General features: G+C 44.0%; 2 protein-coding genes and 2 pseudogenes across 3 annotated transcripts; 2 read left to right on the top strand and 2 right to left on the bottom strand.

Moving 5' to 3' along the window:
- Positions 1-33,572: 33,572 nt before the first annotated feature.
- On the bottom strand, positions 33,573-34,813 carry LOC101041874 (small ribosomal subunit protein uS2B-like). Its single transcript, XM_074405404.1, has 2 exons — positions 33,935-34,813; positions 33,573-33,579 (listed from the first exon to the last, which is right to left on the bottom strand). Exons 1-2 carry the CDS (start codon positions 34,804-34,806, stop codon positions 33,573-33,575), a joined length of 879 nt encoding a protein of 292 aa, XP_074261505.1. The 5' UTR covers positions 34,807-34,813.
- A 15,370-nt stretch (positions 34,814-50,183) lies between these two features.
- On the top strand, positions 50,184-138,404 carry B4GALT5 (beta-1,4-galactosyltransferase 5). 2 transcript variants are annotated; one of them, XM_003932696.3, is made up of 9 exons: positions 50,185-50,507; positions 111,870-112,004; positions 123,467-123,580; positions 127,165-127,289; positions 128,426-128,542; positions 130,661-130,848; positions 131,560-131,682; positions 133,976-134,077; positions 134,920-138,404. In XM_003932696.3, exons 1-9 carry the CDS (start codon positions 50,393-50,395, stop codon positions 135,065-135,067), a joined length of 1,167 nt encoding a protein of 388 aa, XP_003932745.2. In that variant the 5' UTR covers positions 50,185-50,392; the 3' UTR covers positions 135,068-138,404. The 2 variants fall into 2 exon arrangements, with proteins under 2 accessions (XP_074262741.1, XP_003932745.2); XM_074406640.1 differs by lacking the exon at positions 123,467-123,580 and having other exon boundaries at positions 50,184-50,507; positions 134,920-137,398.
- On the top strand, positions 66,808-105,949 carry LOC141585711 (large ribosomal subunit protein uL6 pseudogene; annotated as a pseudogene).
- LOC120367889 (non-histone chromosomal protein HMG-14 pseudogene) lies at positions 121,940-122,288 on the bottom strand (annotated as a pseudogene).
- Positions 138,405-143,506: the final 5,102 nt, after the last annotated feature.

The raw sequence follows: 143,506 nt of genomic DNA, 5'->3' as shown, positions 1-143,506 counted from the left end.
AGCAGCTTTCAGACAATGAGTAACAGATGTTGGTAGATAAATACCCCAGCTCCCTCAGCCCTAAGATGGGATAACACTGAGGTCTATGTTTGCAATGATTTGAATGTGTCCCCCCAAAAGCATGTATTGGAAACTTAATCCCCAATTCAAATTGTTGGGGAGTGGAGCCTAATGGAGTCCTCATGAGAATAGATTAATGCCGATTATAAAAGGGCTTAAGGCTGCAAGTTCAATCTCTTGCTCACCCTCACCTTCTCCTACCTTTTTACCTTCCACCATGAATGATGCAGCACGAAGGCCCTTGCCAGATGCCAGCACTATGCCCTTGGACTCCCCACCCTCCATAACCATGAGCCAAATCAACTTCTATTGTTGCCGGGCGCGGTGGCTCAAGCCTGTAATCCCAGCACTTTGGGAGACCGAGGCGGGTGGATCACGAGGTCAAGAGATCGAGACCATCCTGGTCAACATGGTGAAACCCCGTCTCTACTAAAAATACAAAAAATTAGCTGGGCATGGTGGCACATGCCTATAATCCCAGCTACTCAGGAGGCTGAGGCAGGAGAATTGCCTGAACTCAGGAGGCTGAGGTTGCGGTGAGCCGAGATCGCGCCATTGCACTCCAGCCTGGGTAACAAGAGTGAAACTCCGTCTCAAAAAAAAACAAACAAACAAAAAAAAAAACAACTTCTATTGTTTTAAATTGCCCAGTCTGGAGTATTCCGTGATAGCAGCACAAAATAGACTGCAACAGTGCTCCACACTGGCTGCCAGAGTTCCCTGATGGGATTGTGCTCCAGTTGTCCACAGTGGTAACGCTTGACAACACCTCCTGTTTTGGAAGCCTTCTCTTCTCTGTCTTATTCCCTCAATCTCCTAATGGTGCTTTCTGGGATCATCTCCCAAATAATCCACTTATACCTCAAGTCCTCATCTCAGAGTCTGCTTCTGAAGGAGCCCAAAGAAAGACGTGAAACTTTCTTTCCCGTTCCCCAGTCTCAGTCTGTAGGGCTAAAGTGGGCCTGAACCCCACTTGCCAACTCCAGGACGGGTCAGACTCGGGTCTGACCAATGACACCGCCATACCTCTTTTAGGTACAGTGATGATTCAGGGGTGACCATCGGAACTCAAACAGGCCAGTAGCAGTTTCATCCAAGATTTATGTTGCAATTGAGAAAGAGAAACATTTCTGCTGTGGTTTCTAAACTGCCAGGATGTTGGCTTGGGAGCCCACAATTCTTTGAGAATGAAGCCACATCAGAGACAGAGCAGTAAACTGAAAAAGGGAAATCAGGTCCCGATGGTTGTAGGTGCATCTCTGGTTCCACTGTGGTATGTAAATAATTTTTTCATTTGTTAGGCTGGGGCATGAGAACTCTCCTGTTCCCCACAGACAGGACTACTCCCTATTGTTTCCCACGTTGACTCTCCCTGCCTGGCCCCTGAAGCCACTGGGGTTTGCAGTCGCTGGATTTGGCTGCAAACCAGTTTTTGCTTGAGTATTCTTCCTAACACTGTTCAACTGTTCAACCTGAATACTTTAGCAACGTGACGGGCAGGGACAGTTAACTGGAAGTGCAACGTGGTGGAATAATCTGATTGAGAAATCAACTGTCTTTCATTTTCTCAGTTCCAGGGTCACTGGGAAAGAATGAAAGGTATTTCCCTACTGTTTGCCAAGAAGGTAGCTGGGGCTTTGTGATGGAAAAGACTGGGTCTCTTTGGTCTCCCATGCAGAATTAAGAGACTATTCTTTCCCAAAGTCTGGGCCAGAGAGTCTCAGACTGTAAAGGCAGGACTGCCTACATCAGGGGTCTGGAGGAGCTTGTTCCAAAGGTCCCAGCACAGCTGCTTTAGTCACAATCTTTGGGCATGGAACTGGAAATCTGTCTTTCAAACAGGCCTCTCCAAACACTGAGAAACTTGCGATTCTTTTATTTGTGTGTATACTTTTTTCTTCTTTTTTAGATAGAGATGGGGTCCCGCTACGTTGCTGGTCTCAAACTCCTGAGCTCAAACAATCCTCCCACCTTGGCCTTGCAAAGTGCTGGGATTACAGGTGTGAGCCATTGTAACCGGCCTAAGATTCTTTGATTTGTAAATGACAGAAGCCCCATTTGAGACTGATTTATATAGGAAAGGCAATTTATTGGCTTAAGTACTGAAAAGGACTGGGGTAAGTAACTGAAAAATACTGGCTTCAGACCTGGCTGGATTCAGGATCTCAAATGAGGTTACCAGACATAGTCACTTGCCATCTCTTTGTTAAAACTCGATCTTTGAATGAAGAGACCCCCCACCGCCCGCCCCCAAACAGGCTTTGTGTGAGCAACATGGCTGTTTATTCACCTGGCTGCAGGTGGGCTGAGGCTGAAAAGGGCGCCAGTGAAGGGCAGTGGGATAGGAGTTGGTTTTATAGGTTGGGGCACATTTTTGGGGAAGGGGCAGGGGTGTTAAGGGGTAAGATCAGTTACAGTGGAGGGGGTAGGGATAAGGAGTATCCATTATCATAGGTTTAGTTACAATGGCAGGTGGGATAAGGCATGAGTAGTTAAGGTGGTAGGGTGTTATGGAGGGATATTCACAGAGCAAGAACAGTTAAGATGGCAGGCTGGGGTGAGCAGCATTCACATTATCATAATAACAGTTAAGATGGCAGGGTGGGGTGAGAAGCTTAATGTCCGGGGAAGCTCTGCTGGTCGATCAGGGATAATGGTGAACACAGGTAGGGGGTTGGGGGATGATCAGCCAAGGCAGGCAGGACTTCACACTTTCTGGGTTCCCAGGCTTGTGCATGGAGGCCTGACACTCTTGGCTTTGTTCTTCAGTGAGTTGGCTCCAGTCTTAGTCTCTACTTGATAGCAAGACGGCAACCAGTAACTCCAGGCCTGCATCCTACCAGGTATGAGTGTGGTGGGAAAGGGGGTCACATCCTGGAAATGCTGAAGTTTGCAGCATTCACTCTGATTGGATGAAGTCAAGTCACGGCTCATCTCTGAACCAATCATTGTCACTCGAAGAAGGCAATGCTTTCATTGTCCAGGCCTGGTCACATGCTTATTGGTAAAACCAAGGGGTAGAAACAGCCTCACCTGAACTGCAGGAAGCGGAAGTGAGGGAGGGGAAGTTTCCCAAAGAAATTGGTGTCCAGTGTAGAGTCTAGTCTCGGCCATAAATCTCCCCGTCATGTTTAGGCACCCTGGGAAGTCCAAGTTGCTTTTTTGGTCCAGATCACAAAAAGAGATCCATGGTGCCCATTCAGGAAATCATCAAAGCCATATGGCAGGATGTGCTGGCTTATGCCTGTAATCCCAGCACTTTGTGAGGCTAACGTGGGAGGATCACTTGAGCCCAGGAATTAGAGACCAGTCTGAGCAATATGTTGAAACTGCATCTCTACAGAAAATACCAATATTAGCCATGTGTGGTGGCATGTGCCTGTAGTCCCAGCTACTTGGCAGGCTGAGGTGGGAGGATAGACGGAGCCTGGGAGGTCGAGGCTGCACTGAGCTGTGATCATGTCACTGCACTCTAGCCTGGGTGACAGGGTGAGACCCTGTCTCAGAAAATAAATAAATAAATATTAGGTTGGTGAAAAAGCAATTGTGATTGTTGCCGTTTTTAAAAAGAAATGGTTTAAAAAAACACACAATTACTTTTGCACCAACCTAAATAAAGCCCTAAAAGAGATTCTGTTGATTACTTCATTGCCCTTCTCCCCCGCCAACAGAACCTAATTTCGCTGGAATGAAACGCAAGGTGTCAGGCACAGGAAATTAATTCTGATTGGTCTGAGCCAGCCATGGAAATTCTGTTTCCTTTTGACAGTCTTGGAGGAAGCATTGGAAGCAGTCCTGGCAGTTGCCTGCTGAGGGATTCTGGGAAGGATGCTCTTTCTGTTAAAAGAGAGAAACTTTCCCACCTCCCTGCTTCTTTTCTCTCTCACACATATTCTTTTAGCCTTTGGGCATCACTGTGCTAGAACTGACATTTGAAGTCGTAGCAGCCATTTTGAGCCCATGAGGAACCCTTGAGAAACTTAGTGGCATCTGAACCAGAGCAACTCCATCTTGAGTAGGGGCTGCGTGAATTAAGGCTGAGACATACTGGGCTGCATTCCTTGATGATTAGGCATTCTAAGTCACGAGATGAGACAGGCAGTCAGCACAAGATACAGGTCATAAAGACCTTGCTGATAAAACAGGTTGCAGTAAAGAAGCCGGCTAACACCCACCAAAACCAAGAGGGAGATGCGAGTGACCTCTGGTCATCCTCACTGCTACACTCGCACCAGCGCCATGACAATGTACAAACGCCATGGCAACGTCAGAAAGTTACCCTAGACGGTCTAAAAAGGGGAAGCATGAATAATCCACCCCTTGTTTAGCATATCCTCAAGAAATAACCATGAAAATGGGCAACCAGCAGCCCTTGGGGCTGCTCCGTCTATGGAGTCGCCATCCTGTATTCCCTTACTTTCGTAATAAACTTGCTTTCACTTTACTATGCAGACTCGCCCTGAATTTTTGTGTGTGCAAGATCCAAGAACCCTCTCTTGGGGTCTGGATTGGGACCTCTGTCCAGTAACAAGCTGATTTCATTACCCCAGAGCCGAGATGCTGAAATAGCCAACCCTGAAACAGCTACTGGTATATTGTTACCTGAAATACTAAGTGCTCTAGTCGCTTAAAGCCCCCCTGACCCAGTCTAGTTCCTTTGCAACCTAAAACACCCTAATGAACCCACCGGCAGGTAAAGGGGGCGGAACAAAAAAGGCTGTCCCTTCTCAAAGATTATTCTGGTTCAAACGCTGGTTGAGCCTCTCCCACTTTGCTCTCTGAATGTTCCATTAAGAAGCTCATTTAAAAGAAGAAGAGCCGGGCGCGGTGACTCAAGCCTGTAATCCCAGCACTTTGGGAGGCCAAGGCGGGTGGATCACGAGGTCAAGAGATCGAGACCAGCCTGGTCAACATGGTGAAACCCCGTCTCTACTAAAAATACAAAAAATTAGCTGGGCATGGTGGCGTGTGCCTGTAATCCCAGCTACTCAGGAGGCTGAGGCAGGAGAATTGCCTGAACCCAGGAGGCGGAGGTTGCGGTGAGCCGAGACCGTGCCATTGCACTCCAGCCTGGGTAACAAGAGCGAAACTCCATCTCAAAAAAAAAAAAAAAAGAAGAAGAAAGAGCTGTTGCACAAGATAAGCATTCATCATTCATTAGGACACTACCACTATGACCCGGGCGCTGTAAACTTCCTTGTTAGTCTGAAAGTTGCCTGAAGCCTCAAGCATTTACAACACAGAGGGTGACCGTGAGATGGCTGTGGAGTCTAGCCTCTAACATTTTGATTTTCATTTGTTAATAATTTATTTTATTTTTCTTTTTTCTTTTTTTTTTTTTTAAGATGGAGTCCCCTCTGTCGCCCAGGCTGGAATGCAGCCTGATTCTAGAACTTGGCCATGTTATCCTGAACAAGTTACACTCTTGAGAGAAACCCCGTATCTATTAAAAATACAAATATTATCTAGGAGTGGTTGTGGGTGCCTGTAATCCCAGCTACTCAGGAGGCTGAGGCAAGAGTGTCGTTTGAACTCGGGAGACAGAGGTTGCAGTGAGTCGAGATCACACCACTGCATTCCAGCCTGGGTGACAGAGTGAGACTCCATCTCAAAAAAAAAAAAAACAAAAAAACAAAAAAAAAAATCAAGGAGGCCGGGCGCGGTGGCTCAAGGCTGTAATCCCAGCACTTTGGGAGGCCGAGGCGGGTGGATCACGAGGTCAAGAGATCGAGACCATCCTGGTCAACATGGTGAAACCCCGTCTCTACTAAAGATACAAAAAATTAGCTGGGCATGGTGGCGCGTGCCTGTAATCCCAGCTACTCAGGAGGCTGAGACAGGAGAGTTGCCTGAACCCAGGAGGTGGAGGTTGTGGTGAGCCGAGATCGCGCCATTGCACTCCAGCCTGGGTAACAAGAGTGAAACTATGTCTCAAAAAAAAAAAAAAAAAAAAAAAAAAAATCAAGGAAAGCCTCTTGGAGGAGACTACATTTGAGCTGAGACAAAGGAGGAGATAGCCACATGAAATAGGTGAGGAGGCAGAGGAATTAGCATACACAAAAGCCTGGAGGTAATATAAGATATTGTCGGAGGTGTTAGAACCAGAGCGATTCCATCTAGAATAGGGGCTGGGTAAAATGTAGACCCATTTTACCCAGGGTCTACATTTTAGACCCTGGGCTGCATTCCCAGGAGGGAAGGGAATGGGCTGCATTCCCAGGAGGGAAGGCATTCTTAGTCACAGGTTGAGGTAAGAGGCCAGCAGGATTGATATCACAAGATACAGGTCTTGAAGACCCTGCTGATAAAATAAGAGGTAGTAAAGAAGCAGGCCAGGCCGGGCACGGTGGCTCAAGCCTGTAATCCCAGCACTTTGGGAGGCCGAGGCGGGTGGATCACAAGGTCGAGAGATCGAGACCATCCTGGTCAACATGGTGAAACCCCGTCTCTACTAAAAATACAAAAAACTAGCTGGGCTTGGTGGTGCGTGCCTGTAATCCCAGCTACTTAGGAGGCTGAGGCAGGAGAATTGCCTGAGCCCAGGAGGCGGAGGTTGCAGTGAGCCGAGATCGTGCCATTGCATTCCAGCCTGGGTAACAAGAGCGAAACTCCGTCTCAAAAAAAGAAAAAAAAAAAAAAAAAAAAAAAGAAGCAGGCCAAAAGCCATTGAAACCAAGATGACGATAAAAGCGACTTCTGGTTGTCTCCACTGCTCGGTACATACTAATTAGCATGGTAAAAGACACTCCCACCAGTGCCACGACGAAGTCCAGAAGCTACCCTATATGGTCTAAAAAGAAGAGAAACCCTCACTTCCAGGGACTCCCCAACCCTGCCCTGGAAGACTCATGAACAATTCACCCCTTGGGCACGTTAGGAGGCCAAGGCAGGCAGATCACGAGGTTATGACCAGCCTGGCCAACATGGCGAAACCCTGTCTCTACTAAAAATCCAAAAATTAGCTGGGCGCGATGGCGGGTGCCTATAATCCCAGCTACTCCGGAGGCTGAGGCAGGAGAATCTCTTGAACCCAGGAGGCAGAGATTGAAGTGAGCTGAGATCCTGCCATTGCAGTCCAGCCTGGGTGACAAGAGCAAGACTTCGTCTCAAAAAAAGAAAAATTCACCCCTTGTTTAGCACATAATCAGGAAATATCCATAAAGATACTCAATCAAGCAGCCCATGCTGCTGCTCTGCTTACAGAATAGCCATTCTTGTATTCCTGTACCTTCTTTTTTGTTTTTTCTTGAGATGGAGTCTCACTCTGTTGCTCAGGCTGGAGTGCAGTAGTTCGATCTAAGCTCACTGCAACCTCAGCCTCCCAGGTTTCAAGCAGTTCTGCTGTCTCAGCCTCCTGAGTAGCTGAGATCACAGGCATGTACCACCAGGCCCAGTTAATTTTTTGTATTTTTAGTAGAGATGGGGTTTCACCATGTTGGCCAGGCTGGTCTCAAACTCGTGACCTCAGGTGACCCGCCTGCCTCCGCCTCCCAAAGTGCTGGGATTACAGGTGTGAGCCACTGCGCCCAGGGCTGAGAGGATTTTTTGAACATTTCCTTTCCAGGAAAAGTCCAAATACCAATGAGAACTCTGAGTTCTGTACCTTCAGGGGTTTAAAGGCAATCTGGAGAAGAGAGTGCGGGGAATGACTGTATTCATTATCATATTTTCAGCTGCCATGCCTGACTCATGATAGCTTAGGCAAAGAAGAAATGCAATCTTTTTTTGTTTGTTTGTTTGAGACAGTCTCACACTGTTGCCCAGGCTGGAGTGCAATGATACGATCTCGGCTCACTACAACCTCCACTTCCCAGGTTCAAGCGATTCTCCTGCCTCAGCCTCCCAAGTAGCTGGGATTGTAGGCACCTGCCACCATGCCTGGCTAATTTTTTGTATTTTTAGTAGAGACGGGGTTTCACTATGTCAGCCAGGCTGGTCTTGAACTCCTGACCTTGTGATCTGCCCGCCTCGGCCTCCCAAAGTGCTGGGATTACAGGTGTGAGTGCTGGGATTACAGATTACTCTCCTGGTGCAATCATTTTTTTTTTTTTTTTTTAATGAGGTTTCACCATGATGGCCAGGCTGGTCTTGAACTCCTGACCTCAGGTGATCCACCCACTTCGGCCTTCCAAAGTGTTAGGATTACCGGCGTGAGCCACCACGCCCAGCCCAGCAATCATTTTTTTAATAGCAAAACACGGAGGTCAGCGGCTCCAGAGTCGTTGCAGTGACTCAGGGGTATTCTCCAGGACCCAGGCCCTTCTCATCTTTTTGCTCTGTCATCTTCAGCAGTTGGCTTCTGTCCTCAAACTCAATGCCCAAAACAGCTGCTGCAGTGCCTGGCATCATTTGATCACAGGACACTGATCAAAATGGAAGGGAAGGGGCAGGGCAGAAGGCTTTAACCACATGAAGGTCTATGTTATTAATAAAGTGAAGGCCTAGCTGGGCGTGGTGGCTCACACATGTAATCCCAGCACTTTGGGAGGCCGAGGCGGGCAGATCACCAGGTCAGGAGGTCAAGACCATCCTGGCCAACATGGTAAAACCCTGTCTCTACTAAAAATACAAAATTTAGCTGGGCGTGCCTATAATCCCAGCTACTTGGAAGGCTGAGACAAGAGAATCACTTGAACCAGGGAGTCAGAGGCTGCAGTGAGCCAAGACCATGACACTGCACTCCAGCCTGGGTGACAGCGCAAGACTCATCTCAAAAGTAAATAAGTTAATAAATTAAAATTAAAAAATAAAACGGTCCAGGCACGGTGGCTCAAGCCTGTAATCCCAGCACTTTGGGATGCCGAGGCGGGCGGATCATGAGGTCAAGAGATCAAGACCATCCTGGCCAACATGGTGAAACCCCGTCTCTACTAAAAATACAACATTAGCTGGGTGTGGTGGCATGTGCCTGTAGTCCGAGCTATCTGGGAGGCTGAGGCAGGAGAATTGCTTGAATCCAGGAGGTGGAGGTTGCCGTGAGCCGAGATCATGCCACTGCACTCCAGCCTGGTGCCTGGCGATAGAGCAAGACTCTGTCTCAAAATAAAATAAAATAAAATAAAAAATAAAATAAAATAAAATAAAATAAAATAAATAAAATAAAATGAAATAAAATAAAATAATAAAATAAAATAAAATAAAATAAAATAAAATAAAGCAAGGCCCCAGATTTCCCCTGACATCTCATTGGCTAAAAGCTGGACCAGGTGCCCATCCTGGACCAATTCCTGTAGAACAGAATGGACTTACTGTGTCTACTTAAGCCAGATCATAATTTATCTGCTGCAGCTGGAGAGCAACCCACTCTCCAAAGATGAAGGGATTTCGATCCAGTAGCTGAGCCCCAAATCAAGATGATTTGGGCAGGCATATGTGGAGGTGGAGGGAGAATGGCTACGGGGAAGTAAAGGCAGCATGTCAGTTCCGGTCCTCTGGGTAGCAGATGCTACAATGGAGCTAGGAAGGCCAGAGGGAGGAGTGTCACGCTCGTGAAAGACGAAACTGGGTGAAAGTGACACTGAGCAGGGGAGCCTCAGACAGCAATGCAGGACTGACAAAGGCTTTGTCAACTCAGCTGGGAGCTCTAAAACAAACACTGTTTGTTAGGGGAGTCCCACGTTGGGCAGCACTGGTCAGGTTCCAGTTCCCACTGTGCAGGTCCTTGGCTGGGGCCTGCTCAGGAAGAGCTGGCCTTGGCTTGAAAGTTCAGGCAGATCCTGGGGGGGACATGGTGGCTCACGCCTGTAATCCCAGCACTTTGGGAGGCCGAAGTGGGCGAATCATGAAGTCAGGCCAAAGTGTCAAACCCCGTCTCTACCGAAAATACAAAAATTAGCTGGGCGTGATGTGAAACCCCGTTTTCACATCCTGGCCAAGGTGTGAAACCCTGTCTCTACTAAAAAGACAAAAATTAGCTGGGCGTGGTGGTGGGTGCCTGTAATCCCAGCTACTCTGGAGGCTGAGGCAATAGAATCGCTTGAACCCAGGAGGCAGAGGTTGCAGTGAGCTGAGATCGTGCCACTGCACTCCATCCTGGCGCCAAAGCTAGACTCCATCTCAAAAAAAAAAAAAAGAAAGAAAAGGCAAATCCCAAATGAGCTGCTGATGAAGGCTGTTGGCTAACCGCATGCTTTGCAGGGGAGCAGCAAGTTCTTTCTCGAAGCTCTCCTCCTTCAGGGCCGCCACAAGGTACCCAGTGTCTGGCGTAATTGTACCCAAGGAAGTCAACTTTGAGGTGACAAATTAATTTCTTCCCAGACCAGCATCAGACCTGATAGAGTGAGAAGAGAGACTGAGATGGGGATATTAGGTTCAATTCAGAAATTGTCTCATTTTTTAAAAAAACATTTTCCCCCACATAGAATTTTTTGCTTTTTGAGACAGAGTCTCACTCCATTACCAGGAGTGCAGTGGCATGATCTCAGTTCATTGCAACCTCTGCCTCCCGAGTTCAAGCAATTCTCATGCTTCAGCCGCCCAAGTAGCTGGGACTATCGGCATATGCCACCATGCCTGGCTAATTTTTGTCTTTTTAGTAGAGACGGGGTTTTGCTATGTTGGCTGGGCTGGTCTTAAACGTCTGACCTCAAGTGATCTGCCACCTCAGCCTCCCAAAGTGCGGGGATTACAAGTGTGAGTCACCACACACAGCCTGGAATATTTTTATTATAGTGAAATTAGAAATTGCACATGGGTGCAAAGAAGATAAAAGTTAGTCATGGCCAGATGTGGTGGCCTGTAATCCCAATACTTTGGGAGGCCTTGGCAGGAGGATTGCTTGAGCCTAGGAGTTCAAGAACAGCCTGGGCAACATGGCAAAACCTCATCTCTACAAAGATTTTTAAAATTAGCTGAGTGTGGTGGCGCACACCTGTAATAGTTCCAGTTGCTTGGGGGACTGAGCTGGGAGGATTGCTTGAGCCCAAGAAGTTGAGGCTGCAATGAGCCATGATTGCACCACTGCACTTCAGCCTGGTGACAGAGCAAGAACCTGTCTGAAAAATATAAAAAATAAAAAAGATTGGCTGGGCACATGGCTCACACCTGTAATCCCAGCACTTTGGGAGGCCGAGGGAGACAGATCACCTGAGGTCAGGTGTATGAGACCAACCTGACCAACATGAAGAAACCTGTCGCTACTAAAAGTACAAAATTAGCCAGGACTGATGGTACATGCCTATAATCCCTGCTACTCGGGAGGGAGGCAGGAGGATCGCTTGAACCCAGGAGGCAGAGGTTGCAATGAGTGGAGATTGTGCCATTGCACTTCAGCCTGGGCAACAAGAGTGAGACTCCTTCTCAAAAAAAAAAAAAAAAAAAAACAAGGCTGGGCGCGGTGGCTCATGCCTGTAATCCTAGCACTTTGGGAGGCCGAGGTGGGTGGATCACCTGAGGTCTGGAGTTCAAGACCAGCCTGGCCATAATGGTGAAACATCAACTTAAAAAAAAAAAAAAAAATAGGCCAGGCTTGGTGGCTCACACCTGTAATCCAAGCACTTTGGAGGCCAAGGTGGGTGGATCACCTGAGGTTGGGAGTTCAAGACCAGCCTGACCAACATGGTGAAACCCCGTCTTAAAAAAATAAATAAATTATTAATAAAAATAAAAAAATAAAAAATAAAAAAGTTTAGTCATAATTCTCCCATCATGAATGAGGATAATAGCTAATGATTATACGGATTGTTGAATATGTGCTAGGCATTGTGACAAACAATTCATATACATTGTCTCATTTAATCCCAGCTGTGCTCTTTAGGCCCCCTATACCTCAGTTTGCTCATTTGCCCAATGGCATTTACAATACTATCTGTCACCTGGGGTTGTTCCGCGGATTCAATAAGTTAATTGATGTGAGGCGCTTGGAACATTGCCAGTTTTCACAAAAATGCTCAACAAATATTAGCTTTTATCTTCATTAAACATGTTCTTTTTTTTTTTTTTTTTTTTTTTTTTTTTTTTTTTTTGAGACGGAGTTTCGCTCTTGTTACCCAGGCTGGAGTGCAGTGGCGCTATCTCGGCTCACCACAACCTCCACCTCCTGGGTTCAGGCAATTCTCCTGCCTCAGCCTCCTCAGTAGCTGGGATTACAGGCACGCGCCACCATGCCCAGCTAATTTTTTTGTATTTTTAGTAGAGACGGGGTTTCGCCATGTTGACCAGGATGGTCTCGATCTCTTGACGTCGTGATCCACCCGCCTCGGCCTCCCAAAGTGCTGGGATTACAGGCTTGAGCCACCGCACCCGGCCAAAAGTGTTCATTTCTTTATCCACAGTTCTAACATCAAAAAAGGCTATCATACTTCAGGAGGAAGACAGGCATCAGAAAAAAACAACAACAAACACTCTATGACAACTAGAAACGTCTCTGAAAAACAAAACATAAAAGGCTATGAAATGAACTGTTTCTCTGAAGTCTAGTGCCAGCATTCATTTAGAAGGAAATCCTGGCCTGAGCTGAGGTTATACATGATCTTACTGAACCCACACAGTGTAAATTTTGCAACCCTGCTATCCGATAAAGGGTTGCAGCCTCGTGATACTAATGTTCACGACAACACTATGAGGTGAGTACTATGAATAGCCTTGCTTTATAGAAAAGGCAGCGGAGTTGGAGTGATTTCCCCCAGGCCATCTAGCTAGGAGGTAGAAGAACAAGGGTTGGAACCCAGCAGGCTGATTCCAAAGCTTCTGTTTGGGTTTTTTTTTTTTTTTTTTTTTTTGAGTGTGTTTTTAATAGAGACAGGATCTTTTTTTTTTTTTTTGAGGCAGAGTTTCACTCTTGTTACCCAGGCTGGAGTGCAATGGCGCGATCTCGGCTCACCGCAACCTCCGCCTCCTGGGTTCAGGCAATTCTCCTGCCTCAGCCTCCTGAGTGGCTGGGATTACAGGCACACGCCACCATGCCCAGCTAATTTTTTGTATTTTTAGTAGAGACGGGGTTTCACCATGTTGACCAGGATGGTCTCGATCTCTTGACCTCGTGATCCACCCGCCTCGGCCTCCCAAAGTGCTGGGATTACAGGCTTGAGCCACCGCGCCTGGCGAGACAGGATCTTACTCTGTGGGGCAATCACACCTCACTCTGTCACCCAGGATGGAGTGCAGTGGGGCAATCATACCTCACTGTAATTCCTGGGCTCAAGCCATCTACTCGCTTTGGCCTCACAAAGTGCTGGGATTACAGGCATGAGCCACCATACCTGAAATTTTGTTTTTGTTTTCACGTTTGTTTGTTTGTTTGTTTTTGTTTTGAGACGGAGAGCCACCATACCTGACCTGGGAGAAAATTTTTTTGTTTTTGTTTGTTTGTTTTTATGATGGAGAGCCACCATACCTGACCTGGGAGGAACTGTATTTGTTTTTGTTTATTTGAGACAGAGTTTCACTCCTTACCCAGGCTGGATTGCAATGGCCCCATCTCGATTCACTGCAACCTCTGCTTCCCGAGTTCAAGTGATTCTCCTGCCTCAGCCTCCTGAGTAGCTGGGATTATAGGTGCACACCACCATACCAGGCTAGTTTTGTATTTTGAGTAGAGTGGGGGTTTCTCCATATTGGCCAGGCTGGTCTCCTGACCTCAGGTGATCTGCCCACCTTGGCCTCCCAAAATGCTGGGATTACGAGTATGAGCCACCACGCCCAGCCTTGTTTTTGTTTTTGTGACACAGCAAGACCAGTCTGGAGTGCAGTGATGCAATCTCAACTCACTGCTACCTCCGCCTCCTAGGTTCAGGTTATTCTCCTGCCTTAGCCTCCCAAGTAACTGGGATTACAGTGCCCATCACCACTCCTGGCTAATTTTTTGTATTTTTAGTAGAGATGTGTTGGCCAGGCCGGTCTCGAACTCCTGACCTCAAGTGATCCACCTGCCTTGGCCTCCCTAAGTGCTAGGATTATAGGCATGAGCCACTATGCCCAGCTGGGAATTTTTTTAAAAGCAGTTTTCTTTACTGCAGGACTATCCAGAACCTTTAGTCTGCCAGCATGCTCTGTAAGTCCCCAGGAGAGTGCTATAGAATGCAGCCTTCCCAGACTCACAGACCATGGATGTCAAGGTCATTCTTCCCCAGGGTATCTCCCCATGCTATCACTTTGAGAACCTGGGAGGCCTAGTGGGTGGGACAGCCTGGAAGAACTAAGGACCCTGGGCAGAATAGGAGCAGGAAGGAGCAGAGCTAAGTGGACACTGGAGTCCTGTCACCAATTAACTGTGTGTGACCTTGAAAAAAATCTCTCCTCCTCTCAGACACTTAGCCTCCTGACTCACAAAACACATGACAAAACCATTTTTGAAGTCCCTTAGCTTGCTAGAAGCATTTTCTCTCCTGTCTTTTGAAGAAGAATCAGGCGGATGCATTTGAAGAAGACATTCACAAGGACTTCAAGGGGGTATAGCTGGTGCCAGGTTCCCCTTCCTGGAAATCCTTTGAAATTCCAGGCTGAGCTGGGTGAGCTGCTCAGTAGTGGGAAGCAGGCAGGAAGAACTCCAAATATCCCTCAAGCTCCAGGATGCTGAGTGCCAGATCACTTTCCAACCCGTTAGCATCTGAATTTGCCAATGACATTTCTTTCTTTGTTGTTCTAATAGCTCTCTCAGACCACTTCAGTAAGAGCCAGGCTTGTCAGATTAAATGTATTTCTTTCTTGTGCTTAAAAGAAATATAAAACCGGCCAGGCACGGGGGCTCACGCCTGTTATCCCAGCACTTTGGGAGGTTGAGGTGGGCAGATCACGAGGTCAAGAGATCGAGACCATCCTGGCCAACACAGTAAAACCCTTACGCTACTAAAAATACAAAAACATTAGCTGGGCCTGGTGGCAGGCACCTGTGGTCACAGCTACTCAGGAGGCTGAGGCGGAAGAATCGCTTGAACCCAGGAGGCGGAGGTTGCAGTGAGCCGAGATTGCACCACTGCGCTCCAGCCTGGTGGCAGAGCAAGACTCCATCTCAAAAAAAAAAAAAAAAAAAAAAAGAGAGAAATATAAAATCTGGCTGGGCATGGTGGCTAATGCCTGTAATCCCAGCACTTTGGGAGGCCAAGGCGGGGGCAGATAATGAGGTCAAGAGTTCAAGACCAGACTGGTCAACATGGTGAAGGACCATCTCTACTAAAAAACACAAAAATTAGCTGGGCATGGTGGCTTGTGCCTGTAATCCCAGGTACTTGGGAGGCCGAGGTAGGAGAATTGCTTAACCAGGACCCTTGAGGCACAGGTTGCAGTGAGCTGAGATTGCGCCCTGCACTCCAGCCTGGGCTACAGAGTGAGACTCCATCTCAAAAAAAAAAAAAAAAAAAAAAAATTAGCTGAGCATGGTGGTGCACACCTATAATCCCAGCTACTGGGGAGGCTGAGGCAGGAGAATTGCTTGAACCCAGGAAGCAGAGGTTGCAGTGAGCCAAGAACGTGCCACTGCACTTCAGCCTGAGCAAGAGAGTGAGATTCTATGTCAAATAAATAAAAATAAGTAAATAAGTAAAAGTTTAAAAAAAGAATATTTAGTGACACATGAAAAGCATATAAAATTCAAGTTTCAGTATCCAGAAATAAAGTTTTATTGGCACAGGGCCATACTCATCTGTGTTTTTTGTTTTTTGCTCTGCAACAGCGGAGTCGAATAGTCATGGCAGAAACTGTACTGCCGACAAAGCCTAAAATCAGTGTTCTATGGCTCTTTATATAAAAGATTTGTTAACCCTGGCCGATTTGATTCTTACAGAATTTTATTATTTTATTTTATTTTAATGATGGGGTTTCACCAAATTGGTCAGGCGGGTCTCTAATTCCTGACCTCAGGTGATCCACCCACCTCAGCCTCCCAAAGTGCTGGGATTACAGGCGAGAGCCACCATGCCCGGCAATTCTTACATTTTTATCCCCTTTCTACGAGTCCTATTTTTATCTACTGTCACATATTTTATCCCTTTCTACCAATGAGAAGGCTGAGAGAGAAGTCTCGGAGAGGTTATGCCATGCCCAGGGTCACACAGTAGAAAAAAGCTAGGATCAGAGCTTGGGGATCCTGGCTTCTGAGTTCAGGCCTTAACCCCAGGCTAGAGCTATCCCAAGTGATAGCCTCTCTGCCAGGGACTCGCCCTGGGAATTCCCCAGCCTTCAGCTCGCAGCCCTGTGCTGGTGGAGGCCCATCCAGGGCGAGGAACTGCAGTGTCTCCTCAGATAGCCTCGCAGGGCACCTTGCCAGGCCTTTTTTTCCTCTGGAGCCTGGCCTGGCTCACACAGGCCACTCTGTGAGGCAGTGGGCAGGAGGCCTCTCTGGCCAGCAGTGTTCGGTTACTGCAGTGACATTCAATTGTTCCTAAGAGAGGAGGCCTGTTTTTGGCAGCTCCTGGACCTGGATTCCAGGAAGCTCTGCCTGACTCCTTTTCTGTTTGTTTCCCATCAGCGTATCTGCCTGTATCACTTTCCACCACGTTACGTAAGTCAACCTGTTGCTCTCACTCTGTCATTCTTGCTGTTATTTCCTTACCACCTGAGCACATCACCAGCCAGGGAGGAAGACTCAGGGCTTATAATAGGGGATGGGACAGGATACAGGGCATGTCTGTAGTTTATTGCTGCCAAGATGAGCCCAAACTTCAGCTCTGCCCAGTTCCAAGGCTCCGGGGATGCACGTGTTACCCTAGAGAAGCCCAGGACCTCAAACGTGGAAAGAGATCCCTGGGGTGGCCGTGCAGCTTTGTGGGTGAAGAACCCATGCCTGTGTGGACACTAACATAGCCCGCCTGCAGGCTAGCTTGGTAAGAGCTAGGAAAACAGAAAATGGACATTCAGACTTGAGGGAGATGTCTAGGCTCACATCTCAGCTCGCCACTTGCTGGCTGTGTAATTTTGGGGCAAATTTCTAAAACAGGCTCAGATTCTGCATCTGAACTGTGGAACAGCAACATTTGCTGCAGTTCTATTTTTAGTAGAGACAAGTTGAAAACCATCTAAATGGCCCTTAAGGCCAGGTGTTCACAATGAGCTTGGGTACCATAGTGAGACCCCATCTCTACAAAAAATTTAAAGCTTAACCAGCACAGGGATATGCACCTGCAGTCTCTCTCTTTTTTTTTTTTTTTTGAGACGGAATCTCATTCTGTTGCCCAGGCTGGAGTGCAGTGGCTAATCTCGGCAAACTCCGCCTCCCAGATTCAAGCAATTCTCCTGCCTCTGTCTCCCAAGTTTTACAGTCACCCACCACCACACCCGGCTAATTTTTGTATTTTTAGTAGATATGGGGTTTTGCCATGTTGGCCAGGCTGGTCTTGAACTCCTGACCGCAAGTGATCTGCCTGTCTTGGCCTCCCAAAGTGCTGGGACTATAGGTGTGAGCTACCATGCCCGGTCATGAGGCCCTATCTCTAATAACAATAATAATAAAATTGGCCAAGTGTGGTGGCTAACATCTGTAATCCCACCACTTTGGGAGGCCAAGACAAGAAAATTACTTGAGGCCAAGAGTTCGAGACCAACCTGGGCAAAAATAGAAAGACCCTCCCCTCAATCTTTATTTAAAAAAACAAAAGAGAAAACTAAGTAAGTAAATAAGTAAATGTCTCCTGATAGAAAATGGCTAAACATCAAGATCAAGATAATAGTATTGGGGCCGGGCACGGTGGCTCAAGCCTGTAATCCCAGCACTTTGGGAGGCCGAGGTGGGTGGATCACGAGGTCAAGAGATTGAGACCATCCTGGTCAACATGGTGAAACCCCATCTCTACTAAAAATACAAAAAATTAGCTGGGCATGGTGGCGCGTGCCTGTAATCCCAGCTACTCAGGAGGCTGAGGCAGGAGAATTGCCTGAACCCAGGAGGCGGAGGTTGCGGTGAGTCGAGATTGTGCCATTGCACTCCAGCCTGGGTAACGAGAGTGAAACTCCGTCTCAAAAAAAAAAAAAAAAAAAAAAAAAAGATAATAGTATTAAAATAAATTTAAAAAGAAAAGAAAATGGCTGGCACATCCATACTATGGACTTCCATGCAGCAGGTAAAAAGAATGAGGAGGATCTGTGTGGCCTGATATGAAAAGCCTTCCAAAATGCAATGTTCAGTGCAAAAAAGCAAGTAGAAGCCAGGTGCAGTGGCTCTTGCCTGTAATCCCAGCACTTTGGGAGGCTGAGGTGGGTGGATCACCTGAAGTCAGGAATTTGAGACCAGCCTGACCAACATGGAGAAACCTTGTCTCTACCAAAAATACAAAATTAGCTGGGCATGGTGGCACATGCCTGTAATCCCCAGCTACTCAGGAGGCGGAGGTAGAAGAATCCGTTGAAATCAGGAGGCAGAGGTTGTGGTGAGCCGAGATCGTGTCATTGCACTCCAGCCAGGGCAACAAGAGTGAAACTCCAGCTCAAAAAAAAAAAAAAACCACAAACACACACATAAAAAAGAAGTGGCAGCAGAAGTCTATATGGAGCATGAAAATGTATGTAAAACACAAAAATGCAAAATAGTCTGCAATGGCATATACATGTAAATACCCAGAGAAAAATACCTAGAACAGCTGATATACTTGTCTCTAGCCACATGCGGCTGTTTACGTTTAAATGCAAATTAAGCACAGCTAAATAAAATGTAAAGTCTGGTTCCTCAGTGGCATCAGGCCCATTTCCAGTGTGGCTAGTGGCTAGTGTATTAGATGGTGCAGATATAGGATGTATGCGTCACTGCAGAACCTTCTATTGGATGGTACTGGTCTAGAATAGCAAAGCCAAATTGATAGCAGCAATTATGTTGGCATGGAGAGGAGCAAGGATTGAAGGGCGTTATCTACTTATTTATTTTTGTGATAGAGACGTGGTCTTGCTGTTACCCAGGCTGGTCTCAAACTTCAGCTCAAGCAATCCTCCCACTTCAGCCTCCCAAAGTACTGGGATTACAGGTGTGAGCCACCATGACTGGCTGTATTTATATATATATATATATTTTTTTGACAGTATTTGTTTTTAATTGTACTTTAGGTTCTGCGGTACATGTGCAGATCATGCAGGATTGTTGCACAGGTACATACATGGCAAGGCGGTTTGCTGCCTCCATCCCCGCATCACCTATACCTGGCATTTCTCCCCACATTATCCCTCCCCACCCTCTCCATCCCCCACTGTCCCTCCCCTAGCCCCCCACAACAGACCCCAAGGTGTTATTTATTCTTTTAAACACATATTTACTGAGCATTTACTCTGTGGCAGGCACTGTCGTCAGCACTGAGACCACACCTATGCATAAATCCATGTGTTCTGGGAGTTCCCATTCCAGGGGCTGATATGTCAAGTGGAAATAAGCACTTTGGCAAAAAAAACAGAGCAGGGGATATGGATAGAGAATGTTGGCAGATGGCACAGGGTGATGATTAATGGCATTTTTTTTTCACTTACTTGCATTTTTTTAAAAGACGAGACCTCCTTACTTTTTTTTTTTTTTTTTTTTTTGAGACAATTTGAAAATCATCTAAATGACCCTTGAGGCAGGTGTTCACAATGAGTTTGGGCAACATAGTGAGACCCCATCTCTCTTTTTTTTTTTCTTTTAAAGATGGGGTTTCATCATATTGGTCAGGCTGGTCTTGAACTCCTGACCTCAGGTGATCCGCCTGCCTCAGCCTCCCAAAGTCCTAGGATTACAGGCGTGAGCCACCGCGCCCGGCTGTGAGACCCCATCTCTAAAAAAAATTTAAAACTTAAAGCACAGGGATGTGCACCTGTGGTCTTAGTTACTCAGGAGGCAGAGGTGGGAAGATCCTCTGAGCTCTGTCTACCAGGCTGGAGTGCAGTGGTGCCATCTTGGCTCATGGCAACCTCTTCCTCCCAGGTTCAAGTGATTCTTCTGCCTCAACCTCCCAAGTAGCTGGGCCTATAGGTGCGAGCCACCACACCTGGCTAATTTTTTTTTTTTTTTTAATTTTTATTAGACATGAGGTTTTCCCATATTGGCCAGGCTGGTCTTGAACTCCTGACCTCATGATCCTCCCGCCTCAACCTCCCAAAATGCTGGGATGACAGGCGTGTGTCACCACACCCGGCCCTCCTTACCTTATTTACTTTTACTACTTACATGCTTTTAAAACTATATAAAAGGAGAGCTGGGTGTGGTGGCTCATGCCTGTAATTCCAGCATTTCGGGAGGCCAAGGTGGGTAGATCACAAGGTCAAGAAATCAAGACCATACTGGCCAACATGGTGAAACCCCATCTCTCTATTAAAAAAAAAAAAAAAAAAAAAAAAAAAAGTATATAAAAGGAAAACATATCCCAGGACTGGAGAGAGGAAACCTGAATTCCTACCCAGTTCTGCTCTTACCTTGTGTACCCTATGCCAAGTGGCTTAACCTTTCTGGACCCCCATTTCTTTATCTGCAATATGCATTAGATAATGTCTCCAAGGCCACTAGCCCTGCTCTCCTGCACCTGGATGCTTCTGTGAGTTTCTTTACCTGTTCCAGAAACCCATGGATCATTGGAATTCTTTGGAAGTGTTAAAACGGCAAGATTCTGCAGGAACCTGTTGCAAGAATCACAACAATCCAGAGAGAAGGAGCAGAAGAAACAAGAGACCTAGACAGCCAGCAGAGGCTTCGATCTCCAGCAACTGTTCTAAGGGCTGCTTCCATGCACCTGGCTTAAGGCAATACAGCATTCCTTAGAAAGTCATGTTATGGGCTGGGTGTGGTGGCTCACGCCAGTAATCCCAGAACTTTGGGAGGCTGAGGTGGGCAGGTCACCTGAGGTCAGGAGTTCAAGACCAGCCTAACCAACATGGAGAAACCCTGCCTCTACTAAAAATACAAAATTAGCCGGGCATGGTGGCACCTGCCTGTAATTCCAGCTGCTCAGGAGGCTATCAGTAGAATCATTTGAACCTGGAAGGCAGAGGTTGCAGTGAGCCGAGATCATGCTGTTGCACTCCAGCCTAGGAAACAACAGCGAAATTCCATCTCAAAAAAAAAAAAAAAGAGAGAGAGACAGAGAAGAAGAAGACAAAATCATGTTGTAGCACTACAAACAGACACTTTCTAATAATGGCTAATATTTGTTGAGCACTGATAATACTCTGGACACCCTTTACACAGAAAATTCATTTAATCCTTGCAACAACCCTATGGAGGAAGTTAAGTACAATTTATCCACCCGCATTTCACAGATGAAGAAACCGAAGTTCCAATAAGCTTAGTAACACTCAGTTACATAAGCAGAGTGGCTGGGCTGCATAGCGCTGGGTCTTAGCCACCGTGCTTCAGTGCCTGCAGTGCACAGGAGACTAAAACATAAGGCAGAAGAAACCAAGGTGTTTGCTTGTTTAAAGCAGTATATTCATGTGCCCTGGGTACATAGATGAAGTGAGGATTAATTTTTTTTTTTTTTTTTTTGAGACGGAGTTTCGCTCTTGTTACCCAGGCTGGAGTGCAATGGCACGATCTCGGCTCACCGCAACCTCCGCCTCCTGGGTTCAGGCAATTCTCCTGCCTCAGCCTCCTGAGTAGCTGGGATTACAGGCACGCGCCACCATGCCCAGCTAATTTTTTTGTATTTTTAGCAGAGATGGGGTTTCACCATGTTGACCAGGATGGTCTCGATCTCTTGACCTCGTGATCCACCCACCTCAGCCTCCCAAAGTGCTGGGATTACAGGCTTGAGCCACGGCGCCCGGCTGGGGATTAATTCTTATTGAGCGTGTTGGGGTCTTCCTGCTTCTTGCCAGCCAGATGCCGGAAGAATCCTGAATCAGACCATGTTTCTCTGCTGAAAATCTTTCTTGGCTCCCACCTCATTCAGCATGAAAGGCAAAGTCTCCCTGTGATCCATTGATGAGGCCTTCCATGATTGCTTGCTCTCATGCCCCCCGACCTCGCCCTTCCACTGTCTCTTCCCACTCCCGCCAAGTTGGCTTCCTCCCTGCTCCTCTGTGCGCTTGCCTGAGCTGCGGCCTCCTCCAGGGAAGCTCTGTGGTGGAGGTTAGGTCTGAGCTGAGCCCAGCCACGTGAGTAGGTGTATTTAGCCTAAGAAAGTAGGAAGGTGAGGGGAGAGAAAAGATGTGACACATAGCGTGCGAATGTGCGGCTCATTCAGGGACTCAGAGGAAACCAGTGTGGTGGTGTTCCTAAGAAAGAAACTGAGTGGAAGATGGCAGGGGAGGAGTGGGAGAGGTGGGCAAAAGCTGCTTTATGCAGGAACCGGGAGGCGTATCAGGCTGTTTAGATTTTCTCCTGAGGGCAATGGGGAGCTATGGAAGAGTTTATTTGCTCTTTACATTTTTTTTTTTTTGAGACGGAGTTTCGCTCTTGTTACCCAGGCTGGAGTGCAATGGCGCGATCTCGGCTCACCGCAACCTCCGCCTCCTGGGTTCAGGCAATTCTCCTGCCTCAGCCTCCTGAGTAGCTGGGATTACAGGCACGCGCCACCATGCCCATCTAATTTTTTGTATTTTTAGTAGAGACGGGGTTTCACCATGTTGACCAGGATGGTCTCGATCTCTTGACCTCGTGATCCACCCGCCTTGGCCTCCCAAAGTGCTGGGATTACAGGCTTGAGCCACCACGCCCGGCCTGCTCTTTACATTTTTTAATTTTAATTTTTAAAATTTTTTGTAGAGGCAAGGTCTTGCAACATTATCCATGCTGGTCTCAAACTCCTAGCCTCAAGTGATCCTCTGACCTCGGCCTCCCAAAGTGCTGGGATTACAGGTGTGAGCTACCACGTCTGGCTGGAAGGATTTTGAACAAAGAAAGAACACGTTTGGGGCTGGGCATAGTGGCTCACACCTGTAATCCCACTACCTTGGGAGGCCAAGCCAAGCAGATCACTTGAGCCCAGGAGTTTAGGACCAGCCTGGGCAAGATGGTGAAACCTTGTTACTACAAAAAGTACAAAAATTAGCCAGGCGTGGTGGAGTGCACCCATAGTCCCGGCTACTAAGGAGGCTGAGGCAGGAGGATCCCTTGAGTCCAGGAGGTGGAGGTTGCAGTGAGCTGAGATTATGCCACTGTACTCCAGCCTGGGTGATAGAGTGAAATTCTGTATCAAAAAGAAGGAAGGAAGGAAGGAAGGAGGGAAAGAAAGAGAGAAAAAGAAAGAAAGAGAAAGAAAGAAAGTAACAAAGAAAGAGAGAGAAAAAAAGGAAGAAAAGAAAGAAGGGAGGGAGAGAGGGAGGAGGGAAGGAAGGGAAAAAGAAAAAAAAAAAGCAAGCTGTAGAGAGAACCCCGATCTTCTCAAAGAAGACCTAAGTAAGGCCGGGCATGGTGGCTCAAGCTTGTAATCCCAGCACTTTGGGAGGCCGAGGCGGGTGGATCACGAGGTCGAGAGATCGAGACCATCCTGGTCAACATGGTGAAACCCCGTCTCTACTAAAAATACAAAAAATTAGCTGGGCATGGTGGCGTGTGCCTGTAATCCCAGCTACTCAGGAGGCTGAGGCAGGAGAATTGCCTGAACCCGGGAGGCGGAGGTTGCGGTGAGCCGAGATCGCGCCATTGCACTCCAGCCTCGGTAACAAGAGCGAAACTCCGTCTCAAAAAAAAAAAAAAAAAAAAAAAAAAGAAGACCTAAGTAATCATAAATAGAATGTTGGTGGAAATATGGATAATAAAGGTCACTTTGATGAGGTCTCAGAGAGGAATGAGGAACATGTTACTGGATACAGGAGGAAAGGCAATTCTTGTTATAAAGTGCAAAGAACTTGCCTGAATTGTGTTTATGACCCACTATTTTGCGGAAGATAAGAATTTGTGAGCAGCAAAAGTAGACAAGTAGCTTAAGCTATTTCTTTTTATTTTATTTTTCGAGTTGGAGTCTGGCTCTGTTGGAGAGTCTGGTGTCCAGTGGCGCAATCTTAGCTCACTGCATCCCCTGCCTCGTGGGTTCAAGTGATTTTCATGCCTCAGCCTCCCTTGTAGCTGGGATTACAGGTGTGTGCCATTGTGCCCAGCTAATTTTTGTATTTTTAGTAGAGATGAACTTTTGCCATGTTGGCCAGGATGGTCTCAAACTCCTAACCTCAAGTTATTGGCCCACCTCAGCCTCCCAAAATGCTGGGATTGTAGGTGTGAGCCACCGTACCTGGCCTAAAGCTATTTTTAAAGAAAGAATTGAAGGTGCAGCCTGGGTTCTCTTGACTACTTATTGTAAAATGAGGCAAGAGAGAAATGACGTAAAGATGGAATTGTTGGCTGGGCGCGGGGGCTCATGCCTGTGACACCAGCACTTTGGGAGGCCGAGGCGGGTGGATCACCTGAGGTCAAGAGCTAGAGCCTGGCCAACATTGTGAAACCTGTCTCTACTAAAAATACAAAAAACCAGCTTGACAAGGTGGCAGGAGCCTGTAATGCCGGCTACTTGGGAGACTGAGTCAGAAGAATTGCTTGAACCCAGGAGGCAGAGGTTGCAGTGAGCCAAGATTGTACCACTGCACTCCAGGCTGGGTGACAGAGTGAGATTCTGTCTTACAAAAAAAAAAAAAAAAAAAAAAAAAAGGAAGGAACTGTTCATCAAAAAGGTAGAACTTAAAAATTTAAAAATTCCAGAAACAAAGAAAATAAAAAGAAAGAAAGAAAAAATTTGAAAATTTCCAGCCTACCCATATTGGAAAAAAATAGAAAGCCTTTGTAAGAGGTAACAGCTGGGTGTGGTCCTCAGGCCTGTAATCTGAGGCAGGAGGATAGCTTGAGGTAGGGAGATTGAGATCAGCCTGGACGATGTAGAGACCCTGTTTCTACAACAAATTTTAAAAAAGAGCTGGATGGCATGCGCCTGTAGTCCCAGCTACCTGAGGGGCTGAGGTAGGAGGATCACTTGGGCGTGGGAAGTCAAGGCTGCAGAGAGCCACAATCACACCACTGCAGTTCAGTCTGGACAACAGAGCAAGACCCTGTCTCAACAACAACAACAAAAAAAAAAAAAAAAAAAAAAAGAGAGAGAGAGAGAGAGAGTGAGAGAACAAAGGTGTGCCCCAGGAAACATTTGATAAGATTAGTATGGATCGCCATCTCAATGGAAACCAGGCTCTATTGTCCAAGAGAATGCAAGGCCAGGCGAGGTGGCTCACGCCTGTAATCCCAGCCCTTTGGGAGGCCATGGTGGGTAGATCACTTGAGGTCAGAAGTTTGAAACCAGCTTGACCTTCAAGGTAAAACCCCATCTCTACTAAAAATACAAAAATTAGCCAGGCATGGTGGCGGGTGCCTGTAATCCCAGCTACCTGGGAGACTGAGACAAGAGACTCTCTTGAACCTGGGAGGCAGAGATTGCCGTGAGCTGAGATCGTGCCATTGCATTCCAGCCTGGAGGATAGAGCGGGACTCAAAACAAAACAAAAAAAAGGCTGGACACGGTGGCTCGTGTGTGTAATCTCAGCACTTTGGGAAGCTGAGGCGGGTGGATCTCCTGAGGCCAGGGGGTTCGTGATCAGTCTGACCAATATGGAGAAACCCTGTCTCTACTGAAAATACAAAATTAGCCATGCAGGGTGGCGCATGCCTGTAATTCCAGCTACTCCGGAGGCTGAGGCAGAATCGCTTGAACCCGGGAGGCAGAGGTTGCAGTGAGCCGAGATTGTGCCAGCCTGGGCAACAAGAGCAAAACAAAAACAAAAAAAGAAGGACCCCAAAGACATTTCAGAGATGACTGGGGCTGATCCTCCCATGATAGGCCCCTGATCCTCCCATGATAGGCCCTCAGGGCCCAGGGGACTGAGCAATGTCAAAGGAGGGGCCATAGGTGCCTGTGGGAGTTTGGCTGCCATTGCCTCTCAACTCTGCCCTCCACACTCCATTTCTACCTCCTCAGCCACCCCAGAGGCTGCTCCAGTGGGCCCTGGTTTGGGGTGTGCTGTGCCCAGCAAAGCTGTGGGGGTGTGGCTGTCTCCACCTAGGTTTCAAAGGATGCCCCCAGAAGGCCTCAGGGCCTCGGCAGAACAGCAAGGCAGCAGCAGGGCCTCTGTGGAGAGCCCCCACGAAGGCAATGCCCAGTGGAGCTATGGGTGTGGGGTGCCTGCAGGGGTGGAGCCACCCTGAGACTCTAGACCAGTTGCACCACCAGAGCGTGATGCCAGCCTGGAACAGCCACAGGCACATGACTCCATGAGAGCCATGGCATGGGCCGCACCCAGCAAAGCTGTGGGAACAGAACACTCAGAGCCTTGGGGGTCAAACCGTGGAGGCAGGACGTCCATCCCAGTGGATCTAGAAGGCAGGGCACAGCCCCCAGTGGGCCTGGAGGGCAGAGCCTTGAGTCAAAGATTGTTCCTGAGACTTAAGGTCTTGGACTTGCATCAGATCTCTTACCCCTTTCTTCCTTCCTATTTCTCTTTTCTGGAATGTCTGTCCTATGCCTGTCCCATCAATGTATTTTGGTCTGAGTGCACAGGTTCACAGCTAGAGAGCAGTTTGCTTCAGGATGAATAGTATCTTGAGTCTTACCAGTGTCTCATTTTTATTTTGTTTTATTTTATTTTATTTTTTGAGACAGAGTCTTGCTCTGTCAGCCAGGCTGCAGTGCAGTTGTGATCTCGGCTCACTGCAATCTCCACCTCCTCGGTTCAAGCGATCCTCTCACCTCAGCCTCCTGAGTAGCTGAAATTACAGGACTGTGCCACCATGTCCAGCTAATTTTTTTGTATTTTTAGTAGAGACAGGATTTGACCATGTTGGCGAGGCGGGTCTTGAACTCCTGACCTCAAATGATTCACCCACCTCGGCCTCCCAAAGTGCTGGAATTACAAGCGTGGGCTGATAGAATGATTTAAGACTTTAGGGGCTATTGGGATGGGATGAATATATTTTGCATGCAAGAAGGACGTGAATTTTGGGGAGCCAGAGGAGCAGTGCTCAAATCTGAATGTCTGTGTCCCCCCTACCAAATTAATATGTTGAAACTTAATCACCAGTGGGATGGTATTAGGAGGTGAGGCCTTGGAAAGGGTTTAGGTCATGAGTGTGGAACCACGTAAATGGCATTAATGCCACATATAAAAGAGGTCCCAGAGCCAGGTGCGGTGGCTCACACTTGTAATCCCAGCACTTCGTGAGGCCGAGGCGGGCAGATCATGTAGGTCAAGGGATTGAGACCATCCTGGTCAACATGGCGAAACCCCGTTTCTACTAAAATACAAAAAATTAGCCGGGCGGGGTGGTGCCTGCCTATAGTTCCAGCTACTTGGGAGGCTGAGGCAGGAGAATTGCTTGAACCTGGGAGGTGGAGGTTGCAGTGAGCTGAGATCGCGCCACTGCACTTCAGCCTGCTGCCTGGCGACAGAGCAAGACTCTGTCTCAAAAAAAAAAAAAATTAAATTAAAAAAAAGCATGGGGGAAAATAATCTATATTTTTATTTTATGCACAAAAAAAGTGGAAAAACGCAAGAAACTAACAATAGTAGTTAGGGGTGTGTGTGTGTGTGTGCTTATGTGTGTGTGCATGGCAAGGGACAGGTAGTGATGGGAACTGGTTCAATGGAGAACAAAAGTGGGAGGGAGATTTTTTACTGGATTAAAAAATATATGTTGCTGGGCGCGGTGGCTCAAGCCTGTAATCCCAGCACTTTGGGAGGCCGAGGCGGGTGGATCACGAGGTCAACAGATCGAGACCATCCTGGTCAACACGGTGAAACCCCATCTCTACTAAAAATCTAAAAAAAAAATTAGCTGGGCATGGTGGCGCGTGCCTGTAATCCCAGCTACTCAGGAGGCTGAGGCAGGAGAATTGCCTGAACCCAGGAGGCGGAGGTTGCGGTGAGCCGAGATCGTGCCATTGCACTCCAGCCTGGGTAACAAGAGCGAAACTCTGTCTCAAAAAAAAAAAAAAAAGATTAATGCCTGCTGAAGCGGGTTGCGGAGATGCATGCCTATAATCCCAGCTACTCAAAAGGCTGAGGGAAGGGAATTACTTGAGCCTAAGAGTAAAACCCTGTCTCAAAAAAAAAAAAAAAAAAAAAAAAGTTCATGCCCATTTGGCCCATTGTAGTATGTAGCATACTTCTTTCAGTACATCATTCTTCATTTTTTTCTTTTGAGACAAGAACTCACTCTATCGCCCAGGCTGGAGTGCAGTGATGCAGTCGAGGCTCACTACAGCCTCATCCTCCCACTTCAGCCTCCTGAGTAGCTGTGACCATAGGTTTACACCACTACACCTGGCTAATTTAAAAAAATATATTTTTTTGTAGAGATGATGTTTCACTATGTTGCCCTGGCTGGTTTCAAACTCCTGGGTTCAAGTAGTCCTCCTGTCTCAGCTTCCCAAAGTGCTGGAATTACAGGCATAAGCCACCAAGCCCCACCTCATCTTTTTTGTTGTTGTTGTTGTTAATTTTCCATTGTATGACTATACCATATTTTGTTTATCCATTCATTAGTTGCTGGGTATTTGGATTGGTTTCACCTTTCCCCCCCACCCCTTTTTTTGATGCGGAGTTTTGCTGTCGTCCAAGCTGGAGTGCAGTGACAGAATCTCAGTTCACTGCAATCTGCCTCCCAGATTCAAGTGATTCTTGTGCCTCAGCCTCCCAAGTAGCTGAGATTACAGGCACCCACCACCACACCTGGCTAATTTTTTGCATTTTTAGTAGAGACAGAGTTTCACCATGTTGGCCAGTTTGGTCTGAATCTCCTGACCTCAAGTGATTGCCCACTTCGGCCTCCCAAAGTGCTGGGATTATTGGCGTGAGCCGCTGCCCCCAGTAGCTTTTTTCGGCTTTTGGCTATGATGATGTGAAAGGAAAAATAAATCTTGGGGCCCCCGTATCACTAAGCTAAAAGTCAAGCTGGGAACTGCTTGGGGCCAACCTGTCTCCCATTCTATTCAAAGTCACCCCTCTGCTCACTGACATAAATGCATATCTCATTGCGTCCTTTGGAGAGGCCAATCAGAAACTCTAGAGAATACAACCATTGGGGCCAGGCTCAGTGGCCCTTGGGAGACTTAAGCATCGAAGTGTGAAAATAAGTATTTTCAGCTATAGGAGCTCTAATACCTGAAAAAGAAAGAAAGAAAGAAGGAAAGAAGGAAAGAAAGATGAAAAAAAACAAAAAAGAAAATAAGTATTTCAAAATCTGAACTGTTGAAACTTTAAAGTAGGCGTCCCCAAACTACGGCCCGAGGGCCACATGCGGCCCCCTGAGGCCGTTTATCCGGCTCCCCGCCGCACTTCAGGAAGGGGCACCTCTTTCACTGGTGTTCAGTGAGAGGAGCACGGTATGTGGCGGCCCTCCAACGGTCTGAGGGACAGTGAACTGGCCCCCTGTGTAAAAAGTTTGGGGACGCCTGCTTTAAAGTATTTAAAGCCTTAAGGGAATGTGATTATGGGATGCAAGTCCTCTGTAACCTATACAGCTATAACCTGGCAGGTGTTACCTCTCTATCTCTGATTATAATTAGCCCTCTTGTGTAACATTGTTTTAGAATATGTTGTAAATGGGTGGTGGTTCATACCTGTAATCTTGGCAGTTTGGGAGGCCAAGGTGGGTGGATCATGGGGTCAGAAATTCGAGACCAGCCTGGCCAACATGGTGAAATCCAATCTCTACTAAAAATACAAAAATCAGCTGGGTGTGGTGTCGGGCGACTGTAATCCCAGCTACTCAGGAGGCTCAGACAGGAGAATCATTTGAACCTGGGAGACAGAGGTTGCAGTGAGCCGAGATTGTGCCACTACATTCCAGCCTGGAAAATACTGTAAATGACTAAAGAGCACCCGGGAAGACCCCTTCCCTCTTCACTGTTCATCTTCATTACACAATAACTTCCCTCTTACCTTTCTCACACAAAGACTTCATGACTATTATCACACTGTCTTGAGATGGAATGTTAAATACACTCTTTAAAACTACAAAGGAAATAAAAACAAACCGTATGGAAAATAAAACAAACCATAACTAATTAAATTGTTGTAACTCATAAACCAGCCTTGTATAGAAAATGTTGTAAGGAAGCCAGGTGCAGTGGTTCACGCCTGTAATCCCAGCCACTTAGGAGGCTGATATGGGAGTATGGCTTGAGCCCAGGAGTTTGAAGCGGCTATGAGCCCTGATCGCACCACTACATTCCAGCCTGGGCAACAGAGGGAGACCCCATTTCTTTCTTTCTTTCTTTTTTTTTTTTTTTGAGACAGATTTTCGCTCTTGTTACCCAAGCTGGAGTACAATGGCGCGATCTCGGCTCACCACAACCTCCGCCTCCGGGGTTCAGGCAATTCTCCTGCCTCAGCCTCCTGAGTAGCTGGGATTACAGGCATGCGCCACCATGCCCAGCTAATTTTTTGTATTTTTAGTAGAGACGGGGTTTCACCATGTTGACCAGGATGGTCTTGATCTCTTGACCTCGTGATCCACCCGCCTCGGCCTCCCAAAGTGCTGGGATTACAGGCTTGAGCCACTGCGCCCGGCGAGATCCCATTACTTAAAAAAAAAAAAAAAAAAAAAATCATAATCTTGTTAAATTTCTTTGTTTTCTGCCTATATAAGCAAGACCTTAACTTTTAACTTTTGAGCATCTCCCCATTTCTTTGGAGTCTGTGTTTCCAAGTGACCATTCACAGCTTCTCTCTTGAATACACTCTTTAAAACTGGATTCTTGCCCGGGCGCAGTGGCTCACGCCTGTAATCCCACCACTTTGGGAGGCCAAGGTGGGTGGATCATGAGGTAAGGAGATCCAGACCATCCTGGCCATGGTGAAACCCCATCTGTACTAAAATTCAAAAAATTAGCCGGGCGTGATGGCACTCGGCTCTAGTCCCAGGTACTCAGGAGGCTGAAGCAGGGGAATCATTTGAATCCGGGAGATGGAGGTTGCAGTGAGCCAAGATCGTGCCACTGCACTCCACCCTCAAGGACAGAGCGAGACTCTGTCTCAAAAAAAAAAAAAACCCCACTAGATTATGATTCTTTTATTTCAGGTTGACAAAAGAAACAGGAGCTGATTTGCATGTGTGTGAATACGTGTGTGTGTTATCAGTATTTTATTTTATTTTTATTTTTTGAGACAGAGTCTTGCTCTGTCATCTAGGCTGAGTGCAGTGGCACCATCTCAGCTGCAACATCTGCCTCCTGGGTTCAAGCGATTCTCCTGCCTCAGCCTCCCGAGTAGCTGGGATAGGCACCTGCCACACACCCAGCTAATTTTTGTGTTTTTAGCAGGGACAGGGTTTTGCCATGTTGGCCAGGTAGGTCTTGCAAATACAGAAGAATACATAGATGGAGCGTTGTCTGGACATCTGGGCGAAATTTTAATAAGGTGTAATAATGTCCTTTATATCAGAGGTGCGGAAGAAGATGGAGAAATGATTGGGAGGCTGAGGTGGGCGAATCACTTAAGATCAGGATTCAAGACCAACCTGGGCAATGTGGTAAAATCCTATCTCTACAAAAAATACAAAAAGTAATGGGGCATGGTGGTGCATGCCTGCTATTCCAGGTACTTAAGAGGCTGAGGCCGGAGAATCGCTTAAACCTGGGAGGTGGAGGTTGCAGCAGAGATCGCACTACTGCATTCCAGCCTGGGTAGCAGAGCAAGACTCTGTCTTAAAAAAAAAAAGAAAAGAAAAAGAAGATGGAGAAATAGAGAATAGCATCTTTTGTTGGAGATTTTTAAAAATATATATTTCCAGACAATAAAGCTTTGTTTTTCAAAAACATAAAAATAAATGAAATAAAATATTGAAACGTTTAACTCTATTTTCCCTACTTGCATATTGGAGAGGGCCAGGTGTGGTGGCTCATACCTCTATTCCTAGCACTTAGGGAGGCCGAGGTGGGCAGATCACTTGAGGTCAGGAGTTCAAGATCAGCCTGGCCAACATGGTCAAACCTTGTCTCTCCTAAAAATCCAAAAATTAGCTGGGTGTGCTAGCACACACCTGTAATCCCAGCTACCTGAGAGGCTGAGGCAAGAGAATCGCTTGAACCTGAGAGGCAGAGGGTGCAATGAGCTGAGATCAAGCCACTGCATTCCAGCCCGGGGGACAGAGCGAGACTCCGTCTCAAAAAAAAAGAAGAAAAAAAAAAAAAGAATAAAATAAAATAGCCGGGCGCGGTGGCTCAAGCCTGTAATCCCAGCACTTTGGGAGGCCGAGACAGGTGGATCACAAGGTCAAGAGATCGAGACCATCCTGGTCAACATGGTGAAACCCCGTCTCTACTAAAAATACAAAAAAAAAAAAAAAAAAAAAAAAAATTAGCTGGGCATGGTGGCGCGTGCCTGTAATCCCAGCTACTCAGGAGGCTGAGGCAGGAGAATTGCCTGAACCCAGGAGGCGGAGGTTGCGGTGAGCCAAGATCGCGCCATTGCACTCCAGCCTGGGTAACGAGAGCGAAACTCAGTCTCAAAAAAATAATAATAATAAAATAAAATAAAAATAAAATAGTCTGGGCGTGGTGGCTCACACCTGTAATCCCAGCACTTTGGGAGGACAAGGCCAGGAGTTCGAGATCAGCCTGACCAACATACAGAAACCCTGTCTCCACTAAAAATACAAAATTAGCCAGGCACGGGTGGTGCATGCCTGTAATCCCAGCTACTTGGGAGGCTGAGGCAGGTGTATCTCTTGAATCTGGGAGGCAGAGGCTGCAGTGAGCTGAGATCCCACCACTGCACTCCAGCCTGGGCAAAAGAACAAGACTCTATCTCGAAAAGAAAAAAAATGTACTATCTGTAATCCCAGCCTTCTGGAAGGCTGAGGTGGGAGGATCACTTGAGCCCAGGAGTTTGAGACCACCCTGGGTAACATAGTGTTACCTTGTTTCTACAGAAAAAATTAAACTTTGCCAGACATAGTGGTGTGAGTCTGCTGTCTCAAATACTTGGGAGGCCAAGGTGGGAGGATCACTTGAGCCCAAGAGGTGAGGATGCAGTGAGTGGTAATCATGTGACTGTACTCCAGTCTGGGTGACAGAGTGAGACCCTGTCTCAAAAGAAAAAAAAATGGGGTGGGGTAGTCAAGAAAAAAAAAAAGAAAAAAAATTATTGTCTCTTTATTTTTTTTATTTTTATTTTTTTTCTTTTTTTTTGAGACGGAGTTTCGCTCTTGTTACCCAGGCTGGAGTGCAATGGCGTGATCTCGGCTCACCGCAACCTCCGCCTCCTGGGTTCAGGCAATTCTCCTGCCTCAGCCTCCTGAGTAGCTGGGATTACAGGCACGCGCCACCATGCCCAGCTAATTTTTTGCATTTTTAGTAGAGACAGGGTTTCACCAGGATGACCAGGATGGTCTTGATCTCTCGACCTCGTGATCCACCCGCCTCGGCCTCCCAAAGTGCTGAGATTACAGGCGTGAACCACCGCGCCCAGCCTATTGTCTCTTTATAAAAAAACCTTTGCTCACCTATGCTCTAGTGGGAAAATATACTCTGATTTTTTTTAATCTTCAGTTTTTTCTATTCACAGCAAACTCAGTTGAATTCATGAATAGTTTCATTCAAACATTCATTCTTTCATTCATTCAACCAATAATTAATTCATTCATTCAACCAACCATTCATTCATTCATTCAACCAATATTTACCAAACACTTATAAAGTGCCTAGGGTGTTGATTTAGGCCCTGGGGTGCAGAGATGAAAAAAGGACAGCTTTTTCAAGAATAGTCCTTGCCATCAAGGGCATTTCCTGTGGCTTTATGAAATCTAGCCATACTCTTACATAATTTACAAGAAACCAGTTGTGTCATCTTGGACAAATTTCTTTTTTTTTTTTTTCTTTTTTTGGACAAATTTCTTAATCCTTCTAAACTTTAGTTTCCTTATCTGCAAATGAGAGTGGTAGTAGTACTTATCTCAAGATGTTGTTGTAAAAATTAAGGGTTTTGTTTGTTCCTTTTTTTTTTTTTAGAAACTCGATGTTTATTTCCCATGAATCTCATATGCTGTTTAAGAGGCCACCCAAGAATAGCTTGAGACCATTCAGTGGTTGCTGCTACCCATTCAGTGGCCTGAGCAGTGGGAACTGCAGACCAGTCTTCCGTGGCAGGCTGGGCGCTCCAGTCTTCAGTAGGGAACTGCTGGATAGTCACAGAGGGCAGCTGCACGCCTTCAGACCAGTCGGCAACCTCAGGCTGAGTAGCAGTGAACTCAGGAGCTGGAGCAGTCTGTTCGCCCTGAAATTCCTCCTTGGTCACAGCCTTTTCAGCAGCAGCCTGCTCATCTTTTTCAGTCTCTTCAGGATCTCTGTAGAAGTAGAGATCAGGCATGACCTCCCACGGGTGTTCACGGGAAATGGTGCCATGCAGGCACAAAACTTCCCGAGCCAGCATCCACCACATCAAATCCACTGAGTAAGCTTCCTTGTTGTTGCCTGGGATGGCAGTGTCCACATAGCGCAGAGGAGAATCTGTGTGACACACAGCAGTGGTAGGTAGGTTAACATGAGATGCTTCCGTGAGAGGCTGGTGGTCAGCCCTTGGGTCAGTAACCACGAGCAGCCGTGGCTCCCAGAAGGCTGCCTGGATCTGGTTGGTGAAGGTTCCAGGACTAAAGTGGCCAGCAATTGGAGTGGCAGCAGCAAACTTCAGCACGGCCCTCTGGCCAGTATTCCTGGAGGATATAACACTGACATCAGCAGGGTTTTCAATAGCAACAATGGCACAAGCTGCCAGGAGAAGCTTCTCCCAGGTCCTCTTCAGATTTATGATGTAGATGCCATCACTTTTCCTTTTATAGATATACTGTTCCATCTGGAAGTCAAGGTTAGTGCCACCTAAATGGGTTCCTTCAGCCGGGAACTTAAGGACATCCTCCTCCTTCATTTGCAGGACATCAGGGGCTCCAGACATTGTGAAAGTTTCCCTTTAAGTTACCATGGGAATCCAGAACAACGCTGTATGGAGCCCTCGGCAGGTAGTGCGGAAAGCTGTTCCTTTTTTTTTTTTTAAGATGAAGTTTCACTCTTGTTGCCAAGAGTGCAATGGCATGAACTTGGCTCACTGCAACCCCCACCCCCCAGCTTCAAGCAATTCTCGTGCTTCAGCTTCCTGAGTAGCTGGGATTACAGGCATGTGCCACCACAGCCGGGCAATTTTGTATTTTTTAGTAGAGACGGGGTTTCTCCATGTTGGTCAGGCTGGTCTTGAACTTTCGACCTCAGGTGATCTGCCAGCCTCGACCTCCCAAAGTGCTGGGATTACAGGCATAAGCCACTGTGCCCGGCCTGTTCTTTTGTTTGTGTTGTGTTGTTTTGTTTTAAGACAGGATCTTGTTGTGTCACCCAGGCCGGAGTGCAGTGGAGCGATCTGGGCTCACTGCAACCTCCGCCTCCCAGGTTCAAGCCATTCTCCTGCCTCAGCCTCCCAAGTGGCTGGGACTACAGGCACGTAGCACCATGGCCCAGCTAATTTTTTGTACTTTTAGTAGAGAGGAGTTTCCCTATGTTGGCCATGCTGGTCTTGAACTCCTGGATCAAATGAACCACCCAACTGGGCCTCCTAAATTGCCAGGATTATAGGCAGGAGCCACCACACCCAGCTGATTAAGTAGATATTTTTTTTTTTTTGAGATAGAGTCTCACCTTGTTGGTCAGGCTGGAGTGCAATGGCACAATCTCAGCTCACTGCAATCTCTGCCTCCCAAATTTAAGTGATTCTCCCACCTCAGCCTCCTGAGTAGCTAGGATTACAGGTGTCTGCCACCATACCCAGCTAATTTTTTTTTTTTTTTTTTTGTATTTTTTTTTTAGTAGAGACAGGGTTTCACCATGTTATCCAGGCTTGTCTCAAACTCCCGACCTTGTGATCCACCCACTTCGGCCTCCCAAAGTGCTGACACAGGAATGAACCACTGTGCCCAGTCATTTGTTTGTTTGAGACGAAGTCTCACTCTTTCGCCCAGGCTGGAGTGCAGTGACAGGATCTTGGCTCACTGCAACCTCCACCTCCTGGATTCAAACAATTCTCCTGCCTCAGCCTTCAGACTAGCTGGGACTACAGGTGTGCGCCACCACACCTGACTAATTTTTGTATTTTTAGTAGAGGTGGGGTTTCAATGTGTTGGCCAAGCTGGTCTAAAACTCTAGATCTCCGGTGATCTGCCCACCTCTACCTTCCAAACTGCTGGGATTACAGGTGTGAACCACCATAACTGGTTCTAATTTTTTTTTTTTTTGAGATGGAGTTTCGCTCTTGTTACCGAGGCTAGAGTAGAATGGTGCAATCTTGGCTCACTGCTTCCGAGTTCAAGCAACTGTCCTTCCCCAGCCTCCCGAGTAGCTGGAATTACAGGTGCATGCCACCATGCCTGGCTAATCTTTATTTTTAGTAGAGACGGGGTTTCACCATGTTGTTCAGGCTTGTCTTGAACTCCTGACCTCAAGTGATCCACCTTGCCTTCCCAAAGAGTTGGGATTACAGGCACAAGCCACCACGCCCAGACCATAAATTTTTATTATTTTAAAATTTATGTATTTATTTATTTAAAAATGGAGTTTTGCTCTTGTTGCTCAGGCTGGAGTGCAATGGAACTATCTTTACTCACCGCAACCTCTGCCTCCAGGGTTCAAGCCATTCTCCTGCCTCAGTCTCCTGAGTAGCTGGGTAGCTGGGATTATAGGCATGTACCACCACACCCCACTAATTTTGTACTTTTAGTAGAGATGGGGTTTCTCCATGTTGGTCAGGCTGGTCTCAAACTCCCAACCTCAGGTGATCTATCCACCTCAGCCTCCCAAAGTGCTGGGATGACAGTTGGAAGCAACCGCACCCGGCCCAAAAAATAATTTTGAGGCCAGGCACAGTTGTTCACACCTATAATCCCAGTGTTTTGGGAGGCCCAGGAGGGAGGATTGCTTGAGGCTAGGAGTTTGAGAACAGCCTGGGCAACATAATAAGACTCCGTGTATATAATTTTTTAAAAAAGAAAAGTTTTAATACCAGGATATAGGTGCTTACAAAATCACCAGGAGGTTTGGAAGAATAGAAATCAAGGGCCATTTTGGGCTTTTGATTTCAACCTTCTTCCAGCAAGGCCATGCTGCCAAAGTTACCAAAATGCTGCTGTTCTGTCCCTGCCATCACCATGACCTCCATCCTACTGCCTCACACCCTCCTAAGTGGGGACTACACAGTGGACTCCACTGTAAACACTCCTCCCACCTGCCACAACTGTACCCTTGGCTGACACAGCCCCAAGAAGATGACCTCTGCCTCTCTCCCACCCTCCAGATCTCATGCAAATTAATGTAACTGACAGAACTTAATTTCCCACTGACCTAGCTGCAAGAGAGCCTCCTAAATGTTGTTTTAAGCTTCTGAACCTCTTCCAACAGGAGAGTGAATGGACGTTAAGAACATGTATCCAGTCCGGGTATGGTGGCTCAGGCCTGTAATCCCACCCAGCACTTTGGGAGTCTGCAGTGGGTGGATCTCCTGAGGCAGAAGTTCAAGACCAGCCTGGCTAACATGGCAAAACTCTGTATCTAGTAAAAATACAAAAATTAGCTGGGTGTCCTGGAGGGCACCTGTAATCCCAGCTACTTGGGAGGCTGAGGCAGGACAATCACTGGAACCCAGGAGGCAGAGCTTGCAGTGCGCCAAGATCACGCCACTGCACTCCAGCCTGGGCAACAGAGTGAGACTCCGTCTCAAGGAAAAAAAAAAAAAAAAAAAAAAGGACATCCATCCAGAGTCAAGTCTAAAAATAATTCTGGGAGGTTTCAGGATGGGAAAAATATTTAAGCTGGGTCTTAGAGGATGTGGAGAAAGAGAACACAGTATTTTCTGGTAGCAGAAATAGAGCACCTAAAGGCATGAAGGCAGTAAAAAATAAAAGCTTAGTGCGGTCCACAAATACCTGTTGTTTTTTGCCTGCCCAGCAACAATTCCACTTGAATAACTGCACTTTGATTTCCCCTCGGGGAGCCACCCCTCCCCACGTAAGTCATGTGGTTCACAGGAAGCTGATCTTGCTTCCTGGCTCCAGGGTGGAGGCGGATTGGGGCGTGGGGTTGGAGGTGTGGGCATGTGACCACTTCTGTCCAATCAGCACACTCCATCCCTTTAGTCACTGGGATCGGCTTAGGGAGGAACATGTGAATGAAGCCAGACAAGTGAGGCTTTATTATGAAATTTCATTTTTGGCTAAGTAACTTAGCTGTGGAATGGAAGCCTGGAGCAGCTGGGAATGAGCTGGTCAAGAGGAACACGTGAATCTGATGAAACCAGCTCAGAGGGAAGCAGAACTAAGATATTGAGAGAAACGAAGGGACACCGCATGAGCCGCTGTCCCAGGGAGCTTATGGCAGCTTTATTCCTAGTATCCTCTAACTAGAAACTGTCCAAATGCCAGATGACAGCAGTTGACTGGAACGTAAACTATGGCGTATTCACACAACAGGATACTATTCAGCAATTAAAATGAATGGTTTTACAATCTCACTCATCGGTATGCATGAATCTCAAAAACATGGTGAGCAAAAGCCAGATATAACGGCACAGATGCTCCTCGACAGATAGAGGGGCTACAGCCTGCTGAACGCACTGTGGGCTGAAAATACCATAAACTGAAAATGCGTTGAATCCACCCAACCTACCAAACGTCTTGGTTTAGCCTAGTCCACCTTAAATGTGCTCAGAACACTTATACTAGCCTAAAGTTGGGTAAAATTATCTAACACAATGCCTATTTTATACTCAAGTGTTGAATATCTCATGTCATTTATTGAATACTGTACCAAAACTGAAAAACAGAATGGTTGTATAGGTAATCGAAGTCGTTTCTTTCTTTGGAGATGGAGTCTTGTTCTGTCCCGCAGGCTGGAGTGCAGTGGTGTGATCTCTCCTCACTGCTACCTCTGCCTGCTGGGTTCAAGCTATTCTCCTGCTTCAGCCTCCTGAGTAGCTGGGATTACAGGTGCACACCACCACGCCTGGCTAATTTTTTGTATTTTTAGTGGAGATGGGGCTTCACCATATCGACCAGATTGGTCTTCAACTCCTGACCTCAATGATCACCTGCCTCGGCCTCCCAAAGTGCTGGGATTACAGGTGTGAACCACCGCACCTGGCCTTCTTGAGGTTCAGTTTCTATGGAACATATATCACTTTCTCACCATCATGAAATTAAAAAATCGGTACATCGAACTATCAAACTGGAGACCGTCTACATCATATACATGCACATATCATCCATATACATACACTATCATATACATATACGATGTACATGTATACATCATATACAGTAATGTCCTCATTTCTTGCTATGAGTGTTGGTTAAATGAGTATATTCAGTTTGTAAAAATTTAGCATACTTTTGTTATAATGTATATTTTTCTGTATGTGTGCTATGATTCAATTCAAATTAAAACAAAACACACTTCTAAAAACCTCAGCAGATACAAAACTGTGGAAGGAAAGAAGGCAGGTCAGGACTAGGTGGATACAGGACTGAAAATATATCATTAGGACTCAATTTGTCTTTGCCGTTTGTATCAGAATCTGTTCATATGCTCACTTCATTCTCAGGTTCCACATGTTGATAAAACAGTTGCCATTGCTGTGGCCTCAAAACCTGTCATATTTATGTCTAGCATGAAGGAGAAAGTTGGCTTCTCCAAAGGCACAAAGAAAGCTGGAAATGTAGTCTCATTGACTCTGACTGTTCTACTCAGCCCTGAACCAATCACTGTTGCAGAAGGAGTATAATATTCTGACTGGCCAGGTTGGTTAACATGATGTCTTGAGATGAAAATGGAGTTAAGAACCTCAGAGAACCACATAGACCGAAAACAAGGAGAGAAGGAAATCTGACTGTTTCAGAAGTCAGGTGAATGGATGTTGCGTGACTAAAAAAAGTTCAATAAATACCTGGTACCTGGATGGTAGTGGCATCATCATCATCGTCATCATCATCATTTTCTCTTAGCATCTAGAACAATGTCTGGCACCTAGTTTGGCACTTGATAAACATTAAATGTTTTTCTTTTTTTGTTTTTTTTCAGACAGCGTCTCACTCTATTGTCCAGCCTAGAGTGCAGTGGGGCAATCTCAGCTCACTGCAACCTCCACCTCCTGGGTTCAAGCAATTCTCATGCCTCAGCCTCCCGAGTACCTAGCATTACAGGCACCCGCCACGACATCCGGCTAATTATTTTTTGTATTTTTAGTAGAGATGAGGTTTCACCACATAGGCCAAGCTGGCCTCAAACTCCTAACCTCAAAGGATTCACTGTCCTTGGCCTCCCAAAGTGCTGGGATTGTAGGGCTGAGCCACCGTGCCCGGCGAGTACTTGATAAATACTGATATGAATGAGAGAATGAGTTCTATCAGGCAATACTAGGAGCAATCTTCTTGTCCAGGATAGGAAAGACTGGGCAGAATTTAGAAAAGGGTTGTAAGTCAGTTTTTATTTTTTATTTGTATTATTATTATATTTTTTGAGATGGAGTTTCACTTGTCACCTGGGCTGGAGTGCAATGGGTTCAATCTCAGCTCACTGCAACCTCTGCCTCCCAGGTTCAAGCAATTCTCCTGCCTCAGCCTCCCAAGTAGCTGGGACTACAGGCACATGCCACCAAGCCCGACTAATTTTTGTATTTTTAGTAGAGACAGGGTTTCACCATGTTGGCCAGGCTGGTCTCAAACTCCTAACCTCAGGTGATCCACTCTCCTTAGCCTCCCAAAGTGCTAGGATTACAGGCGTGAGCCACCAAACCTGGCCTATTTTATTTTATTTTCAATTTTTTAATTATTTTAGAGACAGGGTGTCATTATGTTGTCCAGGCTGGAGTGCAGTGGCTATTCACAGGCATGATCCCGTTACTAATCAACACTGGGGTTTTTGACCTGCTCCACGCCCAACCTGGGCTGGTTCATCCCACTGTAGTCAACCTGGTGGTCCCCCCGTCCTGGGAGGTCACCGTATCGATGCCGAACTTAGTGCAGACACCCAACTGACATAGCACACTACAACACGGAACTCTTGGACTCAAGTGATCCTCCTGTCTCAGCCTCATGAGTAGCTGGGACTATAGGCTCACGCCACCACGCCTGGCTACAAGTCAGTTTTTTGACAGCAAAGACATAGTCCTATATAGAATCAAAGCTCTTGGAGGCCTTTGCTAACTCTTATGTTACTCTTTCTCTTCAGAGGGGATTGGTGGCAGAAGGACAAAACCCTGGAAAATTCTGATCACAGTAATGGTTGGTGAAGCAGAAAATAAAGGAAGCCCCTTTCACTGCTGCTGGGAGTATAAATTGCTACAACCATTTTGGAGAACACTTTGGACAATAGTGAAGCAGAAGACCAAATCCTCTCTTGTGAACCATGTGCTCTGGATAAATTGTTGCCCCTATGCACAAGTTACATATAGAAGTGTGTTGCAGCTGGGCACGGTGGCTCATGTCTGTAATCCCAGCACTTTGTGAGACCGAGGCAGGGGGATGGGGGGAATCACTTGAGGTCAGGGGTTGAAGACCAGCCTGGACGATATGGTGAAACCCTATCTCTACTAAAAATACAAAAATTAGCCGGGCATGCTGGTGCACCTTTAATCCCAGCTACTCGGGAGGCTGAGGCAGGAGACTAGCTTGAACACAGGAGGCAGAAGTTGCAGTGAGCCAAGATAGCACCACTGCACTTCAGCTTGGGTGATAGAGCAAGACTTTCTCCCCGCAAAAAGAAAAAGAAGTGTGTTGCTCCACTTACTATTTCTACTGCATAACAAATCATCCCAGCCATGCTTGGTGGCTCACGCCTGTAATCCCAGCATTCCACCCAGATTCACAGGAAGGGAAATTAGAGAAAGTTCTAGAAAAGCATGAGGACAGGAAATATTGTTGAGGGCATCTTTGGAAAACACATTCTGCCACACATGTACATTGCAGTCATGTTTGTGCTGGTCCACCATCTCTTATCCAGAGCCCTTGGAGCTAAACGTGTTTTGAGTCTTAGAAATTCTTAGAATTTTGAAAGATAATATGGTGTATTCATGAAATCTATTATACTTCTTCTTTTTATTTTTTTATTATTATACTTCTTGAGAGGAATGGTTCATCCTGTAAGCAAAAATCTAAACTCGGTGTGGTGGCCCATGCCTATAGTTCCAGCTATTCAGGAGGCTGAGGCAGGAGGATCTATTGAGCCCAGGAGTTTGATGCTGGAATGAGCTATGATCGCGCCACTGCACTCCAGCCTGCGTGACAGAGGGAGACCCTGTCTCAAAAAAATTAAAAATAAAAAAAAATAAAAATCTAAATATTTCCTCAGTGGAACATATGAATATTCACATTAAGTGGCATAATGATTATAGATAGCTTTCTGTCTATTCAGACCAGATTTTGCCACGAAAGAAGTTCAAGTCAGGTCAGATCTTGCTGCTAAAGCCAAATAAATTATAAAAAAGCCTTCCATTTTTAGGTTTCCGAGAATTTGAATTATGGCTAAGTATCTACGGACCAGTATGAGCCAAAAATTGGAACAAACTTAAACAGATATCATTAGAAAAAAGGATTTTAAAAGGTGAGGCCAAATTATATGATGAAATATTACACAGCAGTGAAAATGAATAAACTTGAGCAACATGTATGATTATGGAAATATAATAAAAATAATGTCAAGAGAAAGCAAGTTGCAGAAGAGTATATTTACGATAAGTAAAGATAGCCCAGGTTTTCTGCATTAAAAATAGCTTCTGGCCTAGGGTGGTGGATCGTGCCTGTAATCTCAGCACTTTGGGAGGCTGAGGTGGGCAGATCACATGAAGTCAGGAGTTGGAGACCAGCATGGCCAAGATGACGAAACCCTGTCTCTACCAAAAATGCAATAATTAGCTGAGCCTGGTCATGCATGGCTGTTGTCCCAGCTACTTGGGAGGCTGAGGCAAGAGAATCACTTGAACCCAGGAGGCAGAGGTTGCAGTGGGCCGAGATCACACCATTGCACTCCAGCATGGGCAACAGAGCATGACTCTGTCTCAAAAAGAAAAAGAAAAAAAAAAAAAAAGCTCCCATATCTCAGAGACTTTATTTATTGCTCATGGTACATGTCATTATTGGCCAAATGGGGTTGGGAGAGTCTCCTCCTCATTCTGAATTCAGCTGGTGGGCAGCTGCTATGAAGGACATTGATGGTTATTTGCTGGAAGGAAAAGTAGGGGGAAGGATGCACTGCCTGTTTTTTTTTTTTTTTTTTTTTGAGACAGTCTCACTCTATCACCCAGGCTGGAGTGCAGTGGTATGATCTCAGGCCACTGCAACTTCTGCCTCCCAGGCTCAAGTGATTTTCATGCCTCAGCCTCCCCAGGAGTTGGAACTACAGGCATGCACCATCACACGCAGCTAATTTTTGTTAGAGACAAGTTTTTGTCATGTTGGCCAGGCTGGTTTTGAACTCCTGGCATCAAGTGATCCTCTCAACTTGGCCTCCCAAAATGCTGGGATTACAGTCGTGAGCCACCACACCAGGTCCATGAACAGGCTCTTAAAGCTGCTGGCAGGAAGTAATGCCTGTGACTTCTCTTCTGAGCCTCAGTTTCACCTGAGAGGGGCTGAGGGTTCACTTAGTTAGCTTGGTTATCAGGGTGAACCTCATGGTCAATGCTCAATCAACAGGAGTGCCCAGCACAGGAAGCACTTGGAGCTGTGGCTTCTGGGACCTCCTGAGCAGTCACACACATACCGGTTCCCTTTGTCTGCTCATGGCCTCTGGGTGTTTCAACAGAGACAGTTATTGCTTTATGATGTTATCTTGCTACTGATGATTACTCTTTATAGATTGTGCAATGTCTTCCTCAGGATGGGTGCCTGGAACCTTCTTCAGTGGAGTTTGAAAGGGTGAGCAGGCCAGGTGCTGTGGATCACCCTTGTAATCCCAGTACCTTGAGAGGCCAAGGCAGGAGGATTGCCTGAGGCCGGGAGTTCAAGACCACTCTGGTCAACATGGTGACATCTAGTCTCTACACCAACAATAAAAACAGCTGGGCATGGTGGCCTGTAGTCCCAGAGCACGCTGTTAATTGCAATTTTTAAGTTTAGGTTGTAGATTCTTTTCTTTTTTTCTTTTTTCTTTTTTCTTTCTTTTCTTTTTTTTTTTTTTTTTTGAGACGGAGTTTTGCTCTTGTTACCCAGGCTGGAGTGCAATGGCGCGATCTCGGCTCACCGCAACCTCCGCCTCCCGGGTTCAGGCAATTCTCCTGCCTCAGCCTCCTGAGTGGCTGAGGATTACAAGCATGCGCCACCATGTCCAGCTAATGTTTTGTATTTTTAGTAGAGATGGGGTTTCACCATGTTGACCAGGATGGTCTTGATCTCTTGACCTCGTGATCCACCCACCTCAGCCTCCCAAAGTGCTGGGATTACAGGCTCGAGCCACCGCGCCCGGCTTTTCTCTTTTCTTTTTCTTTTTCTTTCTTTCTTTTTTTTTTTTTTTTGAGACAGAATCTTGTTCTGTTACCCAGGCTGGAATGCTGTGGTGCAATCTCGGCTCACTGCAACCTCCGCCTCCTGGGTTCAAGTGATTCTCCTGCCTCAGCCTCCCTAGTAGCTGGGATTACAGGCACTATGCCTGGCTAATTTTTGTATTTTTAGTTGAAACAGGATTTCAACATCTTGGCCAGCCTGGTCTCAAACTCTTGACCTCAGGTGATCCACCCACCTCAGCTTCCCAAAGTGCTGGGATTACAGGCACGAGCCACTGCACCCGGCTGGATGTTTTCTTTATGTGTTTGATTTCAGCCAGCTTGCAATTAGGTGTTGACAAGCACAAGAGGGCCAATTTGTGCTCTCCTGAGATTTCATCAAACACCTCTCTTTCTTTAGGCCACTCCCCTGCTCTAAAACCTCCAAGGGCTCTCTATGACTCACAGGAAAAATTCAAGAACAGTGATGGCTCCCGTGGATTGAGCACTTCCTACATATCAGACACTTCATGGAGACACTATTTGTAATCTATGCACAATCCCAGAAGGAAGGAACTGTCTGATCTCCACTTCACAGATGCAGAAATGGAGGTTCTGAGAGGTGAAGTGACTTGCCAACATGACAGAGTGAGGGCAAGGAAGAAGCTAGACTGGCAGCCAAATCTATCTGATTCTAGGGCCCATGCTGAGCCACAGGGTCAGGCCTCACCCCTCCAGCCTCACCCCTCACCTCTTTCTTTTCCTTGGGGGACCAGCTGCTCCAACCAGGCAGGTCTCTTCTCACTGCCCCTTGAGCAAACTTGTCTCAATGTCCTTTCAAAGACAATCTAGAATCTCACAGGACTCCTCTCCCTACTGTCACCCATGCTGAGTCCTGCCCTTATGACAGTCTCTCAGTTAGTCACTTTCCTGTCAGTCATATGTCACTAGGCTGCAAGCATGTCTTAATCATCTTTGTGTCCACCATGCCCAGTGCACACTTACTGTATACCTGTCATCCTTCAGCAATTACTCAGCACCTACTGGCTGCTGAGCACTGTGCTAGGTCCAAGGATCCAGCAAAGAGTGAAACCAAATCCCTGCTCTCGTGAAGTGTATGTTCTGATCTGGGAGATGAAAATGAAAAAGTAAACTGGCACATGTATAGTAGAATGTCAGGGGGCTAAGAAGTGCTGTGGAGGAAAATGAAGCTGAGGAAGCTATGGGTAGAGAGTGCTGGGATGGGGAGAGGTAAGCTACTTTTGAGGAAAGGTCTTTTTGAGAAGGTAGCATTTGAGCAGAGATTAGAATACCGTGAGTTTCTCTGAGGGACTGAATAGTTAAATGAATACATGAATAACTTGGAGATGAAAAAGGAGTGCAGAGGAAAGAGTTTGACGTAGGGATGCCTGACCCCTGTCATCTTTCTTTTTCTTCCATTTAAAAACATAAGCAATTGGCCGGGTACCGTGGCTCACGCCTGTAATCCCAGCACTTTGGGAGGCTGAGGCGAGTGGATCACCTGAGGTCAGGAGTTCAAGACCAGCCTGGCCAACATAGTGAAACCCTGTGTCAACTAAAAATACAAAAAAATTAGCTGGGCTTGGTGGCAGGCGTCTGTAAAACCAGCTACTTCAGGAGGCTGAGGCAGGAGAATTGCTGAACCCAGGAGGCAGAGGTTGTGGTGAGCCGAGATCACACAATTGCGCTCTAGCCTGGGCGACAAGAGTGAAAATATCTGTCTCAAAAAAAAAAAAAAAAAAAAAAGCCAATTTATTTATTTCATTTATTTTGAGATGGAGTCTCACTCTGTCGCCCAGGATGGAGTGCAGTGGTGTGATCTCAGTTCATTGCAATCTCTGCCTCTGGGGTTCAGGCGATTCTTGTGCCTCAGCCTCCTGAGTAGCTGGGATTACAGTCTGCCCACCACCATGTCTGGCTAATTTTTGTATTTTTGTATTTTTTTTTTTTTTTTGAGATGAAGTCTCACTTGTGCTTTTGCCCAGGCAGGAGTGCAATGGCACAATCTCAGCTCACTGCAACCTCTGCCTCCCAAGTTCAAGCAATCCTCCTGCCTCAGCCTCCCAAGTAACTGGGATTACAGGCACATGCCATCACGCCCATTAAAAAATAATTCTTGTATTTTTTAGTAAAAACAGAGTTTCACCATGTTGGCCAGGCTGGTCTCATATTCCTGACCTTGGTTATCTTGCTGCTTCAGCCTCCCAAAGTGCTGGGATCGCAGGCATGAGCCACTGCACCCGGCCTAAAAACATAACCAATTTATTTTGATGCCTTGTTATTTCAGATGGGACAGAAGTAGAGATTGATCATTGGTACATAGTTTAGATGTAGGATGGCTTCTCTTTCTCTGTCTATGCAGAATTGACTGGATATTACAGAATGTTATGGTATAATTGTTGATTCTCTTAATATTACTGTGGTTCTGGAGGATAATGAAATTTTCCTTAGGATTTGCTACTAAAGTATGAAGACAGGAAGTTCCGCTAAGTCAGCAACTTACTTTTTTCGTTGTTTTTTGAGACAGGGTCTCCCTCTGTCTTCCGGGCTGGAGTGCAGTGGCGCTATCTCGGCTCACTGCAACCTCGACCTCCTGGGCTTAAGAGAGCCTCCCACTTCAGCCTCCCAAGTAGCTGGGACTATAGGCATGCACCACCACGCCAGCTAATTATTTTGTATTTTTTGTGGAAATGGGGTTTTGCCATGTTGGCCAGACTGGTCTTGAACACCTGACTTCAAGCGATCCATGTGCTTTGGACTCCCAGAGTGCTGGGATTACAGGCATAATTGCCTGGTCTACCTTTAAATATTTAGTAAAAAATAAAAATTTTCAACATATGAATATAGATACATAAATATGGAAAAATGATAACACTAATTGAATCCAGGTGGGGAGTGTGTACAGGTGTTTCTTGTACTATTCTTTCAACTTTTCTTTTCTTTGAAAAGGAGTCTCCCCCTGTCGCCCAGGCTGGAGTGCAATGGCACAATCTTTGCTCACTACAACCTCCGCCTCCCAGGTTCAAATGATTCTCCTGCCTCAGCCTCCCGAGTAGCTGGGATTACCACTCCCCACCACCACCACGCCCAGCTAATTTTTGTATTTTCAGTAGAAATGGGGTTTCACCATGTTGACCAGGCTGGTCTTGAATTCCTGACCTCATGATCCACCCACCTCGGCTTCCCAAAGTGCTGGGATTACAGGCATGAGCCACTGTGCGTGGCCTTATTCTTTCAACTTTTCTTTCTTTCTTTTTTTTTTTTTTTTCAACTTTTCTATATATTTGAAAATGTTTCCTAGATGTGAGGGTTGGAAGGGGCTATTGTGTGGGCCAACAAAAAGTATTTGCAAGTTAGATGGTTCCTGCTAGTCTGGGATTTCTGGTCCAGGGCCTTACAGGCACTATTTCATCTGATCCACATCACATCCCTGTGGGGTGGGCAGCACTGGGGCCGGTTCACAGGCGATGAATAGAGACAGTTAGAGAGGTAAGTGACTTGCCCAAAGTCACGCACAATTAGGGGAGGTCAAGCTGAGATTTGTGTCAAAATTCTCTGCTTTCCTTTTTTGTTGTTGAAGCCTCTTTTCTTCCACCATACCATTCCCCAGGGGTATTGAATCAGGTGACAGCTAAGTGCACTTACTATGAGTTAGGCTTTGCATGTGTTACTTAAATCCTTGCAACAACCTGATGAGGTTGCTACTAATAACATCCTCCATTTTATGGAGGCACAGAGAGTTTAACTTGCATGAGGCCACAGAGCTAACAATGGAAGAGCTGGAGGTTGCAGAGCCTGGGCAGTGTGGCTCTAGACCCCCCACCTAAAGGATCAAAGAAACTCTGTAAAAAGTAGAAATCACTTTAGAAATATAAATCAGGATTATAGTTGATTCTCACAGAATCCCTGCAAAGTCCTCTCCTCTCCCCACTGCTTCTGGCATTCCGAGACAGTACCCTAGTTCCAGATATGTCTACACAGGGGACACTTGCCTCCCAGTCCAGCTCCTTGAAGCTACTGCCCCTTGCCTTAAATCTCTAGCACTGCTCATTGCCTTCTGAGGTCCTCTGGGCTGATGCTGTTCGGAAAGCATTGTTTTGGATATGGTCACACACCCAGATGATGAGGATAGGATATTGATTTGCCTGCAGGAAAAGAATTAGAGGCCACACGATCACAAGGTCAGGAGTTTAAGACCAGCCTGGCCAATATGGCGAAACCCTGTCTCTACTAAAAATACAAAAAAATTAGCTGGGCTTGGTGGTGCCTGCCTGTAATCCCAGCTACTTGGGAGGCTGAGAAAGGAGAATTGCTTGGACCCAGGAGGCAGACTGCAGTGAGCTGAGATCAAGCCACTGCACTCCAGCCTGGGCGACAAAGCGAGACTCTGTCTCAAAACAACAACAACAATAGCCGGGCGCGGTGGCTCAAGCCTGTAATCCCAGCACTTTGGGAGGCCGAGGCGGGTGGATCACGAGGTCAAGAGATCAAGACCAGCCTGGTCAATATAGTGAAACCCCATCTCTACTAAAAATACAAAAAAAAATTAGCTGGGCATGGTGGCGCGTGCCTGGCGCGTGCCAGGAGAATTGCCTGAACGCCGGAGGCGGAGGTTGCGGTGAGCCGAGATCGCGCCATTGCACTCCAGCCTGGGTAACGAGAGCGAAACTCCGTCTCAAAAACAACAACAACAACAACAGCAACAACAACTTAGAGGCCACAAGGACTGCTGAGACAGTTACAACCTAGAGGTCAGGGGCCTGACGTGGGAGACAGGCCAGTTTTGATTTGAGCACTTACTGCAAGGCTTGGGTGAATTGCCATTCCACCTAGAACCCTGTTTTCTCACTTGTATGATCGTAATAATAAAAGCATACATCTCAAGACTGGTGGGGGGATTTCATGGCATTAGTAAAGTCCATGTTTCTCAGCAAAAGTCTAGAGTTATTGACAGTTGTTATCATTATGCTATTTCTGATACAGTAGGATGTGGACGCTGACTAGAGCTCCAAGCTCATCCCTATTACTCTGTTTCACTGGATTTTACACATGTTGGCCTTGGATTCAACCCCAGGGGCAGATCAGCCCCTTTCCTACCTCAGGACCTTTGCACCTGCTGTTACTCCTGGTTTGACTGTTCTTTCCCCAGCTTATTCTAAAGAGCTGGCGCTTTCTCATCCTTTTATGTCTCAGCTCGTGTCACCTGCTCAGTGAGGCCTTCCTTGACCACTCCAGCCGCCTGCAATACATCCTCCTGTTTTATCATATTCATATGTGTTATCAGTACCTGACATTACTAGTTGATTTGTTTCTTTCACCTCTCACATAAGTTTCAAGAAGAAAGCTATTTTACCGTTGTTTTTTTTTTTTTTTTTTTCTCTGTAGCATGCTCAGTGCAACAACTGTCTGGCATTCAATAAATAAATGGTGAACTGAATGAATGAGTGAGTGAATGAATGAATGAAGGTGTATACCAGGCCGAACCCCCAAAGCCTTGCAATCCCCACTCTTCTGCCGCAGTGGGCAACGAGATCGGTCAGACTTTGTAGATGGCCCCTTGGCCCTGAGGTGGGGGCGAGCGAGCGAGGAGCACTTGGGAGACGTTCCCCGAGAGCTTGGGCGGTGGCCGCACTGGGAGAGGGGCTGTCGCCATTTGGCGATATTCCATACGGGTCGCCGCGGGGGCCGGGCAGGGGTCGGCGGCGAGCGCAGGCGCCCGGGTCTTTTGCGACGGTGCCCGGCGGCGCTGGCTCCACCTCCCGCGCGTGCGCTCCGCCCCACGCCCGCCGCTGCGCCCGCTCGGGGCCGCTCAGGCCCCCGCCCGCTTCATGTTGCCCGGCCCGCGGCGGCCGGCGGCTGGGAGCTGCGAAACAGCGGCGGCGAGTGGCGACCCGCGAGGCCCGGGAGGTGGTGGCCGAGGCCCAGGCGGCGGCGGCGGCGGCCCGGGAGGCGGCGGACGGGGAGCGGCGGGAGCAGGCCCGGCCCGGCTCTCGAGCGGCCGCCCGGCTGCAGCATGCGCGCCCGCCGGGGGCTGCTGCGGCTGCCGCGCCGCTCGCTGCTCGCCGCGCTCTTCTTCTTCTCGCTCTCGTCGTCGCTGCTCTACTTCGTCTATGTGGCGCCCGGCATAGGTAGGAAGGGGGCTTGAGACCCCGCGGCTACGGCTCTGGGCTTGAGGGGACCCGGGGAATCCCCGCCCCTCCCTGAGGAGCCCCGGCCCAGAGGCGGCCCCGAGAGTGGTCCTCCGAAGACTCTCGGGTCCCGGCCCGGCTCTCGGGATCCCGCTCCCAGCTCTCGGGGACGCCAGGACATTCCCGCCATCCGCACCCTAAGAAGCTCCCGGGACCCCTTTCCCGCGCCAACCTCCGGCCCACCCCGCCCCTCCTATCGCCACCCTCGCGAACCGGACGACGCCTTCATGCCCGCCCTTTGCTCTGGGACCCCCTTGCCGCTTGGAACTCGCACTTCCCGCTCCTCGGCTCGAGAACTCCCTCTTGCCCTTCCAGTCCCCGGGGTCTCCTAGAACCCCATTCCCGGCATTCCCCGCACCCCAAACCCGCGCCCCTCCTTGCCGAGCCCGTGTGCCCGGGTCTCAGACCGCCCCACCTTCTCGGCTCCCATCCATCTTCCCCCACTCCGCGTGACTCCATCGTTTCCTGCTCCCGTGAGACCCCTGCCTCCCCTTTCTTCCTCCACTTCCCCGGTTACATCAACCTCCAGGTCCTCCTCCCTAACTCAGGTTCATCTCTTCAGTGGCCTGAGATCTCTGCTTGCCGGTGGCACCCCCCCTTCCCATTACAGAGGTCCACCCTCATTCAGTTTTCTGCTGACCCCCTGATCGTCCCCTGCCTCCTCCCCATCTCCTTCACCCGCACCTCGCGTACCCCCAAGGGCACATCCTTGTCACCTCTGCCTCCAGCCCCCCAGTCTTTCAGCCACATCTTCTTTCTCAACTGAAGACCTGGGAAAGGGGTGCTGTCTGCGTTCCGCCTTTCTTCCACTTCTGCCCTCTCCCAGCCTTGAGGGTAGATGGTTGCTCTTCAGTATCGGATAGTGCCTGCTCTGGGGACAAAGAAGTTTAAATTGGCCCTAGAGAAGGGGATATGACTGGGGCCTTTGGGAATTGGTACCAGGTGAGAAGGGGGAGAATGGAGGAAGGATGGAATGGGTACTCCTTTTCAAAGAGTCTCTGGAGAAACTGACCCTCTCACCCCTCCCTTACCTCGCCCCAAGTGTAGTCTTTTGTAAGACCACAGGGCATCTTTTAGGACAGGAAGAGATCAGAAGGAGACAGCATGAAGATTTAAGAGCAGAGGACACCAGAGGTCAGTCAGACTTGGATTCTGATCTCTGCCCTGGATGACCTTGGGCAGGTTACTAAGCCTTAGCTTTTCTCCTGTAAAATGGGAGTATGAATCCCAATGTCATACCGTGTTAAGGAGGGAAGTAGATAAATGCCCTTTAAAAGCACTTAGCACTGTACCTGATGCTTGAAGAGTTTCAAAAATAAGTACGTAAATAAAAGCAGCTATTACATGTAACTTCCAGGAAGAAGGGAGTTAGGTGGAAGGCTTAAGAAATGCATTTGCCTGACTTGGCATCACTGTGAGGAAACCTCAGTTTATGGTGAGAAATGATCAGAAGATGCTGCTGGGACTGGGGCAGGGAGAGTAAATTCTGCTAGAAAAATTTAGGATTATATGGATGTTAGGAAAGGGTTGATGGTTTAGTTGTAGGGAAATGCCTTTTAGGATTGTAGCAATAACTACTGCCGTGCTCTGTTGACCTGTCAACACTGAACTAGCTGAATAGAGAAATTTCCAGATAGAGCAGGAGATTGTCTCCTGATTATTTTTTTAAGCATATTTTACTTGTGGTTAATGTTGATGTTTTGAACTATCAGCTAGATCTGGGAAGATAGAATAGGCAGCATCAGATTGCCCTGTTCACAAAGTGTCATAGGGAAAAGTGTCCCTCTAGGAAGGTATAGTATGTGGCCTGATGGATTTGATGAGTAGATTGTAAAAGGGTTGGGATTCTGGCAGAAAAGGAACAGATAACTAATTAGTGGAATTAATTGAGAAAAGAGCTCATTAGCATGTTGGCTATTAGACTCTAATAAAAATGGGTGTGAAAAGATGGATTTGGACCTAGAGGCAGTCTTAGAGACATAACCTTTTTTTTCTCCTTTTGTGAATGTGACAGGTATTTCTGGTCTGAGTCCATAAATCAGCTATATTTAAATGGAAAACTATGTCCCACTGGGATGGTAATCACCCTTTTGATTGGAAAGGTTAGAAGCCAGATTCTCCAACAGAAATGGAACTTACCAACTTAATTAAGATTCCTCAACAGTAGATTTTTAGGTCAGTGGAAACCCTGTGTAAAGTGTTGTGCTACTACTATGCCTAGAATTCTGTATCTGATAGCTGAAAACCGTGCAGAGCACTTACATTTTCATTAGTACTGTATCTCCTTGAATGTAAACCTTCTGAAGGGCAGTTCTGCTTGGGATGGAAATTTTGTTCCCGGGAAAGGGGAACAATTAAAAACGGATGTGGAGTCGTTGCATTTAGCTGTTTGCCCTTCCTACTAATGAATTTTTTTTTTTTTTTTTTTTTTTTTTTTGAGACAGAGACTTGCTCTGTTGCCCAGGCTAGAGTGCAGTGGTGCTCATAGCTTACTGCAGCCTTGAGCACCTGGGCACAAGCGATCCTCCTGCCTCAGCCTCCTGAGTAGCTGGGACTACAGGTACATGCCACCTTGCCTGGCTAACTTAAAACAAGTTTTTGTAGAAACAGCATCTGGCTATGATGCACAGGCTTTTTAAATGAACTTAAATTTTTCAAATGTCTAGCTTTGGACAGTGGGGTGGCAACTTTTTTCCAAAGGTTAAGGCCATCTGGAGAAATACAGGGTTGTTTTATGTTCCTTGGGATAGGAACACCTTATTTGAACAGTTATTAAAATGAGCTTAGAAAATAATATTAGGTTGAGCCAGATGAAATTTCTGTTTCTGCAGGTCAAAACAGTTGTATATCAGCAAGTTTCATGTAGTTCACTTTAATAAATTTCCCAGTGACAGTTCTGTTTTCCGGCACAGTGGAAAGTGTCGGTCTTGTATTTCCTTCCAGGTTTAACTTTTTCCAGTGCTTGCTTTTGATTTGCTTTGTATGCCCTGTGGCTACATTGTTCTGAAAGGCTAGAGATATCATCACTCCAAGAGTATATTACAGTTTCGTTCAGAAATAGTAGACTTGAATTTGAAATAAGAAAAATCATGTTAGCTATAAATGTTTTAAATTGTCCGTGTGTACTGTAACCCAGCCAAAATTTCAGCCTAACTATTAACTTAGTATTTTTGAGCTCTAATGCCACTTAATACGGGTGAGCTGTAGTCTAAAAGCAAAGGAAACTTTTCTTGGACTTGAGAGTCATCTGTGAAACAGGGTGCCATCTTACCTAGAATTGGATATGAGGAAAATGACTAAGACTAACAGTGTGTTTGCAAAAAATATAAAGTGCCCTAAGCTACTGTAATAACCCCATTAAATCCATTTAGTGTTTTAAAAATATGGCTTCACTGGGATTTTTTTTTTTTTGTGATAGAGTTTTGCTCTTTTTGTCCAGGCTGGAGTGAAGTGGTGCAATCTTGGCTCGCTGCAACCTCTGCGCCTGGGTTCAAGTGATTCTCCTGCTTCAGCTTCCTGAGTAGCTGAGATTATAGGCGCCTGCCACCTCTAGCTAATTTTTGTATTTATAGTAGAGATGGGGTTTTGCCATGTTGGCCAGGCTGGTCTTGAACTCCTGATCTCAGGTGATCCACGCACCTCAGCCTGCCAGAGCGCTGGGAGTACAGGCCATGCCTGGTCAGGAGTTGTGTTAGTATTGTTAATTTTAGAAGTAGTGTTTTATATCAGCCGTTTAAAAGGAGAAGGTTGGGACAGAAAGTGAGAGTGAAAGAGAGAAAGTGGCAGATTTGAAAAAGACAGAGCAAGGTAATAAGGTTGCATAAAAATGTGATGTCCCTTCTCTTCAACCCTCTACCCCCTAGCCTGTATGATTGTTACTTATTTAATAACTTGTTTTATTTGCACTGTTGAAATAGGCCTATTCCCTTCAGGGTTTTACAGAAAACTTTGAACTTATTTATGACGCATTAACTTAAAAAAATCCAAGCGCTCAGAGTACTTTCATACTTAAGTCTAATCAGGTCTTTTAAAAGATAACAGAAGCGAGCTATTTATAAATATACTTATGAAGTGCTGATTTAAAATCTTAATAAGTTTATGGTACAATCATATGGCAATGTTATACAGAGGTTACTGACCTTAGCAAATTGCGAAAACAGTTACCAGTTTTGAGAGAGGTACCTGTGGATGATTGGGGGTAATTGTTTATGCATTGATGACATTTTATTAATTGAAATTCTGGGGGGGGAATTAAAAAAAATTCTGTTCTACATTTAATTTTTCTCTTTTTTCTTGATTACTGAAGAAAGGAGATGGGGAGTGATTTTGACATTTTTGCCCTGCTTAGTTCCAAGAAAAGTTTGATTTATGGCTGGCTTTTGGAAGGCAGGAACCAGTAATTCTAATCTTACCTGATTTGACCAAATGACCTTGAGCAAGTCACTCAATTTCTCTGTTCTGATACTTTCAAAAAAACCCAAAGCTGTTTGAAAAACCAGAACTGTATCTTTGTCAAACTTATAGTAAATTTTTAAGAAATCATACCTCAATAAAGTTAGTGAGATGCTTTTGTATTTAGAAAGTTGATAATTCATTTACATTCTGTACCATCATTGGTCCTAAGATTTTATTTTATTTTTATTATTTGAGAATGAGTTATGCTCTTGTGGCCCAGGCTGGAGTGCAGTGGTGCAGCCTGGCCTCACTGTAACCTCCACCTCCCGGGTTCAAGTGATCCTCCTGCTTCAGCCTCCCAAGTAGTTGGGATTGCTGGTGCCTGCCACCATGCCTGGCTAATTTTTTTGTATTTTTAGTAGAGATGGGGTTTCACCATGTTGGCCAGGCAGGCTGGTCTCGAACACCTGACTTAAGGTGATCTGCCCACCTCGGCCTCCTAAATTACTGGGATTACAGGTGTGAGCCACCATGCCTGGCTGGTCCTAAGATTTTAGACAGGAGAAAAGAGGCCAGGCGAAGTGGCTCATCCGTGTAATCACAGCTCCCTGGGAAGCCAAGATGGGTGGATAGCTTGAGTCTAGGAGTTTGAAACAGTTCTGGGCAATATAGTGAAACCCTGTCTCTACTAAAAATACAAGTTAGTTGGATGTGGTGCATGCCTGTATTCTAGCTACTCAGGAGGCTGAGGTGGGAGGATCACCTGAGCCTAAGATGTCGAGGCTGCAGTGAGCCATGATCGCACCACTGCACCCCACCCCAGTCTGGGCAACCAGAGTGAGATCCTGTCTCCAAACAAACAAATGATTTTAGAGAAGATACATGTTTTATATAATAAAATACGACTTTTCCTAATAATCACAGGAAATTTTCTGATTTTCCCCAGTCAAATGTAGTCTGAAAATTGCCTTTTTTTCCCTCTCAGATGAAAAAGCCCTCTGAATCCCTCAGCACACTTAGTTTCTGAGCTTTCTAGAATGAAATACACATGGGGAAATGTGGGTTACTTCATTTTAGAAAATTAAAGAGCCTTATCCTGTTAAGGACACCTTCTTTTTCCTCCTAATTCACATGCACTCCTGCCCACATACTTGAGTATAGTGTTTTCCATTCTTCTTAGGAGGAATTAATATTTGGAGATCAGGTTGATGTTACAAAACTAAACAGCACCTCTTTTGACCAGGACTTTGGTGGTGGTATAGTGGTGGTTTATGTTCTCTTTGTAGAGTTTTTGCTATATTGGAAGCCATGTTTTGGGTTTGGAGTTGAAATTTTCTTTAGTAGTAGATATGTGTCGGTTTTGGATAGTCGCAGCCATTCAAACTGTTAATTACCATTCCAGGACATCTAGCCAGCAGATGATTTTGCTCCAGTGTCAGTCAGCTCCCTCACCCCAGCTGAAGAGACTGGTGGGAGCTGTGTATAGTAATCACCAGGAAGGAGGGTCTCTGTGTTGCTATGCCTCTTTAGAGCTTTCTGAAAGAGTAGAAATTCCAAAGCAGTAGAAGGCCAGAATACAACTGACTTCTTGCTTACCTAAATTTTGCTGCTTTTTAGATCCTGGAAATATGTTGGGCACATCTAAATCACACAAAGCAAAGAAAAACCTTAGCACATAAGAAGTGAGCAGTGTAATGCTGCTGAGGCCTGTCAAAGAAATACAAAAAAAGAGGCCGGGAGCAGTGGCTCACGCCTGTAATTCCAGTACTTTGGGAGGCTGAGGCAGGTGGATCACCTGAGGTCAGGAGTTCGAGACCAGCTTGGCCAAATGGTGAAACCCTGTCTCTACTGAAAATACAAGAAAAAAAAAAAAATTAGCTGGGCATAGTAGCATGCACCTGTAATCGCAGCTACTCGGGAGGCTGAGGCAGGAGAATCACTTGAACCTGGGAGACAGAGGTTGCAGTGAGCCGAGACCGTGCCATTGCATTCCAGCCTGGGCAACAAGGGTGAAACTCCGTCTTAAAAAAAAAAAAAGAGCCGGGCGCGGTGGCTCAAGCCTGTAATCCCAGCACTTTGGGAGGCCGAGGTGGGTGGATCACGAGGTCAAGAGATCGAGACCATCCTGGTCAACATGGTGAAACCCCGTCTCTACTAAAAATACAAAAAATTAGCTGGGCATGGTGGTGTGTGCCTGTAATCCCAGCTACTCAGGAGGCTGAGGCAGGAGAATTGCCTGAACCCAGGAGGCGGAGGTTGCGGTGAGCCGAGATCGTGCCATTGCACTCCAGCCTGGGCAACAAGAGTGAAACTCCGTCTCAAAAAATAAAAAAAAATAAAAAAAAATAAAAAAAAAAAAAAGAGAAAAGGGAGGTTGACATTCGCCAAGATAACAGATAATCGGAAGCAAGCAGGTTGGGTGTGGACTTCAGAACAGAGGCAGGCCTATGTGCCCTGACAGTGAAAGGGCAGTTGTCCTTCAGTTTCTAGTAGTAGCCAATAAAGGTATGCTTGGCTTTGCACACTAGCTGTGTTTTTGTAGAGAATTGTGAGAAAAATTAATGGGATTTTAAGATCCACTATCATTTGAGTGTCATGTCACCAGCTATGGAGATCTTTGAATTCTAAACTTTTGATTATGTCTCTCATTTTATAGATGATCATATAAGTCCAAGTTGAATCGTTAACTTGCCCAAAGTTGAGAATTATTAAGATATTCCTGAGGCACATACAATATGATTGAAAAGAGATTCGAGGTTCAGCTCAGCCCAGAAGTGGGCAGATTATTTTATTTTCAAATACAGGATTCTACCTTTCTCAGAGTATTTGTCAGAATTAAGTAGAATATGCATGTAAAAGGGCTTAGCACAGAGCTTGACACGAAGGTCCTTATGTTTATGATTCCTTTTTTTTTGAGACGGAGTTTTGCTCTTGTTGCCCAGGCCAGGGTGCAGTGGCGTGATCTCAGCTCACTGCAGCCTCTGCCTCCTGGGTTCAAGCGATTCTCCTGCCTCAGCCTCCTGAGTAGCTGGGATTACAGGTGCCTGCCGCCATGCCTGCCTAATTTTTTTTTTGTATTTTTGGTAGAGGTGGGGTTTCACCATCTTGGCCAGGCTGGTGTCGAACTCCTGACCTCAGGTGATCCACTCGCCTCCGCCTTCTAAAGTGCTGGGATTAAAGGTGTGAGCTTTATGATTCCTGGCCATATGATTCTTTTTATTTATAACCATAGGAGGTGCCCTCTTGGTCTCATGCTCATATTAAACTGAGAGTTGGGTTTGGGCTCCTGTCTGACTTTACCAATAGCTATGTATAAATATTTTTTTTCCTGATTTCTCATCTGTGAACTGAGGAAACTGGACTGTTGTGCAGATTCTAGGGTCCCTTTCAGATCTGAAGTTTCATGATTCTGAGCACGTGTGAATTGAACCTTTGAAGTAAAGAAGGAATAATTTTGTCAAGTAAAGACGCTGGCTGTCTTTTCAAGTTCTGATTTCCCATTGACTTCATCTCCTCCTCAGACTGCTGTGGTGAGAATGGTGACATGCTTGTGTGTAATCTTCAGACCTTATAGTCACTGTTTGGGGTGAATGGCAAGGTCCCCACTCTGCAGTGCCATTGCTTTGGGACATGAGCCTGGGAACTCAAGACTTGGTGTCTCTACATGGAAATCTGTCTTTGAAATCATTGTCACTAAGGAAGGGGGAAGAAAAAAATTTGTGCTGCCTTGGTCAAAGGAAAGAAAATCAAAAAAGAATGTTATGGAAATATCTTTGGGATGTTAAGGCTGTTTTTCCTTTTTTTGGACATTTTTGTCCTGTGGGCTAATCCTTTTAAATTTTGATCTGCTAAGTCAGTCCTTTCCTCTGGCTTCACACTTCAGCTTCTAAGCGTGAAATAGAGCCCCAGACTCATTACCTCAATCCTCTAGGTAGTTGGATGTTAAATGAAAATGAATACTGCGTTTAGATCCAGTAATTCTTTTTTTATGGTGGCTTTGGTACTGAGGAGCATTCCAGCTCCTGTTGGTTTCATGAATTCAGTGCTTTCCCCAAGCATGGGAATCACATTAAATAATTTAGAGTGCTGCCCCTTCTCTAATTCCTCCCTTTTTTATCTCCTTTTGTTAGTTTGAGGAAGCAATTATTAGACCCTGGATATTGTTCCTCTGCCTTTCCAGGTGACGGAGCTACCCAGGTACTTTGCAGCAACCAGAAGTAAACCTGGTCATTGTTTCTGAGGCACCTTCATTACTGTCATCAATTATGAACAGTTCTCTTGGGCGGTTAGTGGCTTAATTGTGAAGATGAAAACTATTGTGGAGTGTTGGGTACCGGAAAGAGTACACTGTAAGACAGCAGTGTCGTGTTTTTACATGTCAGTAGGTTCAGGGTATACTAGTGAGCACAATTGTTTATTATTATTATTAAAAAGTTGTAGGATATTTAAATATCAGTATAGAGGTAACTTTTTCCACCCCCTCCTAAGTAGTCCTTAAAAGTATGGTTAATTGACAGTTAAACCTTTTTCTTAATTCTCCTGTGTTGAACAATTACAAGCTTGGAAAGATGGAGAGACAAGATTGTTTTTTCCTCACAGAGCTGCTCATTATCCCATTTGAAGTTCTACTTTCAGGAACCAAGTCTGCATTGTATTTTTGATCAGGGTGTATATATTTGCTGATAGGTAGACCATTGGCTGGTAAAGGTCATAAAATAGTGTTTTCCTAAATACTGTGTTGTGCCTTGTTGATGTAATTAAAAAAGGGAAAAAAAAATCTTTATTCCTGTTCAGAAAAATGACAGAATTGCCAACCTAAGGAAGTCAAACCAGATAGACAAAAATGATAGTAGACTGGCTTTGGGATTCATGATATAGTTATTTTGAATCTGTATGTGTGGGTTTTGTTTTGTTTAGTTTAAGACAGAGTCTCACTGTGTTGTCCAGGCTGGAATGCAGTGGCTGGATCTTGACTCACCGAAACCCCTGCTTCCTGGGTTCACATGATTCTCCTGCCTCAGCCTCCTAAGTAGCTGGGATTACAGGCGTGTGCCACAGCACCCAGCTAATTTTCTTTCTTTTTTTTTTGTATATATATTTTTTTAAGTAGAGAGGGGCTTTGCCATGTTGGCCAGGCTGGTCTCAAACTCCTGACCTCAGGTAATCTGCCTGCCTCGGCCTCCCAAAGTGCTGGGATTACAGGCATGAGCTACCATGCCTGGTTGAATCTGTTTGTTTTAAATATAACCATTTAATCCTTTAACGTTTTTAGAAAAGCTTATTTGATCCATATCCTTATAATCTATATAGTCATGAGAGGGAAGTTTTCTGGATTGTAATTTTCTTGTGCCTAGAATCATGCCCAGCACATTGTATGTACTTAAATATTTAATGAAAGAAGAAATTATTGTCTGAGTAGGTCAGCCTCTTGGTTGTTAGACTGCATTTACTTTAGGGAAAGGAGTTAATTCTGATTTTGAAGTGACTGAGTTAATTTTTTCCAAGTCTACTTTGTACTTTTTTTTTTTTTTTTGGTGGTAAAATGTAATACAAAATTTGCTTGCCATGTATCTATTTTGGTAATGTAAGTAATTAAGTGTACAGTTTAGTAGCATAAATTACATTCGCAATGTTATACAGTAATCACTCACTTTTTTTTTTTTTTTTTTTTTTGAGACAGAGTCTTACTCTGTCACCAGGCACTAGGCTGGAGTGCAGCGGCACAATCTCGGCTCACTGCAACCTCCGCCTCCTGGGTTCAAGCAATTCTCTTGCCTCAGCCTCCCAAGTAGCTGGGACTACAGGCGCACGCCGCCACGCCCAGCTAATTTTTTGTATTTTTAGTAGAGACGGGGTTTCACCATGTTGGCCAGGATGGTCTCGATCTCTTGACCTTGTGATCCGCCCGCCTCAGCCTCCCAAAGTGCTGGGATTACAGGCTTGAGCCACCGCGCCCGGCCATCACTCACTTTTTTAAAGGGTTTTTTTGTTTGTTTTGTTTTTTGTTTTTTTGAGATGGAGTCTCATTCTGTTGCCCAAGTTGGAGTGCAGCGGCACAATCTCGGCTCACTGCAACCTCCGCCTCCTGGGTTCAAGCGATTCTCTTGCCTCAGCCTCCCGAGTAGTTGGGATTACAGGCATACACCACCACGCCTGGCTAATTTTTGTAGTTTTAGTAGAGACGGGGTTTCACCATGTTGGCCAAGCTGGTCTTGAACTCCAGACCTCAAGTGATCCTCCCACCTCAGCCTCCCAAAATGCCACGGTTACAGACGTGAGTGCCTGGCTGGGTGTTTAAATTTTTTTTTTAATTTTATAATTTTTTTTCCTTTTATAGTAGAGACAGAGTCTTTCTATGTTGCCCAGGCTGGTCTCAAACTCCTGCACTCAAGCAATCCTCTTGCCTTGGCTCCGCTCCTTGGCTGGAGTATAGTGATGCGATCTGGACGTCCCAGGCTCAGGTGATCCTCCTGCCTCAACTTCCTAGTTAGCTAGGATTACAGGCATGAGCCATCCTGCCTGGCCCTAGCCCTATTTTTCAACATTTCTTTTTTCTAAAATATTTTAGCACCCTAAACAGAAACTGTTCTTGTTAAGCAGTAACTCCCCCAACATATGTCATTTTTGTGTTTTTTTAATTATAGATATTCTGGTAGCTGTGAAATGGTATTTCGTGTGTGTGTGTGTGTGTGTGTGTGTGTGTGTGTGGTGTTTTTTTCCTTAAATGAGTCATGTTGGTTTTGATGTGCATTTCTCCAATGAGGAGTGACCCATTTGTGTATTTCATTTGGAGAAATAGCAGTTCAGGTCCTTTGTTCATTCTCAAAGGATGAATTTTGTTGAGTTGTTAGAAGTTTTGTTTTTGTTTTTGAGAGGAGATCTCTTTGTTGCTCAGATTGGAGTGCAGTGGCTTGACCATGGCTCACTGCAGCCTCAAACTCCCAGGCTCAAGTTGTTCTCTCACCTCAGCCTCCCAAGCAGCTGAGACCACCAGTGCGTGCCAGCACACCCGGCTGATTTTTAAATTATTTGTAGAGATGGGATCGCCCTGTATTGCCCAGGCTTGTCTCAAACTCCTGGGCTAACGCCATCCTCTCACCTCAGCCTCTCAAAGTGCTGGGATTACAGGCTTGAGCTGCTGTGCCTGGTCTGTTAGGAATTCTTTACAGATTCTGAATAATATTAAAGCTTTATCAGATACATGATTTGCAAATATTTTCTGTTCTGTGGGTTGGCTTTTTCACTTTTAATAGTGTCCTTTGATACACAAAAGTTTTTAATGAGGCCCAATTATTTTTTCTTTTGTTTGTACTTTTAAAATACACTACTTTGTAGATATTATCACTTACCTTTGCTTCCTACAGTGTGCCCATTCCTTATTCTGCTCATGAAGTTCTCTATAAGCTACTGATGTGATTTTTGAGAAAGCAGGAGTCATTTTTTTTGTTTGTTTCTCTTGCTCTAACTTGTTTAAGTTTGTTGCTGGTTTCTTTATCATTCTTTGTCTTTATTTATTGAGACAGAGTCTAGCTCTGTCACCCAGGCTGGAGTGCAGTGGCGTGATCTGGGCTCACTGCAACTTCAGCTGTCCAGGTTCAAGCGATTCTCCTGCTTCAGCCTCCCAAGTAGCTGGGATTACAGGCTCCCGCTACCATGGTAGCCCAGCTAATTTTTGTATTTTTAGTAGAGAGGGGTTTCACTGTGTTGGCCAGGCTGGTCTCGAACTCCTGACCTCGTGATCTGCCTACCTCAGCCTCCCAAAGTGCTGGGATTACAAGTGTGAGCCACTGTGCCCAGGTTTATTTTTTTGATTCAGAGTCTCACTCTGTCACCCAGGCTGGAGTGCAGTGATGCCACCTTGGGTCACTGCAATCTCTGCCTCCCATGTTCAAGCAGTTCTCCTGCCTCAGTCTCTAGAATAGCTGGAATTACAGGCTTGAGCCACCACGCCTGGCTAATATTTGTAATTTTAGTAGAGATGGGGTTTTGTTGTGTTTACCAGGCTGGTCTCTACTCTTGACCTCAGTTATCTGCTTGCCTCAGCCTCCCAAACTGCTGGGGATTACAGGCGTGAGCCACCATGCCTCGCCTATTCTTTGTCTTTAAAATGGTTATTCTGTTTACCAAACTTCAAGTACAATGCAGATTTCAATAAATGTTTCAGATGTTTGAAGAGTCCTGTGAGCTCTCTTGGTGAAAGGGGGACTCTCCATATCTTATTTGATGTTTTTGGTTTGTTGGCTATTTTGTTCAACAGGACTGTAATATAACTTTTAAGTTTTAACGTTTTCTGGTTTGAATTGCAGCTCTCTAAAAGTGCATGGGCCAGATGTTAAAACAGCTAATTTTTGGTGTGAGGGACAGTACATTTTGCTAGTTAAACAAACAAAATATTGGAGAGAAAATTGGAAAATACATAATATAGTTAAAGAAACATGGGTTTCATTTTTTGCCACATAGGAATGAAACCTGATGATTTCGAAGATAAGAAAAAGTAAATTTTGTTTGCTATTTTTTTTGAGGTGGAGTCTCACTCTGCCACCTAGGTTGGAATGCAATGGCATGATCTCAGCTCACTACAGCCTCTGCCTGCCAGGTTCAAGTGATTCTCCTGTCTCAGCCTCCTGAGTAGCTGGGATTACAGGCGCATGCCACCATGCCCAGCTAATTTTTAAAATTTTGGGTTTCACCATGTTAGTCAGACTGGTCTCAATATCCTCAGGTGATCTACTAGCCTTGGCTTCCCAAAGTGCTGGAATTACAGGCCTGAGGCACCACACCTGGCCTGTTTGGTATTTTCTTAGCCTCAAATCTCCATTAACCAGCATCATTTATGTTTTGCTGTTTAGTAATAAGTAGTTGCAATAAAGACCCTGAGGCATGACTTTCAGTTTGGTGTTGTGGGTCTTTTTTTTTTTCTTTTTTTTTTTTTTTTTTTTTTGGCCTTCTGATTCTTTGAAAATTGGTAATGCTTTATTTACCAGAATATTGTTTGCCTATGCCTCCCTCGTCCACAACACAGGCACAGGGTGGCAGGTGGTGACGAGAAACAGGCTGCCAAGATGGTCCCTGGATGACTAGGAGGGATGTGATGTGAACACAGGATTTTTTTTCTCTATTATCCTTTATAACATCAGAAAATGATGTCAAATGCTGACGAATGAGGAAATAGAAAAATCTAACATGTAAAAGCTGCTGGACTCCCACAACCTGACATAGTAAAATTTGGCAATTTGGTACATGTTTTTTTTCCCGATATCAGCTGAACTGCAGACGTATTTATCAAAATGGAGTGATAAAAATGGTAATTAAAGGCAGGGGTGGGTACTTAGAAAACTTTTATGTTCTGTGATAAACGAGAAAAAATGACAAACTCATCTTTGCATTTGCCTGATTTTGCTGTTTTCTAATAGCTAAATTCATTAATCTCTGTATTACACCCCTATAGTGTGCTAGGCTTGAAGGATACAGTGATGAACAAAGCAGATAGTATATCGCTGCTGTTTTTTAAGTCTTCTAAGGAGCATGGCTTCATTTTAGTAAAGTTTCAGTTTTAGGTGATTTTATATTTCTGGACAGAGGTGTTTAATTGAGGGCCAGTTCATCTGGTGTTCAGTTGGAGTTAACATTCCTTAATTGCCAGGAATAGTAGTGAATACAGTAATTACCCCTTATCCACAGTTTCACTTTCTGCGGTTTCACTGAGGTCTGAAAATAGTAAATGGAAAATTCCAGAAATAATTCACAATTTTAAATTGTTCACCATTCTGGGTGGCGTGATTAAATCGTTTACCATCTTGCTCTGTCCCCCTTTGTCTTGCCTGGAATGTGAGTCATTCCTTTGTCTAGCATATCCCCACTGTGTATATATTTAGTAGTCGTCTGGGTTATCACATCATCATCATGGTGTCACAATGCTTGTGTTCAAGTGATCCTTATTTTTACTTTTATTACTTGTAATACTTTTAAAATTTAATTTTATGGCCAGGTGTGGTGGCTCATGCTTGTAATCCAAGCATTTTGGGAGGCTGAGGCTGGAGAATCGCTTAAGCCCCGGAGTTTGAGACCAGCGTAGGCAACCTGGGGAAAAACTTGTTTCTGTAAAAATACAAATAAAAATTAGCCAGGTGTGGCACACGCCTGTAGTCCCAGCTACTTGGGATCACTTGAGCCTGGGAGTTTGAGGCTACAGTGAGCCATGATTGCTCCTGTCTGGACAACAGACTGAGACTGTCTCAGAAAAATTTTTACTTAATTACTTCTATTATTGTTATAATTGTTCCATTTTATTATTGTTGTTGTAAACCAAATTGTAAAACCATTTTATTACTATATTTGTTGCAAACCAAAAAATATTTGAGACAGGTTTTAATCTGTTTAGAATTTATTTTGCCAAGGTTAAGGAAGTGCACCCAGGCCCAAGGTCTGTGCCTTACTCCAAAGATGATTTTTCAGGCTTTGATATTTGGGGGAAGAAATTTTAAGGGCTGGGTGTGGTGGCTCACGCCTGTAATTCCAGCACTTTGGGAGGCCTAGGCGTGGGGATCATGAGGTCAAGAGATCGAGACCATCCTGGCCAACACAGTGAAACCCTATCTCTACTAAAAATACAAAAAAAAAAAAAAAAAGAAAGAAATTTTAAGAAGGTGTGGGTAGATAAGAGACAAATGGTTGCATTCTTTTGAGTCTTTGATTAGCTGTTCACAGGCAGTGGGTGGAAGAGGAATAGTCCCTTATGCATTTATCTAGCTCATTGAATCTCCATTTTTACATGAGATAAAATACAGGGCAGAGGACGCAATCAGATATGCATTTGTCTCAGGTGAGCAGAGGAATGAGTCACTTCTGTCCTTTGTCCCATACCTATGAAGATAAGCTGTCAATTTACGTTGTCAGGGTGGAATTCAGCCAGAATGGTGGTAAGCTATGGTTCTTGAGGTAAACAAGAAATCTCCTATTGGACAGATTGTGAGGGAGGTAGGTTTGCATGATGCCATTCCTAACTTGACTTTTCTCTTTGACTTAGTGAGTTTGGGGTTCCCAAGTTTATTTTCCTTTTACATTGTTGTTTATCTTTTACTCTGCCTAATTTATAAGTTAAAATTTACTGTAGATGTTTATGTATAGGAAAAAACAATGTATTTAGATTTTGGTACTATCTGCAGTTTCAGGCACCCACTGGGGAATTTCAGAACGTATCCCTCCAAGATAAGGGAGGACTACTGTATGATTCATAGCACAGTTTCGGATTAATCACGTGTGATGCAGTCAAATGCTTGATGGTTATATGGGGCCTGGTTTGTGGGCAGATGACTAGTGGGAGGTGTGTTATTTTGCCCATTTAAGATTCAAGTTGGGTTTTAAGTTACAGTTAAGCACTTTGTGTCTTATACAGTATGTATAAAATAATGCTTTGAAATGGCTGATGATGAATGTATTAAAATGGCTTGTCTTGTACTGAAACCTGAAATGTAGATGAAAAGGTTGTTAAACATAAGAAGGCAGTCAGTACTGATTGTCATTGTCATCTACCCCAGTACATTCTAAATGGGGTAGATAAACAGTAATTCTTTTTTTTTTTGTTTTGAGACGGAGTTTCGCTCTTGTTACCCAGGCTGGAGTGCAATGGCGCGATCTCGGCTCACCGCAGCCTCCGCCTCCTGGGTTCAGGCAATTCTTCTGCCTCAGCCTCCTGAGTAGCTGGGATTACAGGCACACGCCACCATGCCCAGCTAATTTTTAGTATTTTTAGTAGAGACGGGGTTTCACCATGTTGACCAGGATGGTCTCGATCTCTTGACCTCGTGATCCACCCGCCTCGGCCTCCCAAAGTGCTGGGATTACAGGCTTGAGCCACCGCGCCCGGCCAGTAATTCTTATATATTGCTATTAACATAATTTCTGATTTTTGGTTAGAAAAATATTTAGGTTAATGGCTTTCTTGTTAGTTTCAAATTTATGATAAAAGCTGTACCTTATGTCTTGAATCTGCCAATCTTTGCTTTGAGAGATGGTTTTTGCTGAAGCTACAATAAATTGTTTCATCTTTTCTAAAGAGGGATGAGGAAATGTTTACTTTGTGAAATTGGAAAACCATGTGGTGGTGTGGAAAGTAAGTGTGTTGTTCATAAACAGCTAGTCTTGTGCTTCATACTATTGGCTGGAAGGTAGAAATAAGCTTGCCTCTATTGCTAAGACTTAAAAAATAAAAGCTAGGCTTCTATTTGTTGATGTCTGGATGGGGCAACTGGAATCCTTCATTTGGTTCATGCTTGTGTGATTGTCTGAATGAGAGAGTGGGAGGAAGCTCAATGTTTTGGTTTTGGTGTGGGATTTTCTCTTCCGTTAATTTGGCATACGTGACTTTCTCATTCTGATTTGAAGTATTAGAAATGTGAAGATGTGTGTGAATTAGAAGATTGGGATTTATCTGAATTTCATTTGGCACTAAGGAAAATTAACTTTAAGAGCTACTTTTTGGGTTGACTTTAGGTTCAAAGCAGTTTTTTCCTTAAGAATTTCATTTTGTTGTGGAAATTTTCATTTCATTTCTTTCTTTCTTTCTTTTGAGACAGAGTTCTGCTGTGTCCTCCAGTCTGGAGTGCAGTGGCACCATCTCGGCTCACTGCAACCTCTACTTCCTTGGTTCAAGTGATTCTCCTGCCTCAGCCTCCCGAGTAGCTGGGATTTCTGGTGTGCACCACCATGCTTGGCTAATTTTTGTAGTTTTTAGTAGAGACAGTGTTTTGCCATGTTAGCCAGGGTGGTCTCGAACTCCTGACCTCAGGTAATCTGCCTGCCTTGGCCTCCCGAGTAGCTGGGATTATAGATGTGAGCCACTGTGCCCACTAACCTCAAAAACAGGGTCAGTTTATTTAATCAGGTAACTGAGCCTTAGGAGTCAGACTTTGCTAAAAGAAAACAGTATTTTTTTCCACTGTCCTGAATATAAGATTAAGGAAATAGGATTTGGTCAGATCTAGATAACATTTAATAATTTCAACTGTGTTAAAGACAAGTAATTTTTGATGAGACCATGAATTTGCCATGAAAAATATAAAAGGGAAAGGGATTCCTTCCCCCTCCCTCTAAACAGAATGGAACATAAGCACAGGTTTAGGCTAATTCATAACCTGGATTTTTAAAGCTTTTACATAGTTGGGTTTCATATTTCTTCAGATGTCTTACCAAACCAGGTATCTAAATGAGTGTTTTTTTCTGTTTAAAAAAAAAAGGACTTGTCCCCTTCCTCTTTGCCCTCCCTTAATCACGGGGTTCCACTAGAATACAGATGGGTGGGTAAAGAAGGAAACTTAGCGTTAGCAGCTCCACTGAACTGGTATATGGTAGAGGAGGGTTGAAACCGTTGATCACAGTGATGTTTCAAGAGGATTTAAGCTTTCTCATTGTTCCGTCCTTCATTTGAACCCTCAGAATTTAGAGCTGGAAGTCTAAGGGCAGGCGTCCCTGCAAAGGGCAGACCTTCCAGGCGGTGCTCCCTTGAAGGCGCCACTGCGCTTGAGGAGCAGATGCCTTGGCTGCTGTAGTCAGGTACTCTGGGAGCAGACATTGATTGCTTGGGTGTGTAGCACCTGTGTCCGTTTTGCTCCCCTGGCCTTGTCTTCTGATAGTCTTTTGCTAATTTCTTTTTTTTTTTTTTAATTAACCACCATCAGGATCCAGATGTTGCTAATTTCTTTAGCTATTTATGTCAGCTTTGACCAAAGTCCATTGCAAAGCTTACAAGGGAAAGGAGGCAACAATATCCCTTTGAGGACATATTTTGACACAGATTTTGTGATTTTTGAATAGTTATCATTCCTCAGTAGCCACAAATTAAACAACATCAATCTAATTTTGGTATTATCAGTTTATTATTTCTATAATTAAAATAGTAAGACCATCTGCATAGATTGAAGCTATAGTTTCAGGTTGTATTGTATGTGTGAAAAACTGGCTTTTCATTGTGCAGTTTGAATAGACTTCCCAGTAGATTATTTATTTAAGCTGTGACATCAGAAACATTCTAGAATGAATCATGTTTAATTAGGATCTAACAAATGTTACCACCTTTGTTCTGTTGAACAATATTTTTAAACCACTAAATCAACTTGATTGATAAAAGGAAATTACAGTAACTTATAACCCTTTCATCACAAGTGTTTTCACTTGCTTCCGTCTCATTACACACACAGATATTTGAAAACTTTGCACCTCAGGAATTGCTGGGTTGAGAGAAAAAGGATGGTAGCAATTTATTTTATTTTTTTTGAGATGGCGTTTTGCTTTTTTTGCCCAGGCTGGAGTACAATGGCGTAATCTTGGCTAACCGCAACCTCTGCCTCAGCCTCCCAAGTAGCTGGGACTACATATGCATGCTACCATGCACAGCTAATTTTTGGTAGAGACGGGGTTTCACCATGTTAGCCAGGAATAGTCGCCATCTCCTGACCTCGTGATCCACTCACCTCAGCCTCCCAAAGTGCTGGGATTACAGGCCTGTGCCACTGTGCCTGGCTCCAGTGGCAAGCAGTTTAATTCTGTTTGTGCTAGAATAATCTTTTAACAGTCTCTTTGCTATAAGATCATTTCCTGGCTAGTTCTGTTTTCCCCACTATAATGAAACATGCTTGCTATCTTGACATAAGGTTATTTCTGGCAAGGGATTCTTGAAAGCTATGAAGAAAACATACTTGCTGTCTTTACCAATAATGTGGAAAACTTGATGGGAAATTCCAGCCCCTTTGATGTCAAATCTACTTAATCTCATTCCTTTACCATTTTAATAAATTTAAGTAGAAGAATTTCAAATTTCATTAAATGTTACAACAATATATGTAATTAGTTTTTTTCCTTCCATTGTATTCCACAAAGTAAAGCTTTTTGAGAAATAAAGATCTTCTCGGAAACCTGTTTGGATTTAGTGATTATTTTTCTCCTGATTATTATTGTTTTTGTTAAGAGTGAGTAATCTTTGAATGATTGAGAGTCTGTTAAGACATAGGTCAGATTGCCGGGTGCGGTGGGTCACACCTGTAATCCCAGCACTTTGGGAGGCTGAGGTGGGCGGATGACTTGAGGTCAGAAGTTCGATACCAGCCTGACCAATATAGTGAAACCCCATCTTAAAAAAAAAAAAAAAAAAAAGACATAGGTCAGATCAATTGAGCTGGACCAAAGAGTTGGGCTGCCCTGGTCACATAATGTTTACTGTGATTATTTCTGTTGTTTCTTCATACATGGCTGTGTGATACAGCTTGCCCTTTATATCTGTAAAGGAGTTAAATCTGTGGTTAATTTGTGTGGCTTTCTCTATCGGGCTTTTCTAGCCCTTCGGAAGTTCCCACTTGGAAGCATTAGACATAATGGAAACTCAGGGTATTTCTTTGCTTCTGAGTTGGTGGAAATAATTAGATTGAAACTCAATGTGTTGTTTTCTTTTCCCACCCCCATTCTTCCGAAATATATCTGTGCCTTCTTTGCCGCGTTTACTGCGAGAATGAAGACCATTCTCAGCAATCAGACTGTCGACATTCCAGAAAATGTCGACATTACTCTGAAGGGACGCACAGCTATCGTGAAGGGCCCTAGAGGAACCCTGCGGAGGGACTTCAATCACATCAATGTAGAACTCAGTCTTCATGGAAAGAAAAAAAAAGAGGCTCCGGGTTGACAAATGGTGGGGTAACCGAAAGGAACTGGCTACTGTTCGGACTATTTGTAGTCACGTACAGAACACGATCAAGGGTGTTACACTGGGCTTCTGTTACAAGATGAGATCTGTGTATGCTCACTTCCCCATCAATGTTGTTATCCAGGAGTATGGGTCTCTTGTTGAAATCCGAAATTTCCTGGGTGAAAAATACATCCGCAGGGCTTGAACAAGACCAGGTGTTGCTTGTTCAGTATCTCAAGCCCAGAAAGATGAATTAATCCTTGAAGGAAATGACATTGAGCTTGTTTCAAATTCAGCGGCTTTGATTCAGCAAGCTACAACAGTTAAAAACAAGGATATCTGGAAATTTTTGGATGGCATCTATGTCTCTGAAAAAGGAACTGTTCAGCAGGCTGATGAGTAAGACTTTAGAGTTGTCCAGCTACAGAAACAAGATGCCTATCATAGCTAAGACCTACTTGTGACCGGGCGCGATGGCTCACGCCTGTAATCCCAGCCCTTTGGGAGGCCGAGGCAGGCGGATCACAAGGTCAAGAGATCGAGACCATCCTGGCCAACATGGTGAAACCCTCTCTCTACTAAAAAATACAAAAATTAGCTGGGTGTGGTGGTAGCACGCCTGTAGTCCCAGCTACTTGGGAGACTGAGGCAGGAGAATTGCTTGAACCCAGGAGGCGGAGATTGCAGTGAGTTGAGATTGCACCACTGCACTCCAGCCTGGCTCCTGGCGACAGAGCAAGACTCTGTCTCAAAAAAAAAAAAAAAAAAAACCTACTTGTGATATTTAAATGATGCAATAAAAAACCTATAAATTTGGAAAAAAAAAAAAGAAAGATACCTGTATGTACAGAATGGGAATACCATTGCCGGCATGCAGTTTCTTCTTTTCTCCAAAGGTGTTTATATTAAATAGTTCTGCTATAACATGGTATAAGCATTCCTAACAATTACCACACTATGCCAATTGCTCAACAGAAGCCATAGAGATAATGAAAAAATTGGAGTTAGGTATAAAACATTGAAAACTGCATTAGTTACTCATCACCCAAAAAAAAAAAACCTAATGAAAACAGCAGCACAGGTGTTCACATGTTAAATAATTAAGGAATACCGCAAATATGGCACTTTGAAAAAGTAAACCTGTGGTTTCCTCATAGAAGTAGGCATCAGAAGGGTTGCAGATTCAGTTACTATGAAGTGGTGGAAGGAGGGTTATCTGAAATGGCACTGAGAGTTGTAACATCAGATGTGTGTGACACTCCCTTGGTGAACTGAGTGGCTGGTCGATGCTTGAGGTGTGTGTGTGTCTGTCTGTCCAGCTGGGTGTAGTTTTCTGGGTTTTCCTCATGGATGAAGTTGTGCATATGCAAAGACAGAGTTCAGGTTATGCTCGTGTTGTTCCCAGGTATATCAATTGTGTTAGAGCAAACTTCCCTTCCCTTTCCTTTTTCCCTCTTCCCTCTCTTTCTTCTCCTTCTTCTCTTCTTTTTGAGACAGGGCCTTGCTGTGTCACTGAGGCTGGAGTGCAGTGGCATGAACACAGCTCATTGCATCCTTGACCTCCTGGGTCCAAGTGATCTTTCCACCTCAGCCTCCCAAGTAGCTAGGACCAGTAACTAACTAAAATTTTTTTTGTAAGGACGAGGTCTCCCTATGTTGCTTAGGTTGATCTGGGCTCAAGTGATCTTCCCACTTTGCTCTGCCAAAGTGCTGGGGTTACATGTGTGAGCCACCATGCCCAGACTTTGATTTCTTTTTGATTTAGGAAGAGGGAGTTACAGTTTTCCCAAGAAAGTTATAGATGCCCAAAGAGATGGTAGCTGTGAAGCCTAGGTAAACCCATTCTTTTTTCCCATCTAGGCACATTGCCTCTATACAGAAGGCACTTGGAAGTATGACGAACATACTTTCTCTTTTTTTTTTTTTTTTGAGACGGAGTTTCGCTCTTGTTACCCAGGCTGGAGTGCAATGGCGCGATCTCGGCTCACCGCAACCTCCGCCTCCTGGGTTCAGGCAATTCTCCTGCCTCAGCCTCCTGAGTAGCTGGGATTACAGGCATGCGCCACCACGCCCAGCTAATTTTTTGTATTTTTAGTAGAGACGGGGTTTCAGCGTGTTGACCAGGATGGTCTCGATCTCTTGACCTCGTGATCCACCCGCCTCGGCCTCCCAAAGTGCTGGGATTACAGGCTTGAGCCACCGTGCCCGGCCGGAACATACTTTTTCTAACTTCTTTCTAGAAACGAATGTGAGAATTAGGGTATTAATAAAAAGTACATATACGTAAGCTGTCTGATGCTTTTTAAGGAAGAGTGGCTTAGACTTCTGCTAGCTTACTCAGTTGGTCACTTCATCTCAGTTATTTTTTGTAAATCTAATAAGGTGGCTAATTATGGAAAGTGAGGTGTCCATCCTGTCACTGAGTTATTTTCCAGGTGCAGAGATTAATTTTGTTTTGCTTTTGTTCCCTTTAACTGTTTGTGGATAGGCATTTGTGTGGTTGATTTCTGGGATTGAGAAACCTCACCTTAGGCTACTCCTTATGCAAGGATACCTGCCCTGGAGTCAAACTGGCACCTTAACCTCATTTGCACTGCTCTCTAAACCTCTAGGGCCCAGCTAATCACCTGAGCAAAAGAACACACTCTGCCCGCAGGCTTTTTGAAAATGCCTTAAAAAGGGGTGGGGAAAGTAAGCTTGTTTCTTGATGGCATGTAGCCATGAATAGTAAAGATGTTTATACTCAGAATTTCTAGACTCCTAGAAATCAGATATAGAGAGCTTAGTCATCTAGCTGGGGGCCTTTAAAATCACTCAGCAAGGTAGACACTGTGTTGTGTTGTTAAGGACAAAGGGAATTCACCTGCATCTTGGAGAGAGAAACTGCAATGAGCTGTGGAGCCTAATAATTCTTAGCTCTTGACCCCACTGTGCAACTTACTGGTTTGGTGACCATTCTGTTCCAGCTTAGTTTCTTCATGGAGATTGATACTAGTTTCTACCTGATAGTGAAGAACTTAGCAAAGTCCCTGCAGTGGCAAGCATATCCAATCAGTGTTACTGCTACTGTGATTGATACTCTGCCAGTTGGGAGATTATAATCTTAGATGTGTTTTCAAGATGAATTCACAAACACAGTCATACACACATTGCATAAGGACAGGGATACATCCTGAAAAATTCGTTGTTAAGCAGTTTTGTCATTGTGGGAAAATCATGGAGTGTAATTACACCAACCTAGATGGTATAGCCCATTACATCCCTAGGCTGTATGGTATAGCTTGTTATTCCTAGGCTACAAATCTGTACAGCATGTTACTGTACTGAATACTGTACGTAAGTAAATATTTGTATGGCTAAATATATCTTAACAAAAGGTATAGTAAAAATACAGTATTATGATCTTAGAGGACCACCGTTGTATATGCAGCTAGTCATTGACTAAAACATCATTATGCAGCAAGTGACTCTGTAAGATACAACAAGATTTGAAGAATTGCATCATTTTGGATAAATTTTTTTGGTATGTGTCTAATTTTTCAAAAACATAATTGAGCTTACATTATATGTACAGTTTTATATACTAACTAAAAATCTTAAATGTGGTCTGGAGGCAAAGTGACAGGTTTTCAGTGGAAAGAATATTCAAAATTACTGGGCCTATGTATATTTTACAGATGGGAAAACAGACTCATGGAGAGGTTTAAAGGATTTACTCAGCCTCCTAGGCAATGCCAGCACTAGAATTGAGTCCTAGTCTAGTTGTTATTCCAGGGATTTTCACCAGTTCATATCAGGAATTCTCATGAAGTTGGCAATGGATGATGATACAGTGATACCAAGATATTTTCTATTGTTTCTGTTTTGTTTTGTTTTTTGAGACAGGGTCTTGCTCTGTCACCCAGGATGGAATGCAGTGATGTGATCATAGCTCATTGCAGCCTCGACTTCCTTGGCTGAAGCGATCCTCCCGCCCCAGCCTCCTGAGTAGTTGAAACTACAGGCACAAACCACCATGCATGACTACTTTTTTATATTTTTTATTTTTGTAGTGACAGCTGTTGCTTTGTTACCCAGGCTGGGATATTTTCTTTTGGATGGGAGCGAAAGGCTTGTGTGTAAATAGAAACAAAACAGCACTCTCAGCCACGCGCAGTGGCTCATGCCTATAGTCCCAGCACCAGAGGCCAAGGCGGGCAGATCACAAGGTCAAGAGATCAAGACCATCCTGGCTCACATGGTGAAACCCCATCTCTACTAAAAATACAAAAATTAGCTGGGCATAGTGGCGTGCACCTCTAGTCCAAGCTACTCAGGAGTCTGAGGCAGGAGAATCGCTTGAACCCAGAGGCAGAGGTTGCAGTGAGCTGAGATTGCTCCACTGCACTCCAGCCTGGCGACAGAGTGTAAGACTGTCTCAAAAAAACAAAACAAAAACAAACAGCACACTCAATATATCTATTGTTTTTTTTTTTTTTTTTTTGAGACGGAGTTTCACTCTTGTTACCCAGGCTGGAGTGCAATGGCGCGATCTCGGCTCACCGCAACCTCCGCCTCCTGGGTTCAGGCAATTCTCCTGCCTCAGCCTCCTGAGTAGCTCGGATTACAGGCATGTGCCACCATGCCCAGTTACTTTTTTTTTTTGTATTTTTAGTAGAGACGGGGTTTCACCACATTGACCAGGATGGTCTCGATCTCTTGACCTTGTGATCCACCCACCTCAGCCTCCCAAAGTGCTGGGATTACAGGCTTGAGCCAGCGCGCCCGGCCATCTATTGTTTTTATAAGGCACACTACAGTGAATACATTTAAACAAACCAAAAAACCAGTAGGTGAGAATACTCTGAAGATAGTGAGAAAGCATAATTGTAGGGAACATAGTTTTTGAATGGTTTAGTTGCTATGTGATGCCTCTTTACAGACCTGGAGTAAGTGGGAGGCTAAGGTGTGCTATTGGGAGAATCAGGTTATATGTACCTTTGGCTGGCAGCAAGGATAAATCAGGTACAAAGGGCATTCATTGTGGCTTCATCATCACAGTGTGATAAAATCAATCATTTGGGGATTTTAAAATTTTTTAAAAATTACTATTTTTTTCTCCCCATTCCCCATCTCCACTTGGGGATTATTATAGGTAGTCACTGCCTAGGCTTTTGTTTTTTTGCCAATATCTTTATTTTGGATTATAAAAATAATACGTTTAGTGTATAACATTTGGGAAATACGGCAAAGCATAAGGAAAATAAAGATAGTCGAAAAATCTCATAAACCAAAGATAATATACTGTGAACATTTTGGTACTTTTTCTTCTGGCTCTTTTAGGAGGATATGTGTAATTTTTCAAAAAACATAATTGAGCTTATATGTACAGATTTATGTTAAAAGTGTAGTCTAGAGGCAAAGCAACTGTCAGGTTTTCAGTCTTGTAAGAAAATGCAGACTCTACCATATAACACAGAAGAACACGCTTTGGTGTGTGGGTTTTTTTGTTTTTAAGACTGTCCCTCTGGCTGGAGTGCAATGTGGCAGTCGTGGCTCACTGTAGCCTTGACTTCCTAGGCTCAAGCGATCCTCCCACCTTAGCCTTCTGAGTAGCTGGGACTACAGGTATGTAGTACCACCGAGCCTGGCCAATTTAAAAAATTTGGGGGGGCTGGGCGTAGTGGCTCATGCCTGTAATCGCAGCACTTTGGGAGGCCAAGGCGGGTGGATCATGAGGTTAAGAGATCAAGACTGTCCTGGCCCACATGGTGAAACCTCGTCTCAACTAAGAACACAAAAATTAGCTGGGCATGGTGGCATGCGCACTGGGAGGCTGAAGCAGAATCACTTGCATCTGGGAGGTAGAGGTTGCAGTGAGCTGAGATTGTGCCACTGCACTCCAGCCTGGCGACAGAGCGAGACTCGGTATAAAAAAACATTATTATTATTACTTTTTTTAAAAAATGGAGACAGGGCTTCACTGTGTTGCCCAGGCTGGCCTCAAACTCCTGGGCTCAAGCAGTTTTCCCACCTCTGCCTCCCAAAGTGTTGGGATTACAGACGAGAGCCCCTGCTCATGGCCTGGCAAGTACTTGATATAAGAGTAGTGTCTAAAGCTGGCTGATTGTCCTGCACCTTTGTTTTTATCATAATGATTCATTTTCCCCATCTATAGCTAGTCTCAAAAATTAATAATAAATTACTTAATCCTCCAGGAAGTTTCATGAAACACCCGGTTGATCATTTACTGCTCTTACCTGCTATCTGTTAAATAATCTGGGACCAGAACACAGACATAATCTCCTAATTTACATTAAGTTATCTGGCTGCCAGTTAGAGCCAGGTAACTACAGTTCACTGCAGAGACAGCAATTCATTCTTGCCAAGAAAGGATTCCATTTGGGGATTCAGTTTGGTTGTATGCGGAAGAGAAAACCAGGTATTCAAGGAATATAAATTACAGACAAATTGCAATTTCAGGGTAAGGATTCTCTGCTAGAATATTTTGTGCCTCCATGAATTCATAAAAATAGAAATTTAGGGAACAAGAATACCCATGTTGAACATACCAATCGGTGTACCTTCTTTGGACTAAATATTTCATTGAAAGATACTGGCAATAAATTAGCTATTAGATTGATCATCATTTAAATGCCTTACATACATTTAAGGATGTAACTTTTTTTGCAACTTTTTATATGTAAGTATTAAGTTTAGCTTCAGGAATATGGTTTCATTTACTTTTTTTTTTCCATTTTTTAAAAAAATTCTCATTTACTATTTTATAATTAAAATATAATTGTCCCTTTTTTTTTGAGTTGGAGTTTCACTCTTGTTGCCCTGGCTGGAGTGCAGTGGCACAATCTTGGCTCACTGCAACCTCCACCTCCCAGGTTCAAGTGATTCTCCTGCCTCAACCTTCCTAGTAGCTGGGATTACAGGCACCTGCCACCACGCCTGAGTAATTTTTTTGTTTTTAGTAGAGAGAGTTTTGCCATGTTGGCCAGGCTGGTCTCAAACTCCTCACTTAGGTGGTCCTCTTGCCTCAGCCTCCCAGAGTGCCGGGAGTACAGGCGTGAGCCACTCACTGTGCCTGGCCTTGACACTCATTTTGTTCTCTCTTTTGGCATGCCTGTTAATTTATATTGAAAACTGGTCATTGTATATAAAAATATTGTATCGAGCCTAGATGATTTTATAATATCTAGATGGCTCATACCATTTGCTAGGCAAATGGAATGGGGGCTGGTTCCATGTATCTTATCTGAGCTGACCACAGCAAGGGCGTGGTTTTGGTCAGGCTCCGTCTCTTTTAGGTTTGCCCATACTCTTTGGAAGTATCCTGCAGGAGTCCTGGCTAAGAACTGGGGCCCTTCCCCCATGGTGTGTCCTGAACTTTAATCTTCTTCTTCCCAGTACATGGCATTGGTGAAAACTGCTGTGCTAGTCAGAGGCTTTCTGCTTGGTTTCAGCCTTCTGACCTGTGCATCTTTGGGATTTTGTAAAATATCTTCAGGGAAAACACTTCGTTCTTTTCACAAGAATCCTGGGCCCTTGTTTCTATTTTTGTTTCTTCAGGCCTGAGATCCTACCATGAGCTCTACTGGTTTCTCTGCCGTGAATACTGGCCCTGGTCCTGTGCCCAGGCTGCCTGTCTGTTTCCTCTGCCTCCGTCCTGGCACCTAGAATTGGCAAATGCCCTGCGGGGCAAAGCAATTGCAGTATGTTGGCTTGCTCCTAAAGGGTTTACCCTTCTGGATTGTGTCTCTTCAGGTCATAGTAGCTTCAACTGCTCTCCAAAGTCTTCAGATTTTATTTTATTTTTCGTCTTTTTGTTTTTTTTTTTTTTCCTTTTTGTGGAGAACGGGGTCTCACTATATTGCCAGCAGGTCTCGAACTCCTGGACTCAAGCTATCCTCCCCTGTCTCTGCCTCTCTAAGAGCTGGGGTTACAGGCGTGAGCCACAGGGCCTGGCTGAAAGTCCTCAGACTTAAAAAAAAATTTTTTTTTTTTAAATTTTCTTTGGCTGTTGGAGTTGTTTCTCTGATGGATCTCTGGTCTGCCACAGTGTTCAGTCATTGCCAGAAGCAGAGGCTACTTTATGCAAATTTGCACATGTGCATTGTTCCTTATGTTGCAGAAAAGATGATGCTAGTCTGTGCTCCATTTATTAAGGAAGAAGTATTCAGTTTACAGCAAATCGAAAAGAAATGATCTGTTTTTTAATCCAATAAATGTGAACCATCCAATAGAAACTTAACATTTATGCGTTACTACCATACTTTCTGTCTGACAATGTCAGTGGTTAATTTAAAAGTCAGGCCAGACTCAGGGGCTCATGCCTGTAATCCCAGCACTTTGGGAGGCCGAGGTGGGTAGATAATGAGGTCAGGAGATTGAGACCATCCTGGCTAACATGGTGAAACCCTGTCTCTACTAAAAATATAAAAATTAATTGGGCATGGTGACTTGGGCCGAGGCAGGAGAATCGCTTGAACCCAGGAGGCGGAGGTTGCAGTGAACTGAGATCACACTACTGCACTCCGGTCTGGTGACAGAGCAAGACTCTGTCTCAAATGAATGAATGAATGAGTGAATGAATGTATTAGCACAAAGAAGTTAAGAGATTTATCTAAGGCAGAGTTTCTCAACCTTGGTGCTGTTGACATGCTGCGTTGTTGTTGAGGCTATCCTGTACGTTGTAGCATGTTTTGCAGCCTCTTTGGCTTTTACCCAAGAAATGCCAGTAGCACCTCTCTCCACTAGTGGTGACACCAAAAAATGCCCCCAGATATTGCCAGGTGTGCCTTGGGAAGCAAAAGCACCCCTAGTTGAGAGCTACTGGCCTAAAGGAAGGGATTAGTTTTCCTAATTTGATATACTACCAGAAAAGCAGAATTGGATTTTAAGTCTCTGACCATTGGACTGACTATATGCCAGCTTCATTTTTTTTTTTTTTTTTTTTTTTTTTTTTTTGGTAGAGATGGAAGTCTTACTCTGTCACCCAGGCTGGAGTATAGTGGTGTAATCATAGCTCACTGCAGCCTCGAACTTTTGGGCCTAAGGGATCCTTCCACTTCACCCTTGTGAGTCACTGGGACTAGAGGTGTGCGCCACCACACTTGACTTTTTTTTTTTTTTTTTTTTTTGGGGTAGAGACAAGGTCTTGGTATGTTGCCTAGGCAGGTCTCTAACCCCTGGCTTTAAGAGATTCCTTGCCTCGGTATCCCAGAGTGCTGGCATGAGCCACTACACCTGGCCCAGCTTCATTCTTGACTGACAATTTGATGGTAAATTCTAAGGCCTTAAAATGGTTAAAAAAGTAAATGGATTTTTTTTTTTTTTTTTTTTTGGAAGACAGAGTTTTGCTCTTGTTACCCAGGCTGGAGTGCAATGGCGCGATCTCGGCTCACCGCAACCTCCGCCTCCTGGATTCAAGCAATTCTCCTGCCTCAGCCTCCTGAGTAGCTGGGATTACAGGCACGTGCCACCATGCCCAGCTAATTTTTTGTATTTTTAGTAGAGACGGGGTTTCACCTTGTTGACCAGGATGGTCTCGATCTCTTGACCTCGTGATCCACCCACCTCGGCCTCCCAAAGTGCTGGGATTATAGGCTTGAGCCACCGCACCCGGCCTTTTTTTTTTTTTTTTTTTTTAACTATTGGCTTGCCATCTGTGAATTGGGAACTTAGGTCACTTATTCTAGGATTGAGAAGACAGACTGTTGGTCTCTAGGCAGTAGTGTTACATCCTGTGTGTGATGTCTCTTGGGCTTCTGCAGAGCAGTTGTTGCAGTCTGTCTTTGTTGGATCTAATGCATGTACAGCAGTTCTTAAAAACTGACAGGAGCAAACCAACACAGAGAAATCTACTCAGAATATAAGTAACCATTTGTAATGTAAGGTAGGAAGGAAATAAAGAGATCAGAATTAGGGCTAAAACTAAGGGAGAAAAAGACAGCTTAGAAGAAAAATGACTTAGAGTGGACAATTTTGAATGACATGACACTGCCAAAAATGATTTAAGCTGTCAGTTTCTTTTTTTCTTATTCTGCAGACATTTTCCGGTTTTCCAAATCATTCTGCTTTGATGCCAAATGTCTTGTTAATAATGTATGGCTTTTTTATAGTACTCCCTTCCCATCATGCCTCTTAGGTGCTGAATCAGAGGAGATTGTTACAGCAGCAGCTCAGGAGAAAGGAGAAATCCCTTTTCAGTGCTCAAATACTACCTTTTTGTGAACATTTATCTTGTAGCAAGCTTTTCACTTTAAATACTCTAAAGCTTCAATTCAGAGGATGCACTTTTCTTACTCTTAAAGAAGAAGACTTTAAAAACTATCTAAAAATGTCTAATAATGTGAGGTTTTTGAAAGCTCTTAAAGGCGGGTCTGAATATTAGTGTGAATTGCATTTGATTTCCAGGACAATAGCTGTTGTTTTTCTACTTTTTTACCTATTGTCTGGATATGACTCTTCCGAGCCCCTAATTTCTATTCTGTAAAATTTAAGATAATATTTTCACATCGCCTTTATAATAGATAGCTATAGGAGACAAACAGATAATTGAGGAAATGGGACAAAGGATTGTTTGATGAGTGCTGGGATCCAGGCTTGGATCCAGCATTTTTCTCCCCTACTGTTTGCCAGCCCATTGCATTCTGGTGGCCACTCAAAGGCTAACCTGTGAGACTCAGCAGTTGCTATTCCTACTGCTTTCAAAGGCTGCGCTGTCTGCATCACAGAGTTGTTCATTTTCTGTTGGTTAGGAATGCTGTGTTGTGAAGGGCCCTGGTAGAGGGAAAGTAATTTTTGAAGCCCCTGGGTGTGTGTTATCAGTTGAGAGGAGGTACCCACTGCACCTGCTGAAGCGCCTTTTAGAGACGGTAGCATGGAGAAAGTGTTCTTAGGTAACATAGAGGAAGTTTTCCTAGGTCTGTGGTATACATGTTAGTCTCTTAATCATGTTTGTCTTTAAACTATATAATACATCTTAACAAGCTTGGTAAGTCAGTTCACCTCATGGGGAGTGGTGTGTTTAAGTACATAAATCAGGAGTTTCCTAGAGGGACAGTATTCTTTGTCATGGAGTTGTAAGGTAATTTAGAAATTGTTTACCTGTCTTCACAATCAGAATAACAATATTGGTGAAAATAAAATGACAGCATGGAAACTATCTGTACTATATTCACAACTTTTCTATAATTCTAGAATTACTCTAAACTGAAAGACTTATACAAATAATAACTGAAGGCCCCCTCTGTTCCAGTCACTCTGGAATCCACATTTGTTATTTCAAACTCTCCTAAGACTGTAAGAAGTTCAGTCATGAGCTCAAGATCACACAGCTAAGCAGAGTGGGGACTCAAACCTCTGTGTTAGCTGAGTGAAAGTCTAATCCTACCTCGTGTCGCCTGTGTTCACTGGGGAACTGAAATGGAATTGTTTGAACAAGGACATGGCTCTTCAGTGTGTGGTTTAAGTCTGCAAATATGCCTTGATTTCATTCTATTATAAATCAGTAGCATTGTATGGCATGCATACAATGATTTTGCATGCTTGTGTCTTTGGTATGTGGCCTCTTTCAGTTCAGGGACCAACTTTTTCTTTTTCTTTTTTTTCGAGATGGAGTTTTGCTCTGTCGCCCAGCCTAGAGTACAGTGGTGCGATCTCAGCTCACCGCAACCTCCACCTCCCAGGTTCAAGCAATTCTCTTGCCTCAGCCTCCCAAGTAGCTGGGATTACAGGCGTCCACCACCACACCTAGCTAATTTTTGTATTTTTAGTAGAGATGGAGTTTCTCCATGTTGCCCAGGCTGGTCTTGAACTCCTGATCTCAGGTGATCCGCTCACCTGCCTAACCCTTCTCCAAAGTTGAAACTTTCAACCATTAAACTATTTACCTGACAAATTAGCTTAAAGATAAAAGGAAAACCAGAAAATACCTGTTAGACCAAACAACACATTTATGTGCAGATAGTTTGCAACTTCTAAGGAGAACATTATTTGTGAAATAAAAACAATTTATTTCTAGGATAACTTTTATTATTTGAGTTTTAGTGGAGAATTTGTATTTGTTGTATATAAGCATATGTCACCTTTCCATATACTTTTTTCTCCCTCCCCAGAAACAGGGTCTCTCATTCTGTGGCCCAGGCTGGAATGCAGTGGTATAGTCACAGCTCACTGCAGCCTTGAACTCCTGGGCTCAAGCAGTCTTCCCACCTCAGCTTCCCAAGTAGCTGGGACCACAGGTGCACATCACCATGTCTGGCTAATGTTTTTTTATGTTGGTAGAGAAGGGGCCTTCCTATGTTGCCCAGGCTGGTCTTAAAGACCTGGGCTCAAGCAATCCTCCTGCCTTAACCTCCTAAAGTGTTAGGATTGCAGATGTGAGCCACTGTGCCTGGCCTAGAATTGGAATCTTGAATTTTTGCCTTAGGCTCACTGACAGGGTTCTTTCAACTACATTTAACAAATGTTTATTGGGCTGCTATTATATGCCAGGCACTGGTATACCTGAACAAAACATGAAAATCCTGCTGGCATGGAGCTTATATTCAACTTTTCAACTACATTTAACATGTATTTGTTTGGCTGCTGCTAATATGCGAAGCACTGTGATACATGAACAAAACAGATGAAAATTCCTGCTTACATGGTGCTTATATGCTAGTGTGTAGGTGTGGTCAGACAAACTAAGAGGCAAATTGTGTGTCCCTTTAGGTAATTAGCGCTGTGGAGAAGCAGCAAAGGAGGAAAGTGGATTCTTTGGGGGAGTGGAAAGAGGAAAATTAGCAATTTTAAATATATTGTGATTAGGGAAGGTCTCACTGAAGTGAGGACTGAATAAAGGTATTCAGGAGGTGAGCAAGCAAGCCATGTGGTTGTCTGGGCAGCCCTGCCAAGAGAATGGCTGGGGCAGTGGCCCTTGGTGTGAGCCTGCATGGGATATCTTCAGGACAGGACAGCAAGAAGGCCAGTGTGGCTGGAACAGAGCGAGTAAGGTGCAGAGCTAGAGAGATGAGGTCAGAGGGATAAAGGAAATCATTGAAGAGCTGGTATAGACAGACTTGCTCTGTAAAAGGCCAGATGTAAACATTTTTGACTCTGCAGTTCATAGCAATGATTCAACTTCGTCTGCAGTGCTGAAGCAGTGGTAGGCAGTGTACAGACAGACACAGGGTATCCAGCAGTGCTGTATTCATACTGGCAGGCACTGGGCAGGACACGCATCTGACTCTTGGTTTAGAGCCTTGTCAGCCATTGTCCAGAGTTTGATGTATATTCTGAATGAGATGAGAATTCGTTGGAGGGATCTGGCTCCGTTGTCAGGTTGTAGTGAGGGGATGTAATCGCAGCTCACTACAACCTCAACCTTACAGACTCCAATGCTCCTCCTACCTCAGCCTCCCAAGTAGCTGGGACTACAGGTGCAAGCCACCATGCGTGACTAATGTTTGTATTTTTTGTAGAGACGGGGTCTTGGCATGTTGCCCAAGCTGATCTTAAAACTCCTTAGCTCAAGCCATCTGCCCACCTCAGCCTCCCAAAGTGCTGGGATTACAGGTGTGAGCCACCACACATAGCCTTCGTTGGAGGTTTTCAAATAGAGGAATTAGAAAATTTGACTTCTGTTTTAAAGGGATGCCACTGGTTGCCTAATTGAGAATGAACTGACAAGGAATGAGGGTAAAAGTGTAGAGTTACCATGAACCAGGGTGGGAAGACTGCAGTGGAACAGGTTTGTGGGTGGGAAGGACAGTGATCTGGCTTTGGACAAATTTGGGATAACTGGCTTCTGAGTGGAGATGATGAGGCTCTTGGTCTACAAACCTGGTGCTCAGTGCAGAAGTCAGGGCTCAGTGTAAGAATTTGGGAGTGTCCAGCAAACAGGTGGTATTTAAAATCATGAGACTAGATGAGATTACCAAGGGAGTGAGTGTAGATAGAGAAGAAGTTCAGGGTCTGAGCCTTGGGGCCCTGCAGCATTAAAATGAGAGACACTAGTTTGGGGCTGTTTTGTCACTTTGGGAGTGTTGATTCTTTGATTCTGATTATGAATGCATGTAGCACTTTTATATGGATTTTAAATACAGAACCTCAATGTCTTTCCTGCTAGGTTTATTATTTACCACCTATTTTTTTCTTTAGAGATAAGGTCTTGCTCTGTTGCCCAGGCTGGAGTCCAGTGATGTGATTATAGCTCACTGTAAGCTAAAACTCCTGGGCTCAAACAAACCTCCAGCCTCAGCCTCCAGAGTAGCTGGGACAGGTACATGCCACCACATCTGGGTAATTGTTTTTGGTAGAAATAAGGTCTATCTATATATGTATATCTTTATCTATATCTAGATATCTATATCTATCTATCTATCTATCTATCTATCTATCTATCTATCTATCTATCTATCTATCTATCTATCTACCATTTTAGGCTGACCTACATATGGAGCAGCCATTCTTTTATTTCTTTGCTTTCTTAATAAACTTGCTTTCACTTTACAAAAAAAAAAATAGCACTTAAATCATGTGAAGTATGCAGTTCAGTGGCACAAACTGCTGGAAGTTACTAAATTATAATTCTAGTTTTTTTTTTTTTTTTTTTTTTGAGGTGGAGTTTCGCTCTTGTTACCCAGGCTGGAGTGCAATGGCGCCATCTCGGCTCACCGCAACCTCCGCCTCCTGGGTTCAGGCAATTCTCCTGCCTCAGCCTCCTGAGCAGCTGGGATTACAGGCACGCGCCACCATGCCCAGCTAATTTTTTGTATTTTTAGTAGAGACGGGGTTTCACCATGTTGACCAGGATGGTCTCGATCTCTCGACCTCGTGATCCACCCACCTCGGCCTCCCAAAGTGCTGGGATTACAGGCTTGAGCCACCGCGCCCGGCCTAATTCTAGTTTTTATATATAGTTTTAAAAAATTATGGTAAAATATACATGACATAAAATAAAACAGGCCATTTTCAGCTGCCCTGCCTGTGGATTGGCCATTCTTTTATTTCTTTACTTCCTTAATAGACTTGCTTTCACTTTACCAAAAAAAAAAAAAAAAAAAAAAATCATTCAAATCATTTAAAATATACAATTCAGTATTATGCAACCATTACCACTATCCGTTTCCAGAACTTGGTTTCTTCATTCCAAACAAACTCTGCACCTACTAAAAAGTAATTATTAGTCCCCTACTCCCCAGCCTCTAATAATCACCATTCTGCTTTCCGTGTCTGTGAATTTCCTTATTCTAGGTACCTCAGTTAAATGGAATCATATACCATTTGTACTTTTGTGTTCTGGCATATTTCACTTAGCATGTTTTCAAGTTTCATCTGTGTTACAGCATGTAACAGTGCTTTTTAAATTTAAATTTTATTATTTTAATTTTGCTAAACATCCTACAGTGCACATTAGTGCTTTTATTATTATTATTATTTAAAACAACCTCTTACATCGAGTCGTATTTCTAACAGGAATTCTTTGCTGCAGCAAAGGTCTCCATAGCTCAGCATTGTGTTCTAAAACACTCATGGTCTCTGTGTGCAGAATGCTCTTAAGAGCTTGTTGAAGTGGCTCTTCAGCCCATGCAGCCCTCTTATTTGTGATACTAGTAAAATAACGATAATGCTATTGAGTAGCTGGATAGTTTACTCTCTGGCTAATATGATTTGATGGATTTTATTATGACATTTTAATCAAAAGATACGCTTGTCTCATTTGTAATAGAAAACCTGAAAAAGTGAAAGTTTAAAGGCAGCAATCAAGTCAACTAGATTTCTTCTGGAATTGTGATAAATGTAATGAAAATTATCTTGGAGAGCATGATTTTACTTTTTGCTCATTTGATAAATTGCTGAGCATAGAGGCCAAGTCCTGTAATGTTTCCCTGTTGCTTCAAGTTAGGTATACTGAGAAAACTCAGTTATTAAATATTTGCCATATTTCCTAAATAACCTGTGTATTCTTTGCCTGATAACAGCAGTTTTTATGGCAGTAGTGTGTGTTAAAGGAAAACCTGGCTCTCCTTTGGGGTTCAGGAGTCAGGTCCACCGAAAGGTCAGCTGACATGTGAAACAAGGTATTTGTTTAACCAACTTTCAGTGTTGTAGGAAAGTCTCATTAATGTTCTTGATTATGGTGCTAAAGAATGATGAGGGATGAAATGAAAATAAATTTTTAGCTTCGATTCAGGAAAAAAAAACAACAATGACCAAACCAAAAAAAAAAAACCCTTTTTAGTTAAAAAAAAAAAAAAAAAAAAAAAAAAAAAGGAATAAAATTAGAGGCAAGAGGTTATTTTTAAGATGCAGCCACAGTTCAGTCTAGTTTCCAGTAGACCTTTTAGGTCATTTCTCATAATTTATTGAGTCATCCCAGCAGTTCTGAAAACAGTCAGCTATAATGAAAGTTGAAAAGGAAGATCATAGTATCCATTGTCCTCTCCTTTTGTAACTGTGATTAACTTTGGATCTTGGCTTTCGGTTACCCTTCCTTTCCTCAGCCCCTTTTAATATAATCATGTGGTGGGCAAAGGATTAAATTAATATATCTAGGAGATTGGAGGGAACTTTGCTTCCTGCTCCAGGAACCCTGGGAATTTCCCCCAGTCCCCATTACCAGTAACAGCACTAACAGTGTTTATATTGAAGTGGATATGGAAGCCAAGGATCTTCAAGGTCTTAGTAGCATGCCTAGTAGTGAGCTGTTAAGTCAAATCAAAGCAGCGATTGAATCTCAGCTTGTTTTTCTATAAAATGAGAGTAATAGCCAGGCGCGGTGGCTCAAGCCTGTAATCCCAGCACTTTGGGAGGCCGAGGCGGGTGGATCACGAGATCAAGAGATCGAGACCATCCTGGTCAACATGGTGAAACCCCGTCTCTACTAAAAATACAAAAAAAATTAGCTGGGCATGGTGGCGTGTGCCTGTAATCCCAGCTACTCAGGAGGCTGAGGCAGGAGAATTGCCTGAACCCAGGAGGCGGAGGTTGCGGTGAGCCGAGATCGCGCCATTGCACTCCAACCTGGGTAACAAGAGCGAAACTCCGTCTCAAAAAAAAAAAAAAAAAGAAAAAAGAGAAAGAAAAGAGAGTAATAATACCTATTTTATCAAAGATCATTGAAACCTTTTAATTTTTAATCTTCTTGATTAAGGCTTGTGCTAGGAGGAAGTTGGAGAGAACGTGTCCTTACTACATGTCTGTCTACTCCCAAAGCCCAGAGAGCACCTGGATGGCTTCCAGGGCTCAGTGATTATGTATTTTATGCATTAGTAGGCTTGTTTCAAGATAACTTGGCCAGATAATTATGAAGCTTGTCCTTCAGTGGCAGCACGCACACCGGCAGGTGTATCCACAGAAGGACTCATGGCGGGTGCCTGTCTTGCAGCTACAATAGCAAGACATCTCTGTGCTTGGAACAGTGAGACGTGAACTCAGGAAAAGGCCTACATTCTTGTCCAGCCAAGTTATTGTTTACCTGTCCTGGACTATAAATAATTCCATGACATGTGTCCAATCCTGTGTGAGTTCCGGGGTTGGGTTTTCCTTTCTATTTTGATTCCCTTGAACTGTCTGCAAAATTAGTAATCAAGTTGACCTTCATCTTTTAATTTATCCCAGGACTCTAGGCCTTGTGTGCTTGCCGTATCAGGAGGGGTGAGATCAAGGCCCACTTCCAGTGTCATTTGATTCTCTACCCTGCCATTCTCTCTGTTCTGAAGAAATAAAGTTCGTTTGCTCTTTGTCCTAAGTTGGAACATGTCTTTTAGAGCACATGCTAACATATGATTTAAAAGATATTTCAGGCTGAGCGTGATAACTCGTGCCCATAATTCCAGCATTTTGGGAGGCTGAGGTGGGCGGATCACCTGAGGTCAAGAGTTCAAGAACAGCCTGATCAACCTGGTGAAATGCCATCTCTACTAAAAATACAAAAATTAGCCGGGTGTGGTGGCGCAGGCATGGTGGCCTGTGCCTGTAATTCCAGCTATTCAGGAGGCTGAGGCAGGAGAATCACTTGAACTTGGGAGGCAGAGATTACATTGAGCCAAGATTGCTCCACTGCACTCCAGCCTGGGCGACAGAGTAAGACACCATCTCAAAAATAAATACATAAATAAAAGATTTCACCTCTCACAGCCAAATACAGATGTATTTTTTTGGGGGGTATGATTTTTTGTTCTGATTATATGTAATTTTTGGTTTATCCTTTCAACTAAGAAAAAAGCAATTTCCATTCTTTATGCAGACAATTCTACTTTAGAAATAGATTGTGAAGTTTTCATGTATTCATTTTACCATTTGTTCTTAAGAAGGCTTACTTTAACGTAATTACCAACAAATGTTTGCATCTGGTATTTGGGATCAGCGAATGATGTGAAATGGGGATAAAAATAGTAAGCATTAGCCAATGCCAAGTTGTCAATGATTTAAATAGTGCTATCCTGGAAATGCTGCTTTGGGGGAGCTGGAGCGGAGGGGTCGTGCTGGGGGTGGTGCGCAGAGGGTGGGTGTTGCAGGTAAAAGATGGTTCTAAGCACCTTGTTAGGCTCAGTTTCTTTTTTTTTTTTTTTTTTTTTGGTGGGGGGGCTCAGTTTCTGTAGTATTATCTTAGGGCTAGACTTTTGGAATGGGTTATATTTGTACTTCAGTTTGTATGTGGTTCATACTTGTACCTTGGAGGGTATGGTTATTGACAACTGATTCCCTGTGGTTCCCTTTACAGCCCATGCTCGCCAGATACCATTAACAAGTTGTACCTTCTGATACCCTAAGGTTTTTCTGAGAAAGCTGCAGCAGAAATACCCCAGAGAACAAATAAGTCAGGAAAAAAAAAAAACAACATTTAAAGATAAGTACAGTGGCCTAGTGTGTAATCTTAGCACTTTGGGAGGCAGAGGTGGGTGGATCACCTGAGGTCAGGAGTTTGAGACCAGCCTGGCCAATATGGTGAAACTTCATCTCTACTAAAAATACAAAAATTATCTAGGTGTGGTTGGCGCATGCCTGATATCCCAGCAACTTGGGAGGCTGAGGCAGGAGAATCACCTGAACCTAAGATTCGGAGGTTGCATTGAACCGAGATTGCGTCACTACACTCCAGCCTGGGCAGCAAGAGTGAAACTGTGTCTCAAAAAAAAAAATTATATATATATACATATATATATATGCACGCAGGCACATACAAATATAAGCAAACACATCATGGGTATTGTAATGTCCCAATCCCATAATTTTGGAATGATTGCATAGGTGGAATACAGAAGTAGTCCCTACTTTTCAGCATGACTCGCCTTCATTACTCACCAAAAAACAGCAGCACTGGTCATCTTAGTTACAGAAGATGTGTGTCATTTAAACATGTTCTTTTAAATAGTGAAAGCTAATGCTTTATGGTTTTATTCCGTGCCCCCTGCCCTCATGCCTCCACGGGCCAGACAGGCAGTTCACCAACTTCTCTCCAGTTGTGCATCCCCTTCCTTCATGTGACTTTCAGGTAGTTTATATGCGTCTGCTCTAGTCCTAGAAAGGTGGGGCCTTCATTCGCAGTAGCCAAGAGCAATGGGCTTTCTTAAGGAAGAAAGAGCTCAGTTGGCAGATATATCTTGAGTTGAGTTGTGAAGGCACTCATTCATCCCTCTCTGTTTTTGATGGGATTAGTACAGTCTTCAATCAATAGCTTAACTTCATCTCTGCTTTTATTACTGCTCCTAGCATAAATTTTTAGCACAAATGCAGACACAATCTCAGAAAATTACGTAGTGTCCTGCTGTGAGCATCATTTTCTTGAGTGTGTGGTGTTCTAACCACAAATTAGCAAAAGACACTTCAAGAAAGTCTGTGGATTCATTTAGAGGGAGTTTAGAAAGTTGTAGTCAGTGCTGCCTGATCACTTTTCTTTTAGGTGAAATTTTCTTTTATTCATAGTATAGTTAATAGCTTTCCTATAAATAACTCTGTGTGTGTGTGTGTGTGTGTGTGTGTATTTTTAAAAGTCACTTTTTACTTGATAATATCTTAATCCTTTAAGGATTTGTCAATTACCCCATCAGTGGAATGAGTCACTTTATGGATAGGGATTCCGAAAATGCCAAACTTTCTTTGGGGGCTGGAGGTTGGGCTGGGGGAGTATGCAGTAATAAAAACTCTAACCTTGAAGATGCCGGGAGGGCCTACAGACGTGTTGGAATTCAACAATTAGGTGTATTTTAGTGTAGCCTCATAGTGCAGTGACCCAGCTGTAAAGATGAAGTCACTCATTCTTGTAATGATTTGCTAGCTTGTTGAACTGCAGTCTAGAGCTGAAAATTCTGCTTCTGTTGAACAGGGATCTAATTGTGAAAAGCACAGATGGCTACTGATAGTTTTCAAATATTAGGCATTTGCTGATTTTAAAAATAACTGTGAGAAGGGGAAAACCAAGGTGAGAAGAGACTAAAAATCAAATAGTCACATTAGGTTTTGGATCTTCAGACAGCTGAAGAAACCAGACAACCTGCAAAGATCCTTAATTTGCTCGGGTATTTGTAGTTCAGGTGTTGCTTCCCTGTGCGTCCAGCCCCTAGTGCATTGCTTGTAATAGGTTCTGGGGCAGAGGCACCTGCTAATAGCTCCACTGGGTCATTAGCAACTTTGAACACCCTCAGGAGCCTGGTTGTTAGGCGTGGTGGGAAATGTTAATTGGCCTCTGAGTGAACTAGGAGGTACTGTTAGGATTTGTATCCCTTGATAAACTTACTCCCTCTGGCAGTCTTGTTAATATTTAAAAATAAAGTGTAAATCTATTACAGGATATTGTAATTTAATTTTTGTTGCATTTCTGAGCCTTGTGGTTGCCAGCATAGGGTCAGTACCCTAAGACCTTTAAATTTTCTGAGTTTTAACTCTCAGCTTGACTGTGGGGTGTGCAGGCTTGGGAATTGATTTTTGTCTGAGAGTAACAGCAATCTTAGGAATTAGTGATTTATTTATTTATTTATTTTTTTGGTGCCTGCAAATGTTACTGAACACAGAATAAGCCACTGGGCTGCTTATGGAAGGGGAAGGGAGGCACCCCTGGGTTTGGTCCCCATCCTCTCCTCTTATCCCCTCCCCTCCCTTTTCTTCCTGAGCTCATGTTTTGGTTGTGATAGATATTTTTCTCAGGAGTTTTTCCTTTTTGAAATCTTAGGTTTCATGTCTTTGCACTTAGCCAGTAGGAGCAGCACTGTCTGAGATCTTGGCAGGTTCCAGAGAACTGTCCATTGTGGGTAGAGTTGGGAGTGGCAAGAACTGAAATTCCAGAGGCAGGGGCCAGGTTTTATGAACTTTTCTGAGTCATGCTAAGCGTGAGTAATTTGGACTTGACTTTGAAAGTGGTGGAAAGCCATTGAGAAACAACGGGAGGGTATATTTATAATTTCTTTTAGCTCACCTATGACATTATAGGTAAAGACTAAATGCACTTCTCTCTTTTTTTTTTTTTTTTTTTTTTTGAGACAGAGTCTTGCTCTGTTACCCAGGCTGGAGTGCAGTGGCATGATCTAGCTCACTGCAACCTCTGCCTCTCGGGTTCAAGCGGTTCTCCTGCTTCAACCTCCTCCTGAGTAGCTGGAATTACAGGCATCCACCACCGTGCCTAGCTAATTTTTGTATTTTTAGTAGAGACAGGGTTTCTCCATGTTGGCCAGGCTGGTCTTGAACTCTTAACCTTGTGATCCTCCTGCCTTGGCCTCCTAAAGTACAGGGATTACAGGTGTGAGCCACCATGCCCAGGCCTCTTCCTTTTTTTTTTTTTAATAGGGATGTAGTCTCGCTATGCTGCCCAACCTGGTCTCTAACTACTGGGCTCAAGTGATCCTTCCACCTTGGTCTCCTGTGCCTCCCTTCCCCTTTCATGAGCAGTCCTGTTGGCTTGTTCAATAACATTTGCAGACTCACCAAAAAAAGTTAGTAATTCCTGGGATTTTGTAATTTCAAAGTGTTGGGATTACAGACATGAGCCACCACACCTGACCCTAATTGCAGTTCTTGATTCTAAAGACTAAATAATATTTTATGGGCATAGAAAAACCCTTGAATGCTTTAACTTCTGTGAACATTGCTAGGGTCTTTATTCCCTCTGTAACAATTCTTGGCCCATTTATGGGATTTTTAAATTAGTATAATTTGATTTAGGTTTAGTTAGCAATCTAGATACATCTGAAACCAAACTTTCCCAGAACTTTTTATTATTAAAAAATTCAAACTTACAGAAAAGTTACAGGGATAACACAGTAAAAACAGTATCTTCCATCTGGGGTCAACAGTTACTACTACTATTTTTTTTTTTTTTTTGAGACAGAGTCTTGCTCTGTCGCCAGGCGCCAGGCTGGAGTGCAGTGGTGCAATCTTGGCTCACTGCAACTTCTGCTTCCCGGGTTCAAGCAATTCTCCTGCCTTAGCCTCCCAAGTATCTGGGACTACAGGCATGCGCCACCTTGCACAGCTAATTTTTGTGTTTTAGTAGAGATGAAGTTTCACCATGTTGGTCAGAGTGGTCTCCATCTCTTGACCTCATGATCTGCCTACCTCGGCCTCCCAAAGTGCTGGGATTACAGGCGTGAGCCACTGCGCCTGGCCCTACAGTTACTTCTATTTTGCTTTTTTTTGTTTGAACTGCGGCTCTGCTTTCTCTGCGGAGCCATGTTAAATTAAATAGTTGATAATTATTCAAGCAGTTAACCTTTAGATACTTAGGCACATATCTCTTTAAAAAATGATATTCTCCTATTTAATCAAAGTACTATTACTGCATCTAAGAAAATTAACAGGACTTTCATAATCTCTTCAATACTTGATCTTAGCCAAAAGTAGAAGTGATCATAATATTTTCTTTAATAGTCCACATCTGTTGGTGCTCAGAATGTTATTTGTAGCTGCCCCCTTCCCCAAAATAACATACTACATTTGGTTATGTCTCAGAGTCTATAGTAGCTTTCCCATCCTCCACCACTCATTATAATAACTCTTTGAGAAAGAGTTCAGGCCAGTTTTATAGCATGTCCTACATTCTGGAATTGCCTAGTGTCACTTTGATGTGTTCCCCAATTTTTTTGAGATGGAGTCTTGCTCTGTCGCCCAGGCTTGGGGTACAGTGGTGTGATTTTGGCTTGCTGCAACCTCCACCTCTCGGGTTGAAGTGATTCTCCTGTCTTAGCCTCTGTAGTAGCTGGGGTTACAGGCGCCCACCACCACACTCCACTAATTTTTGTATTTTTAGTAGAGATGGGGTTTTGCCATTTTGGACAGGCTAGTCTCGAACTCCTGACCTCAGGTGATCTGCCTACCTCAACTTCCTAAAGTGCTGGGATTACAGGTATGAGCCACTGCGCCTGGCCAATCCTCTGTAATTTTGTAAACCAGAAGAGAAGTCTAAGAGCTTGATTCGACTTAAATTAAAAGTTTTTTTTGGCAAGAATACTCAGAAGGTAATCTTAGTTTGTTCTAGTGTTGGTGATGCCCAATTTGAGCACTTGGTAAAGTGGTACCTGTCTGATCTCTCCATTGTAAAGGGACGTTTCCCCCTTTGCAGTTATGTGATCTGTGGGAAGAATTTGTTTTTAATTTTCTTCTCAGAGTATAGCCTTACAGATTTTGTTGTGTTTTTGTTTTCATTTTAAAATCCAAGCCCTTGGGGAGATTGAGGCCAAACCACCTACCTTTGCTTCCCAAAGGGCTTGGATTATAGGTGTGAGCCTCCTTGCCTGACTTCTTACAAGTTTCCATCAATCATGCTCTTCCAACGCTCTCTTGTAGAGTAGGTTGGCCCTTCTGTTTCTGTGGACTTGGGTCTTGAATTGCTTTAAAATGTGAACATCACTTAGCTAAAGAAAGAAAAGTTTATGTCTGGTCAAGTGACAGAGTCTGTCTGTCATAATAGATGAAAGAAAAATAGCCCAGCATTCTGCATGGCTCAGAGAACCTGTTTCTAGGACTACAAGTTGATATTTGCAAAAGACAAGCCATCTGGAGGAGAGGAGGGGTTTCATTACCCACAAGGTGTTAAGGAAAGACTTTGTTTTGCTAAGTGTGTGTGCTTAGAGGCTAGAAATTTTCAAGTGCTTTCTCTGGCATCTTTTGCCTTTTTATGGAAAGCATGGCTCTGATTTCATATGTTTGACAGTTTAGGTGTTAGTATCAGTTGGAATGGTGCCTTCTTGGAAGCGCTTAAATTCTCAGTGAGTAGATAACCTCATTAGTTTGTTACAAACTTCCAGGCTAACAATAATGTGATTAAAATATATTCTCCCCACAGGACAGGGAGAATAATCTTTCCAAGAGAGGATCAGGAGGGAGACCAAAGAACAGACTGTGGAAGGATGGGAGACTAGGTAGAGGAAACTTGCTTGATAAGGTTAAAGCTAAAAGCACCAAGAGCTTTAGGATCATTATGTATCATTTGGGGTAGGTTAATTTGGGGATAGAACAACAGTTTGAGATTAGGGGAATTATTAGGGTCTGGAGCGATGAAGAGGGGAGGAAACTCTTATTAAGGCAGAAGTTTGGTTGTGCTTTGTGCTTTTTCCTCTCTCATACAAAAATGTATTGATTATTGCTGGAAAAAAAAAATGAAAAGAAAAAGACCCTGCCCAAAGTTAGCATTCCTAAAGTGTGTTCATCAAGTAGGTACTATATGAAAAGAGTTCTCAGTAACTTTGGAAACTTTGAAATTTTGGGTCATTTGATTTAAACAGATTTGGTTACTGCAGTTTTTCACTACTGGAACAGAGAACCTCATTATTTTACACGGTTCTGATGTGCATAGAGATGTTGCATTATAACAAAGACAAGACAGTGTAGATGACCTGTAATTCTGCCATGCAGAGATAAAACACTGAACATCTTGATATGCAATTTCTAAAACTGCATGCATATATTTTCTTTGTGTCAACACAAATGTCATATACTACATATAGTATATATACTATATAGTCTTCAGTCAATAGCTTAACTTCATCTCTGCTTTTATTACTGCTCCTGGCATAAACTATTTAGCACAAATGCAAACGTAATCTCAGAAAATTACCTTTTTTTTTTTTTTTAAGACAGTCTCACTCTCTCACCCAGGCTGGAGTGCGGTGGCATGATTTCAGCTCGCTGCAACCTCCGCCTCCCAGGTTCAAATGATCCTCTTGCCTCAGCCTCCCCAGTAGCTGGGCTTACAGACATGTGCCTCCTCACCCGGCTGATTTTTGTATTTTTAGTAGAAATGGGGTTTTGCCATGTTGACCAGGCTGATCTTGAACTTGATTTCAGGTGATCTGCCCTCCTTGGCCTCTCAAAGTGCTAGGATTATAGGCATGAGCGCCCAGCCTGCACAGTATGATTTTAAATAGTGAGTACTTCTAAAACAGTAATCATTATTTCAGTGATTGCTTAATTTGCCATGGTCTGATTTTGCCATATATTTTTTTCTAGGCCCTTTTTTGCATAGATAGCTTGGAGTTTTGCTTTTATAAATAGTACAGAGGTAAACAGCCTTGAATACACTTATTTGTCCAATTATTTCTTTAGGATGAATACCTGAAAGTAGGAGCTTTTGGGTTAGAGTATGAACATTTCACTTTGATCTGTATTGCCAACTTCTCTAGAGGTTTTATACATTTGTTTCCATTAACAAAGTATGGGATATCTGTTCCACCAAAGCCTATGAATGTTGGTGAGGCTTGGTAGAACAGGTATCAGTCTTTTGACTCATTTAGACAAGCAGTTTGTAGCGTCAACTTGAATTTTTATGTTACATGTTTGCTGAGGGTGAGGAGAAACTTAGTTGTAGGCAGATAGCATTTCAGAGTTGAAGAAATTCAACTTTTTGCTATAGAATTGCATTCTTTTAAATCCTCACTCAACCAGACACTATGGTGCATGCCTGTCGTTCCAGCTACTTGGGAGCTAAGGTGTGAAGATCTCTTGAGCTCAGGAATTTGAGACCAGCCTGGGCAACATAGTAAGACCCTGCCTCAAAAAAAAAAAAAAAAAAAAAAAAATCATTACTGTTGAAAAGAACATTGGTAAAACAGAAGGAAAAAAGTCGTCTCACATCACTGTTACTCCTTAACAGCGAAACATGTTAGTAAATTTGCCTCAAGTCTTTCTTAGTCTGATGCATGCTCTTATTCTTTAGCAATAGTTATCATGATAGAGCAGAAATTTTTTTCATGTTAAAAATTTGATAGTCTATGGTAAATATTATGCATAAGGTATATGGTGATAAGGTTGTCTAGCTTTCACTTTTAAAGCTGTATAAGATTCTGTCAAGTTTTGTGTCACAGTTTACGTGCTGTTTTAGTAAGTGAAAGCAAGTTTATTAGAGAAAAGAAACAAAAGAATGGTTACTTCATAGGCAGAGCAGCACTGAGGGCTGCTGGTGGACTTTTATTGTTGATTTTGAGTTGTTTCCCAAGATTTTGCTTTTAGAAAACTTTGTGCATGGAATAGCCTCATATTTAGGATACTTTCCTTGAAATTGCTAGCTCAGAAGGTATGAACATTTTTATGGCTATTGTTGAATTTGCAAATAGTTTTCCCAAAAGGTTATACCAGTCTGCACGAACACCAGCAAAGTTGGTGAAGTATCAGTTTCGTTGTGACCTTTTCTGGCTTACAGACTTTTTCTTTTGTGGTTGCAGAAAAACCACTATGCTTCTACATCAAGAAAGCAAGGCACTTCGTTCAAATGGCCATCACAGCATCTGTGTGTCAAGCTGTAATTGTTTAATAAATGGCTGAATGCCAACTATTCATCAGACACTGATGAAAAAAAGAATAAGAATCTGTACTGTTAAGGAGCTTACAGCCTGTTAGAAGAGAGAGACATGCTCAGAGTTATAGAGGTCATGGATAGAAGTTGGTATATCATTTGAGCAAGAGCCCAAAGATAAGTGTAGGCAGTTCTAATCTTGGGGGTGGGATGACACCAGGAAAAGCTAGGAAAGGGACATTAAAGCTTAGTATTGCCTGGGCATGATGGCTCTCATATGTAATCCCAGCAGTTTGGGAGGCTGAGGCAGGAAAATTGCTTAAGCCCAGGAGTTCGAGACCAGCCTGGGCAACAGAGTGAGATTCTGTCTCTACAAAAATAAAAAAAAAAAATCACCAGGTGTGGTGGTGTGCACCTGTGTTCCCAGCTACGTAGGAGGCTGAGGCAGGAGGATTGCTTGAGCTAAGGAAGTCGAGGCTGCAGTGAGCCGTGTTCATGCCACTGCAATCTAGCCTGGGTGACAGGACAAGACACTGTCTCAAAAAAAAAAAAAAAAGTTTAGTATGAGCAGGTGTCACAAAAGCGTATTCATACAGAGGAGGTGTCAGTGGGGCAGGAGGCTGGAACCAGAAGGCAAGTCAGGGACAGGGATTGGTTGGGGGAGTGGAGGGGTGAAGAGCAAAGATTAGGACGAGGGGGTGTGGAGGTGAGGGGAGCAGAGCCTTTGTTCTGTTTCAGTTCCAGAGAGCAGTGTGGCAGAGCTGGCCCTGTGCCTCTAGCACATTCCCATCATCAACATCTCTTTTTATACCCTGATGCCCCTGCATTCACCTCGGGGTTGTTTTGATAAATGTAGTTGTTCAGTGCCAATAGTACCAGCAAGGTAATTTATAGTTTTCTCCCACCCAAGCTTTCACTGAGGTTATGTGGCTGTGTGTGTGGATATTGGTGCTTCTGAGGGGTGGATAACTGGTCATGCTATTAAGAATTTTCAGGGAAGCAAAGCTGAAGCTTAGATCAGTAAAGTATTTACAATAGGCTACCCGGTCAGCTAATACCTGTTTTAGACAGCATTTTCATGTTTAATCTTATGTACAGTTTGATAATTTAACAGATGATAGACTAAATAGGTCAGTGGAAATGTTTTCAGGGTACTTCATAGCTGTTAATTTTTACCACTTGGATTTTTTTTTTTTAATAGTTAGGAATAGTAATTAGGGTGAAAAATGAAATCTTTGAATGACTTTGTGATTTTTCTGCCTCAAATGAGAAGGATTAGGAAAGCAGAAGATTCCTCAAATCAGTTTTTTCCCCCGAAATAATTTGTTTTGATTCTTTATTTTGTTAATGTGTGTGTATGTGTCCCCCCTTGCCCCAGTTTTTTTAAAACACTTTTTGTGTGAAAATTGTCACACAATTGCTCCAAAATATTTAAATAGATAAGACAATGGGTATAAATTTTGCTGCCAAAAATTCCTTGTATCTCAAAAACTCTATTTTCTTTCTTAAATGTATGTTAATGTCTTCTAGTGCATAGTGTGAGTATCCAACATTTTAAGCAGATTTAAAATACAAAAATTCATGATTCATATTAGAGCTTCAAACTCATAATAAAAATTTTGGATGCATTATAGTATGAGTATTGGCACCCACTCCTGAAGTGGAATATTGGAAACCTGAAATATGTGACATGTTGACAATAAAGATCCAGGTAATATTGGCCATGTGGGGTGGCTTGGTGACTCACATCTGTAATCCCAGCACTTTGGGAGGCCGAAGTGGGAGGATTGCTTGAGCCAGGGAGGTTAGGGCTGCAGTGACCCGTGATTGTGCCACTGCACACCAGCCTGGGTGACAGCGCAGATCCTGTCAAAAACAAAACAAAAGCCACTTCAAAAAGATCCAAGTAAAAGGAATCAAACGAAGTGTGGGCGGCATAGCAGTTGTGGGTTCAGGGGATTGAGTATCTGAGAGGCGATAGAGCACATTTATTAAAAACCTGGACTCTGCTGTGGAATCCTGGCTGCACATGGTCAGATTGCATATTCAGACCTGAGTTTTTACATCTCTAAAATGAGGGTAACAACCTACCTTTCAGTTATTGTGAAAAAGAAATGAGATAACACACAGGCATTTGGAAAGGTACTGGCACATAAGGACTCAATAAATGCATTATTATTTGTGAGGAATTCATCTCTTTATAAGCAGAATAAGCAGATTCTTTCTTTACCTGTTGTGCAGAGCAGTGAACACTGATCATCTGCTTGTTTGGGGGTGGGGTTCAGTTATTTTTCAGGTTATGCTTTTTCCGCAAAATAATGCTCTAAAAAGATAATGCAGGTTTTGCAGATACTCTAGCATGGCAGAAATCAAACTTCAGCATTTGTTTTTGACACATTTTGTTTGTTTTTCCTTAATTTTTATTGTATCTTATTAGTGTATTTTGTATATGGGGAAAGGAGAGAGCAGTAGCAAGCATGAATGTGAGAGGGAGCCTCCTGTTCTATTGATTCCTTTTCTGCTTCGCTTCTCTTCAGATTCTCTTTCCTTTTCCCTGTTCTTTTTTTTTTTTTTTTTGGAGACCGAGTTTCACTCTTGTTACCCAGGCTGGAGTGCAATGGCACGATCTCGGCTCACCGCAACCTCCGCCTCCTGGGCTCAGGCAATTCTCCTGCCTCAGCCTCCTGAGTAGCTGGGATTACAGGCATGTGCCACCATGCCCAGCTAATTTTTTTGTATTTTTAGTAGAGACGGGGTTTCACCATGTTGACCAGGATGGTCTCGATCTCTCGACCTTGTGATCCACCCGCCTCGGCCTCCCAAAGTGCTGGGATTACAGGCTTGAGCCACCACGCCCGGCCTTTTTTTTTTTTTTTTTTTTAATAGAAAAACATTTTATTTATTAATTTCAAATTCCCAATGGAGAAAATTAATTGGCCCAGCTTTAGTCAGTTGTTGAACTCAGGTGAAATCAACCGTGGCCAGAGGAGCAAGGTTATTTTGTACATACATAGCTGTCAGGCCCAGACCCTCTACGGGTTGGGGGAGGATTGGTTCTCAGAGAAGAGGGATATTAGTTTGTCAGATGCCCCACAAAGCATCTACCAAACTTACCTTCTGAGACCCTAACTCTATTTTGTTAAGGAGTACTTCCGCCCTGCCTTCCTTTCTAGTTTTGGTTTCTTTCTTTTTTTTTTCTTTCCCCATTTGTTTGTTTGTTTTTACTTTTCCCTCTATGGCTCATGTATAAATTTCTAAAATTTTGTCTTTCACCCTCTTTTTCTTTATTTCTATGCTTTATTTTTATTTTTATTTTTTTAATTGCATTTTAGGATTTGGGGTACATGTGAAGAACATGCAAGATTGTTGCATAGGAACACACGTGGCGGTGTGATTTGCTGCCTTCCTCCCCATCACCTCCATCTGGCATTTTTCCCCATGCTATCTCTCCCCGACTCCCCATCCCCCGCTGTCCCTTCCCTGTTTCCCCCCAAGGGACCCCAATATGTAGTGTTCCCCCTCCCTGTGTCCATGTGTTCTCATTGTTTAACATCCGCCTATGAGTCAGAACATGCGGTGTTTGATTTTCTGCTCTTGTGTCAGTTTGCTGAGAATGATGGTTTCCAGGTTCATCCATGTCCTTTTTTTTTTTTTTTTTTTTAAGAGACAGGGTTTCTCCATGTTGGTAAGGCTGGTCTCGAACTCCCGACCTCAGGTGATCCACCCTCCTCGGCCTCCCAAAGTGCTGGGATTACAGGCGTGAGCCAGCTCGCCCGGCCTTCTCTGTTCTTTATGTGAAAAGCATGGACATGTTAATGAGATTGAACCTCTGGTCCATAGATTGGTTCCAGTGTTTTTCTGGAATTTATTTGACCGTGTTATAAATCCCACATTTTGTAGTCTGTAGGGGGTATTGAGAACAAAGAGGTAATGTGAGTAAATCCAGGGAAAGAAAAGCCAGTCTAACAGACCCCCTGAGCACTAAGCTGCACCTTTGCTGAGTGTCATTCTCTCTGGCTCTGGTCAGTTATCCCTGGCTTTATATCTTGTTTCCCTCCACTCTACATGCTGTGGAGACGTGGTGTTCCTCTGCATTGCTTCGTGTAGAAAGTATAGTCTTTGCTAAGATTCAGGCTGTCAACTTTTATTAACCAACTGGGATTCTACACACAGAATCTTATTTTAGTTCATCCAAGAATTTAGATCTGGATACTAAAAAGTTCAGCCCTTAATCTGGAGCCAGGAATTTTGAGGAGGGTGGATTTACTTGTTCTGATTGATTCCTACTCATTGGCCCACTGGAAATCCAATCCTGGACCATTTCTGCATTGTGATGGCTTTCAGAATCAAGTTCAGATCCAAGGATAATGCATGAAACCCTTTAGCTCTTGCTCTCCCCATTTTTCTAGCCTCCTGTCTTGTGTTCTTGCCACATATAACCTTTGCTCCAGCCATACAAAACTTCTTTAACCCCTCAGATGTATTTCCCCCGGATGGCTCTTGGTTTTCATTTATGCTGCTCCCTTTCCTGCTTCAGTGCTCTTCTTGATAGAAGTGGAGGGAAAATGTCAAGATACAAAGCCTGGGACAATTGACCAGAGCCAGAAAAAATGACACTCAGCAAAGGTGCAGCTTTGTGCTCAGGGGGGTCTGCTAGACTGGCTTTTCTTTCCCTGGATTTATTCACATCACCTCTTTGTTCTCAATACCCCCTGAAGTAGCATATTCTAGAATTACCTCTTCTGAGAGTATGTTCCTGGAGCCTGCTCCCTATGATCTAGTAGCCACTCCCCTGTGTCCCTGAACAAACATGACTGTTCTTCCATTGCAAGGTGATGGCAGAGACTGTGTCTTATTTGTATCTCTTTATCCTTAAGAGTAGAGGGCAATCCTGGAATATCGTATGTGTATAATGAGTGTTGAATGATGCATGCTGAATTACAGTTTGTAACATTTATAAAAGAGTTCATCATCTCTTTGTGGCTGGTGTTTTATAGAAGTGTAAAAAGTCCTTAGGACTTGATATTTCCTCCTCATCATTATTATTACTATTATTTCCCCCCTTTTTTTGTTTTTGGAGAGACAAGATCTTGCTCTGTTACCCAGGCTGGAGTGCAGTGGGCAACTTAAACTCCTGAGCTCAAAGGATCCTTCCACCTTAGCCTTCTCTAAGTAGCTTGGGAGTATGCCATCACGCCCAGCTGATTTTTAAATTTTTTGTAGAGGCAGAGCCTCACTACGAACAGCCCAGGCTGTTCTCAAACTCCTAACCTCAAGTGATCCTCCTGCTTATGCCTCTCAAAGTGCTGGGATAGACATGAGCCACTGTGCCTGGCTCTGTTTCTTCATTAAATAAAGTTGGGAACTTTACTTGGATACTCTTGGAGAGTAAGTGGCCACTTTACTTTTCTCCTCTTGGAGAAAGCTTGAAGTCCAGCAGAACAATAACCCATTTAACCTGGCAGTTGCAGCACATTTAATTATCAACTTTTTCTTTTGGAAAAAAATTACAAATCTGTAGAGACATTGAGAAAATAGTACAATAAATATATGCTCTTCACCTGACTTCACCAACTGGTAGCATTTTGCCGCATTTACTTTAACTCTTTGTGTGCATACATAAGCTCATACATGCATATATGCATATGCACACATTTTTTTCCTGAAACATTTGAAAGTAAAGTTGTAGACATCATGATGCTAAATCTCTAAATACTTCAGTATACATCGAAGAATAAGCACATTCTACATAATCACAACACTATGATTACACTTAAGAAGCTTAACATTTAGTAATATCTGATATACATTCCATGTTTAATTTTTCTCACTTGTCTCAAAAATATCTATTTTCACACTCTGATTTTTCTATTCAAAATTTAGTCAAAGTTCATGTATTGCATTTAGTTATGTCTCTAGTCTAGAATAGTCCCTGCATTTTTTCTTTGTCCAGATCAGTTATTCTGTAGAATATCCTATGTTCTTTCAGCCTGAATTATCTATTTGGATGTATTTGGAGACCTCATCTCTAAAAAATAAATATAAATATTAGCTGGACGCATGGGGGCACTTGACTGGTCCCAGTTCCTCCTGAGGCTGGGTTGGGAGGATCACTTGAGCCTAGGAGTTGGAGGCTTCAGTGAGCTGTGATCATGCCGCTGTATTCCAACCTGGGTGACAGAGTGAGATCTCAACGCTTAAAAAAAAAAAATCCCGGCCGGGCGCGGTGGCTCAAGCCTGTAATCCCAGCACTTTGGGAGGCCGAGGCGGGTGGATCACAAGGTCAAGAGATCGAGACCATCCTGGTCAACATGGTGAAACCCCGTCTCTACTAAAAATACAAAAAAAAAAAAAAAAAAAAAATAGCTGGGCATGGTGGTGCGTGCCTGTAATCCCAGCTACTCAGGAGGCTGAGGCAGGAGAATTGCCTGAACCCAGGAGGCGGAGGTTGCGGTGAGCCGAGATCGCGCCATTGCACTCCAGCCTGGGTAACAAGAGCGAAACTCCGTCTCAAAAAAAAAAAAAAATCCCACATTCTAGATTTATCATCTTGTTTCCTCAATAGATTAGCAAGAATATTACATAGGAAATGAATATCTTACATTTAATTAGGAGGCTGAACTGTAGGTTGTTCTAATATTGGGGTTGCTGAGTTGAGACATTTGGTAAGGGGATGACCTGCTAGAACTTCCTCTTACACAGCAAAATTACAAATGTCAGTTGTGATCAACATGTAATTTGTGGGGTGGTGCATTGAGCATGTGTTTTGACTATCCTCTTCAATAACACTTTTACCGGAGGGCTTTAGCATCCATTGATTTCCGTGTCATGATTATGACTCAGATATGACTGTAACCAACAGAACTGCTAAACAGAGTTCCAGGCTTATGGTTCTTTTGTCCTTAGAGTTCATCTCAGGAAGAATGTATCAGAGTACTTTTCTGTGGGTTGCATTTTCTGTATGATGTATTATTAGAATTATTTGTTTGTGTTTGTATTTAGTTTTAGGGTTTGCCCATTTTCCCCTTTCATATATATATATATTTATATATTTTATTTATTTATTTATTTATTTATTTATTTATTTGAGATGAATTCTGACTATGTTGCCCTAGTTAGACTTAAACTCCTGGGCTCAAGCCATTCTCCTGCCTCAGCCTCCTGAGTAGCTGGTACCATAGGTGTGTTCCACCATGCCCAGCTTTATAATTTTTTAAATATGTAAATGTGCAAAATATAAAAGGTGTACTCAGGCCTCAGTCCTGTCCCTACCCCTTTACCCTGTCTCCATCCATTCTCTTATAGATTATCATTTTCATTAGTTTCTGGTTTACTCTTCCTATTTTTTTTTTGGTAAAAATATGTGAGTGCATATAAATTTCCCTTTATTAAGTAGCATAATACATCTTGGAAGTTCATGGATTTTGCTCATGCTATTTTGGGGGGAGGTAAATTTTATTGACATGTAACATTAAAACGTTTACAAGTAAGCGAAAGCTTGGTGAATTTTTAGACAATGAATATATCTGAATAACCAGTACTCAGGTTAAAAAATTAACAGAAGCTGCCTTCAACTCTCCTGCACCCGAGGGTAGCCATTCTCCTGACTTCTACACTGTAGATTAGCTGTGCCTGTTTTTGTATTTTAGCTGCATGGAATCATACCACACATGTTCTTTTGTGTCTGGCTTCTTTGCGTCACATAAAATGTGAGAGATTCATTCCATGGATGCATGCAGTTCTAGTTTATTCCTGTTGCTGTATTGTATTCCAAAATTGGAATAGGCTACAAATACTTAATCTCTTCTGAATTCTTTCTAGAAAGTTTGGACTATAACAAATGTTTTCTCATTCTTTTTTATGGGCTTATGGTACTCCATCCATGAGGTGGGTATAAAAATTTATCCAACCAGTCTTCTCTGGATGGTCATTTAGGCTTTTTCCCCAGTGTTTTTCTACTACAAATATTATTGCACAGGGTTTTGAATAAACTTGTGCATTATATGGAGCATGTTTTTAAAAGCTTTATGAGGAATGAGAGTAACAGGACATTTTGCGGGGAAAGCTAATCTTTTTGGCAGAGCTGCTAAGTTGGTGGAAAGGAATTACTGAACTTCTCTTAGGAACAGGTTAGTGCAGTGAAACTGGTTAATTACAGTATTTTGGGTTCCTCTCAGAAAGGAGGAGGGGGCTAACGCAAAATAAAGAGAAGGGCTTGAAATCCATCTCCATGCCTCCTGGAGCACAGCAGAGTTAAGAAAACTGAATTGTGTGTTGTCTCAACTTATTTTTTTAAATTGAGATATTTATTATGCATTCTCTGTGTTCCCCACACACTGTTCTAGCCACTGAGGGTACAGCATTGATGGAAGTAGGCAACAGCCTTGCCCTCATGGAGCTCACATTCTCATGGGAGACAAGATAAATTTAAAAATATGTAGCATGTAGAAAACTAAAGCAGAGAAGGGCGATTGGTGTTTGGGTGTGTATATGGGGGTGTTGTATGTTTGCACGTGTTTGGAATGAGACACATTGTAAAAAGTGGTCAGGAAGGGAATGGTTTCTTTTCTGGTTCTGGACCCTCTTTTAGCTTCTGAAGCCAACTGCAGCAAACATTAAGGATACACATTAAGGATCAGTGAGAAAGGAGAAGGTCTTGTTAGAATCAAGAGACAGAGAGGAAGAAAGGCCCTGTGGTGTGGCCTAGGGGTGGCTGAAGGGCGGGAGACCTAATCCTTTGCTCCCAGAAACTGTCCAGTTAAACCATGGCCCAAGGCTGCTAACAGTGGCATCTGGATGGAAATTTCTAATTGTATAGACCTGAATGGGGCTTATTTTTCTCAACCGAACTATGGTTATTACATATAAGAGATCCCACCTCCTAGATAATGGGGCTGGATAATAATTGCATTGTCTCATGAAGATGTAAAACAAATTATTAGTAAGTGTGGACTTGTGTTAAATGTTGTCTTCACATTTACCACACTGCATTGTAATTTGTTAAATTTTGTCTGTACTATTCAGCGTTGCCTTATGCACATGCTTAGCCTCCAGCGCCCTCGTACTGTGCCTAAAAAGCACACAGTAAAGGAGATGCTCAGTAGAGACTCATTGAAACAATGGAGGATTTAACCACTGTAAACCAACCTAAAATTGTTTTTTTTAACTGTGATTCAGCTACTATTGCTCAGGACCATGTTATTGGAGAGTACTGCTTTCAGAATTTCCAAAATTGGCGGCTCACGCCCATAATCCCAGCACTTTGGGAGGCCAAGGCAGGTGGATCACCTGAGGTCAGGAGTTCAAGACCAGCCTGGCCAACTTGGTAAAATTCCGTCTCTACAAAAATACAAAAATTAGCTGGGCGTGATGGCAGATTCCTGTAATCCCAGCTACTGAGAAGGCTGAGGCAGGAGAATCGCTTGAACCCGGGAAGTGGAGGTTGTAGTGAGCCAGGATCAAACTGCTGCACTCCAGCCTCAGTGACAGACCAAGACTGTGTCTCCAAAAACAGAAAAAAAGAAAACAAAGTAAAGCTCATCAAAATGTGTACAACACCTCAGTTCACCTCTCTGATTTTGACTCCACTAACCATATGACCTTGGGCAAACTATCCCCACCCCACCACTTAACTTCCTTATCTAAAATAAACACTCCAGATGATATCAACTTCACAGAGATAAGAATTTTAAATGAGATAATTTAGATCGAAACCAACATGTGTATGCATATGTACTTCCTAGTGTAGGCAAGAGCCATCGGCTAAATTTATTAAGAAGATTGCTTTTTCGTTGTTAACCAGACAGCGTCTCACTGTTGCCCAGGCTGGAGTGCAGTGGCACAATTAGGGTTCACTGTAGCGTTGATCTCCTGGGTGAGTAGCTGGGACTACAGGTGCCCGTTACCACACTTGGCTAGTATTTTCAAAATTTATTTTTGTAGAGATGGGGTTTTGCTGTATTGCCCAGACTGGTCTTGAACTCCTGGCCTCAAGTGATCCTCCTGCCTCTGCCTCCCAAAGTGCTGGGATTACAGTTGTGAGCCACTTCCCCCAGCCAGTAACAACACTTTTAATAGAGACACCTGAAAGGTCTGACAGTTTGATATATATAACCAACTGCATGAGCACTGCACAGGAGAAGGGCAGTTTAGCATCTCTAATAGATAAAGGGAATTTTGCCTCTAGCAAGCTTAATATGAATTGGTAATAGGGTATCACTGCTGTTTACTAACAACATTCAGCAAAGATTGATTACCTAACCATGTAATGGAAGTTTTAAAAACTCTATTCATAGAAATATCCCAAACTGAATTTCCCAAAGTAAGTGCTGCAGAGACTCACTTGATATGCTGGTTTGGGAAATGGCAGGCTACATAACTAAACAGCTCTCTTCTGGGAATTTCTGGGCCTTGAGTTACTGTGCATTGTGAGTCTCCAAAAAAAGGGGCTTGCTTTGACAGATCTTTGGTAACAGATGGAACAAAGCTGCTGGTGGTTTGTGTGTTTCTAGGCTCATTCTACTGCACCTGGACCACTCTTAGTGTGGTCACCACCCTTTGTCAAGTGCAGACAACTGGGTCAGTATTCAGAGACAGCAGCCAGGATGTGGGGTGAAGTTGTGAAGATACCATGGGAGGAGCACACATAGAAGGGGCCTGACGGGAAGTAGGTGGCTGGGGAGGGCTGAGAGAGAACCAGTGGGAAAAAGTGACTGGGCCAGCCTGGCCAACATGGTGAAACCCCGTCTCTAAGAAAAATAGAAAAATTAGCCAGGCGTGGTGGCATGCACTTCTATTTCCAGCTACTCAGGAGGCTGAGACACAAGAATCTTTTGAATCTGGAAGGCGGAGGTTGCAGTGACCCAAGATTGTGTCACTGCTCTCCAGCCTGGGCAACAGAGTGAGACTCTGTAAAAAAAAAAAAAGTGACTGGGAAATGTTTTGGACCCAGCTAATGTAGATTTCCTTTGCTGATGGCTATATTTTCCCTGTTGCTCTGTGGTCTTGGAGGTTATAGTTCCCCAGTAGTGGGAAGCATTAGATGGTTTTGACAGGTGTTCCTTAAAATCCTATCCAATCCCAAGTTGTGGATTTGTGATTATTTCCTTTTATTTGGCAATCTTCACTCCCTCAGTTTTTATTTCTTCAGCATTGTGCTAGTTCTTTTGGATAATTAGAAAAAACAGTATGTGGTTTGCGTGAATTTATTAGTTGAATGACAAGACTGATGCGAGACAGCAAACTAAGTCAACGTGTAAACACGTGAAAGTTGTGATCGTCTATAGTAGACTAGCACAGAAATTGGAGAAAGAAGACTGACATGGCACTGAAAGCTTCGCCAGGAAGTATGAAGGATTAACAGGATTTGCACGGCAGAAAGAGCAGACCCATTGCTGCAGCAGCAGCTCAGGGATGAAGGCAAGAGACAGAGAAGGCTTTTGAGCAGGAACAGTGTGGATAAATCTGTAATTAAGAAAGATCCATCTGGCAGCTTTGTGCAGGCGATAAAGATGTGAGAGCTATTTCCTTAAGAGTAAGCATTTAAGCCATGTGGGTGCTTGAAGTCTTTCAGAGAGAGGTTGTGGCTACAACGTGGATGAGCAAGGTATAAAAGCTTAGTGGTTAGGCGCACAGACCCACCTGGTTCAAATCGCAGTGCTCTCACCTAACCTTGGTGAAGGTAATTGGAGAAACTGAAGCCTAGAAGTTGTTTGTAAATTGGGTAGTGTTACTTGCCTCTTAGGATAATTATGAGGATTAAATGAGATAAGGAATTATGTAATTAAGTGCTCAATAAATGTTGCTTATATTTATTATGTGGCCAGAGTTCCCTAGAGCAGTGAGTATACAAGTGTGGTCCTTAGTCCAGCACCATTTATCACCTTCGAGCTTGTTACAAGTACAAATTCATGGGCCCCACTCGGACCAGCTGCATCAGTCCCTGTAGTGGGACCTAGGAAGCAGGCTTCTTAAAAGCACTCTGAGAGATGGGTGTGTAGTGTTATAGAATGACTGCCATAGAGGAATCCTCCGGCTGGGATTCAAAGCTAAGAAATGGAGAGTGTTTAAAGGAGGGACTAAGCAACTTTACTTTGCGGTACTTTGCAGTACAGAAGAAAGGAGGTAGTGAATTCTTGGTGGCACCTAACTAAAATTTAGCTTTACATGAAATTTTCAACAAATACTTGTTTGTTTTTTTAATTTAAAAAAGTCAGAGGTACCGCAAATTAAATAAATACTTGTTTTTTATATTATTGAAGACAACTGGTTTAGTAATATATTGGGGATAAAAGGAAGATTTCAGGGCAGTGGGAGCATACTGTTCAGCTCAAATGATTAAAAAGAAAAAAAAGATGACAGGACTGAATTAGAAATTTTGTATTAGATGAAGTTTAAGTTTTGGGTTTAACAGGTTTTACAGATTGTCTGTCTACTGTGACTGGCAGTGTGCTATATTCCGGAAACAGAAAATGAGGTGTTACTCTTGCTTTGAGAGACTTCGCAGAGTTACACTTTTTTAATAATTTGAAGCTGTTTTTTTTCCATAGAATCTTTCCTGGCTACTTAGAGAATAAACACGGTATGTGATCTATTCTCTGACCATGCCAGATGTTAAGCATAGGGCTGTCTCCCAGTCAATGCAAGGCCGTATTTGAAACTGATTTCTGAAAGTATTCTGAATATTGGTCCTTTTTGCTCATTATTTTATGGCTCGAGATACACCTTAGAGATTATTTGAAATCCTTTGAAAGATTTCAGTCCTTTGAAAGACTCACTCATTACATGAACTATTTAATGTTGGCCACATGGGGTTTTTGACATTGTGCTAACCCACCCCCACCTCTGTCATTTCCAGTATAAAGCACCAAACACACTAGCTTGAAATATATTAACTTCTAAGCTTTGTCCTTATTCCATTCAGTCATTATTTCCTGCCCAATATGTATCGGATACTGCTTTAATAGTGATGAAATATAATGTCAACCAAGTGTCTTGTCAAAGAGCCAGAATCCACATCCCAAGGCCAGATATATTGAGTGTGGAGGGGGAACTGAGGCCTGGTCCTGAGGTTAGCCAAGTGGTTAGATGCATCACCCCATATACCCACAGAGTTTAGATTTGTAAATGTTCACCCCTGTAACACATCCCCCTTTCACAATGATGAAGAGAAATTGAGGGAATTAGAGTGTGGTTAAGAAACTAGTTTTTTTTTTTTTTTTTTTTTTTTTTTTTTTGAGACGGAGTTTCGCTCTTGTTACCCAGGCTGGAGTGCAATGGCGCGATCTCAGCTCACCGCAACCTCTGCCTTCTGGGTTCAGGCAATTCTCCTGCCTCAGCCTCCTGAGTAGCTGGGATTACGGGCACGAGCCACCATGCCCAGCTAATTTTTTGTATTTTTAGTAGAGACAGGGTTTCACCATGTCAACCAGGATGGTCTCGAACTCTCGACCTCGTGATCCACCCACCTCGGCCTCCCAAAGTGCTGGGATTACAGGCTTGAGCCACCGCACCCAGCCAAGAAACTAGTTTTAAAATCTCACTGTTTCTTGAAAATAGATGGTATAGCACTGAAGTTTGCAAGTAGAATATGGGAATTACATCTTAATATGTTTGTGACCTTCTAGTTTTATATCATAGAGCGACTTCAGGAAAATGAAAGTGGAGATCACATTCTAAAGAAGACAAGATTGGCTGGTTAATCTGAACACTAATTTGGTTTTTGTTGTTGTTGTCGTTTTTAAATTTTTTTTTAAAAGATGGGGTTTCACCATGATGGCCAGGCTGGTCTTGAACTCCTGACCTTAGGTGATCCACCCACCTTGGCCTCCCAAAGTGGTAGGATTACAGGCGTGAACCACTGTGCCTGGCCCCACTAATTTGTTAAGAGCATGTTTTAATTGACCTTGAACCATACTTTCTCCTCATTGCTTTGGACTTTTGGGCTAGGCTTGGTGTATAGTGAGCACTGCAAATATTTTTTGGTTACTCCTTTTTCTTTCCAAATCCCCTAAGGGTAAGTGATTGGAGCCTCAGTCTACCACTTTGAAATGTTGCCGAGATAAGACTGCGACTTCAGTGCTTCCAGCAGGCAGAGAGTCGGTGGTTTTTTTCTCCGTGTAGAACCATGAACTCATTCTGAGAAGGTGAACTTAAAGAGAGCAGAAGCTTTTAAAAAAAAGTTTTAACTAATTCATGAAGGTATTTCTGATGAACAGAATGCTAGAATACAGACAGGGTATTTGGAGACCAGAAGGAATATATTTTTTTAAGTTTATGGTTTTTCTAGAACTGCTGAATATTGACAGAAATTCAAATTCAGTTTCTGGCTAAACCCTGCTAGCTAGCTACTCAAAGGATGTTTGTGTCCTGAAGGGTATGGAAAACAGAGTTATGGCCGTGTAGGGTTTTAAAAGAACAGAAAGAGGATTTAAAGGTCCAAAAAGAAAAATAATCCATAGGTATGTGGTACATTTTTTTTAAATGATTGCTTCTGAATCTGCCTCTTTTTCTGCTTCCCTTTTGCTTTCTGCAGTGAACACCTACCTCTTCATGATGCAAGCTCAAGGCATTCTGATCCGGGACAACGTGAGAACAATCGGTGCTCAGGTTTATGAGCAGGTGCTTCGGAGTGCTTATGCCAAGAGGAACAGCAGTGTAAATGACTCAGGTATATTTTTAGTAAAGAGGGGGTCTGATTAGAATGTCTCCTCCCAAGAGAGGCAAATTTGGTTGCAATAATTATTTTCCATGGGAAAAGTGCATTGTAAAAGAGGAATTTGGCTGAGTTTTACTTTACTGCTAAAAAAGCTTTTGCCACATGAATCCTCATTCATTTTTGTTAACAATATGCCTCAGTCTGTTTGTGTTGCTATAAAAGAGTACTTGAGGCTGGGTAATTCACAAAGAAAAAGGATTGTTTGGCTCATCGTTCTGCAGACTATACAAAAGTGTGACACCAGTGTCTGCTTTTGGTGAGGGCCTCAGGCTGCTTCCACTTGTGATGGAAGGGGAAGGGAAGCCAGTGTGTATGGTGAGAGGAAGCAGTGTGGCAGGTGGGAGGAGGGCAGTGCCAGGCTCTTTTTAACAAGCAGCTCTTGTGGGAGCTAATAGAGGAGAACTCACTCATTACCACAACAGCAGCAAGCCATTTCTGAGGGATCTGCCTCTGTGACCCAAGGACCTCCTATAGGCCCCACCTCCATCATTGGGAATCAGATTTCAGCATTAGGTTTTGGAGTGGGGGACAAACATATTTAAACTGTGGCAGAATACAGTAAGAGCAACTGGATGACTACTTTTTTTTCTTCTTGAGATGGAGTTTTGCTCTTGTCCAGGCTGGAGTGCAATGGGCAATCATGGCTCACCGCAACCTCTACTTCCCTGTTCAGGCGATTCTCATGCCTCAGCTTCTTGAGTACCTGGGATTATAGGAACACACCATCATGCCCGGCTAATTTTTGTATTTTCAGTAGAGACTGGGTTTTGTCATGTTGGCCAGGTTGGTCTCAAACTCTCAAACTCCTGACCTCAAGTGATCCACCTGCCTCTGCCTCCCAGAGTGCTGGTATTATAGCATGAGCCACTGTGCCCAGCCTCTTTCTTTTTAACTCTTTCAAAAATTGAATACAGGAAGGAAGTACTTCCACACGATTAAATGGGACTCTTTTGAGGCCTCTCTAGTCCAGTCAGGGATGGTTTTTATTTAAAAGTAGATTCTGAGATTTCATTTTACTAAGCATTCATGATTTGCCTCTTATTTTTTTAACTGAGGACTAATATGCTTTCATGTGTGTTTTTTTTTTTTCTCTCTTTTTTTGGAAGTGGAGTTTCACTCTTGTTGCCCAGGCTGGAGTGCAGTGGCGCTGTGTCAGCTCACTGAGACCTCTGCCTCCTGGGTTCAAGCGATTTTCTTGCCACAGCCTCCCAAGTAGCTGGGATTACAGGTGCCTGCCACCATACCTGGCTAATTTTTGTATTTTTAGTAGAGACGGGGTTTTGCTGTGTTGGCCAGGCTGGTCTCGAACTCCTGACTTCAGGTGATCTGCCTGCCTTTGCCTCCCAAAGTGCTAGGATTATAGGTGTGAGCCACTGCACCTGGCTTTTTTTTTTCTTTTTTTTTTTTTTGAGAGACAGCATCTCACTTTGTCTCCCAGGCTGGAGTGCAGTGGTGGCATGATCTTGGCTCACTGCAGCCTTGGCCTCCCAAAGTGCTAAGGTTATAGGCATGAGCCACTGCCTCTTGCTTCTTAATGATTTCATCTAAGCCCAATATTTTAAAGTATTTACATTAAAAAAAAAAAAAAAATCCTTCCTCTAAATCGACCCTCTCTTCTGCTCTAATAAATTACAAGATTTTTGGAAATTCACTGTGGAATGTGCAGTTGCTTTGCAAATGTTGCAAGTTGGAATTATTCCGTAGTGCTTAGGAAATCAAGAGAAAGCATTGCCTGTCTTAAAAGAATTGCCTCTCCTTAAAAGAACTGACCACATCCTAATTGATCAGTCTCCTCTGCTGTCTGCTTTAGCAACAGAGGACTGTAGTTAGCACACTGATAAGCTTTTGATAATTCCTTTCTTGTTTGCAAAGAGCAAGTGAATGATATTTCAGAGCTTTTTAGACAAATTGTGGTCGCACTGGGTGAAGTTGCCTGAGCTCTGAACCTTACCTGGGAGAGGAAACCCTGCAGTTTCTGTCCTGCCTGCGATGGTAGGTTTTGCACACAGTTCGCACACACAGTCTCACTTGACTCGTATGTGGCTCTGTCAGTTAAGGTAGGATTTTATGCTGTTTCCGTTTTTCATACATAGTACATATAATCTTGGGGAAGATGGAGCAGCTTGGTCATGTGACTCTTTCCCTAAACCCTGCAACCTGCTTCTAGTTAGGTGAAGAAACTAGGGAGTACTGACTGCCCTTCCAGAACGCTCTTCGCTGCATAGCACTGAGTAGGGGAACATTTGTGCCCTCATGACATTTGTCCAGTCCAGATATCAAAGTTCTGCAGCGTTAGATGATGCTAGAATGTCTGTCTCTGGGCATTTGGCAGTACTGGCAATTCTCTCAGAAGTTAAGAGGGGCATATAGCAGGACCCCATTTCCACACAGTGCTGGTATGGCAATATAAGATTTCACTACTTTTTGAGTTGTTGTCTTCGAAAACTGAGTACAGAGGTGAGTTTCACCCTTCGTGGGTGTATCCAGTGATCCATTAGTATTGAACTCGGTGTGCTTTTATTTGCAAATTATCAAACACCCAAATAATCCTTCCTTGTATCTCTCTGGCTAGAACAATCTATTTCTTGTTTAATGTGTTTATTTCTAGATTGGAAGTCTTTGCCATCAGGGACTCTCTTACTGTTGATTGGATACTTGACTCACATGATTACATGTAGTTCCTCACAAGAACCCAGAAGATAGTTACTATGTTCCCATTGTAGGGATCAAAGGAACAAGGCATGTCTAAGTCATGAAAGTTGATGCAGCAGCGGGATTAGGGTTTGCTGATTCTGTGACTTCAGGGCCTGCCCTCTGAATCCCAGTAATGGCTTCATTCCTTTTGTCATCTTTGTATCCCTAGTACCTTATAAACTGCCTTGCACATAGGAAGTACTTGGTAAATTATTTTTGTATGCACAAATGAACGAATTTAACAAGAAAGCCAGTTTTTTTTGTTTGTTTGTTTGTTTTTTTTTGAGACGGAGTTTCGCTCTTGTTACCCAGGCTGGAGTGCAATGGCGCCATCTCGGCTCACCGCAACCTCCGCCTCCTGGGTTCAGGCAATTCTCCTGTCTCAGCCTCCTGAGTAGCTGGGATTACAGGCATGCGCCACCATGCCCAGCTAATTTTTTGTATTTTTAGTAGAGATGGGGTTTCACCATGTTGATCCGGATGGTCTCGATCTTTTGACCTCGTGATCTACCCGCCTTGGCCTCCCAAAGTGCTGGGATTACAGGCTTGAGCCACTGCGCACGGCCAAGAAAGCCAGTTTTAAGTGTTGTAGTGTGTTTCTAAGGAGGTCACTGTCCCGATGAGCTGTTGTGTCAAAATCACTTCCTTGGCGAGTAAGTACAGGTTGAGCATCCCAAATCAGAAATTACCAACTCCACACTGCTCCAGAATCCATGCACGATAAAACCTCAAGTGCCAACATGATACTTAAAGGAAATACTCAATGGAGCAGATTTTGGAGTTTTAGATTTGGGTTGATCAACTGGTAAGTATAATGCAGATATTCCAAAATCCCAAAATATCAGAAATCTGAAACACTTGGGGTCCTAAGCATTTCAGATAAGGGATACCCAACCTGTACTGAAAAGAAAATGGCATTTCATTGAAAGTATATTCAATGAAAACCTATCCTTCTTCTTCTTCTTTTCAAAGCAGTCATCTACCTAGCACAGTCAGAGAGGGTATTCTGGGCCCATCACTGCTGGGACAGTCAAATGATTGACACCTCTGGCCCAGCCACTTCTGCCTGGAGCACTGTTGGCTTCATGGTGGTAACCTGGACTATGCCCTCTCTCCTGCTTAAATAATGCTGAGGCACATACCCACATTCAGGTGTCTGCATTAGGCCAAGCTTAGTTCAAAAGCTTAGGGTAACATTTAAGTAATGTTGGTTTTCTTTACGTTTAAAAGCAACAGTAGTGATTATTGAATGAAAATAGACTTTTGGGGATGGAGACTGTGAACCTGGAAATAAGCCTGAAGTAGTAACCAGGGGAAGATTCCTGTGGTCACTGAAAGCCGTTGGTTTGTGAGATTGTGAATCTGCAGAGTGAGTAAAGTCATGCTGGTGTGCTTTGTGTGCTATTAGTGGAGTGGGTCATCTTTACCTCTTTCTCTCTGGTTTTAGATGTCCAGTCTAGTCTTTGATGACCCTCCCAGTAGGTAGTTATCCTTAAGTGGACTAACTCTTGAAGAATGCTAATTCTTTCTGTTTCACAGATATTTGTACCAATGGCAACTTTCTAGTATATATAAATTTCTATACTTTTTTCAAGCGGAGAGGCAAGTGTTTGGTCTTTTCTCAAATGGGAGGGGAAAGTGGCGATTCTTGCTGGGATCCATTGGTCAGTGCTTCCAGTTCCTTCTCAACTGGATTTGGTAACACAAGGGAGAAGGCAGGTTTTTACCCTCTCTAGGTATTAGGGTAGCAATACCAAGCTTAGCTATACGTTGTAATTCCAGAGGAGCTTTCCAAAGTACTGATGTCTATTCCTGACTGCTAGAGATTCTTATTTAATTGATCTGAGGTGTAGCCTGGGTGTTAGGATTTTGTTTTTTTGTTTTTGTTTTGAGATAGTCTTGCTCTGTCACCCAGGCTGGAGTGCAGTGGTGCCATCTTGGCTTACTGCAACCTCCACATTCTAGGTTCAAGTAATTCTCCTGCCACAGCCTCCTGAGTAGCTGGGATACCAGGCACGTGCCTCCATGCCTGGCTAATTTTTGTGTTTTTAGTAGAGATGAGGTTTCACCATGTTGCCCAGGCTGGTCTCAAACTCCTGGCTTCAAGTGATCTGCTCACCTCGGCCTTCCAAAGTGCTGGGATTACATGAGCCACCACACCCGGCCTGGTGTTAGGATTTTTGAAAGCTTCCTAGATGATTCTAATGTGCACACAAGGCTGCTGAACCACTGGTGTGAAGCAATGCTGAATAAGCAGCTGCTGTTAGACAGAAATGTTGGCCGATAAGCCCATGATATCAGCAGTCATTTGAACCTGTAGGTATGGGTCTGTTTTCCCATTTTCTCTCTCCTCTCTCTCTCTCTCTCTCTCTCTCTCTCTCTCTCTCTCTCTCTCTGTCTTTTTTTTCTATGGAGACAGAGTCTTGCTCTGTCGCCCAGGCTGGAATGCAGTGGCATGATCTTGGCTTGCTGCAACCTCTGCCTCCCAGGTTCAAGCGATTCCCCTACCTCAGCCTCCTGAGTAGCTAGGATTATAGGCACTCGCCACCACACCCAGCTAATTTTTGTATTTTTAGGAGAGACAGGGTTTCACCATGTTGGTCTGGCTGATCTTGAACTCCTGACCTCAGATGATCCACCCACCTTGGCCCTCCCAAAGTGCTGGGATTATAGGTGTGAGCTGGCCTGTTTTCCCATTTTCTTTTTTGAGACAAAGTCTCACTCTGTTGCCCAGGCTGGAGTGCAGTGGCAAGATCTCAGCTCACTTCAACTCCCACCTCCTGGGTTCAAGTGATTCTCCTGCCTCAGCCTCCTGAGTAGCTGGGACTACAGGTGCGTGCCACCACACCTGGCTAATTTTTTGTATTTTTAGTAGAAGTAGGGTTTCACAATGTTGGTCAGGCTGGTCTTGGACTCCTGACCTCAGTGATCCACTCACTTCAGCCTCCCAAAATGCAGAGATTACAGGTGTGAGTTGCCATGCCTGGCTTGTTTTCCCGTTTTCTAAATGTAAAAGCAGCTGTCTTCTTTGCCCTTCAAGAAGAACATGTCTGGGTTTGAAATAGATGAGATTTAAATTAAAAAGTAAAACAATGGCCATAGAAATTCAACAGGCTTGTTTTTCTCTCAGCATTTTCCTAATTCAGTAGTTTCATACTTTAGAAGAGTAAGAAGTTATGTTTGGAACTCTGAGGGGGATGCGGTATAACCCCACCTGTTACTGGACACCTAGCAGTGGAGAAAAACAAGGGCTCCTCACCATAATTGCACATAGTTTTGCCAGGTCATGAGCAATTAATTTCCTCTCTTTTATTTTAAAAGGCTTCTGTTGCTACTGAAAAGTAGACTGCTTTGTTTATTTATTTATTGAGACAGAGTTTTGTTCCTGTTGCCCAGGCTGGAGTGCAGTGGTGCAATCTTGGCTCATTGCAACCTCCGCCTCCTGGGTTCAAGCGGTTCTCCTGTCCTAGCCTCCTGAGTAGCTGGGATTACAGGCACCCACCACAACACCTGGCTTTTTTTTTGTTTTTTTTTTGGTAGAGACAGGGTTTCACCACATTGGCCAGGCTGGTCTTGCACTCCTGACCTCAAGTGATCTGCCTGTCTTGGCTTCCCAAGTAGACGTTATTTAAATTTTTATTTAGTTGTGTTTATTTATTTATTTATTTATTGAGACGTAGTTTTGCTCTTGTTGCCTGGGCTGGAGTGCAATGGCACGATCTTGGCTCACTGCAACCTCCACCTCCTGGGTTTAAGTGATTCTCCAAACTCCAAATAGTAGAATCATTAGAGTTAGAGATACTTTCTTTTGTCTCATGTTTTTTAAATTCTAGTTTCCTGGTTAGGTTCTAGCTCTAGGGCGTGGGTAAGTCATTGACCAGAATGCTGATTATCTTCGTTTTTGTTGATTTGTTTATGAAAAGACTTAGTGTGATACCTTTGGGAATTTCATTGCCTTCTAGTGAATGTATTGACTGTGCCATTGTTTCCAGCCATCTTCTCTTGCCACACATGGGCATATCACAAGCACAGGCACATTTTCTAGTACTTGTGAGGTCTTTTCATTTTTTTCTTAAGGAGAATAATTGCATGGATTAGATTCATCCAGAGTACTAATTAGGGTGAGGGATTCTTCACATAGATTTTTGAAGTAGTTACTACCTTCAGAAGAAGGTTCAACCTAGGCCAGGTTTGCATGTATGAGCTGAGCTCAAAGAATTTCTGTTTAAAATATTACCTTTAAGGTTCTGTCTTGGTTCATGGGTTTTTGTTTGTTTTTTGTTGTTTGGTTTGCTTTTTTTAAGGTAGGATCTTACTCTGTCACCCAGGCTGGAGTGCAGTGGTGTGATCATGGCCCACTGCAGCCTCGACCTCCCAGGCTCAGGTGATCTTCCTGCCTCAGCCTCCCAAGTAGGTGGGACCACAGGCATGCACTATCCCGCCCAGCTAATTTTTTAAATTATTTGTAGAGACAGGTTCCCAGCATGTTTCCCAGGCTGGTCTTGGCCTCCTGGTCTCAGGTGATCCTCCTGCCTCAGCCTCCCAAAGTGCTGGGAATATTATAGGCATGAGCTACCATACTCAGCCTGGTTTGTGTCTATATAAATTAGTCTCTACTATTCTCTATAAATGTAGGCTTAGTGTTTTTCAGGAAAGCTACTACTAAAAAGGACAGAAAGCGTTCTGTTCCTTCACTTGTTAAGACACTTAAAATTCTCAAGTTGCCTCTCATTGAATTTTGTTCCCAGAGTACTTGCAGAGTAGGAAGCTCAGAGTAGGCAGCCGTGTGCATATAAAAAGGATTCAATGTGTTAGCCATTTGATTCTTGGAAACCTGCTCATAGTGCTTTTTAAAAAATATCTTAGTTGAAGATTCTAGAATTCTAGGCTACAAAGTGAATTTGAACAGGATGTTTTAATTTTCATGGAATCAGCATGAATCTAAAAGGATTTAATATTCTGTGGGGAAAAAAAAAAAAAAAACAGTACAGAATACTGGAAAGATCTCCAATCCAGAGTGTAGTTGGAGCTCTGTCATGCATTAGCCAGGGCTCCTGGTCTGAGTTCTGTGTATGCTGTTCCAGTCATTCATCTGTAAAACTAAAGCTGGAAGACCCTCTTCCTACTCTGCAACTACAGTCCCCTAAGAAAAGATGTCTGCCTTCACACTCTTCATATCCACTTACAGGACTCTAAAGGGGCATATGTTTATGGTTTTTTTTTTTTAATGGCGTAAACCCTTGAGGATGGGAACAGGAAAGGAGACCACAGCAAAAAAATCTTGCTAGGTAGAAAGCCGAAGAACCATTGATAAAGGACTTAACAAACCCAAGAAGACTGATTGCTCAAAGGAGCAACAGGAAAACCAGCATCCACCCCAGGATCCCCCAGAAGCTCAGGAACTAGCAATATTGGAAGTAGGAACAAAAGTGGCAACTAATATAAAGAGAGGTTGAAAGCTATTAAAAAGCAGTCAGGTACCCACACCCGTCTCCCCATCCTGGCAAGAGCCGGAGGCTTAATAGCCCTAGAGATGGCAAAACAGAGGCTCCTCAATCTGAGGGTACCTGGCATGACCACAGTGTTTGAAAAGATGGGAATTACATATGCCCCAGCTTCTTTCTCTTCCTTCTTAGTTTCCGGATGTTTGTAGTCAGGACTCTACCATTCTGTCAGGAGATTTGAGTGGATTTATCTGGAGAATCTGACCAGACCACGAGGAAAGACCCAAAGATGCTGACACTGGAGAGTTCAATAAGAGAGGAGAAAAATGACTGCAAACATGAAAAAAGAATATTGTAAGAAATAAACATTCAGAAAACAAGAGCTCTTCAAAATTAAAAATATGATAGCAGAGATGATGATTTAAGGAAGGATTGAGTAAAGTTGAGGAAATATGGAACGTAGAGCAGATAAATGGCAAGATGGAAAAGTAGACGGAAAATATGAGGTAGTTACAGTACCAGGAGGTCCCACATCAAATTCCTGTTCTGTATTCTCCAGAAAGACAGCACAGAGTACAGAAGGGAAGAATCATCACTGAGAGAAGACCCACCCCAAACATTCCAGAACAGAAAGACATGAATTAACAAACTAAAGGCCCACCTAATGGCCAGCACAGCAGGTGAAAGCAGACTCCCAGCAAGGCACACCAACATGGCATTTCCTGACCAAGGAGAAAGTCCTTTGCATTCCTAGCATGAAATTATTGGTTGTTTACAAAGATCAGAAATTGAATGGCTTCAGACTTAATAGCCACAGTGCAATCTAGAAGGCAGTGGGATAGCATCTTTATAGTTGTGCAGAATCGCTAGCCTCGAATTCTGTAAACCCAAGAACTATGAATCAAGCGAGGAAGAGCAAAAACTATATCCGGCAATGTAAAGTTTCAAAGTCATACTCATTCCCCTTTCTTTTTTTTCTTTAATTTCATAATTGAAATTTTATTGGTTGAGGATCAGTACAGACATTTCAATTTGTACACAATTCTTAACATGTATAACAAAAATCTAAAAAGCCATGCATTGTAATTCTTTTCTAAAGTTATTCCAGTGACTTTCCAGCTTAAAATTTGGAAGCAGATTTTCCTTAAGAGACTATCAAGTACCTGTATCTTCACATGTTGATCAGCTGTAACATACATCACAGCAATTCACAGCTGAATAGCATGTACACTACTTATTTTCAAATGTTTAATCTTTCATAGCACAGTAACAAAGTTATTAGGAAAACAGGACTACCACACCAAAGATGTGACAAAGGGTACACAGTTCTGACCGGGGGAGCCAGGATCAGAGTGGTTTTCTTCAGGAAACAATTCTACTAAAAAACAACATGGGAATGGAAGTCATTTAAAATGTTCAAGACATTAAATGCAGGACTGACTCCATATTGCCATTTAATATGCTTTGTATTATAGGATATAAAAACTAACCCCCCCATCTGTGGAATGTCAAGCTGGCACCCGAGACAAAGTCTTCCATAATTCAGTATTCCACACTATTTTCTGGTTGTACCAAAAAATAAACAACCAGCAAATGATTTCACCTCTTAAAAAAAAGCATTTACACTTAAAAAAATGGGATGAGGTGGGATTCCCTCCTTCTAAAAAATGTTTCTAGAGCTACGAAAAAACTTTTATTTACAAAATCGTTGATAAAATTATTCCTCTGGATTGTACAAGAAGGGAGACAGGAACCACTGAGAGACATGGTGTATTGTATTAATCAGCCTTGGCTTCTTTCTCTCCTGCTTCATCAGAGGCTGGACTCTCAGTTTTCGTTTCCCCATTTTCTGCAGGTAAATCTGCTTTAGTTTCTTGGTTAGCCACGTCAGCCTGTTTTCCCTTTGCTCCCTTTTCTCTTTTGTTTGCACTTTTCTATCTGAAGATTTATCCTCTGCTGCTGCCTTTTTCGGCTTCGCTTCCACTTTTGCAGGAGGTTTTGCTGACAACTGTGTGGATCTCCTCTTGGGCTCTTCCTTGGCAGCCCCTTCAGCAGAGCTGACCTTCCTTTTGGGCATCCTGGCTGCAGGGAGGCACGTGCTGGGTGCCTGCGGGTCGCAGCGCGCCGATAGCCTTTGCAAAGCTGGGTTACCTGGCCGCAGCCACTCCTCCCGCCGCCCGAACTGCCTCATTCCCCTTCTTAAGATGCTACTTGGAGGATGTGCTACCCAAGCAAGAAGAAGGGAAAAGTGAGAACTTAGGGGAAATGAGATTTAGTACCGTCTTAGATAGGTGATGGCAGGCTCCCAGGGCTCTCTGGTGGCGGGGTGCACGGGAGGTGGCTTCTGTACATTTGGCATGGAGGCATGGAAGAAAGCCAGAAGTTGCCACACCTCCTCTGGGTGGATAAAGTTGAGAGAATACCTAATGTGTGTATTAGGAGGAAATGTCTTGGTGAAAGGCGTGGTGTGGAATTAGAATCGTTGCATGTAATTATAACTGAGCAAACAGAAACAGGATGCATAACTGTCCACATTTCTCAGCTATGACTAGTACTTACAGCAGCGTCATAATACAACGACTGAAGATTGTCCTAACCACAGCTATGATATGTGACTGTTGGGAGACTGGGGAATGGAAAGGGGTCATGTGGCAGTGGTAGCAGGAGGAAGGGAATAACGTCTTCACCTCCCATAGTGGGAGGCCAGTAGATAAGACTGAAAACAGAAGCATCACGACCAGCCGTAGTGGCTGACATAGGTGAATACTGATATAAATGCTAAAATTCTTGGCCAAAAGAAGGGCAGATGGTTCCTTTAGAAAATAAGAAATGAGGCCGGGCATGGTGGTTCACGCCTGTAATCCCAGCACTTTGGGAGGCCAAGGCGGGTGGATCACTTGAGGTCCGGAGTTCGAAACCAGCCTGTCCAACATGGCGAAACCCTGTCTTTAAAAAAAAAAAAAAGAAAAGAAAATAAGAAATGAGAGAAGGGAGATTGCTATTTTTAAAATGACATTTAATTACAGTTGACTGTAAACTGAGTGCATGTAAACCTGTAAAATCAACAGGAATAGGAGCACAGGTAAAACACGTCATTTGGTTAACGTTTTTATTGATGAGTTCACATTTTTGGCTGCATCAAAGCGATACTCCAGAGTCCTGTCTCTTTCCACCAAGATGACAGCTAAGAAAAAGACTAGTTTGGTAGGCATCTAATAATTGCACAGTTGATTACACATACCAGTCTGAGTTGCCTTTTTTCCTTTACCTCCCTAGATTATCCTCTTGACTTAAACCACAGTGAAACCTTCCTTCAAACTACAACATTTCTTCCTGAAGACTTCACCTACTTTGCAAACCATACCTGCCCTGAAAGGCTCCCTTCCATGAGTGAGTACAGCTCCGGCCCATCTTCCTCTGCTTTTAAAATGGATAAAGGGGAATGCACTCTTGATCTCTCTGTCTACCTATATAGAGAATATAAATACCTCCCTGCCATTGGAAACAGACTCTGTGCAAGTCATTTGTGCTCCTGGCTCCTCAAAGCCTGCGGCAAGGTTGCCTGTGTTCTTGGGTACCATTTTCTCCTTTTTACTCTTTCTTTTGCACTTGCTTGTCCTTTGTAACTTGGGTTCTGTTTGAACTTCCCAGGGACAGTATTAATACAGTCATTCATAGCTTCACAATCAGGGGTCTTTCTGAGAAGTGCATCATTAGGTGATTTTATTGTTGTGGGAACCTCCTAGAGTATACTTCCACAAATCTAGATGGTGTAGCCTACTTCACTCGTAGGCTGTATGGTGTGGCCTGTTGCTCTAGGCTACAGATTTGTGCAGCATGGTACTTATACAGCAGTTGTAGCTCAGTGGTAAGTATTTGTGTATCTAAACATAGAAAAGGTACAGTAAAAAATAAGGTATAAAATGATAAAAAATGGTACAGCTGTGTAGGGCACTTACCATGAATGCAGCTTACAGGAATGGAGGTTGCTTTGGTGAGTCAGTGCGTGAGTGGATGCGAAGTGAACGTGAATGTGAAGGCCTGGGACATGACTGTGCACTACTGTAGGCTTGAACACTCAGGCTGCACTAAAATGATTCAGAAAATATTTTCTTTCTCTAATGATAGATTAACCTTATTATTATACCTTTTTACTTTATAAACTTGTTAACTTTTAAGAAGTTTATAAAAAGTTTTTAAAAACTGCAGCCTCGAACGGCTGGGTTCAAGTAATCCTCCCGCCTCAGCCTCTTGAGTAGCTAGGACTACAAGTGCGTATTGACATGCCTGGCTAATTTTTAAATTATTTTTTAAGAGACGGGGTGTTACTGTGTTGCCCGGGCTGGTCTTGAACTCCTAGCCTCAAACAATCCTTCCACCTAGGCCTAGACAACAGGCTGCAGTGTGCCATGATTGTGCCACTACACCCAGCCTGGGCAACAGAGCGTGACCCTGTCTCAAAGGGTTAAATAACGATTGAAAAATGAAAAATAAATATATAAACCAGTAACATAGTTTATTATCATTATTGAGTATGATGTACTCTAATAATTATATGTGCATACCTTTTGGGGGAGGGCACAGAATTTCGCTCTTGTTGCCCAGGCTGGAGTTCAGTGGCGTGGTCTCAGCTCACTGCAACCTCTGTCTCTCGGGTTCAAGTGATTCTCCTGCTTCAGCCTCCAGAGTAGCTGGGATTGCAGACACCCCTCACAATGCCTAGCTAATTTTTATGTTTTTAGTAGAGTTGGGGTTTTATTATGTTGGCCAGGCTGGTCTCAAACTCCTGGCCTCAGGTGATTCACCTGCCTCAGCCTCCCAAAGTGCTGGGATTACAGGTGTGAGCCACTGCTGCCAGCCTTGTGTTATACTTTTATGTGATTGGCAGTGCTGTAGATTTGTTTATACTAGGATCACCAGAAACACTTGAGTAACACAGCAGTGTTATGGCAGCTATGTCATCACTAGGCAATAGGAATTTTTCAACTCCATTGTAATCTCTCGTGACCACCGTATATGCCATCTATCACTAGTGAAAATGTCAGTGCACATGACTGTATAGGCAATCAGCTTTTGTCTTTTTAGTATAAATCTCCCACTGACAATAGTGCTTGATCTTAGAGATGGGGGTCTCACTGTGTTGCCTAGGATGGTCTCGAACTTTACGGCTCAAGCAATCCTCCTACTCAGCCTCTTGAGTAGCTAGGACTACAGGCATGAGTCACCATGCCTTGCTTGGAAGTTATTTTCTTAACAAAGTGCTGGTTTAAAAAATTCTTAGATCTTTTGTTCTGTTTTTGAATCTTGTGTAAGCTAAAACAAGGACAGTAACTCTTTTACCTTTCCTATGTTTTTAGGCTGCTTAGATAGTTCCCCATTTCTTTTTTTAAAACTTTTTTTAAGAAATGAGATCAAGAAAAGGAAAATCTTACATTTACAAAGTTGACTTTTATGCTCAAACACAGTGAAAATAGAGAAAGTGTTAGAAATAGTCTTGCATGGTATTTGAACATATTCTCATCCATATATGAATAATTAATTATGAGTATATAAGTTGTGTTGGAAGCCTTACTGTTTAATTTGCATGTCTCACCACACATATATAGGTTTTCCCTTTAAAACCTGCGTTTGTCTGCATCTAGATATAAGCTTAGTTTGGGAAGGCTAAGATTTGTGTATCAGAAATAGGCTTTGACAGACCTGAAATTAATGTTATCACGGTTCATTGTTTCAGTAGAATTTATAGATTGTTATTGTACCACTTCCTGACTTAAGTCAGCGATGACCAGCATTCTGAGTTAGGACATAATCAGTCAGGGTCCTGAGCCACTGGTGAATGGATTGAGAGAGGTAGTGTGTCTGTACTTGAATCAGGAGCAAACTGACATGACTGTAAGCTCAGCTGCATTTCTCCTTCTCAGAAAAGCTCAGCTGCAGCCAGGTGTAGGGGCTCAGGCCTATAATCCCAGGATTTTGGGAGGCCGATTTGGGAGAATCTCTGGAGCCCAGGAGTTTGAAACCAACCTGGGCAACATAGTGAGACTCCATCCTTATTTATTTATTTATTTATTTATTTATTTATTTATTTAGAGACAGAGTTTCGCTCTTGTTACCGAGGCTGGAGTGCAATGGCGCGATCTCGGCTCACCGCAACCTCCGCCTCCTGGGTTCAGGCAATTCTCCTGCCTCAGCCTCCTGAGTAGCTGGGATTACAGGCACGCGCCACCATGCCCAGCTAATTTTTTAGATTTTTAGTAGAGACGGGGTTTCACCGTGTTGACCAGGATGGTCTCGATCTCTCGACCTCGTGATCCACCCGCCTCGGCCTCCCAAAGTGCTGGGATTACAGGCTTGAGCCACCGCGCCCGGCCCATCTCTATTTATTAAAACATATTAATAAACTGGGGGAAAAAAAAAGATGGCTGGGTGAGGTGGCTTATGCCTGTATTCCCAGCACTTTGGGTGGTCAAGGTGGGTGGATCCCTTGAGGTCAGGAGTTCAAGACCAGCCTGGCCAACAAGGTGAAACCCCATCTCTACTAAAAATACCAAAATTAATTGGGTGAGATGGCGCGTGCCTGTAATCCCAGCTACTCGGGAGGCTGAGGCAGGAAAATTACCTGTACCCAGAGGTGGAGGTTGCAATGAGCTGAGGTTGCACCACTGTACATTAGCCTGGGCGACAGAGTCAGACTCTGTTGAAAAAAGAAAAAAGCTCAGCTAAAAGTCTTAATTTCTTCTTGCCCCTGACAGAAGCAGAACTCTAAAGCCTTAATTCCTTGATTTGCCTCTTTACCCTGATAATAGTGAGGAACTAAAACGCAGTGAGGTGGAAAGTAGGGGAAAAGTCTTCCATCCCTGCTAAAAACACATTCTGCTCAAAAAGCATTGCATTTCTCCAGAGACTAAAACCTCAGGCAGAGGAAAACTTAACATTTTCTGACTTCTTAATCCCTTTTTCCTCTCTCTGTTCAGAGGGCCCAATAGACATAAACATGAGTGAAATTGGAATGGATTACATACATGAACTCTTCTCCAAAGACCCAACCATCAAGCTCGGAGGTCACTGGAAGCCTTCTGATTGCATGCCTCGGTGGAAGGTAGGGTGTGAAGTCAGACCCAAAATGCTGAGAAGCCCACCTGGGTTTTGCCTTTGGTCTGAATCACCGTGGAATTAGCTAACCATGACGTTTTGTCATTTTTATCCTACCCCCTCATACAAAGTCTTTGCGTTGTGTAGAAACATTTTGGAGGAATGGGTTCCCACAAGGACTCTTTTGTAGACACAGAAATTTACATTACTGCGATGACCAAGCAGGACCCTTAGGTCTTCCTGCCAGGAGTATTAACAAGGGGATGAGGGCATTGGTGGTCTCTACCCACTCATTTGCAGAAGTCATCTGCACAGTCAGTGCTTCGTGCCTGTTCTCTGTTGGTTACTACAAGATTACTGGATTAAAAAGCAAAGTTATCTGGCTTGACACTGAGATTGTGGGGTTTTTTTTCTGCCTGACCATAGAAGCTGTGACTCCGGCTTAAGTCCATTCTTTCAACAAATATCTATTAAAATGCTTATTCTGTGCCAACCTTGTTCTGTGCTGGTGACGCAGCAGTGATCAAGGCATATCTGGAACAGATCAGTATCCAACCCATCGTGGGGATATAAAAACAGTTTAGTAACCAGCATTTGTACATTGCACATTGTAAGGGAAAATACTGTTTTGTGAAGCTTGTTTTAATTGTAAGTTTATAGATGTATTTTTGTCACAGGGTAGAATGTGTTTTTTCCTATGAGTTATGGCCTAGAACAGGCGTCCCCAAACTTTTTACACAGGGGGCCAGTTCACTGTCCCTCAGACTGTTGGAGGGCCGCCACACTGTGCTCCTCTCACTGACCACCAATGAAAGAGGTGCCCCTTCCTGAAGTGCGGCGGGGGGCCGGATAAATGGCCTCAGGGGGCCGCATGTGGCCCGTGGGCCGTAGTTTGGGGACACCTGGCCTAGAATGAATTGCAGGCCTACTATGTAGTATTAGATTTGGTGTATATAAGAATAACATTCATCTAGGTCCAAGGGCTGACTTGCCAACATAGGTCTTTATTTAGAGGAAGCTAAGGACAAGATAGCCAGCCTCCAAGAACTCCTGTGGGTTGGTCACCACTTCTGCAGGGTGGTCCTGGTAAGGAGTGAAAGTTGAGAGTCCTAACTGTGCTGCTTTTGCTGTGACGCATTCCAGGTGGCAATCCTTATCCCCTTTCGGAACCGCCACGAGCACCTCCCAGTCCTGTTCAGACACCTGATTCCCATGCTTCAGCGCCAGCGCCTGCAGTTTGCATTTTATGTGGTTGAACAAGTGAGTGGTCCTTTCTTTTCCTTTCTTCTTTGGCTTCTGAGACAGCAGTTTAGGATGCTACAGGTTATCCACTGTTGGTGTGAAGAGCCAGCAAAACTGAAATCTTAGGATTAAGTTGCCTTTGGGAAGGGCAGCAGAGAACAATTCTGTGCTCCTGGTTTGAGATGTTTATTGCCCAGTAGTGGGCACACTTGAATCCAGGAGAGAATTTTGTTTGCACATGAACAAAGGCCTCTTGTATGGTGGTTTTGCTGGTGCCTGCAGGCCCCACACCCAGGAAGTTCCCCTTAAGATGAAGAGCTGCAGCAAGATCCAGCACAGAGGATGTGGCCTTAGAGTCAAGAGACTGTAGTGCTTGTCCTCTGTCTGCTGTTAATTAATTAACCAAGTGGCCAGGGACATTTACAGACTTCTCTGAGCCTCGGGGTTTGGTTTTATTTGAATCTTAAAAATGTTGGTAGTGGGCTGAGTGCTGTGGCTCACACCTATAATCCCAGCACTTTGGGAGGCCACAGCAGGCTGATCACAAGGTCAAGAGATTAAGACCATCCTGGCCAACAAGGTGAAACCCTATTTCTACTAAAAATGCAAAGATTAGCTGGATATGGTGGTGCAAACCTGTACTTCCAGCTACTTGGGAGGCTGAGGCAGGAGAATCACTTGAACCTGGGAAGTGGAGGTTGCAGTGAGCCAAGATTGCACCTTTGCACTCCAGCCTGGCGACAGAGTGAGACTCCGTCTCAAAAAAAGAAAAAAAGAAAAAAATATTTATGTATGTACTGAAGCAGATATAGAGGTCATAAACTGAAGAAGATGCAGGTGGAAAATTTAGTCTCTAAATCTTTTTTTTTTAATCTGGTCCTGCATATTTTTTATTTGGCTTTAGATAGAACACAACTGTCCTACTGTGGTTTTCTCTTGGGTGGCCTAGTTTACATGCTTACATTACTGACTTGGCTTCTGTAGGCATTGTGAAGTATGTGATCCTTGAACTAGCGGCACTGTATCCATAGATAAATGAAAGATTAACAGATTTTCCTGAATACACTGATTGTCAACCTGAGGGCCTGTTGCATGCTCACCTTTCCCTGTGGGCACACTTTTGAGTCTTTTGCTCTAAGTGGTCAGCCTGGAGCTTGCCTTATACTGGAATGAGGATAAAGGGCTGAGCACCACTGCTCAGCAAGGCTGGGCATCTGGGAAATGTTAATAGTCTATCTGCCTGTCCTAAGTTGGGTATTTTGATACTGGCAAGGGTGAGTCAATGTTACATTTACACTAGTTAGGCTGTTAACTGATTTGAACTGGTCTCTTCATGAGCCTGAATTCTTTGTCCCTATAGGCTTGAGTCCCTGGCATGCTCAGTGACTGTTGTCTTAGATTTTAAAAATAAAACAAGACAAAACCAAAAACCACTCTTTATAGTAGATTTGGTTTATGAACAGCTACAGATTGGTTGATATGCTGAAGAGAATGATTGTCAAGCAGTAAAAAGTAGAAATTGTAATATTCTCTCTTACCTTTGTGGAGTGGGGTACTCTTCTAAAGGCTGTTGTAAGATTGAATTTCTATCTTCAGTAGCCTTGAGAGAGAGAAGCTTGGGTTTGCTACCATTTATATTTTTAAAGAAAATGGGGCCCAGAGGTCCGGTGACTTTTTCTTTTTCTTTTATTTTTTTTTCTCTCTGTTGCCCAAGCTGGAGGGCAGTGGCGTGATCTTGGCTCACTGCAGCCTCGGCCTCCTGGGTTCAAGCAATTCTCCTGCCTCAGCCTCACCAGTAGCTGGGATTACAGGCATCTGACACCACGCCCAACTAATGTTTTTGTATTTTCAGTAGAGATGGGGTTTCACCATGTTAGCCAGACTAGTCTCAAACTCCTGATCCACCCGCCTCAGCCTCCCAAAATGCTGGGATTATAGGTGTGAGACATTGCACCACCAGAGGTCCAGTGACTTCTGAGCCATACTGTGAGTGACTTGGTGTGTGGTGCTGGACCTGGTTACACTAGCCCAGTGATCTTTTCCAGTTGGTTCTAATCAACTCTTCTTTAGGCACAGCAAAGGCAGTAAAGATTTTGCTTCAAGATTATTTTTAAAATAAAGTTCTGTTTCTTTTAGGTTGGTACCCAGCCCTTTAATCGAGCCATGCTTTTCAACGTTGGCTTTCAAGAAGCAATGAAGGACTTGGATTGGGACTGTTTAATTTTTCATGATGTAGATCACATACCAGAAAGTGATCGCAACTATTATGGATGTGGACAGATGCCAAGGCATTTTGCAACCAAATTGGATAAGTATATGTATCTGTAAGTATCTTTTCCTCTTAATTAAAGAGGTTAAATCTGAAAGAATGATGAGAACGATGTGAAGAAAAGGGAATCTAATTAGCTACAGCCTAGATGTCCCTTAAGCTACAGCCTTGATGGTTGGATAAACAAAGTGTATATATCCATATAATTGGAACACTATTTGGCAATAGAAAGGAATGAAGTACTGATATGTGCCAAAACATGGATGAACTTGGAAAACATTAAGAAACTAGACACAAAAGGTCATGTATCACATGATTCCAATGATCTGAAATGTCCAGAATAAGCAAATCTATAGAGACAGAAAGTCACTAAATGGTTATAAGGGGCTAAAGAGCATAGGGGGATTAGGGAGTGATTGCTAATGGGTGCAAGGCCTTGCAGGGGACAGTGATGAAACATGTTGAAGTAGATTGTGGTCCTGGTTGCACAGTTCAGTGAATAAACTAAAACCATTGAATGATATACTCTAAATGGGTGAATTGTGTATGGGTGTGTCAACACTATCTCACTCAAGCTATTAAAAGTCAGTTTGCCAAAATTCATTTTGCTACTTTGATTGATACATGTCAGCATGAGGAAGCAAGTTCATATAGTTCAGGTCAGGAGCACAGAGAGCACTGTTTTTAGTCCTCAACTGAATAACGTTCTAGGGAAAACTATTACCCTGTAACACACAGATGACTGATTTCCCACATGTCCTCCTAGGCTTCCTTATACTGAGTTCTTTGGTGGAGTGAGTGGCTTAACAGTGGAACAGTTTCGGAAAATCAACGGCTTTCCTAATGCTTTCTGGGGTTGGGGTGGAGAAGATGACGACCTCTGGAACAGGTACCTCTGCGCTGTTTTTGGTGTCTTCTAGAAATGCTACCTTAGACTGCAGACTGATGCTATCAGATAGGAATATGATGCAAACCATGTGTGTAATTTCAAATGTTTTAGTAGCTATAGTTTAAAAAGTTAAGAAAAAAAAAAAAAAGAAAGAAATTGACCAGATGCGGTGGCTCACACTTGTAATCCCAGCACTTTGGGAGGCCGAGGTGGGAGGATCATTTGAGCCTAGGAGTTTGAGGCCACAGTGAGCTGTGAGTATGCCACTGCACTCTAGCTTGGGTGACAGATTGAGACCTGTCTTAAAACACACACAGACACACACATACACACACACACACACACACACACACACACACACACAAATTATAAGTTTTTATAAAAAATCTTAATTTAAAAACATCTTCATATCTTAAAAAACAAACTGTATATCCCACCAAAGCAGCTATTTTCTTTTTTCTCCCTTGACATGGAAAAATAAACTTAAAATATAATTTAGCAGTTTTTTCTTACGATAAAGAATATGCTCATTGTAAAATACAGATCAGTATAGAAAGAAAATAAATTACCCTCAACAAGAAGTAACATGTTACCATTTTGTTGAGCTTATTTTGTTTTTAAAAAGTGGCAGGTGAACAATAATTTAAAATCTCTGTGCATCAGTTTTTAAAATCACAGATACCAGGATTGTGAGGATCAAATGATGTAATGTGTATGGAGCTCTGGCGTATCTTAGTGTGATAAGCTGTCAATAGATGCTTTAATTACATCAATACTCATTAAATACTCTATAAACAGGATCTTAAATGGCTCCATTTAATTCCATTATATGGATGTACTGTAATTTATGTAACTATTTCCTGTTGTATATTTAGAATCTTTTCCATTTCTCACTAGTTAGACTGTGATATAGTATTCTTTTGCTAAATTCCTGTAAACGAATGTAGTCATTAAGGCTCTTTTTTTAAAAGTTCTGTCCTTTAATGGATGCAAATAAGGTTCTTAAAGCATATTATAACTAAGTGGCCCTCCTGCCATAAGGTTCTAACAAAACTTTCCACTTTACCAACATTCTGTGTACTAAATGCCCACTTCGTTGGAACCACTCCAAACTGAAGAGTAGAATATTAGTGATATGTCTACATAGATTTAGCTGTGCCATCACATAAGGCTTGTATTGTACAAATTTGTGTGAACAATCCTGTGTGTGAGTGGAATAAAGTAGCATTTTTATGCAGTAAGTAAATAGTGACTTAATATATTAAGAACAAAGGCAAAAGAGCTTCCCCCTGGCGTCTGTTTACTTTGTAGCTTGGCTTTTGAAAAGTATGTGTTTGTTGTTCATTACAAGTAATACTTTGCTGATAAAGATTCAAATGATAGACTGGATACAGTGGCTCACACATGTAATCCCAGCTCTTTGCAAGGCCGAGGCTTGAGGATCACTTGACCCCAGGAATTCAGAACCAGCCTGGGCAACAGTGAGACCTTGTCTCTACAAAAAATAAAATAAATTAACCAGTTGTGGTGGCACATGCCTGTAGTCCCAGCTATTCAGGAGGCCCAGTTGGCATGGGAGGATTACTTGAGCCTGGGAGGTCGAGGCTGCACTGCACCATGATGGCCCCACTGCACTCCAGCCTGGGCAACACACAATGGACCCTGTCTCTTAAAAAAAAGAAATCAGGTGATATAAGTGTCTAAGTGTTAATCCCCAATTTGATTCTATTTTATTCCCAAGAAGTAGCCATTTCTTTCTGTGCTTTTTTCCTTCTTTTTTTGAGATGGATTTTCTTCTTGTCGCCTAGGCTCAATTTTGTGGTGGCGAAACCTTGACTCACTGCAACCTTCACCTCCTGGGTTCCAGTGATCCTCCTGTCTCAGCCTCCTAAGTAGCTGGGATTACAGGCCTGTGCCACCACGCCCAACTAATTGTATTTTTAGTAGAGATGGGGTTTCACCATGTTGGCCAGTCTGATCTCAAACTCCTGACCTCAAGTGATCCACCCGCCTCAGCCTCCCAAAGCGCTGGAATCACAGGCATGAGCCACTGAGCCCAGCCTATTTTTTCTGTTCACATGAAAACTTTAATTCAGTTAAAATTGAGTTTTAACTCGGTTTGTTTTCTTTTTCTTTTCTCCCTCCTCCCCTTAACTTCAAATGACACAGTGAGTCATTTGAGTGAGTGAGAAAGCTATTGCTGTATGTGATTTCCAGGATAAGCTTGTAGGCTTTGGTCACTCCTGGACTGTTACCATTGTATCTAAAAGCCCCTTGTCTTGGTCTTGGACAGAGTCCAGAATGCAGGCTATTCTGTGAGCCGGCCAGAGGGTGACACAGGAAAGTACAAGTCCATTCCTCATCACCATCGAGGAGAAGTCCAGTTTCTTGGAAGGTTGGTGCAATTTATTTATCTCTCTTGGAAATATCCCCTGTACTTTCATGTCCAGATGTCTTAGAGCATATTACAACCCCTCCTCCTCTTCCCCTCTCCAAGGCCCTATTCTGACAGCTGTTTGACAGTTGTTGCATGTATTTTAACTGTGAGGCAGACCAGTAGGGGGATCAGACCATTGGTGAAAATGTCAATAGTAAAATTATTTTAAGGAAATCACTCATTCTATGTCTTCAGCATTGTGGTCTCCTCAGTAGCCTTTGGGGAGTTTGAGAAGAAACAGCTTGGATGAAAGTCCCCGAGGTGACAGAGCAGCTGGCCCCTTTCCGCAGGCTCCCATTCTGAATGGGTGTTCTGAGCTTCTGCCTGTGTGGTTTCAGTTGCTGTGTTACCTTTTTTTTTTTTTTTTTTTTTTTTTTTTTTTTTTTGGTCTTTTCTAAATTGTGGGAAAGACTCTGCTCCAGACAACCAATTCTAATTGCTGAAATTCTGTTTTCGTGGGAGTAAAACGGCACTGAATGCAGAGTATGAACTTTCTCATTTGTTGTATTTTTAATCTTTTCCCTTCTACTTCCCCACTCTCTGACCTTGGCCAAGTTACCTAACATGACTAAGCCTGTCCTCATTTGCTAGCAGGGGCTGGGTGGGCATTAAATGAATTAAGTAAAGCACCTGGCATGAAACACAGGAGGTGATTCTAATAACTGCACTCAGCCTGGCATAGCAGAGTGGCCGTGAGCCCGCCTCGGGCTACGGAAGTGCTGCCATTGGCTGCCTTGTCTGACTGCAGAGGTGTGGATCCTCACTCACAGCCACGTCTTCTCTGTTCCGACCCTAAACAGGTATGCTCTGCTGAGGAGGTCAAAAGAACGGCAAGGGCTGGATGGCCTCAACAACCTGAACTACTTTGCAAACATCACATACGACGCCTTGTATAAAAACATAACTGTCAACCTGACACCCGAGCTGGCTCAGGTGAACGAGTACTGAGAGGAGAGAATGTACGTTTGCTTTACCCACCGCCACCAAGAAAGCAGTCTGATGAGATTTTTTTTTAGGGGGTGGGGGGGTCTACACAGCAAGAGAACAGAAATACAGTATCTCATGAAGGATCACAGGGTTTGGGGGAAAATGTGACCGCACACGCACAAACGCCTTCACTGGATCAGCTGCTGGGACCGAGGGAGTGAGCTGGGGGACTTCCTTTGTCAGCACTGGCTTTCTGTTTTCACAAGACAGACGTCTGTCCCGCTGCTCTCTCCCCGTCTCCTACCCCACATCCTGTCTTAGCCACAGTCTCCAGAACCCGTGATGAACTGTGATCTGCCGTGGTCCTGCCGTGGAGCCTGTCCCTACATGTGACCTTGCAGCCTCTTGACCTTCAGAGCAGAGGCAAACCCAGCACAGGGCAGCTGCGTTTTAGGAAGAGCAAATGAAACGCCACACCATTCTTCTATATCTCTGGTGTTCTCTTTGGTTTCATTTTTTAAAAAAAATTACCTTTGGGTGGGGATTGAGGGTGGAGGGGAGGATGTTTGGGAAAGATAAATAGACAGAAATATATAACAATCACTTCTTGAAGAAGTATAATTGTAAATAAGCCATGTAAAATGCCTTTTTAAAATTTAATTTCTAGCTGGCTCCAGTTCAAACCCAGGATTTATATATTAGACCATTTATTTGGTTGGCAAGTGCAGGAACTCAGTTAAAATGCAGTTGAAGGATATCGTCTCCCAAATGGCTGTCACCTTGGGAAGGGAGTGGCCATAGGGCATGTCACAAGAGAACAAAATAACCCGACCTTTATTGCCGGGAGCTGGCTTCTGCCCCTTTCTTTCTTCCCACGAGTCTTGTCCTTGACTTCTGCTCTGGACTCACTCTTCCCTGTTGGCCACATACGTGCTCATCCCACTGTCCCATAAGTGGGAGGCTGCTGATAGAGCAGGCTGCTTCCCGCCCAAAGCAGGCCCTCCGGGGCTCGCTGCACACACATCCCTGGCTCTCCAGGCTTCATGTTTCGTCCCTTTATGAGCATGTGGTTTGGGAGGGGGGCTGTATGGGAACCCCTCCCCCCTTTTTTTTCTCTGTGGAAACTTGGCCACAGTTTCTGAACAATGTGCCTACATTACCAGCTGGCTTCAGTGATTCCTCTGTTTCCCTTTTTGGTTTCTGGAAAGATTCTTTGTCAACATTAGTAACTGATAACAGAACCAAGGAGCACTGGAGTAGGAAAGAATTCAGCCAGGGAGCCGGTGACACTTGTGTGCTGTGGGGCAGCTGGGATCCGGGAAAGAACGGATTGAAGCTTTGAAATGAGACTAACAAAGCTCCAGATGGCAAGAGCCCAGGTGTGCTGCTTACACCCCCACCTGCATTTTGAAGTCATATTCTTTTTTTTTTTTTTTTTTTTTTTTTTTTAAAGACAGGGTCTGGCTGTGTCACCTGGGCTGGAGTACATCAGCACCATCACAGCTCACTGCAGCCTCCATCTCCTAGGCTCAAACCGTTTTCCCACCTCAGCCTTCCATGTAGCTGGGACTACAGGTGCACACCACCATGCCTAGCTAACGTTTTGTATTTTTAGTAGCGATGGGGTTTTCGCCTTGTTGCCCAGGCTCCTCTCAAACTCCTGGACTCAAGCAATCCACCCACCTTGACTTCCAGAGTCCCAGGATTACGGGCAGGTGTGAGCCATCATGCCCAGCCTTGAAGTCATATTCTAAAGTGTATTTGAATTTGTGCCTCTTTGTTTTTCCCCCAACCAAAGCCCTCAATTTGTAGTCCCCGTCCGCTTCTGCAGAAATCTGGAAAATGCCAGTCCCCCCACTCCCCCCACCCCACCGCCTTTCTTTTCCATACAACATATTTATATATTGTGAGGAGGAGTACTCTCTGAAGAGTACTTCGTATTTTTTTTAATTGCCTTGTTTGCCTTCAACTTCCTTGATTTTCATGGTTTACATGGGTGTGTGTAGGGGTGTGTGTGTGTATATACGTGTGGGTTAGGGCTTTTTTGTTGCATGTGATGGTTCTGTGGACATATGATCCCCGCAAACTGTGGGAGTGATTGGCCAGGCCTTGTTGTTATGTTTGTGTTTTCTTTTGAAGAATAGAGTGGTATTTAGAAAATAAATTGCATTGCAAAGCTCTTATCGGCTCATATGAGAGAGCAGGCTCCTGCCCTTGAAAACGCTGGTAAGCTATAGCATATGTTTTTTAAAACTTGTAAGCATTTCATGCTTTAAAATACCTTCACAAGGGAACATTACACACAGAGGTTCATTTGGTTTTCCTTTGTTTTATGGTGCATATAGCAATAAAGGACCCCGACCCCATTTCGCCCCCCACCATGCAACCCCCCCACCCCCGGGCCTTTGTCCCTGCTGCAGCTTTTCTCCCCTTCTCATTCTCCTCTCCCTTTTCCTCACTGAAGGCTGTGAGTTGCTTTCATTGTGACAACACTGTGATGTCATTTGGAAGGATTTGCCAGTACAGACTGATTCCGAGTTAGAGCCGGCAGTCTTGTTTGAAGCTCTACATTACCATAATTGCCATCAAGTACACATTGTTGGCAAAAGACTAACACCTGACTTTTAAAATGCTGATTTGAGAACAAAAGGAAAGGTCTGTTTTCACTGCTTAAAGTGGGGTCACTTCGATACCCTTTCGGTCACGCCCAAGTCTGTCTGATGAGTGTGGAATCTCTGAATGTAACTGTCATGCATCCACCAGGGCTTGAATATGAAATGGGAAATGTCATAGTTAAAAACGTATAGCCAGGCCCGTGTGCTGTTAATAGCGTGGAATTGTCATGTTAAAAAAAAAAAAAACAGGAACCAAGTGTGACCTTGTGCATATGTTGACAGCTGAAATTGTTCATGGCTACTGATGGGTGGCCCCTTAAATTAATCTTGTCTTTGATTGCTGTGTGCAGGGAAAGGTGTCCCTGTTCATGCTGTTTTTGGGGGAAAGGGGGTACTTGCAAAAATACTCATTTTGACATAATAGGTCCTCTTGTCAAGAGATCCTCTACCAGAGACATTAATAGCTGAGCAGCAGCCACATGGATTGATTGTATCCACCACCATTGACAATAGCATTGAGCGTAGCTAGCTTATTTCCATCACTACGTGTTTTTGAGCTTGCTCTTATGTTTTAAGAGGTGCCAGGGGTACATTTTTGCACTGAAATCTAAAGATGTTTTAAAAAACACTTTTCACAAAAAATAGTCCTTTGTCATTACATTATTTACTCATGTGTTTGTACATTTTTGTATGTTAATTTATGAATGATTTTTTCAGTAAAAAATACATATTCAAGAACCAAACCTTGGTGGTTGTTTCTCTGTCTAGGACAGGTGGGCTCCTTGGGTGGGGTCTTTTCTTTTTCCTTTCCTTTCCTACAGGAGTTCAACTTCAGGCAGCTCAGCTGAGCTCTGGGTCTTGCTGGGGTAAATACTGCCTGACCCATGTTGCAGGTGGATGGGCTGAGTGAATAACTACACGGTGTAACAGAAGCACTGCTCCCACAGTGCTGCCAGGGAACGCCCACACAGGTGTTCTTTCAGGAATCACCCAGGTGGTACCAATAAAGTTAAATAAGACACTTGGGTAAGGGGACTTGGGGGTGAAGGGGATGGTGAGGGTTGATGGAGTTTGATTCCAGAAGGTTCTCTGGGATCAATCTAGGGTTTATCTGCCTGATTCTGACTTCTATGTGTTGAATGTTTGCTACTCACAGTATTAATAGTGTCAGATGCTGGGGACACAATAGAGAAAATAAGGATCAGTGGCCTCATTAAGCTATGGTTCACTGACAGTTATGACTAAAATTGTATCCGCAATGCATGCTCCAGAAGAGGAAGCTGTGGGTGATGAGTGCACGGTAGGGCGGGCGTCCGGTGGGAATGTAGGGAAGGTGCGAGCAAGTGAGCTAGGGGAGACAAGGAACATGGGTGCACAGCTGCAGGGCAGGGAGGAAGCCAGTGTGGCTGGAGTCGGGGGCAGGGGGTACACAAGGACAGCCAGGCTGGGGAGATGGGCCTGGGCCTTGCAGTGCAGGGCTGTGCAGGGTTTTGCAGGCCAGGGTGAGGAGTTTGCATTTCATCCTTAGAGCAATGGATTCGAGAGTTTTCAGCAGGTAGGGCTGTGTGATGCGATTCGGATTCCATAGCAACTGTAAGAGACATCTCTGGCTGCAGGGAGAAGGGGCAATTATACAGAAGCAGAAGAGAAGCAGGGGCGAGCGAGGTGGGTGCAGGGACGATGGACGAGGAGAGACTGGGAGATGCTGAGGTCATGCCCCCAGGACCTGCCAGCGGTGATTGGCATGGTGGACTCCACCTAAGCTGCTGGCTTCCCACTTGCACTGATGACAGGGCCATTCCCTGAGCCGGGGGCACTGGAGTCAGACCAGGTTGGTGGGGCAGATACGAGATCAGTTGTGACTGCTGAGTTCAGGGAGTTTTGAGACAACTTGGCAGAGATGGCAGGATGGGGGCCATGGGTGGACTGGGGAGTCTCTGGGTGGAGGAGGTTAGTGAGGACCCAGCAGAGGATGAGATTGCTGGGGGATTGAGAACAAAAAGCACAGAGTGAGGGAAGGCGGCGACCTTGGCCCAGCCTCTGCAGGTTGAGAAAAGGAGGATGAGTGAGCAGGCAGGAGGGGTGGGAGGCCGAGCAGGCCAGGAGGGAGAGTGGTTGGCAGCGCTGAAGGCAGCAGACAAGCGACACAAGAGGAAGAGGGAGGGAGAAACTGACTTGGCAACGGGCAGGTGTTGGAAATGTGGCAGGACCCGTTTTGCTGACTCGATGTGGTGGAAGAAGGAGATAGCAGCAGAGTGTGGACGTCTCTTTGATTTCCTGGAAAGGGGTAGAAAGAGGTCAGGGCTGCAGGAAGTGTGCGGGGCTGGGGGCTGGGGACTGGGGACTGAGACGGTGTCCGGGTTTTGGTTTTCCCACCAGAGAAGTTTGAGTGTATTTTTTTCTGAGCACAGGGAATGTCCAAGAGAGAGAGACAGCTGAATATGTGTAAGAGACCAGGTGATGGGGTGGGAATGTCCCTGAACTACTGGCAGGAGATGAGATTCAAACCAGAAAAACTGAACAGGAGGAATTGGGAGCCCAGTATAGGCCATCCCTTTGGCAGACACACACCCCGTGAAGTCCGTTGTTGCTATGGAGAAGGTCAGAGATCCTTCCAGCCAGCTGCTGGAATTGGGATTCAGCAGAATTGCCTCCTGGCACCACCACTTCCTCCACACTCTCAACATCTTTTTTTAATTTTGGGGGAGGTCCAGTAATAAAAATAGTTTCTATTTATTAAGCCCTTGCTATGTGCCGGGGTCCATGCTAAGTGCATTACACAATGTGAGTTCTCAGCTCTTCGAGGTGGACACTGCCCCGTGTTCTAGAACAGGGCTTCTCCACATTGCTCTTGACAAGTCGGGGAGCCATCCTGCTCATTGCAGGGCGTTCAGCAGCACCCCTAGCTGCCTCCCTCTAGGTACAAATCCAAATGGAACAGCCACTCTAGACAAACTGAAGCCACAGCTTGCCTGAGGTCTGTGAGCCAGCTGGGGGCATTTTTACCCCAGGGAAGATGCTCTTAACCCCTAAGCTGCTTCTGCTGACCCAACTCTTTTGCATATGTGCTCTAAATAGCTTTTGTTCACAGACACGGCTGAAAAGTCTATTATAAAAGTAATGTGAATATGTGCTTGCTGGAAAATTAAGTGTAAACCTCTCCTTTCATGTCAGCAGTTTGGCTGATGTCTAATTTTTTATTTTTTTGAGATGGAGTCTCACTCTGTCACCCAGGCTGGAGTGCGGTGGTGCAATTGTAGCTCACCTCAGCCACAACCTCCTGGGCTCATGTGATCCTCCTGCCTCAGCCTCCTAAGTAGCTGGGACTACAAAGCTACGCCACCATGCTCAGGTAATTTTTATAATTTTTGTAGAGATGGGGGCTTGCCATGTTGCCTAGACTGGTCTTAAACTCCCGGGCTCCAGCTGTCTTCTTGCCTTGGCTTCCCAAAGTGCTGGGATTCCAGCTGTGAGCCACCATGTCCAGCCATTGGCTGACGTCCAGATCTATACCTGTATACCTACATGCATGCTTAGGAAAACAAAGGCATAGTTTAAAAACCATGAGTTGTCCTACAATTACTTTTGTTTTTTTTTCTTAATGTTTCTGGAGATCTCTTTTCCGTGATTGAAGAATTTTTTCAAATAAAGCTCAGATGTTACCTACTTGGAGAAGCTTCAATGAGCACCCCTCCTTTTTTGATTGTGGGTCTTGGGAACCCTCATTTCGGAAAGGTCCCACCCAATACCCTAAAGGAAGGAATGCAGCACAGAGAAGTGAAGACTCTGAACAGACAGCCTCACTGGGGTTCTCCACTCAGCCTATTAGCGTTAGACCATCCCCTTTTCATTCAATCACATTTCTACGCTCAGTCATGCCTACCCAACGAAGTCCCCATCAAAGGCTCAAGAGGGCCAGGCCCAGTGGCTCATGCCCGTAATCCCAACATTTTGGGAGGCTGAGGTGGGTGGATCACTTGAGGTCAGGAGTTCAAGACCAGCCTGACCAACATGGGGAAGCCCTTTCTTGACTAAAAATACAGAAATTAGCTGCATGTGGTGGCACAGGCCTGTAGTCTCAGCTCACTCAGGAGGCTGAGGCAGGAACCGCCTGAACTCTTGAGGCGGAGGTTGCAGTGAGCCAAGTGCAGTGCGCTGCAGCCTGGGTGACAGAGTAAGATCCTGTCTCAAAAAAAAAAGCTCAGAGAGCTTCCAGATAGCTGAACACATGGAGGTTTATAGGAAGGTGAACAAGAACTCATGCACGTTCTGGGAGGGTGGCATGCCTCAACCCTATGGGGACGGGCTCAGGACCCTTCCAGACCTCACCATGTGCGTCTCATCTGGCTGCTTACCTGTATCCTTTAAAAGAGCCTTTGTCTTAAACTGGTAGACGTCAGTAAGTTTCCCTGAGTTCTGTGAGCTGCTCTAGCAAATTAATTAAACCCAAAAAGCAGGTCATGGGAACCCCAATTTGAAGTTGGTCTATCAGAACTTCTGGAGGCCGGGACTTGTGACTGGTGACAAGGAAGGGACAGTCTTGGGGACTGAGCCCTCAATTCATGTGACCTGAGGCTATCTTCAGGTAGATAGCATCAGAGTGGAATTGGGAGATGCCCTGCTGGTGTCCACTGCTTGGTGCTTGGGAAAAAACCCACACACATTTGGCCAGAGAAGTCTTCTGTGGCCAGCCGAGTTGGCTCACCCCTATCATCTCAGCACTTTGGGAGGCTGAGGTGGGCAGATTACCTGAGATGAGGAGTTCGAGACCAGCCTGGCCAACATGGTGAAACTCTTGTCTTGACTGAAAATACAAAAATTAGCTGGGCATGATGGCAGCTGCCTATAATTCCAACTACTCTGGCAGCTGAAGAGGAAGAATCACTTGAACCCGGGAGGTAGGGGTTGCGGTGAGCTGAGATTGCACCACAGCACTCTAACCTGGGTGACAGAGTGAGACTCTGTCTCAAAAAAAAGTCTTCTGTGTTGATTGTTGTAGTGTGAGAACAGAGGAAAAACAGTTGCTTTTTCTGCTCTCACAGGGGCCATAGATAGTCTTTGTCACTCAGCTATTCAGCTTCTCAGTTCTGCCCCCATAGCTGAAGCAGCCCCAGATAACATGTAAACAAGCAGGCATTCCAATAAAACTTTATTTAGAAAAACAGGCGGGTGGCCATAGTTTGCGAACCCCAGAGTTTAGCTAAAAATCAATAGAAATGTGAAGAGTGAAGGAGGATTACAGAACCAGGAAGCGACCCAGGGGAAAAAGTAACAATGTGTCCTGGCTAGTTCATCACTATGTAACACATAATAGCAATAACATGGAAGGAAATCAAACCTCGAGAGGACAAAAAAGTGGCAGAACAAGCCAGGCTCTGTCAACACAGAGGAAAAGGAAGTGCCGCAAAATGACAGATTACACAGGAACAAGAAACAGCAGGCCTGCAGGTGAAGAAAGGACACACCACAAGAAGGATATGCTTCTTACAACAGAACCCTGGGCCAGGTACGGTGGCTCACGCCTGTAATGCTGGCACTTTGGGAGGCCGAGGTGGGAGGATCGCTTGAAGCCAGGAGTTCAAGACCAACCTGGGCAACATGGTAAGGCCCTGTCTCTACCAAAAAAATGTATAAAAATTAGCTGTGTGATAGTGTTACGTTTGTAGTTCCAACTACTCAGGAGGCTGAGATGGGAGGATCCTTTGAGCCTGGGAGGATGAGGCTGCAGTGAGCTATGACTGTACCACTGTACTCTAGCCTAGGCAACAGATCGAGCCCCTGTGTCAAAAAACAAAAACAAAATTGTACATTCCTTGATTCTGGGACATGGCTAAAGTAAGTCACT

Source organism: Saimiri boliviensis, chromosome 9, assembly GCF_048565385.1.
Source record: "Saimiri boliviensis isolate mSaiBol1 chromosome 9, mSaiBol1.pri, whole genome shotgun sequence".
NCBI lineage: Eukaryota > Metazoa > Chordata > Mammalia > Primates > Cebidae > Saimiri > Saimiri boliviensis.
This window is presented reverse-complemented; position numbering and strand designations above follow the sequence as displayed.

What these genes read in the sequence shown, in the direction of transcription:
- LOC101041874 (XM_074405404.1), bottom strand. Translation starts at nt 34,806, where the DNA reads ATGTCTGGAGCCCCTGATGTCCTGCAAATGAAGGAGGAGGATGTCCTT.
- B4GALT5 (XM_003932696.3), top strand. Translation starts at nt 50,393, where the DNA reads ATGCGCGCCCGCCGGGGGCTGCTGCGGCTGCCGCGCCGCTCGCTGCTC. An exon ending in GATGACGACCTCTGGAACAG is followed by an intron (nt 131,683 to 133,975) that starts GTACCTCTGCGC and finishes GGTCTTGGACAG; the next exon opens with AGTCCAGAATGCAGGCTATT. An exon ending in GAAGTCCAGTTTCTTGGAAG is followed by an intron (nt 134,078 to 134,919) that starts GTTGGTGCAATT and finishes GACCCTAAACAG; the next exon opens with GTATGCTCTGCTGAGGAGGT.